General features: G+C 40.9%; 1 protein-coding gene and 1 long non-coding RNA gene across 4 annotated transcripts; both read right to left on the reverse strand.

The window, feature by feature from the left end:
• Window positions 1-2,108: 2,108 nt before the first annotated feature.
• On the reverse strand, window positions 2,109-60,641 carry RSPO3 (R-spondin 3). Its single transcript, XM_053938419.1, has 5 exons — window positions 60,382-60,641; window positions 28,986-29,177; window positions 27,309-27,455; window positions 24,771-24,968; window positions 2,109-3,150 (listed from the first exon to the last, which is right to left on the reverse strand). The coding sequence occupies exons 1-5, from the start codon at window positions 60,476-60,478 to the stop codon at window positions 2,957-2,959; spliced, it is 828 nt and encodes a 275-aa protein (XP_053794394.1). The 5' UTR covers window positions 60,479-60,641; the 3' UTR covers window positions 2,109-2,956.
• A 10,038-nt stretch (window positions 60,642-70,679) lies between these two features.
• LOC128785740 (uncharacterized) lies at window positions 70,680-78,746 on the reverse strand. Of its 3 annotated transcripts, none has more exons than XR_008430006.1 (4): window positions 78,273-78,746; window positions 73,833-73,927; window positions 72,249-72,460; window positions 70,680-70,865 (listed from the first exon to the last, which is right to left on the reverse strand). It is a non-coding gene; the product is annotated as an uncharacterized LOC128785740 (long non-coding RNA). The 3 variants fall into 3 exon arrangements; XR_008430008.1 differs by lacking the exon at window positions 78,273-78,746 and adding an exon at window positions 74,398-75,259; XR_008430007.1 differs by lacking the exon at window positions 73,833-73,927.
• Window positions 78,747-144,179: the final 65,433 nt, after the last annotated feature.

The following is a 144,179-nucleotide window of genomic DNA, read 5'->3' on the forward strand; positions in this document are numbered from 1 at the left end:
CTTCCTTGTTCATTTCCAGGAAATAGGTAGCATGTTCTTTCAGGTACTAATGCTATAAATTATCACTGCCATGAGCCAAATTCTGTTTACATTTTTATTTCTTGCTGAAAGGTAACAGCATTCCAAGTTCTGCTCTTGGTTAAAACAGACTTGTCACTGCCTCTTGCATAAGCAGGGGATCTGTAATAAAGGTTTTTGTGACAGTGTATAACAGAGCTCACATTTGTGTCCTAAATTACTTTCTTTTCCTTTCTCCCTCTTTCTTTTCCCTCAGTCTAATTCTTGAACTACTTGATACTGCTTTTCCAGTCTTCTGTTTATCTTTGCCAGATAAATGGCATTCCTTTGACTCCTCCAAGTGTTGTAGTACAGAATAACTGAGATCAGGGACATTCTGAGTATAGCATTTAGTTTTGCTTTTCCCTTTTTTTTTTTAATTCCTCTCTGAACACTTCTGTTCATTTTTATAGATTTTGTTTGTGGTTCAAAAGAAATTTTTCCATAACAAACCCTCTTGCCATTTAGCTCCTATATTTAATCAAGGCAAGGAAAAAACAATCCTACTGGTTAGTTTTAAGAGTTGCAGACAAATCTCCCTGAGTAAAACTATTCATGTGGTCCAGCTGCTGACCTAGTTTGCTGAATCCAAGTAGGGATGCTTCATCTGGCCAAAAACCTGTCTTTGGAGGGAGTAAATTGAACAGTAAATTCTTTCAGAGCAGCTGAACATCCCTGTTTGCCCACCAGCACTGCAGACAGATGAATGACTGCAGCTGTAGGAGAGGGTTTGAAGCACTGGGTTCTCCTTTCTGTTGTGATACCAACACCTCTCAGCTCAGAACTGCTACTTGCACCTCCTCTGGTGCCAGCTTCTGAGTCTGAGGATTTCTCATGCTTCTGAGCATGAGAATTTCTTCTTTCCTCTCTCTACATCAGCATCACTCAGAGCCTCAGTGGTGCACACAGGTTCTGCACCTTCCACGACTCTAAGACCAGCTCCTCCTCAGCTGCTGCTGCCAACAAGGTGGGAAGATGTTGGTGGAGAGATTTGACTGCTGCTGCTGCTTGGATCAGTAATGGGATACTGAGACCAGACCACTCTGGAGGAGGGTATAAACAAGTTATGCAATGGAGCTGGGAGCTCACAAATAGTCACCCCTGCTCCAGTCTCCGACTGCTAGGTGCTCCTCATAGGCATTCAGCACACCCTGCTTTGCTCTCTCACCCATTGTGTATAAGGTGTGTTACATGTGTATGATACTCATCTCTGTAAAATTCAGCCTTTTGGTCTTCTCAACTTCAAAAATATAATAAATGCATATAATCAGGGACTGGTTACAGAACATTTTAATTAATTCTCATGAATGTAGGAGGCAAACTGTGGAAGCCTTAAACACTGTGTGGTTAGACTACTGCATCTACATGTGTCATTAGAAACAAAGCTCTTACAAAGCAAGACCATCCTACATTGCTGTCTGGATGATTAGGATATTACTTGAAAAGTCACTGGCACCTGTCACTCAGGTATCCTCAGCCTGAGAGACAGACTTCAGTCTGGGACAGGGTCTTTTTTTTTTTTTTTTTTGTGAGAAACCTAGATAATGAACAGGGAGGAGAACTGACTCCTGCCACCTGTTCTAGTCCACAGTGGGTGGGCTGCTACCCCCGTGACAGCTGTCATTGGGCAAAACATGGTAACAGAACACAAATAGTGAGGTATGTTGGTTCCTCGACATGTTTCTGGAAAGGGTAAGTCCATTTCTAAGCAGCAACTCAGTGTGTAGCATAACCTGTGTTTCACTGATGGGCCGCTCTAGCCTCTTAACATACCCAGAATGGTACCACAGGATTTGGTTTGTCCTCTGAACAGTGGAGATTTTCACTTCTGCTGTGTCAGAGAGAAGAGCCGGAATAGGAATTTAAGTAAAATTGGGCAGAAGTTTGCAATTTGTATACATTTGTAAATTTATTTTCGTGGGTACTCCTTTGCTAGATGCACAGTGTGGGTGTAAGTTGTGTTCTCTTCTGTCTGTGAAGCTATGAAATTATTCCCTTCCCCAGCAGAAAAAGTGACACCATCACTGTGAAAAACACATACTTACATGATCTATTTTTCTGGTTTTTATTAATTCAACGTTGTCTCCTACAAATACGATTTGTCATTCACCAGAAGATTTGAAATGTAGACTTAAGTTACACATAGGTATAAAAAGCATAAAACAGCACACGGTACCACTGTATAGACCAGAAACATTGTGTTGTCCACAGATAAGAGTGTTATTTGAGCTCAGCTCTTTTCGCTTCTACCTCAGGGATCCAGTCTTCAAAGCTGCAGATGCTTCTGCTTCTTATTCCTCAGCAGCTGAAGCCCTGCTGGCTTTCGCCTGATGTTTCTCACCCATGTCTGAAGCATGGACCAGGAAAACACAGGGCAATCCCATCCTGCTCCACCAGAGGTTGTAAAACCTTGGGCTCCTACTCGCTCTTCAGAAATGTTTTCCTCCTTCTCTTAATTATGTACAATATATGAAGGGATACGATTTTCATCTTTGACTTAGACATATCTCTTGCCTCATACTTAAACAATAACTTGAAAAATATTTTACAAAGAAAAAGAACATTGTTCATCTGAAAGTCATTCATTATTATATTGCTATATTTTATACCCTATTATTATTATATACAAAATTTCTTAATTGCCTTTTACAGATGCATGGAAGCATATAATATAACAGTTTTAAAGGATCCCATCTTTAGATTTTTTTTCCTTGGCTCATGTCAATCTCTTTAATAAACTATGGTTGCTTGGAGAATATAGGAAGTATTTGGAATGTTGTTTAAAGTTTAATAATAACTGGTAGCATTGTCCATTTGCAGCCTGAATGGTTGGAACACCTGTCAGGGCGATCTGGTAGAGATAGCAGCATCATAAGACTTAAACAATCATGGAGGGCCATTAATGTGCAGTGTCAACGGGTGCCAGGTCCTGTTCTTTGTTTGGGGCTTTCCTTTTCTTCGGCTGCGTTTTGTTGTTGTTTTCCCTCTGTTCTCGGTTTTGTCTTCGGGCTGCTCGCCCTTTGCTTTCCTGTCTTGTCTCCTTGCTTTCATCTTTGTTGGATTTTTTTCTTTTCTCCTCCCTATTTTTTTTCCCTGAAAGAAATGATGGCACATTAGAAAATTTGCTCAGACTATTGAAATTTCTGAGTCCCTCACTTTGCCATAACCTGTGAAACCAGCCCTGGTTTAGCACCTCCCTTTAAGGGCTGGACATTGGTATTTCAAAATGTACTATCACCACACCCATGTCCCAGGGGATTCTTGGTATTGCAACATGAATCCCATGGCAAAGTGTCTGCTCCATCACAGGTGTGTGATGGTCTTCAGACTAAAATGTGTCTCAAATCAAACTCTAGACCATTGTCACAAAATTAGGTATTCAACTACTTTATTGCTTTAAATAAGGTGAGATGTTGAGGAATTTGTTGCTGCTACAGACCTCTCCAATAAAGCATCCTGTCCCCTTAAGAACATTAAAACTTTGTATATTGGCTGTGGAGATGATATAATAGAGTGCATTTATGCTTGAAGGTGAGGAAGAAATATTTTATGCTGAGTGTGGTGTGGCACTGGAACAGGCTGTCCACAGAAGCTGTGGATACCACATCACTGGAATTGCTCAAGGTCAGGCTGGACTGGGCTCTGAGCAACCTGATCTAGTGAAAGATGTCGCTACCCATGGCAGAGGTGATCTTCAAAGATCCCTTCCAACCAAAACATTTCTGTGATTCTATGATTCTGTTTCTTAGCTTTACAAACCACTGCAGGAATGATATTGGCTTGAATGTGTAAGTACACACGAGCCTAAAACAGATTAGATTTTGTGTGTGTGTGGAACTACTGAGCTATGCAGCTGAAATTCCCCTGTAGTTGGATGAATCCCAATGATATCTTCAAAGGCAACCTCTCTGGAGACTTTCCTGATAGAGTGTCATACTGACCCCTATGCCTTCTTACATGGAGAAATTTCTGGACAAGTATTGAAAAACATCTGCCTCAATTATTTTTTATGATATCTCAATAATGATACCAGTGAAAGTAATGTATCCTTCTTTGTTACAGAGAGAGTACTTTTTGTTTTGAAATTTTAACAGAGATAATCCAGGCTTTCCTACACCAGTGTAGGGGGAGTTACATAAACCTGGCAGTAGCTCTTGCCATTGAGGGTGCTAAATTTTTATCAATTTTGCCCATTCCTGCCTCAAAACCAAAGACAGTGGTTTTTGATGCCTCACTGAGCTCTGTGGGAGTATGTCACAATGAGGGAGTAGCTGCAAGGAAGTGGCTTTGTTCTGAGAACAAATAACCATCCAAGGAGGTTCAGGGTGCAGGTCAGACAAAGGGAGAGAGATGTAGAGGAGGTGAAGAGAATGCAGAAAGCAAGGAGCAAGATCAAGATGTGAAAATATGCTCTATCTTCTCTATCTTCTTCTTGTTGTGTAGCTGTATGGGAATATTTCCATTCTCCATTCTTTACCACCACTGCCTGGGATTGGAGAGCAAGGGAAGGTTTAGATACACACGTTAAGTAGTGACCAATATCTGCCTTTATCATTCATTGTTTCTGAAACAATAAAACTTTAAATATAAAATGATACCTTAAATTTCAGGGAACCAGTCAGAGATTACCTGAATATACACCCACATACCTGCTGAATACCTCTCTGAATTTGTAAATGCCATCTAGGATGCACAGAGATGAGCAGGGGAGACCTGCAGAACTGGTATGGGAGACTCAGAAAGAGCTACTACCACTGGGAGAACTGGGAGATCTCTATGCAGAAGTAAGGCTGCATCTTACCCAGCTGTAATGCTGTCTCTTACTAATGGATAAATGACAGTATGGGATTTCATTCCAGTGGTTTGTAAATACTATTGGCCCAAGATGAAATGTTATTTGAATGGAAACTGTCCAGACATTCAGTGTTTGACATTACTCACTTGGTGATTAGCCAAAATCATTCAGCTGTGACTTCCCAGCCACAGTTCTTTAAATATGTTGGAATGACATGTAATGGTTTCCCATTCAGTCATGGACCAGGATATATGTATTTATATCTGTGTGGATACACTAAGAATAAGATATCTTTGTCTAGCTAGAGACTTATCCAGGCACAGCTTTACTGTTTCTGTTTTAATCAAACTGGTATCTTTACAAATGACAAGGAAAACTGATCTCTGGAAAATACTTAAAACTGAGTCATAATTATCTTCTACTCTGAGGATAGCTAGTTTGGAGTCCTCTGTGCAGTTTTGTACATGATTTAATGTTACCACCTCCATTCTGCTGCCATGTGTGAAAAGATCTGACCTCTAGATCTACAATGTTATGGTAAAGCAATATAGCATAGAAGGGTCATCTTTGCTGGCTCTTTAGTTCCTTTCACTACTATTTTTTAAAATTAGAATTTTTATGTGACAGTGTAATGCTACTCCTAGTCAGTTTGTGTTTCAGTTTAGACCCAAGAGAAGATTCTACCAGCAGTTCTCTACTAGCATTGGGATATAGCTGGAGCCCCGTTTCTGTGTACATCACCCTCCCTCTTCATATCCCTTCTCTCTTCTTCCCAAAGATTTGTTCCTGAATATTTTTTCTTCTTTCTTCTACTTGCTGAAACTCACTTCATAGAAGCACATTGAACTGGGTACCATGTATCATGGAAATTCATTGAAAATTTGGGCATTTGTCTATCTGTGAAATGAAAAGTGCAAAAATTACATGGGCCATTATGTTTACAAGTTCATCTCTGAATAAGAGTTGGCCTTTCAGCTCAGGAGAGCTGATAAAAAAAAAGATGAAGAATGATTCTTTATATGAACAGATAGTGATAGGACAAGGGGGGAGAAATTTAAACTAAAAGAGAAGAGATTTAGGTTAGATGTTAGGAGGAAATTCTTTATTGTGAGGGTGGTGAGATACTGAAACAAGTCGTCCGGAGAAGCTGTGGATGCCCTGTCACTGGAAGTGTTCGTGGCCAGTTTGGATGGGGCTTGGAGCAAGCTGGTCTTGTGGAAGGTGTTCCTGCCCACGGCAGAGGTGCTGGAACTAGATGATGTTTAAGGCCCCTTCCAACCCAAACCATTCTATATTTATATGACCTACTTTGCCTTTGAAGAAGATAACAAGGCAAGGCCATTATTAACGCTGGAACTCAGCGAAGAAGTAAACGATGCAATAACATGACCTGGAGGAATATATTCTCCTGGAATTTCAATTTCATTTACGAATAATGTTCTTGTTAGAAAGTTCTCCCGGGCTGAAGCCTGTAACATTTTATGCACGCGTGTGTCTCTCGGTGTGTGTCGCTGCCTGCTCGCCGGGCTGTGCTGCAGTGCCCGTCCCGCCCGCGCGGGGGCGCCGCGGTTCCGCGCCAGGCCGGGCGCGGGGCGGGGGCGGCTCCCGCAGCCGCAGGTTCCCTTCCCTGTCCCTGCCGGTCGTGTCCTAAAGCTCCCGCCCGTGCCCTTCCTGCCGCTGTACCGTCTGTCTTTGCTTTATTTTGCCTGCGGGTCAACTTTCCCGATGAGGCACGGAATTCTTACTATGATGCACTAGCGTTATTAACGTTTATTTCTTCTTACAGATTAAATACAACCGTTCGAAATTAAAAAATAAAAATAAAAATAAAAAAAAAAAAAAAAAAAAAAAAGGATGAGTATTTTCAGACAGGAGATGAAACATTTTCCAGTAGAGTGTTTTGCTTATGAAGAGAATAAATATAATATCAGAGAAGTATTCATGAGAATCTAAAACATCTCTGATATTATATTATTCAACTATTATTGTTTCAAATATTATTTCAACTATTGTATTATGAATGTATAATACTTGCAATATATATTACAATAAAGTAATTAATTGGTGTTAAAATAGCTTCTTTGTTGAAACTAAATCTTTGTACAGACAACTGTACTGGAAGAATTGATCTGCAGGCACTGTGAGTTTTCTGGTACACAGGAGATACCTTGCTGCTTCTAATAATAGCAAATTCCTATATTGATGAAAATCTAGTGACTTGATATAATTTTGAGAAGTGCAGCAGTTCAAATTAAATGCAGACATAAAATTAGTTTGGATAACAATATAATTACATGTCTAATCAGATTCAAGGTGCTGAGTTCTTGTTAATATATTTTATAGCCCTGGGTCAAAGAAATTCCTGTGTCTGTATTTATGCAACCCATGTCTGAATGCATCTATTTAAACAAGCCAGGGTATTTCAGAGAAGCCTTTGCATTATCTCATCAGATGTGGTATTTCCACTAGATGTGCAGCTGTATTTTATGGATTAGTGGGAGGACGCATTGGCCATTACTTGGGAGGCCTTGGTACTCAAAAGCACTGTATGACAGACAGTTACTTAGAAAATCATGGCTGACATGGATTAACTACCACAGGTGACAGATTTCTTATGCTTTAAGCATTGTCACTTAGTCCCACCTATTGTATTCAGCTGTAATTATTACAGGAGACTTGGGTGCTGAATTCCCAAAAAAACATAGGAAGACATAAAATCTGATTGTGCAAACTGCTTCACTTTTAGGGGGGGGGGGGAAGTATTACAGGGAAATCCCAGAGGGATGAGAATCTGGCATCAGACATTCGTGATGATTGTATTTCTTTCATCACTCCCATGAAGACATTTACCATGGGAGAGCAAAAGGAGCAAGAGGGTCATGGAACTGTTCCTGTAGGGATTGCAGACACTGATGTAACAGACCCCTCTTTGGAAGGGTCCCACTGCTTCTACTGTGACTGTCACCACGGACCACAAATCCTCCCCACTATACTGTAATAAGCTGAAGAGCTGCAATAAAAGACCACAAGCTGCTGCTGTAATGTGTTCTTTCACACCCCTCACAGCCTTGTCTGACCTCTCGGCGCTTTCCTGGCTACTGGAGCACTGTCAGCACTGGTGCTGCAGTACCAGTGCCCCAATCCCTCTGTACCTCATGAGGCACAGGGACAAAACCTAAAGGTTAAGTGCCACTACACCATGTTGCTCACCTTCCCACCTGTCCACACCCTTCTCAGAGGCATTTTTAGTCCTCTTAGACTAAAAGTCTGTCATGCTTTCCTCATCATGTGGCCTGGACAACATCAGCATGACGCAAAGAAACCATGCTGAGCAAAGAAACCAGGAAGAGAAGCATGCCCCAGGCTCTGAACTCCCTTACTCTAGCTCTGTCTACAATACAGTCATGCCATATTATGCAAATGAGCAGGTCATTCTCATTTTCAAGAAAAGTGACACATTTTTTTTCTGGAACATAGCCTGTAGCATGTACTCACACTACTTGCCAAGATAACATCCCTCCAAACCCCCGGCTGCCCAGTGATGCAATGGACTTTCTCCTTTCATTCCCAAGCCACAAGTGGCTGATTCATCTGGTATGTCTTTTTGAAGTTTAAACAGCATAACTGCGTAACTTTTTTCAGAGCAGTCTTTTTTTTTTTTTCCTTGGCTATTGTGGCCCTATTTTATAATCACTAGATTTCCGGGTAACCAGTGTGAGGGTCAACAACTTCAGAACAATCTAGATGCTACATGACTTAGTGCATTTCTTGGCCTGCCTTACCGCTGGAGTTGTTCCAAATGCTGAAGAGAATATAGGTAAAAATTTTAACAGAGCTAAGGTCTAAAGACATTCAAGGAGTAAGAAACTTGGCCAAACTTGTGTTCTCCTGCTGTTGAGATGCACGACGATAGCCTACCTGGTTTCCATACCAGTCCAGATGGATACTGATCTTAAGGCACGTGTCATATCCATAGTTCTATGTAGTGATCTTAGATAATCCAAGATACCTGGACAAGCTCAAAAAGTGGGCCCTTGGGAATCTCTTGAGGTTTAACAAGACCAAGGTGCTGCACCTGTGTTGGGACAACTTGCAGTGTCAGTATAGGCTGGGGGGTGAACAGATGGAGAGCAGCCTTGTTGAAAAGGACTTGGGAATGCTGATGGTTGAGGCTGGACATAACCCAGCAATGTGCTCCTGCAGCTCAGAAAGTCAATGATGTCCTGGATTGCATCCAAAGCAACATGGCCAGCAAGGCAAGGGAGGGGTTACTGCCCCTCTTCTCTTGTAAGACCCCGCCTGGAACACTGCATCCAGCTCTGGGGTCCCAGGCACAAGAAGGACACCGAGTTTTTAGAGAAAGTCCAGGGGAGGGACACCAGGATGATTAGAGGGATGAAGCCCCTCTCCAATGAGGAAAGACTGAGAGAATTTGGATTGTTCAGCCTGGAAAAGAGATGGCTTTGGTATGACCTAATTGTGGCCTTATAGTACCTAAAGGGAGCCTACAGAAAAAAGGAAAGGGGCTTTTGACAAAGGCAAGTAGTGACAGGACAAGGAAAAATGTCTTTAAAATGAAGAACAGTAGGTTTAGATTAGATCTTAGGAAGAAATTCTAGAACACGTTGCCCAGAGAAGCTTTAGCTGCCCCATTCCTGGAAATGTTCAAGACCAGTTTGGGTAAAGCTTCAAAAAACTTGGTCTAGGGAAAGTGTCCCTGCCCATGGCAGGGGATTGGAATTGGATTATTTTTAAGGCCCATTCTAATCCAAACCATCCTGTGATTCTATGATGATGCTATACCTCAAAAGCTATTGATATTTATGTTTGAGCAAATATATTATGGAACTTGGTAACAAACTTGTTCTTATGTGTCCTGTCTCCCCTTAAGCATGGAAATACTTCTCTAGATGTAGACTTTATATGTCATTGTATGAGGATCCTTAAGGTTCATTTGCCTCTGAAGATAGGATCTGGACTACTGGATTGCATTCACTTGAAAAATGTTCTTATTTACATTATGTGTGCTAGCTTGTCCTTGCAAGAACAACACTGAAACAGGCACATTAGTGGGAATGAGAATGTTGTTTCCAAATACAGAAATAGCTCAGGCCTGCTCCATAGCTGTTGGCATAAAGCAGGCAGAGAGGAGTGGGAGGAGGCTGACCAGATTAGTTGTGCCAAGACAGGAGATGTCAGGTTTTTCACTGCTGTAGGAGATAAGGAGAAAGTTGTATCCTGTTAGGTGTATGGGAAGTCAGGAGATATAATTTCTTTGTGGGTGGTTGGGAGATGACAGTTCTACATTCATGAGCTCATAAGCAAGGTCTATGGAAAGTCCCTGGCTTGTGATGACCTCTTGCAATAGAAACTGGTTGGATGTACCTTTCCTGTGCCATAGAAAAGATATTGCCAATGGCTGAAAATAGAATATCCTCCAGTCAAAGAAGCAGCCAGAGAAGGAGAATTCCTATAATGAGTTCTGTTTGCTGTTTGTGGAGACATTTACTGCTGCCTTTTCAAACAAGCGCTTGTGGGGATTTATTCCCTTCATGCTTGTCTGTTGGGACTAAGGGAATTTGCTAGCAGCCTTGTTTTAATCAGGATTAACGTGCTAACAACACCAATTTTGTAATTACACAACAGTTTTTATCTTATAAGAACCCGCAGCTTAGAAAGTCTGAACACTGCTTCCAAAGACAGGAAAGTAATGGCAATTTAACAGACCAGAAAATCACTCCCCATTCCTTAGGACAGGAAATGACCTAGACCATGCTGGTATTTAGGAAACTGGCATTTTCTTCTTTTGAGATTTTTAATGGTGACTTCTGAATGGGATTGGGTTTTTACAGCTCTCCTAAGAGAGGGAAAAAGGTCCATAAGTCCAAATCCACTTGATGGGCCTCTTTTAAGACTAGGAGAATCAGGAACCAGTACAAAGATTGGGAATAATAGTGATTGGTACCAAAAGCCCTTACCCTGTTGTTAGAGCATCAGGATATTGGGAAAAATCTTTAATAGCCTGTTTTCCTTTTAGTCACCAATAATCCAAACCTTCCTGTTAGCTTGGATCGAGGTCATAAATACAGTCCTTTTAAGAGACTTATTTCTGCTGGTGCAGTCTTTTGAACAAACCAGAAATAAAAATTTGATGCTGCATTATGTCAGAGCTGCATGTTTAGTCTGCCACTCTAGAAATAATCAAGAAAAGTTATACATGATAAGAGACAGATGCTAGTGCCTCAGCAAACATTTGAACTCTTTCTAGTACAATAGTAAAATGGAGAAAACCCCCAAAGAATCTTGTTTCGTTAGTAGTCAAATTTGTGCTCAATGTGCTCTGAAGGGAGGGATGAGTGAGAAAAGATGTTTTCCTTGGTTTTACTTAAACTGATTCCCTCAATGGAACCTGGTAATTCAGATGATACTTATATGACCCCAATGTCTGGGTGCATCCTGAGGAATGCCTTTTTCCATTATCGACCATGACTCAGAGCTGGGCTATACTGGTGATTGGGTACAGATCCTGGAGGCATTTTGCAAGTGCTGACTCCAACATTTGATTCAGGCCAGCAGTTCCTGCCCTGGTACTATATACCAAGACCAGGGAGCCTGGGCATCTTCCACCACTTCATTTGCTGGTATAGGTGCACCTATATCCTCCCCCTGGAATCCCCTCCTTACATTTTTGTAAGTTTTCTGATATGCCAGGAAGGTAAAGGAAGATGAGGAGTCAACAGGATGCCCTTCTGGCCCCTCTCGGCACGGTTCACTTGTCCCTTCCACTCTGAGCATCGTTTGTTTGCATTTCTGCCTGGGGTGACACCTGTGCTGACAGGTAGACAGGAGTCCCTGTGCACCCAGGCCAGATGAACAGCTGGATCAGCCTGTCAGCAGCAGGTAACATAAGGGGACAGCAGCTCCTGATGGGTTCTCTCAGCAAAACCATCAGCACAGAAGCAGGCTGTTTTTACCAAAATTCACCAGAGGCACGATTCTGACCTCTATGTTGTACTTGCTCAAACACACGGAGGTCACCAAGGTTGGTGTTTGGTGTAATTGAAGGGAGAATTTGTTTTCAAGGATACTTTTCAAATCAAGGTGTTGAAAATCGTCTGTCTCTTTCTGTTTTGTGTCTCCAGTGTGTGTGTAGTATTCCAGATGGCCAAAGCATTGATTCTCCCCTCTCTAAGTAGTGCAAATATTTCCAAATACATTTTCATATTGAGTAAAATGACAGGTCAGGCTTCTAAATTTCATATGGATCAGAGACTCCAAAAGTTCCCTCTCTAAAAGGGTGACATGGCATTTAACTTTGGCCATCTCCATACGTTTCTGAAGGATTTTTCTTACCTATTGAGAGAATACCTGGCAGTTTACCAGCTGGAGAGAAGCTTATGGAAAGGATATTGGGATCACCAAGACTCTTGGGCTGCCTCTGAAAAAGGCTCAGGGAATTTATATACCAGAAGGATTCAGAATTTAGCCCAATGAAGCCTAGGAATCTTGGACCAAGTTGCCAAAGGGATCTCAGGTTTTAAGGCTGTTGAGTCTTTGTCAGCCTGCTGAGTGGGCTGCCAGAGGCCAACCCAATGGACAAGCTGAAAGGATACTAGGCAGAAACCTAACACAAGGGCAAGGTTGTTTCAAAAGCCTGCCTACTTTTGACTGGGACTTCAAAGAAATCAGCAAGTTTCTGGGAAATGTGATGACTTTGGTGATCTGGTATTTTCCATTTATTTGGAAAATCAATGCCTATAAAATATTTAAAAAGTATTTCTAAGTGGGGTTCATGGTGCATATACATGAAAGGAACTTGAATGCAAATATTTTAACATTGCCCGCGATTCTTCAATTTAACATGAATCACAGATAGGAGTTGTCCATGTGAATTTTATCCAGGCTGTCTTTCCTTCTTTTATTTTTTTTTCTTCCCCAAGAATGCGATAAGTTTATTCTTTTTAAATTCCTCTGAGGATGAACTTTGCATTTATAGCTTTTTGTAGTAACACAGCTTTGCACACTGAAGTGAGCAGCCAGCTTTATGAGTAGCTGGAAGTGGAATGTGAAGAATGGTTTTGCCATGCGACAGTGCATCACTGGAGCCCACTTCAATTAGGATACTTCACAAACTGACTGCTCATGAGATGGATGCAGGCAAGCCCCTGTAGCCCAAAGGCTGGAGGAGATGCAGCCCCCACTGAGATGAGAATGCAGCCTCTCATGACAGAGCACCCCAAGTGCTAAGGACGGTCTGGAACACCTGATCCACCTCCACCAGGAGATCTGCCCCATGTCCTGTCTCACACAGATCCTGCCAGCAGTGCACAATGGCTATTCAACACAACTTGCATGTTTTATTTTTCAACTTGGCAGGTTTCTTAAGAGTGTTACAGCAGTGCTGGTAAAATGGTAACACCCCTAAGTGTTCCTGTGGTGTGTGTGCAGTCTGTACAGCAGGGCTGGTTATAGAAGCTGAAGTGTTGGAATGCAAGAAAGGTTCTAAGGAACCTGATGCAGAAGTTCAGCAAGTGATATTTTCAGTGCAACGATGTATTGCACAAAGTCAGGATCCTCTCTAGCCTCTCTGGGAAAAAGTGGGACTGTGGGGATCAGCAGCCTCTCTCTCCAGCTGCCTCCTGCCTCCAAGAGAAGAAGACCACTGTACTGTAGTCACCAAATATGTTCATGCTTTTCTTTCAAACTGAGTAACAAATAATTTTCTTGCCTGCTCCAAGAAATTCTGCTTCAGTCAAAAGCAGAAATTGCTCACTATTTCTATAGATTTAAGCACCACCTGCTTTTGTTAGCAACTCCTTTGGCACTCTTTTATAAGACCTGATACCAATCCTGTAGCCACTAAACCAAGTAATATTTAGCAAGGGTCTGGAATGGCATACTCAGAAACAGTTTACAGACAGTGTAAAAGTCTCAGGAGTAAGAAAACAGCAAATAATTGGTGCACACATACCGTAGCAAGATACTATAAGGAGCAGGATGTTTTGTCTAAGGGATTCAGAACAAATAGACTCTTACTCCGACCTCAACCAGAAACTCTAAGAAGTTATTTAAAATTGTTGTTGTACTTTTGAAAATGTTAACCAAGATGTCTCTATGTCAAGGAAGTTAATTTATGTGCTGTAAAAGAGTTTCTTTCAGATAAAAACCAGAGACTCCATCAGCCTTAAGTGTTCACAGGTATTCACAGAGACAAGGCTCTTGCATCTCTATGTTGCATCTTCCATTGTGTCACAGTTAAACTTGAGAGATTTATGCATCATAGCTTCAGTTTAACTTAAGACCACTATGGAAAAAAAATCCAGCAACAAAAAATATACTGTGTCTGGGAATGCAATCCTTTGTCTCAGTGACAAAGACTTTTTTTCTTTATAATACCATCTTTAAATGACTTTCTTGGGTTCCAAAAGTGTAAAACAGAGGTAAGAGTTCCTTAATTTTGGTGCTTTAGACTCTATGGATAAAACCCACTACTGCTGCAAGTCAGAGTTGCCAAAGTGTGCATAGAGTTCTCCTTACTTCAGTTAATGTTTTGAAGGACCAAATTTTGTACTTCAAATAGAGTGCTCAGGATTCCTTTTTAAAGAATTATTGTTTCCATGCTCAAGCTGAAAGGTAGCAAGGGCTGGATCACCCACTGGAATTCCCCACCACCACCCCATGTCCATACAAGAAATATAGTCAGTTCCTCTGGATTTAAACTAAATACTTCTGGTTTAGCAATGCACATTTCTGCTTAGGCAATAAACATCTGTCATCTGCCATTCATTAATATTAATTATAAATGGTCACTAGCTCATGGGATCCAAGTCCACCAGCTGAGATTTTTCCAACTTTGACCTTGTTAGGGTTTGTATAAAAAGTGCTCAGAAGGGTTCTTCAAAGCTTGAAGCCAGCAATAAGTGCAATTTGCAGAGTGGAGCATTTAGATTATTCACTTAGAAAAAGGGCAGTCACAAGGGGTGATGGGGAGTGGGGGAGGGAGGGGAGGAGGGAATACAGAGCCTGAAATGGACCTCCTTTTTTAAATGCTTAAGAGTTTTAGCCCTTTCTGCAGGCTAATGACAGGGAGAGGCATTGTCCATAATGAAACCAGCCCATCCATTAAACATTACTGTAAATGAAAGGTTGCATGAATTAAAGGTTGTTCATCTCATGTTTCAGGAATGTAGCTGTGTTTCATGTCTGAAGCCTGTTTTCCTTTTAAATTGAGTTCTTCAGATGACAAATGAGAGAGAATTTCAGAAAGCAAATGGGCAGAAGTAAATACACGCTCAAGAACAAAGCAGAGACATAACTGTAGCTGTAAATCTTTACACTGAGGCTACTGTTTGCTGTAGATATTGGGTAGGATTAGATTAGAATTGAGAAATTTCATTGCTGGGTCATTTTGCTTGTAAAACAAAACAACAATAGAAAACCCCCACAGTTAATTGTCAAATTCTGACCTTAATGTTAGCTGTATATGTTTCTCTCATGGAACACCAGTTAATTTTTTTGCTACCATTTTGAATTTCAAGGAACTAAAAATAGAAAACTTAGAAAATGCTTTTTCTGAATCTTGCATGGCCACCACATTTTAAAATGAAGAATGTTGGATTTTTTCTTCCATTAATTTTTTGTCACTGCAAAATTGCTTCAACAAAAATTACTGAAAAAATAATATTTGTTTGCATCTCTCATTTTTTTTCAGGCGTAATCATACAGCAATATGCCCCTCATGGACCATATCTGCATCTGCTCTTAAAATAGACACATTTTCATTGGCAGAGAGTTCCTACCTTATATCTCTGGTAAATTAGCAAGAAAATCCAGCCCTGTAATCTTCCTGTAACAATCATTCAAAGCTCGTGAATACAAAGAGAAACATAAACTGATATCTCTGCAATGCAAATGACTAAACTGGACAAAAAGAATGAAAAGTTGATTTCAGTTCTTTGACTCAGGCCCAAATAAAAGTCTGAGCTTGGAAAATGACAGCAGGAGGCCTTATGTTAGTGGACAGAGATACTTGGATTTGTGCTCTGTAAATAGGCAGTATGCTGTCTTTCTGTGGGAGTTTTGCAGAAAGCAACAGGCAAGAAAAAGATTTGTGGAAATTTTGCCACCATTTTATAAATGCTTATCAAAGAATTATCTAGTCCCTTACTAGTCTGTGAATCTGAGCTACTATACTTAGGCTGGCTCTGATGATTGTTTGTCTAACCTTCTTAAAAATCTTTCACAGAGATTCCCACAACCTCTCTCCCAATCTTTAGGATCTCTGAGAATAACATTGGATGTTATCATCTCATTGGGAATGTTCTGAAGCTTCCTTGGACCTTTATAACACAAGGTTATGGCAGTAAGTGCTTAACTTCATAACTTAACTTCCTACCCTTTTCAAAGTGATGAAGGTGAAAGAGAGCTGGGAGGTGGCAGCCGAAGCAGACCAAAGGCTACATCAGGTGTCAGAGCTGGCAGGGAGAGTGAGCTGAGAAGAGACAATGAGACTGGAGATGCAGAGATCTGGGTGGGGAAAAACAAACAGAGCTGCCTGGGTGGGGAAGAAAAGGCAAATATCCCGAGAGATGAGGAGAAGCAGCGGCCAAAAAAGTGCTCCTTTGTTTTCACTTTGTTACAAAGGAATGCTGAAAATCCCTGCTTTATGGTTAGATCCACAATACTCTGAAGTCAATGGGATTTCAGTGGGTCTTGGATCAGGCCCTTTAAAATGAGGGCAGCTGTAACACAATAATGAATGAGTGCCATGCTGCCCATGACTGCAGTGTTATAACAGCATTGCTATACATGGAAGTGTTCCATAGCCCAGGATTTAGCTGATTAAACAGTGCTGGATGTGTCGCCATTAGAATTGAAACATCCACAGCCTGATTTACTCTGTAGCTCACATACCCCAAATGTTTTGCATTCTTGGACTAAATTTGATAGATGCCCTATCAGACTTCTCTCTTGCATTTGTTCCTCTTTCCAGGACACTCAGGTCAAAATAGTGCAGGGTTTAGGTCTCCAGGTGGTGAGAGCGAGGCTGACCCTGCTCCCAGCAGCCACATCCCTTCACATTTACTTTGTAGCAATAATGTCCAAAAGTGAGGAAACGGTTTGATGTGGGGTCTGCTAAAGCATCAACAGAAAGAAGTGGTGATGGTATCCCACTGTGGCACACATCCTGGAAGAGCCTCATTTCCTCTTCCAGCAGTGACAAATGTGTCCCTTCCTCAGAAAGTGCTCCTTACATACTAGGAGTTAGGGGAAGGACTTTAGAAGCATTAACTGTGAGTTGCGATAGAAGACAAGCGTGGGGAGAAAGATGGGTATGCAAGGATGTTCTGGCAGAGGAAGGAAGGGATAAGGCATAGGAGAGAATGACACGCTGCTCTTTTGCACATTGTCTGTGCCCTGCGGCACTGAGAGGGCAGAGTGGTCACAGTTTCCTGTGTGCTTCTCCCTGAAATGATGGGAATTCGCTGAAGGTGAAGGTGCCGTGAGTAAGTTGTGCCACAATTGTTCCCAGCTGTGCCAGGGATGAAGAACAGAGACTAAGCTGACTCCTGCATGTCTGCATAACATAACTGGGAGCTTGTTTAAGGACTCTCTTTGACCTGCCCTCTTCCCCAGTCATATCTGCTATGGAGGGAATAGCCCCAGCTGGTTTGGTGGTAAGCCAAAAGGTGGACCTGGACTTTGTGGGCAAGAAGACCTCTACTTTCTTTTCTTTCGCAGAATAGACACAGATGCAGATTTCACTTTCTGAAGCTGGAGCTTTCAATCACAAACATTTTTATTCAAGATGGAAGAGTTTAGGCAGGTGCTAGAAATTTAGTGCTGAATGAATACCTGATGGATACTTTGCAAGGGGGAGGAGGAAGGGTTCTTAAGGGCCTTGTATTCCCTTTGGCTTTTCCTACAAAGCTCAGGCATCTAAAATATAGTCAGCTAAACAATTCTGGAGCACAAGGAGGCACCAAAAGGGAAGATCAGAAGAGAAAAAGAGCTGATTTCTATCCCTTATTTGGTTTAGTGATCTGAGGAGGACAGCTCTCACATTGTTCACATTTTAATAAAAGAATGCAATCAGCTTTTTTCTGATTCACTTCCCTTACAAGAACAATTGACCACATACTTCTGTCTCAGCTTTGAACCTATTCCTGTTAATATGAGGAGGTTGATGCTTTTTACCAACAGCATACCCAGCACATTTTTTATAGCATGCTCCAGAGGAGCTCAGGGCATCTGAGTCACCTCCCCACTGCTCCTCAGGACAGGGAGTAGGCAGAAGGTGGCAAGAGAGGAGCTAGCAGCAGGAAAGGAGAACGTCTTCCAAGGAGCACAGAGACAGTGTCAGCCCAGCACCCTGCAGGGCTTTAACTAATTTTGATATCTGAGGGCACAACTATTTTCACCCGACTGTTCATCAAGATGCATATTATTCAGAGATCACAACCTTGGCATGGTGTATGTGTATAGAGGGTGTGCATTCATGTGGAGCACCATATACAGAGGCACACAGCATGGATGTACTGCCTGCCTGTGTGGTTCATGTGTGTTTGTCAGAACTGGGAGGTTTGATGAGAATTTAATGTTCACAGTAGCACAAACAAAATAACTCGTCGTGAAATTGAACATTACTAATAATCAGTTCAGATTTTAATGTTTCAGTTTGCAGGTAGTAACTTAGTAAAACTTTCAAAACTGCCTATGATCAAATCTTGAAAATGCTATAAGGTTAAAAATAGTTTTTTTCCAGCCTTTTAAGCCCTCGATTTCTAGTCAGTATATCCTCTACTATTAGCTATTTTGGATTCACAAATAATTTTTACTCATTTTGGCCTTATTTTTCCCTCTAAAGCCTATTCACCCAGATCACTTCTCTAGGTTGTGCCCATGTCTGCCAGCCAGTGGCAGTGGCAGTTGGGTGCTGGCCGTGCTCTGCATCGCTTGGGGTATCCCCAGGATGCCATTTCCCTTCGTGTTGCAGCTGGTGGATTCCCGGTCTCAGCAGCCCTACTATTAGAGGCTGGAAATGTGCTAAAGTTAAAGAGTCAAAACCCTTGCAAGGAAAGGAAATGAGAAGCCCTCTTGGCAGCAACAAATGGAAAATAAACAACCAAACTCTTCACAAGACAGATTCCTCAATTATAGTAACTCAGGCTCACAAAGGCCAGAGTTAGGACCCATTGGCATATGCAATATGTAAACACAGGGATGCAGTAATTAGCTTCGTGTTCATTTTGAGGTTTCAGAAGCCCTGTGACCTGCCATGGAGTAAGGTCATTAACCATAACCACACTAGTGACCTTCACACAGGACACCCCATCTCTCACAGTTACACGAGCGAACTGTGTACTGGGACATCTCCCTAGCTCACGTGCTCCAGCCCTCTTGTTTTAAATGCCACTGAGCTATATATGAGTGAGAGGATGTGACTTATGGAATGGACTGTGATAGGAATATCTTTCCCACATAGCCATGCTTAGGACTTAAATGTGATTAAGTAAAAGTTGTCAATATCAGAAATATTTAGAATTGTAGGTTTTTTGTTTTTTTTTTTTTTTAATCAGAAAAATATTTGCTTAAAAATAGTACTCTGAGGAATCACGGAAGTGGTGTGGACCTCCATTGCCTTGGGAAGATACTTTTACCTTTGGAGTATAGAGTGTATAGGGGTAGACTATTCATTTGAATAAGTAGATGTACAGCCATTACTACACATTTATCAACAGAACAAAACACTGCTCTGACCTGATTTTGCCAAGACTATGTAAAATTAGTATTGAACATGAGTAGTTTTCAAATCCAATTTTTGTTTTATTGTGGCTGACCTATGGTTCCCCTGAAATGCACTCGTCCTGCTTGGAGTCCCTCCTCACACCACAGCCAATTGAAGACTTCTTCAGGCATTGTCTGATTAATATGTTTGGAAGCATTATGTGGATATAAAAGGTAGAAGAACTAGTACAAAGAAACAACAGAAATTAGCTGAGTCTCAGTTCTCTAGGCTATTTAATGGAACCTGCAGTTTTATATTCACATGTATGTTGTGCAGTACAGAAGTTATTATTTTAATTTATTTACCCAAAATTTCTGCACTTCCTCATTAAAATTCCTTAGCAACAAATCTTATTCCCTTCTGTTCACCAGTCTGCATCTAGAATTCAGCTCCTCACCTCAAAGGCATTTTCTCTCTCTTATTCCTGCTGTAAACTTAAAAAGAATCATAGCATAGCGTCTTTATTCTCCTTAGAGCTTAAACCATTAACTGGCAAATTACCTCAACTGCAGGGGGCTGTAGTCTTTTGAATTTTGACTAAAATTATCCCTCTTTCTCTCATAACTGTATCCTGCTTTCAGACTGTACAAGATGATAACTGCTACATTCCACAGTGAAAAAGAAGCATTCTATTCTATATTCACCCTCCCATGTCTTCATGTCTAATGCTTGAAATTTTGCCTATCAGGAACAGGAACTTTCTTTGGTATGTATTGGCACAGAATGGGACACAGTTAAATTAATATTGCTTCTGTCCTCTGAACATCTAAACACCACCAATGTGCATAAATTCAATATTAGAACGAGAAACAATTGAAAGGTATTTATTTGCTTACAAAAATGCAACTGTGTAACCAATGTCATCTACCTATTGGCTTGCATAATACCTAGATTTCTAAGGTGCCTTCCGTGTTCATACCTAATACTAATTTGGTGAGTTCTTTTATTATCTTCAAACTGATGAAAACATATTCTCTGAAAGTACTTGAAACTGTCTGATTGCTGGGGGGGGTTTAGCTGGGACTCAACAGAAAGTCATATGGTGAATATTCTCTTCTTGGCAGAATTAGTCCTGAAAACATGCAATTCTTTCCCCACAAATACTTTTGTATGCAGAGTATCGGAATTTCAGAATATTTGTCTTTCGTCCAGTAAAAGTCAATCTCATACATTTGAAGACAGTAGTCCAAAGGAACTTGTGTTAGGTCAGAGCACATTTATTAAGGCAAAGAAATAATGTTGATGGATAATTTGAAGTGTTTGAGGAGCTCTGAAAGTTTTGCTTTTCCAGTACATCTATGTGCCATTTGCCATTAATGGACACGGCTACAGGAAATGCATGTTTCACTTTCTATCTGTCAATGAAGGGTAGGAGCCAAGAACGTATTATGCGTGGGAAGGTAAAAGTTACAGTACACTACACTGGGTGAACAAAACAAAAGGTGTGAAGGAAAGAAAGGAAGAAGAAAAATCTGGAACTTAATATCATATAGTCATGCAGACTAAAAAGAATACAACATCATGGGATTAAAAGAGGAGAATGATGAAATAAATTACAGTGAGGTTTGGATGGGACTGAACTACAAAATGAGCCTGTATGTGAAACACATGGGAATTACCATGTCAGATCACACTGGGATCGACTAATTTAGTGCTAAAATAAGTGAAAAGAACCTTTTAGACTAATTGAGCTATTTGTATCCTCATTATTCCCATTTGTTTGCATCTATTCTGAAAATATTATCATCTTCGCACAGTAAAACATCATTGCATAGCCAGTGAAGGGGAAATAAAGGGTTGCAAGACATCTCATCAACTTCAATTACACACCAGCAGATGGAAACAAAGAAAAAAAGCCCCCTTCATCTGCTTTATCTCGTTTTGCGTAGTTGTTCCAGAGACATGTCCTTGCTGCTGTGTGATAGCAGCGCCTTCACTGAGTAACATCCTGTCACTGACCTCAACGTCTCGAGCAAAGTCATTGAGGCATCTGTGACGAGCACACCCCGTCATCATGTGGTCTTTGACCTAAATCCCTTAGCCACAGACATCTATCCAACATGGAAACAGCCAAGAGTGACCGAGCTGACCCTCTCTTCATGGTCATGGAGAAAAGATTAGCAGCACTGCTGGTCACGGCCGGCTCTGCTGCAACACTTCAAAAGCCAATGGCATGAAAGTTCAACTCTAAAGCAATGCCTGAGTGGCCATGGGGAGTTGTACAATACAAAAGAGCCATTTCAATATTTCTCAACAGTAAATACAAACTTATTGACGTTCCCTTTCAAGTGTTTCTGTTGTCACCTCCTTCTGCACTCACTGACAGGGCATAGCTAGCCTTAAGAACAGAGTCTAGCTTGCTTTCTTGGGCAATTATTCTATTGTTCAAAGGGGAATAAAAATTTCTTTTTGTGTAATAAGGGACAGTAGCAGTAGGGAAGATATGTTGCCTGGAGATTAAGTTGGAAAGCTTTATTTCCTCATTTCAGTAGGAATAGAAAGACAACTTACAGCTTAATTCTTACCTTCCTAGCTTGTCGCCATAATTCATCCCTTGAAGCTCTTTCAACCTGATGTTTCATATGTAATATTCCTCAGTTTTATTAAGAATTATCTTTCTTAAAAAAAAAGTTCATCTCCCTGAAGCAATAAATGTGAATGGAAAAGACTTCTGTGAATACTGAGCAGGTAAATGTCAGAACAAAAAAAAAAAAAAAAAAGTATCTCAGACACAGGCATACAAATCCCAAGGGCACAGACTGAGTGTGAACACAGGTTCCTCATTTGAAGGAATTATCAACTGAGTGCAAAGCAGGCTAAAATGTAGACTTTGACTTGCTCAAAAGAAGAAAAAAAGCCCACCTTTATGCATATTGCAGAAAAGAAGGAAAGAAAAAGATTCATGATTGTGAACAAATTCTTGTGGTGCACAGTATTTTTCAAGTAGGGTTTGGCTCAAATCCCATAAAATAAGAATGGACAGAAAAATACGTGAGCAGTTTCTTCTAAAGTTCTTATTACACAGGAACAGCAGGCATTTCTCAAAGAGAAATGTCTTGTCCAATCTGAAGCGTTTGCCAAATTGCTATAAGCAAACACATAATATCGCCTCAAAAAAAACCCCCAGTTTCATAGTTCAAAATTACAGTTCAGTCCCATATTTTCATCTCTGTCAAGATTAGGCTTTGGTAGGGAAAAAATATGGACTCTTTTTTCCAGTTACAGTGGGCTAATGAGAGGCTGTTTCAAGTTGTGCCACTGTGTAGAAACAGAAGCAAGCATGGACATTTTGAACATAGAAATCTGTAGGGTTTCTAAAGGGAATCAGTAAGTAGGTTGTCTTGACTGTGAGCTTGACACAGGTACAGATCTCTACCTCTTCAGGACTCTGCCTGACACAAGGAGAAGGAGGTGATAGCTATGCCCTGTAGATAAGTAGATCTACCCCGTTCTTGGGTGAGGAGGAGTCACCTGTAGCTATCTGGTCCATAAGATCGTCCTTCTAACTATAGAATCACAGAATCAGAGAATATGCTGAGTTGGAAGGGACCCTCAAGGATGATCAAGTCCAACTTCTGGCCTTGAGCAGGACACCCCAACAGTCACACCATGTGCTTGAGAGCATTGTCCAAATGCTTCATGAACTCTGTCAGGCTTGTTGCTGTGGCCACCTCTCTGGGGAGCCTCTTCCAGTGTCCAATGGGTGAAGAACCTTTTCCTGATACCCAACCTAAACCTCTCCTGGCACAACTTCAGGCCATTCCCTTTGGTCCTGTCACTGGTCAGCACAGAGAAGAGATCGGTGTCTGCCCCATCTCTTCTCTTCATGAGGAAGTTGTAGACAGCAAGGGGATCTCCCCTCAGTCTCCTCCTCTCCAGGCTGAACAGATCAAGTGAAAGTGACCTCATCTGTTCCCCATAGGGCTTCCCCTCAAGGCCCTTCAACATCTTTGTGGCCCTCATTTGGACTCTCCCTAGTAACATGATTGCCCTTCTCATGAGGTACATCCCCAGGGAATGAGATAACCTTCAAAAGGGTTACAAGATCCAAGCCCCTTGAGTGTTTCCCTAAGTCATCTGCAGCAACCCTGGCCATCATTTAACAGTGGAACAACGGGTTGTTACTTGGTACCAGCAGCTTCTGCTGCCTCAGAGATGTTCACATGGAGGGGAAGTTGCTCCACCCCTTCTACTCACCCTCAGAAGGGGTGGGAGGAAAGAGAGAAGTAGATGAGATGTGGAAATGGGAGGGACAGAGAAAATGGGAGGAAAGGAGAAAAGGAAATAGTCCATAGTTCCTCCAGAGTAACTTCATTGAGGACAGATCAAGTAACTTCCCCTCTGCAAGAAGGGGAGAATAATCAAACAACAGTATCTACTGCGTGGAATTTATTAAATTATTATTTCATAGGCTTCTTAAGCATCTCCCAGTCTTAACACATGTGAGGCCATTCCCTCACTGCCATGCTGGGGAATAAGTCCAACAAGCTGCCTTGCATGGAGGGACAGTTCTGCTGGCAATCTTGCTTCTCGGGTGAAACCAAATGGAGTTTCCCTTTCTGCCATGCAACGCTGTGATCGTTCTCCCATGCGGGGACTCAATGACCCAGATGCAGATGGCAGGATCAGGTTGTGTTGTTCAGCCAGAGCTAGTAAAAAAGAGTTCAGGCTAGGAGAAAGGCCACAGCACTGCATTTACAAGAGTTAAAATCTTGTAGGGAAGCATGAAATAGGAATTAGTTTGAAGGAATGCCTCTGTTGAAGCATGAAACTTGGCTGCCTGATACCCAACAGATAACACCCACCATGACATGTTTTATGATGGATCTGTTTGTTCTGAGCACTACAATGCAACTTTTCATCTTGGCAACTCTGTCAGCAGACAGAATTGAGAGACAAAATGCCTTCCCTTCCAGCCCACCCTGTCCTCTCTAGATCACACAAAGCACATTTTTTGAGGAGTGTTAGGATTTTATTTACTGCAGACAAAGGCATAATTCTCTCCAGCCCAAAAACCACCACATCAATGGCAGCTTTGATGAAACCTGAAATTGGGGCCTAAGAATTCAGGTGTGAATTATTAGAAAAACACCATATCAATCGCATATTATGATGATGATAACTTGGTACCTTTTCCTTCCTTCTGACATCTCTTTCTTTGTACAATACATTTTCTGCTCTCAGCTGTAGCTGGGCAAGGATTTCCCCTTGCTGATGGATGCTGTATGATCTCTTTGACCCTTACTTCATTTCCTCTTTTGAAACCACAAGTTTTTCCTTTCTTCATGCAAGGGCTCCATGGACTCCACTCACTAGTTTCACAGTGCACTGCAATAAACATAGAACAAACTTAGCCTGACCAATATAGTTTTGTATACAGAATACATATGGTACATTATTTTCATTCTGCATCAGCCAAAAGGTGGCAAAAACTAATGGAATTAATCAGTAGTGAGTTGTAGCAATGAATTGACAGAAATTGGACTGTTAAGAATATGCAGCACAAAATAATGTCAAATAATTATGACAGTTACTATTTTCTACTCACTGTTTTACAAGGCAAATTCCTGACACAAGGCAATAGCAATGCAACGTCTCAATGGAATCAGTTACTGGGGTTTGTTCTGACTTTGCTTTGATTTGATGGAGATGTAAATCCTTTTAGCTTTGGTGGAATAAACTTTGGTCATGCCTGTGTCAAAGGTGAGTAAAAGCCATTGGGTCAAGCTGCTGCAGCTTGTCTCAAAGGTGGAAATTTAGAAATTGATACTTATAAAGAACCAACTGATATCAAAAGATGTTATATTGGAAATCAAGTGTCTTTGGCCATCTAAAGAGCCATCATCTGAGCATATACAAGCTAGTAACAGGCAAAGCAGAGCAGAATTTGGGTCAATGTGAGTCTTCAAGCTTTTTAGAACGGTGCAGGTTACCCTTTCTAAACCAGAGTGATGTGAATGTGCATCCTGTACTGTTTGGAAGTCAGAAGGTGTGTCATTTCACACTTGTCCAAAGAGTGTAAACAAAAAATGGGAGTAAACTTGGAAGGCTAACAATATACTTTTAATAGCTAAACTTCTCTTATGCCATCTCACTATCTTTCTCTTTAAAAAAGAAAGTATATATATATATATATATATATATATATATATATATATGTTTTCTTTAAGTCCAATTGCATGCTTAAGATTATAAGTCACCACTGAAGAAGGAAAGACTTCCAGCTCCTCTATAAGGAGGAATTAGCAAGTCAACACTTTTCCAGATTCAGAATTTAATTCAAAATTTTCTGCAACCTAGAAATGTAACAGACTTCAGGCAATCTCTGAACCTTCCTCCAGTGGATTGTCATATGTGTAATTTTTTTCATGTTGCACTGGAGCTCTTCTGCTAAAATAATTGGCTTTCATGTGCACAAAAAGGTTCTGGTTTTATTCCATAGCTTTAAATGGCTTTTCCTCTCTGAGACTGATTCATTGTTAAAGCAGCTGAGTCTACAGCAGTTGGAAACAGCCATCAAGAAACAAAAATGATCCCTTGAATTTCTCAAAGATTAAAGTCTTTGCTTGAAAATAAAACCATAAAAGCCTACACTACCACCTGAACTAATATATATTTGAGAAGGAAAACGCCAAACTACTGCGCATTATTTTTATTCCTGCATTATTTCCCCTCCAAAACACTTGATGCCAGAGAGAGCTATGTGCATGATACTGTGGAGAAGATTTCCATCATGGCCAGACTGTGCCTAAGTGCTCCCTGGATGCTGGTGGCTGAAGAGGTTACAGCTTGCACTGCAGCTCACAGCCCTCAGACACCACAATTCACAGCCAATGTACTAAAATAAGCTGAACCCTGCCACAGCTTCAGTGTGACCGTGGAGGGGGATGCTAACTGCAGCTGTTCACAGACAAGCATATCACTTGCTCTTCTTTCATTTTTAGGGATGGGTGAAGGATGGAGCAGACAGTTAGGTGTGGTAACCTCCGAAATTGCCCTTGTGTGAATAATTGGAGCTTTTGAATCAGTGGCTCGACATACAAAAGCAGGTCTCTTCTCCACAGCCAGTGAGTCACAATGACATCAATCTCACTCCTTCAGTGTCAGTGGCACCCTATTTAGTGTTTCATTTTAATCCTCATTTTCTGAAGTCAGGTGATTATGCACATATACCATTTTGGAGAGTGGAGTTTTTTTGATGGGATGTTTCCTTAATGTGTTAGTTTCTAGCCTTCACCTTTGAAAAGGTAAGTTTCAAAATGTTGTTGCATACATACTTTGAAGGCTCAGGTGGTAAAAGGGAGCTAAAGTAAAACCATTAGTATTTTTTATCTTTTTTAAACTACATGTGGGATCTGACTCAGGGTTTTTGAAACTTTGATATTAGTGGTGCTGCATAACACTATAACCAAGCAAGAGATGTATGTCTTGCTACCTCAGAGCAGACCAAACAGCTTGTCCTTCCTCTGGCAGAATTGCCCTTAGCATCAAGGTTGTGTGCCTCTTGTGAAGTGGCAGACTTGGGAAATACCTGGAGTATTTTGTGATGGGGAATGCATCTTGTTATGAAGAACATTTTCATTTCCCTGGTGTTGTAACTGATTATGCCTTCCTTGGATCCCACATCCCCTCTGAGAAAACGAGGCAGGACATGGGGAGCAGACTCACCGATGCTGGTGCACTCCATCGTGTGATTGTTGGCTTCCAGCCCATCAGGGCACTTTTCAAGGCACTTTCCACTGTATAAGTAAAACCCACTTTTGCACTTTGTGCAGAAGTTTCTGGTGAAGCAGGTATCACAGTCAGCTTTACATTCTGAAATGCAAACAGTAAACAACAACGTTGTTGCTCTTTGCTATGAACTGCCATGGGCTCTCTCACATACACCAGACTCACACAATTATAGCAATGTCAGACAATCCTCAAAGGAAGCACATTATGTTAGGCCTTCTTCCTGGCCAGTACACATGGTAAGGCCAGCCACAAGTGACCCTGGCATGGGGGAGAATTTAGAAGGGCTGGCCTGATGCTGAACAGCCCCACACTGCTAATCTTCTTGGAGATCTATGCAAATGGCAGGCAGAGCAGAGCACATGAGAATAACACTGTGCTGCTTCTGCCCTACCCTGGCACCATATAGGTACTAATTAACCCCATGGTACACAGTGCTGGGTCAGCTCCACACTCCTATCTCCTGTCTCCAGGAGATAAAAAAATATTCATCTAGGAGAAAAAAAAAATATGCCAGAATTTAGAATCTGTTTAGGAGTGGTTTTGATCAACATATCTTTTTTTTTTTTCTTTAAATGGTTCCCTGATGTTCAATCAGATGTTCTGTAGTATTTAATGCATTCTCTATATGACTAGCCAAATTGGCATTGCTGATATATTTCCCAGTTCTCACAAATTTTTAAGAGAAATGCATAAAAGCTTATGTATGACACGGCTCATGTTTGATATGCAAGGCCACACACTGCTAAAAAGTGAGCAAATACTTTGCAGTGTCAAGTTACTCTGTAAGACTTTGCTCTGGGGTCCATTCATTAAATAACATTTATTACCAGGTAAAAACTGGGAGAGTTTCTTGGCCATCACTCTTATGTTTTTATAGAACCTGTGGGATTAAAAATAGTGAATTCAACAACAAAAAGAAGAGTGGAGAGGATATTGTGATCTTTTCCAGTTCATTTATGGTTCAAAAAGCCATAGTGGGGTCAAAATGTTGCCTGAGCAGTATAGATTGGCTTCTCTGTCCCTCAGCCCAGAGACAACACAAACCGGTAAATTCCCCCAAATCAGGCTGAAACCTGGCCAGCTGAAGCCGTGCCAGCTTCTACAGGCATTCAGAGGACTACAGTGAGTGTGAGACAAGCTATAAAGAGACCAGGGCAAACCACATCGCCAAAGAATGCCACCTGCCACCTTATTTCCTTGTCACAGGGGTCAGGCAAGTAAGGGCAGTGGGTTAAGCAGCTCCAGCCACCAAGATTCAGCATTCCTAAGTTCCCTCTCTCTCTTCAGAGCTGCCGGTATTCTCTTGCTTCTGGAGGGCAGTGCCTGGTGCCCACCAGTGCTTCCCCTTCACATGAGGATGTAGAGGAATAGGAGGCCATCACCTGGGTTCTGGGCAGGTCATTCATGCAGAGCCAGGATCCCTGAGCTTTAGGCCATTTTGTGGTCTTTAACTTCTTGCTTGGGTTAATATTTACTGCGCTACTACAAAAAACTGAGCAAATAAGGACATGGCCTGTCCATCTCCTTCTCTGTTGACTTGACTCCTAAGGAGACACAGCATTCAAGAGAGAACAAACAAATCCACGTGCTTCCCCTTTCCCCAGCACTTACTTGCACACTTATTAATGTCGGGATACCGTGTCCCATAGTATCCACTTGGACACGAGGAAAGGCATACTCCAATCTGTTTCATGCCAATCCTCTCCAGAACAAAGAAGAGCCTGGGCTTACATGACAGGCATCCATTGTAGTCAGAGCATGTAGCACACCCTCCTTGGCAACCCTGGCTCACATTAGGATGCACTGAGAAGAAAAGAATTAAAAAAAAAAAAAAAAAACTGTGAGAAAACAATACATTAAACAAGACCATGAAATAATGGTTCCTCTGCACTTGGAAAGGTGGACCATCCATCTCTCTGACAGCTCTTAAAGATTGCTTCATTTTTTCTTGTGTCTCTTATGACCTGACTTGTCATTTCAGACATTATTTCATCTGCATAAAAATGAGAAGCTCAGCTGACATTTTCACATATTGCAGAAATGATCATTGAAATAAACTGTATGGAACAGCAGCATTCTAGAGAACATTCATTTTTCTTTTCCTTATTTTCAGGGTTTTTTTCTGCCTTGTGTGCACTTTGGCTCAGCAGATAAATTCATGTTCACTTATTCTTACTTTTCCTAGTTGGATGATTAAAAATCGATCTAGTGTATAATTTCCTTCATTGACTAAATGCCATTTGATTTGAGTTCTACTGTGCAGGAATATGCTCTCATAAGATCTGATGATACTTTGCCTTAAAAAAAAGACAGGAGAGCCATCCTTCTCACCCTCCTTCTTTCCCTGGAATGTTCTCTCTGGCATGTTTTTAATCTCTAACAATTACAACCTGATGTTTAGACTTAACTGTGGCATTTACTCTGCTCCAGTCTCAGCATGTAGCATAGGTAGGATTATATTTGCCTTTCAATTGAATTGTTCTAATTCTTCAGACAAGGAAAGCAAAATTTATTACATTCACTGCCTTACTCCTTTAGGGGCTTGGGTATAGCAGGAAAGAGGATGCTGTTGCAGATTATCTTTTCAGTAGCAGACATCAATCTGCTGTGTGATACAATGAAGTGTATTGCTTCTCAGTGGTAGAGAATAAAGTTTTGCATCCTCCTGTACTTTAGAAGTTGTTACCTACTTTTAATTCCTTCTTGCTTGCTTTCTTAAAGAAACTGAAACTAAAAAAAATAATGGAGCTTCAAGTAACTCCAGACCCTGTGTTCCCTCTTTTTTTGGCCTTGTCTTGAATGAAAAAATGGTCATTTTCTTAAGTGCAAGCTTTAATCTCTCAGCCTAACACATCTGGTTATATTTCATATATAGAAGAAATATAGTCCTCATTTACATGTGTACCTTGTATTTCTAAATACTATTGGCTTCCTGTTCTGCCTTCTCCTCAGGCAGTGATAATTTTATAAATATGCACATGCATGGTGTGATTGCCTATTTTAGTGCTTTGATTTTATTTTGATCTGCAGACACTGCTAAATAGCTTGCACACACGATTAACTTGTCTTTTTCAACTCCTTTCTGTGGTGCCCATGGAGGCAGACCAGGAGTCCATATGAATTCATGGCTTACAAGTTCAGAGGCACCACTGCCTGCTGCTCTGGGCAGGGCTGCCTGGCAGGGAAGTTCAGGAACACCTCTGTGCTTTGTTCACTTACACTCTCTGCAGAAATGACATGCCCCATGAATGGGAAAAGCACTTTGCTGTGCTCTGAGGTTTCAATGACAAGTCCTGCGATCTGAAGAACCTCAAAGGGAATTCAAGTTCACTCTTCCTCTTTCATAAATAAAATGAGGAATGAGGGCTATTTTTCTCAGCAGGGCTGGACATACATGAGATGTACAAACTTTGGCCTTGCTGTGCACAAACAATTTTCGTAAGAGTACAAGAACTCATTTCTCTGTGCACACTGAGACACTCATTTTGTAGCATAACCTAGAGGAAATTGTGTTTACAATGAGGACATGACACCACTATGAGAATAAATGACATTCAGCAGTGAGAAGTTGCAACCCCAATTCAGTTATCATACTTGCTTTCACTAGACTCTCAAAATACAGGGTACTTAATAAATGTAACACTTTTTTTTTTTCTGAAAACATTCCAAAGGCACAGAGCTTATTGATTTTGAAATTAAGAGCCTAGGAATTTTTTTCTTTTTAAAGTTAAGTTAATGGAAATTAAGTAAATCCTTGTCTCTCTCTCCTCTGTCTTGTGGCCCGTGTATGAAACTACTTTAAAAGGCAGATGCAGTAATGTGATCTAAGAAGCTGACATTATTTAAAAACTATCTGTGATTTTCCTTCATTTAGTCTGACAGTTGGATGAAAAAGCAGCTGAAGTACAAAATATTTGTCATCAAAGCTGCTGTGTAAAATATGGATGATCATTTTTGACGGGAAACATATTATGTGTGAGCACCTGTGACACATCATTATTAATAGATTCTCTTGACAGAGAAAACATTATGTGCAACTGCTCTGAGGTCAAGATGTGTGTGTGAGCTGAGACAGGCAATACTTTACTATTGAAATATGATAATTCTCTATAGCTAAGATCCATTACATGGCCAATCTCCATCTCCCCTTTAACTCCAGAAGTACTAAGTATAAAATAAAATGTACTCCTAGCCATTTTCACAATTTCTGCCTCTTTCCATGCATTCCAGAAACATCTCATACAAATAACACAGCAAAAAAGGAAAGCATAGTTCCAAATGGAGAATGTTATTTCTAGTGTTATGGAGCAAAGAATAGGACAAAATATGCAAATCAAGCTCCACTGATTTCATGTCATGTTATAACTAAATGTGTGAAGCCAAGTAAGCTCCTGTTCTTGGAAATTCTTAAAGAAAAATATTACTGAAAAGTCGAAATTAACATTTTACATGAAGCATGTGTTTTTTCTCTTAAAAACTATTGAAGAGATGCACTTTTTTGATTGTCTCTTACTTCATCTGACATTTTTTTTAATCTTGTATCTGTGTAATAAAATAGTTTTTCATTTGTCTTGCAATAAGGGTAGGCCCTTATTCTGACCCAGGCAAGAATCAAAGCAGGGAGGGACAAGCTACATGCTCCAGAAGCTGGCATTCTTTGAAAGCACTGGGCTTTGTCATTAAACACGGAAGAAAAGAAATTGTGGAGCAAAAATATTTGTGCCTAGAGAATGAGATAATGTGCTTGAAATTAGGCATCTCCAAGCTCCAGCTGAAGATCTTGCTCTTGTTACCTCTCAGCCTCCTCCCTATGTGGTTCAGATCCAGATGCTTGCCATATCCTTACAAGGTATGGGCCAATCCTTCCCCTGCTGCAAAGGCTGGGTGGGATTGGAGGCATTCCAGAATCCATTCAATCTTCTGGGTACAGAACTGGCCCTTACTCTTCCTCTCTCATTGCAGCAAATTGTTAGTACCTGAAGATCTCAAGTGCTTCACCAACTGCAACCATAACCCCAAGGAAGCAACCAGAAGTTTTATCTCTTTTGTGTCCCTGTATCAGACACTGAGCTCAGAGTTTAAGTGATGTGCCCCAGGAAGCTGGAAACATAAACCCCATCTAGTGAAATCCAGTCACGGTACACCAGGTGTAAGCATTGCTTCGAATTTCTATACTAAGGTAAAGAGTAGAAATGGGTAAGTAATGTATATCCACCTTAACAAACACTTTGAAGTGAAAAAGCAGGTGATAAAGCATGAGGAGAGCACAGATCACTCCTGTTAGCCACAAGTTATAGATGTGGTAAGAGGGATGAAGAGAGATTCAGTGCCTTGGCAGAGCATCGGGCACTGTGGCCTTGTGGGTTAGACACTGGTTGCAGGACCAGGAGGTATGGAGTGTAGCATTGCAAATATGTCCAAGACATGCTCTTGCTAAATACACTTGCTTGAAACTACTTGGTATTTGGTGCAGCCTGCTCCATTACAAAGACACAAAAAAAAAAAAAAAAAAAAAAAAAAAAAAAAAAAAAAAAAAAAAAAAATAAAATATTCTCAACAACTTTCAGAACTGACTCAATGGGGATGAAATATTCCATGTATGATCCTACTAATCATTGAGTGTTCCACCCTCTTGTATCCAAACACTTTCTAAGCACAGTGAAATCATAGACTCTCAGGGATGGAAAATGCAGCATAGCAGTGGGCAAAGCAAATGGTGGGAGCACAGAGACCCACAGACAAGTTCTTTCTCAGCTCTTACACAAACATCAGCCAGAAGTGATACAAACTACTCATTTGTGGACTCATGACTGGCTATAGGTCCAAAATCTATTCCTTCTTTTTTCTTTTGGTAAAACTTAAATACTGGAGATTAGAGAAGACCCTAAATGAATGTTGAACCATTCCCATCTCCTGTCTGGCTTTAAGCTCTTTTTTTCCCAGAGGGCTCTTTTTTTGCAAGCCATTTGCTTTAAGTCTCATTTGCAAATGAAATCTCAGAATATTTTCCAAAGACCTACTCTAGAAACAATGAGTCATGCTCTTTGTTAAAAGTAGAAAGTTAAGGATAAGGAGCTGAGTTTGAATCTGAACTTTTGTGGACAAGAAGTTAGATTTTGACCGTGTGTAGCAAATGAATTCTAAACCTTTGCAATGACATTTTTCAATCAGTTTTACTCCATGTATAGATTAAAATTTATGGGATGAAAAAAAATGGAAATAAGAAAATGCAGGAGAAATCCAGCTGGGCATACGTTCTGACAGCCAGGGGAAAGCACGGGGTAGAAGAATATTCTTTGCCCATTTGCCACAGCTGAGGTGCACGGTCTCATCACCGCTCTCCAACAACAAGATATCCCTTTAGAGGTTTGCTCTTAAAATGGATGTGCTAGGCAAATGGAATCCATCCCTGCTGCTGCTCCTGGTTTCTCAGGCTTGCGTGTTCTCACAGGAAATATTTTCACAGCAGAGCTGCTCTGGAATTCAGCCTTCCCAGCTGGGCTGCCCCTTGCTGGGAGAGTCAGACCCCACCTCAGCTTTTACCAACATGCAGCACCCACAGGGACATTAGCCCTTGTGTTGGTGGGATTTGGTTTGGGAAATCCCATGGGTTCTTGTGTAATTCGATTGCTCTGGGTGCTCACTCACATTCCTTTCTCTTTCCCTTGCCTAGTGAGAAGCAGCTGCCTGTGGTGGTGGCCTGAAAACAATACTTCATGTAAAGCAGAGCTACTCTCAATCATGCAGACCGTCCTTTAGGCAAGCGCAAACAGCATTTGGCAGTCAGCTCTTCTAATGAGAAAGTCATTAAGGAATTCAGTTTGCAAACCACAGCGTATTTCCTCAGACTCTTTCTTGGACAGTGTCTCTTTGTGTGGAAGTGCGCTAGAGGTGGGACACACAACGGTGGGGCAAAAAAGCTGAACTGTTGTGTAGGCAACAGGCAGTGCTGAGCAAGGATGAAGCCCAGGAGTGGTAGGACAGCTCTGGGAGAGCCAGTATGCATGGGCTTGATAAATTTGTATTATCAGTGCTAAATAGATTGCCAGCCTGGGCCAAGGTGAAACCTGAGTTGAGTCTTGCAGGCTAAGCTCTGCTTGATCACTAGGCTTTAAATCACCTGCAGGGAGGCAAGGGACTGGATGTGCTGTGATAGGGGAGCAGCTGGGGAAGATAAACCTGTACATGGCAATTACTATGCTGGATTGGCAATAAGTTTACTGGGATGCAACTGAATCGGTGGTGATAGCTGAGGAATGTGGACTTGCTGTTCAGCCTCCTCTGGATCTACAGGAATCTGAGACACCCGCAAAAGAGGCAAAGAGGAAAAATCAGTCTAAAAGTCAACTGTTAAAGGCTTAATGTCTTTTGCTTCTCTTTGTCATTTGATCTTCACAAATATTTTAGGACTTCTTTCTGAGAGGGTGGTAACTCCTCCAGAGATTTGCCTGACTTCTATTCTACTTCAGACTATTGCTGCCTTCTGATATAAAACGTGTAGCAAAGAGGATTCCCGAGTGTCTTCCTATGTTTTGAAGGGAAAAGATCTTATACGAAACAAAAAAATTTTCCCCAAACATCTGCATGGCTTGACAGTATTTTTCTCTTCAAGAGGCACTTCACATCTGAGGGAAAGAAATCAATCTATTTTACTCACCAAATGTGAAGAGTTCTAAAAAGCAACAGAAACGTGAGTATGGGACTGTTCCACAGTCTCAGGGAGTATTCATAAGTGTTTTGTAGTGGTGTCTATGAGCAAGAAGGCCCTTGGCCCAAATGGCCAAAACCTCACTGGGGATTGCCTCATCATTATTAAACACATGTCTAGCAGAGTGATCTTGAAAATTAAGTATACTGGCTGCCAGAACACATTTCCCCTGAATTCAGTTAGAAAGAGCATCAACAGGCTGAAAAATCTCACCAGGGGTGCAGAGTTTTATGCAGTCTCCTAGCATCTTCAGCACAACAGAAATCAGCCACAACAACCACAAATGGCTCCTTGTCATTCCAGAGAGTTTTGTAAATAAACTGAAAAATTTTTAAATTCTTTTCATGGAGAGAGAAGGGAAATTGGCTTTTTTTTTCCCCACATACTATGGAGCACCACCAACATTCAAGGATCCAGGAAGTTTAGCCAGTATAGGAACCAAACAGGATCTCTGAGAAAATTACCTTAAACAACCTGATAGTGATGGTGATGGTGAAGGTAATACTTTCTCACATCAAGTTCTAAATCCTGTAAGCAACTACAGATATTATTTTTAGAATCAGCTGTAGTTGTTTCCAAATACCCAGCCTTCAAGACTATACATTATGAATTTTTTCTAAAATGTAAACTCAATTACATAATCTCTGTCTTATTGTCTAGATAAAAAAAAGCTGTTATAGAAGGGCAAGTATGTGATCTATTAAAAGGAGTAACCTAGTAATTGTAGTAACCTAATAATTCTATAACCAGCTGTGTTTTGACAGTTGTCAGATTCAGCTACTTGTAAATAAAGCATCTGTGCTCAGATAAAAAAGGAGGTGTGACTTTTGGAAAGAGATTATATTTGATGCACATATAGACAGTATTTTAATACTCTAGCCCTGCAAGTTGCTGTCTACTGAGTAAAGAAGCAAAAATGTAAAGGCTCATTCTTTGAAATGTGTGGTCTTTCTGCTTGATGGTAACTTTCCATCTCCCATTTTTGTGCTTCTAACAAAGGTTGTGAATTCTTACGCTATCCTGGTGGCAGCAGAGGCTGTACCCCCCCACACCCCATTTGCTTCTACTGTTTTGTTCTCTTAACATACTGGAGACTTTGATTGTTGCATATTACATAGATGCTCGTGTATTTGCAATCTGTATAAGGAACACTCAGCTCATACTGTCAACATTACACAACTACAGTAGCATTTGCAAGTTTCTCATTTCCCACAGGGTCTTTTGAGACCAGAGTTTTTCTCTCAAAGTTTTGTTTCAGAAACCACAGAAAGAACAGCAGGATGTAACAGATTTTACTTTCCATGCTGGGGACTAGGGAGAAGGGTTTAGACAGCAAAAGCCTGTAATCCCATGTCGAAACTATGATTTTCTACTACCATGTTTACAGCATTAAAAATTAATAAGCCAGACAGCAAGCCAGCCCACTGCCTTGGCGGTGCTCAGATGTGCCTTTGGTCAATTACTTAATATCCTCTTGATTTAATGTATTTTCCTAAGTGGAACTGATCAAAAGTTTGTACTGAATGAAATTATTTCTTTCTGTGTAATGATTAAATTCATACCATACTGAAGCTAACTGGAAGCCCCAAATATGTTGCTTGCAGTGGAACTGTTCTGGACTGACGCCTGCAAACATTGAAATGGAACATGTCTCTTTAAATTCAAGACTCACATCAAGATTTGAAGTCATAGTATAGGTATTAAGGAGTATCACAGTGCTAGAAAATCTCTAAAAATTGTGTTCTACAACTTGTAACAAGGAAAAACTCTGATCTCACATTTTCATGAAGGAAAAAGGCTAACTTCTCCAGGCTGACTGGACCATACATCTGCCAGTGACACAAAATACTGTTCAGAATTCCAAGCTGAAATTAATGATTAAAATAGTGCTGTGTAGTGACACTCAGCAAATGATGATCCAACTGTTTTCACCTTTCCCTTATGTCACTGGGACTCATGCTAGTCTAAAAGAGAAAGAAGTCAAACATTTCTGACTGCAAAACATGAACACTATGATGTGAAATCTGATTAAACTCTGGTGGAAAACAGACGAGTCATCATCACCAGTCAGCTTGGACTCATTGACAAAAGTCCTGGGCCCCTAAAGTCAATGGTAAAACCTCTGTGAAGAAAACGGGGTGAGGATAATTTGTTAATCAACATTAGTTTGGAGCATAGTTATCTGATTTTTAGAGGGCAGTGTGATTGGATGGCCTGTTTAGACTGGAATTAAGAAATAGGATTAGTGAGATTTAAATAGGCATTTGAATCCTGAGAAACTGACTCAGTTCAACAGTTCTGTGTGCCTGGATTTTCTAGTGAAGTAACTATGAATGGCACGTAGTTAGGGCTTGCTTTATCACCCCTTCTGCGTGCTGCCCTCCCTTTGAAGTCTGAGCCTTTCCCTCCCAACCAGCTTCACTGCCTCACACACTGACCCACATGAAAGAAATTTAGCGCTCACACCAAGCATCGTTCACTTCTCCAAAACCATAACGCATCTGACATCACTGCAGTGACACACAGCAGGCAGTTTACTGTTGAGCTACAGCTGTGCTACAAAGTATTTGAGCTGAATTATTGGGGTGCTGGTGACAAAATCAAGGCTATCATCGGTTTTGTGCTAAAGCAGAGAAACTGTTCATTTTCTTTGTGGTGGTACACCGCCAAATCCCTGAGGGCTTGCACACCAATCAGGTCAGTTGATTAGAAGGGAAAATGAATTAAAATGAGTTAAAACTACTGTTTGTTTTTTTTTTTTGTTTGGTTTTTGGTTTGTTTATTTTTTTTAATTAATGTAACATCTGTAATAGTATGTCTGTTATCCCAAATCCAATTAACAATATAACACTGACACATCAAATTTTGTCAAAATATTTGACAAAATATTTCTATTTTTGAAGATTGTCATATTCTAATGGAATTTTATTCAATTAATAATTGTCTGAGTGGCTTTAATTTAAAATAGCAATAGCAACATTGTAAAGGTGATAAAGGATTATAAGATACAGAATTTCAATTAAAAAGCAAAAAGAAATTCTACAGTAAAAAAAATAAACTGAGGCCACCTATTGACAATAATAGGTAAAGAAAAACAAAACCTGATAGCCCAATAATAATATGTAAAATCACAATTAAATAGCTAGGAAACTTTGGGTTAGTGTTATGAGTCTTATTAAACATTTTATAGTAAGAGCTGAAAAGTCAATGGTTTTGAAGCCATTTTGATGTTTCTGTACAATAGCAAAAAGATATGAAAAAATGTCTAATTTGTCTTTAAAATTTGTCTCTAGCTTAAACGGAAAAAAACCCCTCACATTTGGAAAGATTAATGGGCAAACTACAAACTATAAATTTTAAGGATGATTTTTTTATTTGTCTAATATATTGTGTAATATCACTGATGTGCATTGAAAGTGACATCTGACACTTTATGCACAATTGAAGAAGTGGTCGTAAAAATATACTTCTGTTGAAGTATTTAATTGCTAACAGTGGTAAGAGTCACATCATTTAGGCTGGCTCAGAGCAGCATCCTGAGGATGCATGTTTAATCTTGCTCTGCATGTTCAAGGACAAATTTGTAAGACACATCTTCCTAACAAGGCTCTCACACAAGAAAATTATCCATTTATTATTTTGTGGCCTAAGAGAGCTGCTTTTTCAGGTGTTGGATGCCTTAACCAGCTTGCAAAATATCCTTAGCACTTTGCAATGTGCTCTGTTGAAGAATATTTTTCTAATAACTCCAGTAATGAGGAAGAGAGGACTGTTCCATTCTGTTCTGTCAAGCTGTAACTGAATTAAGTTAAGCTGATGCAGAATGAATGATAGAAATAGAACCCATTATTGCAAATAGAACTGCCTAATATAAGTTTTACCAACAATTAGTTAGGCTTCAGTGAAAACTCAACATCCCCTAGATATTAGAAAAACATGAAATCACAGTGGTTATTTTAAAGTATCCAACATGATGAATATTTGGCAGTTCAGCTGGTGGCTAGTGGCTTGCCACCACATTGGGCTGCCATGAGACAGGGCTCGGATGTAGATGACCGCAACAACACCATTCATAATGCTGGGCTGCTGCAGAAAAATTGTGCTAAAAAATTACACAAGCAGTTGCCAAATTGGAATAAGTGAAAGGAAAGACTGAACTGTGCCCTAGAAGGAAAATATCCTCCTTGACTGGCTTCTTGACCTCCTGGACTTGCACGAAGGAAGTCAAGCCGTTTGTCTCACAGAGTAAACTGCTACCCCAAGTACCCAAAAAGCATATGCTCCTGGTGACAGCAATCAAAATCATCCATGAAGGGATCCATGTCTGAGGTAGAATAATGAACCTAGTTATCAGCTTGTAATCAGTAGACCACCAGAGCTCTGCATGATATTAGAAATCAGCAAAAAATATTGTGATGATGTCAGTTCTGCACCTCCAAAGCAAAAATATACACAGTCCAGCACATACGAAAAAGAAGCCATGTGGGAAAAGGTAAAAGGTATAGGTTAACTTTCAGCATCTGGTTACTTTGTCTTTCCCTTACAATACCACTGAGTTATGTGCCTTTGAAGAAAGTTAGGGGTTCTTAGGTTTGAAGGTTGATAAAGTTGGCTGGTTAAGGTCCCTTTCTAGCATTGTAAAGTACTAGAATCTACATTTTCAAATCTAGGGCCTCCAGTGAGACAACTAATCTCCTGCTTCATTCCTGTGTATATATGCTCATTTTCAGAATGGTTGCAGAAGATGCAGGTGGTCAGAGGTCTGAAATTGAAGCTATTTATTCAGGAGGCAAATCAAAGAATTACTATTTCTCTTCTACAGCCAAACTTGGAAATTTTGGCTTTATCATCTTTGAGCTTTAATTTTTTCATCTGCAAAGGAGAAATGATACTTATCTCTTAGGATTGTGAGGTGTTTAATTCATGGATATTTACAATATGTCCTCAGCTTTGGCTGAAACTTCTGGCTTCTTTGCAAGCTTCAAGCAAGCCTTCATGAGAGAGTCTGTTTCTGGCACCACATTAAACCTTGCTTTATAGAGGGTTCTCTCATATACATCAGATTGTTATGGGCACAACTATTGAGTCATGGGTGCAAGTGTGGTAACAATTTATTGTAGTTATTCACACAACATTTTCATGCACAGATTTCAAAGGCAGACTGAGACAAGTTGAGAAGCCAGTTCTTTTAACTTTCTGATTTCTGCTCTGTGACTGACGAGATTAGATTATTGGAAAACATGCTATTAGCACTGGCTTGCAGCCAAAGGGTCTGCTATGGATTCTTCAAGGGGTGCTGTACTCACTGTAAATTAAGGAAAAGAGCTGGGTAAGTTACTCCAGCGAGGAATGTTCCCTTTGGGAATTGTCCACAGCAAATGAGAGCTGTGGTTGGTGAGCAAAGAGCAACAGGGAGAAGAAAAATAACAAAAAAGGTCAGAAATTTCAGGGAAATAAAAGCCTCTTTTCTCCTCTACACTGAGCACTACGTTAACAAACTTTATGTTTCTTGATCTACTTTTAGATGCTACTTTTATGCTACTTTCTGCCTACCCAGACCAAACTGGGAAAAGAACCCTATTCAATTACCGTGTAAGCCCATGATTAAATTCCTCCCCATTCGAAAAAGCACATCAGCATATGGTTACCTACATGCATATGTTACAGACCCCTTGACTTCAGTTAGACTTGAATACCTGGTTAAAATTAAGGACTCATTCTTGAATGGAGGCTCTTGTGCTTGGAGCAGACACTTATTGTAGGCAAAAGCCTAAATCCTAACATACTTATTTTGAAAGTAATGCATTGAACTTCTCAGTCATTAACTAATTCAAACTAAAACATTTATATTTTTTAGCTTCTCAATAGTTTTGGGTAATTTTGTATTAGCAAAAAAAAAAATTAAATATTTTCAACATAACAACCATGTTTTCATGGTGTCTCAGAGAGCAAAACCATTATTCATTTCTCCTTATTTTTAGAAGATTGGAAAAAAATTCTCTTCCCTAATACTGCAGAGAAAAGCATAGCTCTGTGAATTCAAAAGACTTATGAAAGACTTCTAGCACTACTTTATTAACTTTTTAAAATTAATGTTCATGCATTTTAAATCATTGCCATTATATTTGGGAGTAAGATTCCTACAGTGCTTGGAGTCAGCAGCCCTGTTCCTTTGTGTCTCAGCAAGAGATTCAACAATGATAATAATTTCAGTGCTTTTTTAATATAAAAGTGTTCAACTTTTAGATTACTAAGTAGTTTTATAAGGGGATACTAAGTTATATCCTCACAGGAAGGCAAACAGATTGCTTTGATTTCAGTAAGACTCAAACCAGTGTCCTATAAAAGGAGAGACTCAAAGCCCTGTTCATTAATCTCTAAAGTATCTTTTTCAGCTTAAATCTGCTGTTTGCCTTATAATACTTTCCATACCAACATCATATGTAACACTCCATATGGAAAAAAAGCCAGTACCACAACGGTGTTCTCACAGAAAATTAGAAAGAGGTGTTCAAAAGCAAGCTAAATAAAAAGGAGGCCAAATGAGCAGGGAAAACATTTACAAAGTTTATCATGTACATGGGAAAAAGAGAATAAGTATAATTTATGCAAACTATTGTGATTTCAACCATCCTTAAAACCCCTGAGAAAATTATATAAACACATAGCAACAGCATCAGTAAGACTCAAAATATACATGCAATTCTATAGGATTTTCACCCTGTGGTCCTCAAAGCACTTTGCAACAATCAAATGAGATGCAGCTCCATGCTGTAAGTAAATGCTTTAGGGACCATATTACCTTTAACAACACATGTTTGGAGAGGAATGGGAAATGCACTGCCTGTCTGTTGGCTGCTATAACCAGTCTGAACTGAGGCATTTGGGGAACCTCTTGGGTTGAAGCTGTGACTCTTGCCAGCAAATCCAGATTGGTTGCTATTGGTCTAACTCTGCTTTGTATTGCAAGAAGGAGGCACAGCCATCCCAAAGCCCACGCCGAAGCAATAGTTCAGTACCAGGGTTTAAGAAGGGACAATGCATCACCTCACTGCTACTTTTCCACCTATGAAGATCTCTAAGCTTTGAAGTGTCTTGTTGCTTCATAAGGCTTGGGAGCTGCTGGTGGCAGGTAGGGCGCGGCAATGAGGGAAATTGGGATGCCATCATGTCTTCACTTCCAGCAGGAACAGTTTCTTGGTCACAACATAGGGACAGCACTGTGTTAGACCCTGCCCCAATTCTCCCATAACAATTTTGTAAGCAAAGAACAGGTACATGAATATTTGTCACCAAAAGGCTTTCACTTGTGTAGAACAGGGCTGAGCTCAGACATGCTGAGGCCTCAGTCAAGCCTGCTTTTAGAGATAAAAAAAGCATAGTAAAATCTTCAACTAGCTTAGGGGACTGATTTCTCCAAAATCAGCCTTGTCTGTGCACACTTCACAACAGCAGTTCTTTGTCTAGGCAGTAAAAAAAAAAAAAAAAAAAAAAGGCAGTCTGTAACAAAACATTGCCCCTAAAATACCTATGCTATAATGATATCTACCACTGGAAGTAAAGATATAACAAATCAATGGTTGGAAATAGGTATCAGTGAGACTGTATTAATTAAAACAAAATTCAGAAAGCCTTGGTAGATAAAATCATTGCAGCAGTCTCAGGGAGGCAGTATAATCTCAGTCACATGTATGTTTCAAATTAGAGGTGAGATATCTGTTAAAAAGCATGCTGTAGCTCAGCCATAAATTATTGTGCCTGGGAAAGGAATCATTGAGTGGATCCAACAGTTTATGCTGAGCACCTTATGACATCTCTTGCTGCTCTGCCCCTCTCTAGGGGCACGTGCTGGCAAGATAGTATTTTGTTAGCATTTTGCATTATGATGGTATCAGCAATATCACAGTTTTCTTACTCACAGTGGGTTGTGTTATGCTTATCAATCTAATTCTAACAATTTTTTTTAAAAGACAACAAAATAATAGTAGATAAATCAAATAAAAGTGCCATACTTCTAATATAAGATGATGATCCAATATTTTCTTTTTGATTTGAGAACTAGTTTTTTCACAGGAGATTTCAGAAATTAAATAAACTTTAATTTTCTTATAACAAACTCCACATTGTTGCCTTATGAAGAAAATCGGAATTTTATGTCTAGTAAGGTTTCTATGTAGCATATCTGATGAATGAGGCATCAGCGTAAGCAAACAGATGGTAAGAAACTTGTTGATTTTACCATTATGTATTTGTGCAGGATGGAGAATGGGAGAATATCAAGAAAGTATCCTTTTAATTTCACATCATTTTCTCTAGCTGTGTCTTAGCCACTTGTCTAATTCACTAGCTTACTAATGTTCCTGTTTCCTGAAGAGATCACTGAATCTGCCCCCCTTCAGCTTTTCTAGAGCATGGGTATCTCTTCTGCTTGGCCTTCTTAAACTCCTATATATGCACACATGGAGGTACAGAAGAAAATAAGTTGCCTTACATGCTACCTTCTTCCCTGCTGTGACACAGAAGCCACCAACTCTGTAACAGTCACCATGATCAGAGATGGGAGTAGTCACCAAGTCAGCACATTCCTGCTTAGAAGCTCATGCCCAGCCCTCACAGTTGTCCAGGTTGCTTTTATTGATTTCTCCAGCTAAGATCTAAAGTCACTTATAGAACATCATGAGTAATTTTGAAAGGTTGGATATGACTATGAAACTGAGTTGAAAAATGAGCACAGATTGATGTCTAGGATAACCCAGACCCATTATCCAGACATTTTATTTAAGGTACGGGGATAAGAAATGAGACTAGTCACCTCAAAAACTAGACGTGATGCTAAGAGGTCTGCCTTACATGCATTATTTGTGAGTACTAGACATTTCCACCCTGGGAAAGCATCATAAGTGGTCTGGATAAGCTCCAGGCCTTTTTCTTGCAGGACTTAACCTGTTCAAGGTGGACACTGGAGTCAAATGTTGTATCCAATTTTTACCCCTTCTGTATTGGAACTAGCACACTCTACTCACTGATCACTGACAATATATAGAGTAATTAAAATTTTAAAAATCTGTATGATAGAAAAGTCTTCTGTAATATGACCATGCATAGACATATATCTGCTGTTCACTGTGTTCCTAGAATATAATTTATTTCTTTAAGCAAACAAATTGGCCAACATGTAGATGTGTTTATACTTCTTCATTCATCTCACTTGGTTGCAAAAGCAGCATTTTTTATTCTCAAAATTATGTCTACTGGAAAGAGACTTATGCTAGAATTAACTCTTAAGTATTTCATCATAAGATCCAGAACAGTGTGAGTGTTCATCCTTTCTCAGCCCCTAATATCCTACTGCATAGGGAACATTTAAGATACTATATAAACAGGATAATTTTGGAATACAATAAGAGATAAAAAAAAAAACCCAGCAGACCAGTGTTTGTCTTTTCCCCTGTAGCACATGACAATTCTTGATACACTTTGACGTGGAAGGGGACTTGGTGGTTTGGGGGGTTTTGGGGGTTTTTTTGTTTGGTTGGTTGGTTTGGTTTTGTTTTGTAGGTTGTTTTATGGTTTTTTTGAGGTGGGGGGTTATATTTTTGGGGCAGACCAGAGAAAAGCAAACATGTCTTAACAGAGACTCTGAGTACTCTTGTGGCTTTATACGGATCATTTAAAATACATTGGTCAGGGTAACACACTCTGCCTGTTGCTGTCTGGAAGATTTGCAGGCATTGTACACACTCTACAGAATGCTGTCTCTGTGCTGATATTTGTAATGATAACACACTGACGCTCAAATTACACTGTGTTCTGGCTGCTGCCTTCTGTCTTGCCCTTTCTTACAAGCAGCCTAGAGGTAGGACTTTCATATGCATTTGTAAAGAGTCTATAGCTGCAAACATTAATAAGAGCTATCATTTAGGAGCAGTTACTTACACTTTGTTTAATCTCTAATGGATTCTTCTAAATATTTACAATAGAACAGTTGTCAGACCAAATGCTGGACATTAATGGCAACTTCCCAGCAGCCAAAAAGGAAAGGAAAGGAAGAGAGGAGAGGAGAGGAGAGGAGAGGAGAGGAGAGGAGAGGAGAGGAGAGGAGAGGAGAGGAGAGGAGAGGAGAGGAGAGGAGAGGAGAGGAGAGGAGAGGAGAGGAGAGGAGAGGAGAGGAGAGGAGAGGAGAGGAGAGGAGAGGAGAGGAGAGGAGAGGAGAGGAGAGGAGAGGAGAGGAGAGGAGAGGAGAGGAGAGGAGAGGAGAGGAGAGGAGAGGAGAGGAGAGGAGAGGAGAGGAGAGGAGAGGAGAGGAGAGGAGAGGAGAGGAGAGGAGAGGAGAGGAGAGGAGAGGAGAGGAGAGGAGAGGAGAGGAGAGGAGAGGAGAGGAGAGGAGAGGAGAGGAGAGGAGAGGAGAGGAGAGGAGAGGAGAGGAGAGGAGAGGAGAGGAGAGGAGAGGAGAGGAGAGGAGAGGAGAGGAGAGGAGAGGAGAGGAGAGGAGAGGAGCTACAGGTTCTGCATTGAGTAGCTTGGTGGCACTGAGCAAAATGGTCCAACAGCAAGTGGGGTGGTTTGGTCATGTAAAACTGCCTCTATTCTTGTTTATCTTGGGGGAAATGACTGTTTGCTTTGCAAACACTGAAGTAAATAAGCTGTGTTAAAGGCCAGTGGCTGCTGCAAGAGGTGGAGGAGCTCCAAAGTGTTTGGGGGTGTCAGCATAGCACCTGCTCTTCTCTTGGGCAATCTCTTGGCTGGTAGAACTGGAATCTGCAATATTTCCCTGTTGTTGTGGCTCCCTGATACAGGTTGATATGGACTTTAAAATAAATAAAGTTAATAATCTGAGGCTGAAGGAAAGCCCTTGGCGGGACTCATCTCAGGCTCTGAAGTTACCTTGGCTCTGGTGAGAACAGGGTGCATGGGGTGAAGCAGGTGTGGAGGAGGAACAAGAGGATAGGCAGCAGTAGGAGCCTGTGGCTACTGGGAGGGACCTATGTGCCAGCAGCTGCTGGCTAGCAGATCACCCACCAGGCTGTCCAGCAGTGTCTAACAAGTGGGGTCTTGGGCAGGCAGGAGGAAGGGACAGTGGCTTCATGACTGCTTTGCAGCAGAAGTGTTGGTACATGGGAGGGGGGCCTGAGACACGAGGCACTTGTGTGTCTCGCTATCCCCCACTGTGACACAGCAGGTCTGTACTTACACAAAAAGGCACCAAGGATTGTTGTCTTTCTTTGGAAAAATATCCATTGACTTGAAAATGAGAGCCTTGCATGAATTAGAATCTATGAATTTACCCAGATATATAAATTTTCTGTAGCATTTGCTATTGTAAAGGCCTGTCCTAATTTTGAGATGTGTGCGTGTCTCTGTGTGTGTGTGTGTGTATATGAATGCATGTGTGAGAGGGAGAGAACTCTCATTGCCTACAACTGCTCTGCCAAGATAAACTTTGGAGCATTTTATAAATTAACTCTGCTCTATGTGTTTATTTTTCTTTTGGAGATTCTAAAAAGAGACTGTTCAACCCATCTTATTAGGGGCAGCACATTTTTTAAAGAGAAAAATAAGTTCCGACTGCACTGGAAAGTATTTGCTATTTTCAGCGAAAAGTATTCTTTCCTTCTGACCTGGCATATTAGATAAGATTTATATTTCTGACCTGACATTAGGTAGTTAAGATTTATTCTTCTATATTAACTTTACTGAGCTTGCAAGCTATTCATTTACAGCATAGGGAATATATTTATGGCAGAAGCAAAGAAAGTTCACTACAAAGTAGTAAAATATGTTATTAGGAGTGTCTTGTAGACTGATGAAAATTGTGAGTACCCTTGCAGCTGGCTCCCTTCTGACTCTTTTTTCCTTCTTTGTTATTTCAACTTTAAAACTTGAATTTGAAGTCAGTTTCAATGGCAAATAACTTAAAAGAGTCCAGATGATTCTAATATATCCACATATATGTACATACATTTACACTGTGATTGAGAGGTGTGGGGAAGGGGATAACAAGTGACTTGAATTCTCTCCGTGTTCTGCTGGCAATGACCCAGGCATAAGTAACATTGGACCTCACTCTCCTGCCAATATAAATCAGGAGGAACTCCACTGGGGTACAAAGCTGGTGTGTGAGTGAGCGCTGAATCAGATCTGGAGCTTTTCTCTATCCAAAGGTGTGGACCCAGGCAATCTGTTAATGTCCAATTGACTTAAAGAGGGGAACCGCAGACTATGATGGAAACCTGGAAGCACTTCAAAACTCTATAGGCAGGTTGGAAAGGTTGGAAAGTTAGAGGGCTCCTATTGAAATCAGTGGCAAAACCTCCCATTAACTTCAATAGGCAAAGAATCAGGCCCTAGAAATGTCTGGAAGCCAGAGAATTGCATGGCTCAAGAAAAAGGTAATAGGAGCTGATGACTTGTACCAATAAATCACCAATGCAAACCTGGCCATGCTTAGTTTAGACTCAAAATTGCTTTCATCCGATGTTTGTTTGAAACTTTTTCATTGTAAAACCTTAAAGAAGAACTGGCAGCTGAGAGAGCTGTCTGAGCACGAGGCCGATGGCTGGACAGGGTGTGGTACCTCCTCTGCCCCTGCGTCATCAGAGGGAGTCCATCTTAAAGAGAAGGAAGAAGCACTGGCCTGCCTGTAGAGACAGCAATACTCACACTCTGCTGTGAACCAGATGATTTCTAATTCAGAAACTTTCAGACTAACTCTGTAAATCCACTTAGACTGAATATTTTGGGGGAGGGGGATTATGGCTCCACAGCAAGCCAAGAGGAGAAGTAGATATTTCCATTTGTGGACATTATTTAACTCCTGTCACAAGAGAGAATAGAGACGTGCAGAACTTTGAGGAATTAAATGTGTTGGAGAAAGGGCTTGGCATAGGGAAAGTTGGGACCATCGTGAATTACAAGAGCTGGGAATTGCTTATAGAGTGCAATGAGCAGAGCTACACATGGCAGTTCAGCTGAGGAACTCTGCTGCCCATCCTGCCTGCAGAAATGCAGCTGAGGAGGAGGATTCTACTTTTGAACAAACTCCTATTTTTAAGTTGTACTAAGTCAAGGCCAATTGCCCTGCCACACATCTTGACCATCCCTGATACAGTGGTGGGGAAAAGAAGAACATTGTGGAGGGGGCCTTCCTCCCCCTTCAATATTTTTGCAAACAGTGCATTTTTCGGCTGGTCCCTGAAGGGGAGAGCAGTAGACAAACTGGATGGGTAGTTTGGTATCTGTGCTTGGTCAAACAGCCATAGTCATGTTTGATGTCAGCTGACACATTCAGAATAGTTCACCACTTTACAAACTTCACACTTCCTATTCTTGCATTTGATAGACCTCAGGGCTACATTCTCTGTTACTGTATGCAAACCTTCCCATCGTTCCCTATATCTGACATAGGCTCCAAGGATTCACATCTTTCTGTATACAGAGATTCATGGCTTGTTTTTACAATCTGTCTCTGTAAATCAAAGTTGTTCATTGCTTCTTTTCTCTCACCGAGAAACCCACTGCTATCATCAAGTCATCATACCACAGCTCAAGGGCATCCTTTCTCTTTCCACCATTCCTCCCCAAAACCCTGGTCTCAGCAATGCAAGTTGCAAAAATTTATAATTGAAAGGGGAAAACTGTCGAGGAAGAAACTTGGTTGTAGAGACAAACAAGGGAGTGAGGACGAGAGAACACTAAAAACATGTTTCTTTGGGGTGACACTAAGGAAAAATAAAAATTTCTAAGACTATGAGAAAATAAATATTTTTAAAATTGATTTGACAAAAAGCATATTATTGTACATTCTGTATGTTGTATGCATCATTGCATGTGAATTCTGGTGTCTGTTCTGGTTCAATGCATTCACCTGCTAGTTCTCATTTCCAGTAGGCTTGAGCTACGTTCATGTGTTGAATGGACTATGAGAAAGACATGGATCACACATGTATTAAATCTGGCAGGCTAATGGAGCTGATCTAGACTTATTACTTCCTCTACCACTTGCCACTTCAAAAAATGCAACATTTTGTGTCTATTCCTGTGCTCACTTATTTAGCTAGTCTGTTCCAGTGCATGTTCTCATTTTGTGAATTTCTTTAGGCACTACTTTGAAAGATAGTGCTCAGGTTCAATACCTGTAGGAAGAGAGGGAAGGCAAAGAAGGAAAGTGCTCAGGAATACACAGTGCTGGGCAGGGTGAATAGGTGCAGCATGGAGAAAGCCATAAAATATTTCTCCTACAGTTTTAAGTGGGAAATTGCATCGATTCTCTGACAAAAGACAAAATACCCTCATGTTCTATACCAGCAACTCACAAAATGAATTACAGACTGCATTTCTACTCCTTTTCTTGGTGATTGGCAACAAAAACCTCCCACTTATCATGTTTATTTTGTAGTCTGTATAAACATTTAGGCTGGATTCAGTGCACATGCAAATTTTATGCTGGCAGGGCTCTGTGAGATACTTGCTACCTGACATGAGTTGTAACTAGAAGCAGACTCAGTCCCTTAACCTTTGTGACATGTTTATTCTGCCTAAAGCATCTCCCATTAAAAACAGTGCAGAGGCTCTAATTGAAAAGCTCGGGTTAGTATGGCATGTGCCTCATGATCGTGACATTTCTTTTTGCTGATAAAAGAGAGAAATATTGTCTTTCCTTGCACATGCACAAATGCAGTTGCAGAAATGCACCCATATGCATGGCCAACCCCAGGAACATTAGCAGCAGTGCTGCTGCATTGTCACAGTGGCAAGGAAAGACCCTCATCACTGGAACCACCAATTTTCCCTGCCCAGAGCATAACCTCTGGAGCACCGTCTTCCTTCCAAGTGGCTAAGCAAATTCCCAGCCTAGTGATAGAGGCAATTTGAAAAGTAAGAAAGGTTTTTTAACCAAAAAGGGAAGGGTCCGTATAATTTTCTGGTACAGTTTAAAACATGACGACCTCATCAGAAAAAAAGAGAGGGTCCCCTACCAAGCTTCCCAGGCAAATTTTTTTGTTGTTCTTTAATTTAGCATTTGGTTTAACCCACATAAAACTAATTTTTTTTTCCATGACCAAACAGATGATAAGAACAGTGGGAGGAGAGATGGAGTTTTCAGACAAACCAAAGGACTTCTCATGGAGTCAAAAACTTCTATCTGAGGTTATCAGCATGAATTTCACCTATATTTTAAGACAATCTCAAAGTGAAAATACTTTAATTCTTGCTTGTGTTGATGTGAACTTTAGTGTATGTATAGGAATGTATATATACAGACCTAGATATTACTGTGTAAGGGAGAAGGGAAAGATGACAATGCACAAAGATGTGTTTTTCCAATTCTAGGACAACTGCTGTGGGGTCAGGGGGTTCTAGGGAATTAACTATATAAGCCAGAGAATGTTTCCGTAGGAGTTAAGGAAGATGAGATGGAAGATTCTACTTCTGAATAAACTCTCTTATATGCAGTACTGCAATTTCTGTGACTGATCTCTTTTGAACAAGATGTGTCCAAAGTCTCTGCATGCTTCCAGATGAAAAACACAGATCCTTTTTCCTGTTCCCAGAAGTAACCACAGCCAGTCAAGGAACCAGACTAGAAGGCTCAACCAGCAAGTTCATAGATGAATAACTTACTTTTCAATAAATTATTCAAGGCTTCAAAAAGGATTATGGATTGACTTCATAATGCTTGGTGGTAGCTTAGGTTAGAATCCTCCTCTCTCACATAATTAAGAAAGTAAGGAAATGCAAGAAAAGGATATTCTTTTGATTAATCTATTTTATCCGGATTTAGGTGTGATTTATCCTGAGGGAGAAATGAACTCCTCTGCTCGTGGGTAGCTGGAAATGATGTGATATCAGAAAGAGGTGAATAGCTGCCTGTCCTCATCTTGAGCTGATACAGTTCACAGTTTCCTTTGTGGCCAGCCAGATCCTGGCAAAGAGTAGTAAGATGCCCCCACTCTGATCACTACCCACTCAGTGCTTCTAACCTCCATAAAGCTTGGGAAGATTTGTGTTTAGCAGAGTATTAGCAGGTAGAATATGTAGATACCTCATAAATGAAAGCCTGTTTGAAATTTCTTCCATAATTTTTACGTTCATAGAGTGATTGAGATGATACAACCATTATGTATGTCACTGCTTGTTAGATATACTGAACTCAGAGTTAGTAATGTGTCAGCTTACTTGTTCTATGTTTGAAGGAAGCTGGGGCTTTAAAGCAGGATTAGTTTCTTAATTAACTACTCGGATTAAAGAACCCAGTCATGGAAGAGAATAAGCACTTTCAAATCATATTGATTTTGTAGGTTTGTAGCAGAAATAAATTATGCCAATGGAGATTAAATGCAATATTTTTGCCCAAATCTGTCTAGGGGAACTCATTTTTTGTGTTTATCTGTTCCTCAAAATGACTTTGGTCTATTCTTCAGAAATAATGTATGACCTAAGCAGCGATGAGGATGTCCTTTTGCTGAAGTTGAATCCTACTGACAGATTTTTACACATCTGAAACTTCTCCTCAATTGGTAGCTTAAAAAGCACATTTAAATATTTTCATTCCTAAAGTCAGGGCCTCAATCTTAAAAATACTTGTCTAGAACATAGCACAAGTTATAAATTCTACACTCTCATACAGAATTCTACTTTCCCTTTTAATACGCCCTCAACTCTGAAACTTGTCAATTGCCCAACTCTTCATAAAAGATAAACACAAGAGACAAATGTGTGATTTCATTTTGGACTGCAAAACAGAAACTGTTGTGGGTTTTTTTTTTTCTTTTGCAAAACACAAAATCATGTCATTTATTTGCCTTCCAGGCCTTCAGGATCTTGCTATTAAACATCTGTGGCCTGCATGCCCCCCACAAGAAGGTCTCATTTCAGCTGATTATTTTTAGTTCTGTGTTATACTAAAACTTTCTGGAATCTTCATCCATCCCCGTGTATTTGCGAAATACTTGCACTTCACATCTTCTGACTCCCATGTTGAATAAATAGCCTTTGCTCCCACTTTTCTATTTGGGAGGGCTAGCTCTTCCCTCAGCAGTCACATCAAGTAATATAACACCAGCAACTCATTATTCAATGGCATAGAAAAAGTGAAATTAATAATGAACATTCTAGGAAAAGGAAACAAGGTTATGAAACACTTGCCGACACTGGTTTGTGTAATCTTCATGATATAAGCAACTCAATAATGCTGGGCAAGTGTGTGTGGGAGGCTCACTCTGGAGAAACTGGCTGTTTTCCTCTCTCTGACCAGTTGAGCTGTTATGATAAAAAATGTTGTTGCTAAAGAAACCTGTAATAAATCCTAATGGGAGTATTGCATGTGCTGATAACATACATAAACTTTGTAAACATATTAAAGTGTCGGGTTTTAGTAGCTCTGGTTCAAGTGGATGTTCGTAAAAGGTTTTCAAGGAATGCAAAGGAAATCTTGTTCCACCAGCTGGTTGCTCCTACGATTCTGGTTTATGTGAGAACCTTGTCTTCCTTCCTCTTATAACACAGCCTCACCCTGTAGGGAAACTGAGTTAAACTATCTCAAGCCCTACCTCTGCTGTGACTTCCCATGAAAACGCTATCACCAGTGAAGCTGTATACCCAAGGAGTTATTTGGGGAGAAATGGGGTGGATGAGCTGGTGCTTGGTAGAGGATTTATGCTGTTTCAAACATCCCTGCTTTGTGTCATGCTGTACTTCATTGACACTTCTATCAAAGTACAGCTGGCAGCTCTGAGCAAGGTATTTCAGTTGTCTTTTAGTAGGAGAGAAGAGCTGGGTGCCTACAAAAGGGAAAAAATCCAGCACACTGAACAAAGGAGTCTTAATCTGATCTGAAAAGATGAGGTCAGAAACTGTATCAAATCCTGGAATTTAGGTGCCCTAGCACTACTAGACCACACTGCAAACCAGTACATTCTTTAACAAAAGAAAGGAAAATTCACTCTTTTCTTCTTAAACATACCAAGAAAGGAGCAGCAGCCTCGCTGCCCCTTAATGTATCCAAAAGCTTAGCTGCTAAAACATTTGGCCAGGAACTGAAAACCTAAGCTAAATTAATTCTTCCATATAGCATGACTCTAGCCTATCTGTATTGAAATGCTCTAATGAGATGATGTTTTTTCACCTGGATTTGCATGTAATCTCAGGTTGCTGCTTGCAACAATTTTAGTTTGCACAGGAAAGACGAGGGCTTGAGGTCTGGGTATGGAGCAGGAGTGCATGTGACTTTATTCCAATGTCAGTAAGCAATCATATACAATATTGTGTGCTCCGTGTGGAGGAATTTTGCATTTATATATTTATTATTTGTCACTATTTATTCATTGCACTTTTTTAACAAAGGGTCTCTTTAAGAGAAAATCTCAACATCTCTTCATGAAAGGACCTGAGCTCAGACAGATGCTCAGTGTCAATAAGATGAAACATCATGTTAGAAATGACAGAGCATCTGAGAAATGTCCATGTGTCAAGGGTGAGGTAGAAATTAAGCATTATTTGAAGGTGAGGGACTCATATTTAAATCCTGTCCTTAGACACCTTATGTCCAGTTCTTGTATGTAAACTTTTCTGTGTTTGCCCTTGCCCTTTACAGGAAGCCACAGGAATCACAGATCGTTACTATCCCAACATCTATCAATGACCTCCTGTTTCATTTTACAGTGCCCCAAAATCTTCTTTGCCCTGCAGAAAATATTAAATGCCTGAAATCCCATCTAGAACCTTGCAATTTTAAACACGAAGCCTGTCAGGATGTAATTCTGATGCACATTAAGAAGCTTGAAAGGATAAAGTTTATATCAGCACTACAAGAACTTGGTGTAAACCTGTGGTTTGGAGTTTTACTTTTATTTAAAAGTACTACTATAAGAGCATTCCTTTATGTTCTTCCTCCCAATTATTCTGTTGTGTGGAGCCAAAATATCAGTGCACGGCTGGGGTGCTGCTTCAAGCTGGCAGGAGCTCAGTGCCACTGCCACAGCCAAAGGCTCTCCCAGTTCAGCTCTGGTTCCCATAGGTGAGTTCTTGCCTAGGAGCACTGGAGCAAGATGTGTTTTGTGGCTCCTTTGCTTCAGTGGCTGTTATGTTTGTTTACAGGAGTAAGTAATACTAACATTTTAAAATGCAAGGTCGATAACTCATAATCTAGAAACTGAAAAACACAGAAATGTTTATTAGTCAGCTGTTGTACAACCATAGTACAATCATTCCTTAAGTAGCATTGCTCACCACACTGCTCTGTACTAGCAACAAAAAAAAGGTTAAAGTACTCATTAATAAAATCTGTGAGATTTTATTATGACAAAACATCTAATTTTAATGATTCTGCTGTCACCAAAAACTCAGTTATTCAATTATTTATAAAAGACTTGGAGTTCTCCTTTTTTTTTTTTTTTTTGAGAGCCATAGCACGTTTTGCATGAATAAATGTTCTCTGAGTACTTTTTTCTGAAGCATTGTTTGTGGCAACAGCAGACAGACAGACTTTTGTATTAATATGTACATGGTTTCAGCTTCCTTTTGTCATCTGATAAGATTGCTTTGTTCAGAATTATTTTGGTAAAAAAATTGGCAAAGTGATTTTGAGTAGTTCAGACTCCAAAATTAGAAGTGAGGCAAAAATATTTTCTTATTAATTTTTATATCCCCTCCACCAAGTTTTTGCAGCTTCTAATTTAAATTCGAGCAAAAGGGACAATTCACTACAGGGGGAAAATCGTTCTTAAGAACATCCATATTTTTAAAGGAGTATTGCTAGTAGTCACTGTCTATAAATGACTGAGTATGAAATGACAAACACCTTGCTAATGTCAGCAATAAAGTGCAGTGGTTCAGACAGCACACTTGCTTTGCAAACCAGAGAGCAAAATGAGCATGCTAAGCAAGAGAAAATGAGTAAGTCTGATTTTTGAGTTCTAGCTCAGATCTTATCAGGTGTAACTTCCATAGTCTCCAGTGAAAAATTTATAGCAAGAAGAAACAGCAGAATAGGGATTGGCAAAGGCTTGGTACATTAAGGGCAAAGCTCAAAAGAAAAAATTAGTCTCAGTTAACTAATTTGGCTTCAGTTGGCTCAATAGGTGGAAGTAGTAAAATAGTCGTACTTTTCATATGATTAAGAAAGAGACTGCCTTCCAAACAGCTTAAGTATCATAGTTTTGAAAGGTAAGAGGCATTATTTTATCCTCTTTAGGGGCTGTCCATATTTGAATCATGCAATTTTGCAAGTATTTTAGTATGGGATTTCTTCCAAACTCAAAATGTATCCTGAGGTCCTGCAGAAAAAAGCTCACTCCAGCTCCAGCATAGTCCATAGGACTTTCTCCACTGAAAGTAAAGGAGGCAGGTTCAAGCTCTAAAACCTTCTTACTAATAATAGCAATATTTTATTCTGTCTGCAGAGACGAATAGGACTTTTCATGTATTTTCAGGTATACCATCCTACATCAATGTCTTTGAGAAGTTGTGGTAACGTGTATTTAAAGTCTAACGTGAATTTTATATAGTATAAGAAATGTCTTCAGCAGGTCATAGGAAAAAAAATTGAAATTATCACCCTTTCAGATATCAGGTATGAGATGGGTACTGGTCAGTAATGTCCTTTAGTCTCCTGGGATAACAACACTTATCGTTCCACATATGCTGGTATGATCAGGAACAGATTTTACATACATACTGAGTTATTTATTAAAAAATAACAACACTAGCAGTCTATCCTTATCACACTTCTAAAGCTTTCAGCCACTGATAGTGATTTCCTGATATTTATTTAATTTTTAAAGATATCACTACAGTGAAAGTTTACAACATGATGGAACAGCTTCTGCTTTCAATGACTGCAATAGGAATTTTACTGTCTACTTTTAAATGGACAGATTCTCACCCAAAAAATGAGAAATATAGTTGCACTTAAAAAAAAAAAAAAGTATGCACTTGTCGCCAGCAAAGTATTTACCCTCACAGTGCTCATATGAAGACATCACAGAAAAAAATTATCAGCAGCATACAAACACTTTGAAAGAGAACTAACAGTAATTCAATCCTGCCCAAGGGGGGCTGTTTGATGGCTGCTTGCCTGGCTAACTTCTACTTAAAACTGCTGCACTGAGATAATAAATTTTTTATTTTTAAAAATTGGTAACAACATTTATAGTACATACCAACTCTGTAGTACTGCCATCTGTGATGTGCCAACCCTGAATATACATGTAGATATCAATAATATATATAGGTGGTGAACTATTAAAAGAATTGCTTCTACATTTAAGAGTTATTTTAACTAATAATATAATTCCTTTTTTCTTGCTGACATTCTACCTCCATGTGAATTGCACCCTGCTCAAGAGTATAAAAAGACTGAAGAAATATTTTTACCAGTTGGTGTTTTGTCAATATTTTCCTGGTTTTTTTAATTTATATAGCTATCTATACAAATGGGCTGTTAAACATCTCCCTAATTTTGAGTCTGTAAGTAGTTGAATGCAAATCAAGCCAGAGATGCAGAGTGTTTGCAGACTGGAGCCCTCCACTAGTAATTGTGACCAGAAGCAGATGCTGGAAGACTTGCAGTCCCGCATCAGCAGAGGAATGGACAGAGGAGCAAAGGAAGGCAGGCAGGCAGGCAGGAAGGAAGGAAGGAAGGAAGGAGCGAGCGAGCACTGGGTATCCTGGACATGCTGTTGTAGTGAAAGGCAGGAGACAATTTGATGGGCTACCAATAATCATGGGAGCTCTACATCCAAGTTAGATTTCCATAAAGTCATGCAGATTATTTTACTCACAAATGTAGGAGCATAGTAGATATACAGAATTTTCTATCACTTTACTTATTCTAGATTTCCAAATTTAGTCCATGGCTCACTGCTAGTCCACAGGGTCATGGCAAATGGTCTGCCGGTCACTCACAGACCCACAGCAAATAATACTTCATTTCTGCCTACTAGAAAGTCAGTGAGAGATGTGCATAACTGTCAGTACTAAGTTTTGGGGGTTGGTAGTAGCCTGCAGAGACAAAATATTTTTTGAACTATTGACTTGATCCTCTTTTTTTTTTTTTTCCTAAGCAAACTGCAATCACTGGCCAATACACAGAAATTCTTATTTATTGGTACGCTAGTCTATACTCAGCTGCGTATTACTCTGTCTTGTAAGACTTAAACTAGCAACTTTGTTAATCTTGATTGCTCTTACCAGAATAAAACCACAAATTTTTCTGCTAGTGGTATGTTTGCTTTTAAACTTTTATTGATTGTGTTCTATGTCTAATTCTGGACCCAATCATCTGCCTGCAGTTTGTTGTTGACTTCAGAGGACTTTTATCTCTCCACAGCCAGCTATATCTTTACTACTGATCATGGGACAGAAATTCAAGATTCCCCAACTAGAAAATTCAGTGGGAGTTTTGGAGAGCAAAAGGATTGCAAACTAGACATTTCTCATAGGGAGGATTACTTTGGCAATAGGTACAAAATAAGTAATGCTCCAGGAGCAGATCCTTCTGATGGGGTAATTTAAAAAAGAAAGTTCAATTTATACCAGCTGGGACTCTGGCATGGCATATTCTGAATTAGCCAGTTCAAATTTTATAATTTCTTTACGTTACAATATGTAGGTCTACAATATAATACATGGAATGGAGGAGTCTGATAATAACCAAAACAAAGTAAGTTGGGTTCACTGACTGCTTGATGGGAAGTTATCTGTACTATATTTAAAAATAAGTAGCTTAAAGAGAAATTTAAAAGCATTTCTCTAGAAAGGTGCTTATGATTTGTGATTAAAGGAGACTATCTGAGCAAAAGAAACAGAAATCCAAGAAAAGTGTTCCACATAGTAGATTAATTTGACAGTTGTTATCTTTATCTGCACACTGTAATAAAAATAATATATTCATTATGCATTATTCAATAACAGCGATTCATAGGTTTTTAAAACTGAAGTGATTAGTGCAAGTGATCATAACCACTCATAATAACTTTCATAAACACCCACTCTCTAATTTTTTCCTTCAAGCTAAGTAACCGCTATTTATACCAAATCATGTTTTACAACCAGCTGGATTTGAAGACCTCGGCCAGTAGACGATGTATAGCACGTCCAGGTGAGGTATTCTGAAAGGCTTTTTGCCTTCACTGCCAAAATAACGAGCCAGATTCCCATTCTGACCTTCTACCCCTGGTTTTCCAGCCACTTGTTCTGCTCTGAATTTATCTTAGCTCTTGCATTTTAATCATAAAACTTTGAGCAAGTGCTCGGTACCTTCTCCACGGTGTACCAATCACCTAAATATTCTCGGCCAACACTTCCACCTCTCTTTCCCGAAAGTTACCCCGCTATGCAGGTTGTCTGAGGACGAACGAGGTGGGACGGCGCTCTCTTGGAAGAGTACAGCGCGTCTGCCCCGCCGCTCGGAAGCGGCGGCTGCCCTGCGCCTAGCACGGCGAGCGGCCGGGGGCAGGAGGCAGACCTGCCGTCTCCCGCCGAAAGCGGGGCCGCTCCCGGGCCGTGCCGAGCCGTGCCGTGCGGCGGGAGCCGAGCACCTGCGGCCGCGGGCTGCCCGCCGCGGCACGGGACAGCAGAGGTCGCCGCCGGCCCGGCGCTGGCCCGGCGCGCCGCGCACCAGGTGCCGGAGCGAGTCCGGGAGGAGGGAGCCCCGCTCCGTGACCTTCGCCCCGCGGGGGCATCCTACCCCCGAGCCCTGCCGTGCCCCCAGCCCGGGGCTGAACCTCTGCCGCGCCCGTCGGGGTACCCCTACTGCTGGGGGTGGGGGGCAGTCACAGCTTGCGGGCCCGCGGTTGCCAGGGGTTAAAGGAGTGGGTGGGAGGTGATGGAGGCTGCGGAGCCCTCCCTTGCCAAGGATAATAAACCGGATGCCCTGACATGTTTTACTTAGCCCTTAGTGCTCCCTCTCTGTGAGGCCGTGGGGATCGGAGGACTGGAGACCCGGTCTCTCTCGTCCTCAGCCCCGCTTTAGGGGCACTTTAGGTGAATCAAAACTTGTTTGCAGGAGGCAAACCATACAAAGGAGGCTTTCAAGGGCCAGCCGGGCCAAGCAGGGCAAGGGAGCGAAGGCTGAGCAGGAGAAAATTAAAATAACAGTACCTCCCCTCCCTGAGGAAGTAACTCAGTTACTTCTTGCTGATGAAATGCAGGGTTCTGTGTTTTATGACATTTCCTCGGTGTCTGCAGCTGTTAGGGAGGGCGGGCAGGCATGAGCAACCCCTCCGCGGTAGGTGCGCAGAAAATGCCTCCTCCCCTGAAACAGCGGCGGGTCAGATTCAGGCGGGGTGGCCAGGCCGGGTCGGGGGCTCGTTCCGGTGGCCTCTGCTGCCTCATCCCGCCTCATCCACGGCTCCTTGCGGCGGGGTCACGGCAGAGCTCCGACCCGCGGCACTGCCGAAGGTGTCACCGCGGATTCGAGCCCACGCCTCACCCCTACGCCGGAGCCAGAGACCGCCTGACCGTGGCAGCGCCCCGCGACCTGGACAGCGACTTCCCAAGGGGGCGACTCGCTGCTGCCTCCTTGTTCTTTCTTCCCCGATGACGGGGGGCTCTCCTCTCTAACCCTCACGGGGGGCAGGGAGCTTCTACCAGCACCCTGGGTACTGCACGTCTCCCCCCGGGCCCCCGCCTGCCTTCTGCCTCTGCACCGGACCCGGGCGGAGATGGATCAGGGCCGGTTAAATCAGAAGGGATGGACTCGCCTCATCCCGTGGGATTAAAATTTTAAAATTTAAAAATTATGGGGCCACAGTCCCAGGACGGTGTCAATGGATGACTAGTGGCCAGCGGAGGCTGAAAGCCAACAGGCCGGACAGAGCCACGACACCCCCAGCCCCCCTCCACATTGCCAGGCGCCAGGTTTAACGTATAGCGATAATCTGTAGTGCCCGTTCTTGGCAAGGGGGCTTCTTGACTGGGATGGAGAAAGGCGCTTAGGGCATACCGGCAAAAAGTTACCTGTCGTGTCATCGCCCTTTCCCTTCAGAAAGAGGGAAGACCTAAGAAAGGACGTTCCCTTTCACCAGACATTAAAATGTAAAGCACTAGACGCAGGTCTTCCCAGAGCCCGTGCTGCTCATCCCGGTGAGGTGAGAAAGAGGAGCAGAGAGAGGTCAAAAATCGCTTTCATGCCTCCAGTTGAATGAAACTGCCTGCAAATTCGCTCGGCCGCGCCGCTGACGCGGGATTTAGGTCCCAGCGTACTCGCCCGGGCACCGGGGGCACGAAACCCCCCGGACAGGTGAACAGCACAACGAGAGGAACCAGAAGTTATCAAAGTATAAATCTCTTCGCACTTACTTCTTCCCTGTCGTCGTACCCTGGAGGCGTGCTGGCTGCCAATGTATTCCATAAAGTTCAAAGTGATAAAAAACCAAGAAATCAGTCGCAATTGCATAGTAACCCTTTGAGAGTTCGTCTTCTCCTTTTCGTCCTTTTTTATTTTCCTTAAAAAAAAGAAATAATAAACCGGGGTGGTAGGCGGCAAGGGATGAACACAGCAGCAGAAATACCTGCACTGAGATCCAAAACTGGGCTTGGCCGGCTTGATGTCTTTTGCCTTTTTTTTTTCTCTTTTTTTTTCTTCCTTTTTTTTTTTTTTTTTTTTTTTTTTTTTTCCCTTCCCCTTCGCTTTTCCTATTGCACTTTCCAGCAGTCTGCCCCGCTACCTGCCGCAAACCTCAGAGGGCAGTCAGCAGCGGAGAGGAGCCGAGCAGCCGCCGCCGGGGTCCATGCCGGGCCGGTGGCCGGCAGCATGTTGTGAGGGTGCCGGGGTGCGTGCGGCTGTGCGCGCCCGTGTGTGCGCCGGGCGGGCGAGGTGCCGACAGGACGGATGGATGGATGGCGGTGGGAGAGGAGTGTGCGAGGGCGGGAGCGGCGGGGGGGCAGAGGGAGGACCCAGCCCCGCCGCCACCGATCCGGAGCAGCCGCGCTCTGCGCCGTGGGCACCGCCAGCCGCCGGGCGCAGGTGGGCCGGGCCCCCCCGGCTCTCCCGCCCGCCGACCAGGAGCCCCCGGGCTTCATGCGGGAGCTGCTCCGGAGCGGGGCCCCGGGGGAGAGGCCCCGGGGCGGGGCGGGCCGGGAGGAGGCGAGCCCCAGCGCCCCGGCACGGCGGGAGGAGGCTCCCCGCTCCCGGCCGAGCCCCCTCGGGGAATCGGCGCCGGAGCATCCTGCCACCAGCCTCGCTGGCAGTCCCCTCCCGCAGGTCTCCGCTCGCCTCCCCTCCGCCGTCGGCCTTGTCGGGGTCACCCGGAGATGCCGCTGCCCCCCGCGCCCCGGCCCCTCCGTGGGGAGGGGCGCCCCCACTCGCCGGGGGGACGGGGCGGGGTGCTCAGCCCCTTCCCTGCGGAGGGGGACACGGCGCGGCACCCACTCTTCCCCGAATTTGCCCCTTACATCCCGGCTCGCAGTGGAGGTTGGGAGATGGGAGTGAGGTGCTGAGGGGTCTCCAGCCTCTCGGGATTTTCTCCGTTGTGGCCTTTCCCCACTAGGCAGGGGTTTTCCGGGGTGGCTTCTCCGGTGGGAAGGAACAGAGCAAGGCCGCGTGTCCTGCAGAGGCTGGGGACCGTCCCCACGGCCGGCTGGCGGCAGGCGACACACGGGGCTGGCCCCGGGCTGGGGTCGAGCGGAGCCGTGAGCCGGGGGTGAACACAGCAGCCTCTCGCCCGTGCCGCCGGGACCCTCAGCAGAGCGCCGGCAGCAAGGGCGCAGCTCAGCTGCACCTCGGCGAAGCGAGGCCGCCTGTTTGACAGAAGGGTATCGCGTTTCTTTTCTCCGGCAAAGGTTTCCTTTTGGGGCGAAGGGGAAGGCTACAAAGGGGGTAGTGAGGTTGATTCAAGGTAAAACTGGTGATTTCACTGAGCCCTCTCTCGCTTGCCTTATCTCAGTGCCTATCGCTGGAATGAGAGAGTGAGCTCTGTAAACCGGCGCTGATCACATCAAGAACCTCAGTGGTGTGAGGAGCGGCCACTCTTATTTGTAACTGTTTTCCCCACTCCCCCCGCTGTCCCTCTCAGAGCTGTTAAATATCGGCACCATAAAATGTGGGGGATTTAAAGGTCTGTGGGAGGCTCCCTTTGAAAAGGACTCTGGGGAAAGTCTTTCTAATCCAGGATACTTGAGCCGGATGGGGTGGGATTGCCAGAGAAGCATAAAATAAAAATCATTCAGTAGACAAAACTAGGGGCTACCCTGACATGTAGAAAGTGCATTTGTCTCGATGTTTTGTTTCATTGAAGATTGAAACTTCTTGTGTGCTAGTGTGTATGAATAGCTGAGCAAGCCAGGCGAGTGGCATAAATAAACAAGGCAGTGGAGAAAGGATGGGACATGTATGAGAGCCAACCTGCAGCTAGCCAGCCTACTCAGTCGAGCAGCATTAGCACCAGTGGGCAGAGAAAGCATGTCAAAAAATAAATGCTCTACGAGAAACATAAGGAAAACATTAAACAAATGGGGAGTGCACTCCCTCTCCTTGCTCTGACAAAGCACAACTGAGAAACTCTGCTCACTGTCTCTCCAGCCTCTTCCCTTCGTTGTGTCCCTGCTCCAGCAGAGATGCATGGGACAGATGTGTTGGGAGACAGCCCTGGGGACTACATGGGTCACCCAAGAGCCTCAGCAAAATCGACTTGTGGAGTGTACACCAACCGAGGGCCAAGCAGTAGGGCAGGGTATGCATGAGTGACCAGCAGCAGGGGGGAGAGGTGGTTTATTTGCTGTGGAAGAGGGGCAGAGACACAGACCGAGGAGAAAACAAAAGCTGTGCCTTGACTCAAGACAGGATCCAAAAAGCGGCAGGGTGAGAGGACGCCAGGAGCCTGGTTGCCTCCAAAAACCAGCCCCATTAGGGGGGAAGAAAACCACCCAACAACAATAACAAACTGAACCCATAAACAGTTACTGCCGTTCTGCGATAAAAGGGGAAGATTTATATTGTTGAAATGTGTGGAAGGAGCTTGTTCCAGAGCAAAACTCTGGCATGCAGTTCTCTGTTTATGTCGCTCATCCCGATGGATGAGATATCAGCGGCAAAGTTCAGGCTGACATCAGCCCTGGGGAGGCAGAGCCAGTGACCGGGCTGGGCTGTGCAGGGCTGCACAGCTGTGCCTGGGCCTGTGGTCAGTGGATGATGAGTTTTGGGGTGATCCAGCATGCAAGAAGCCTCCCTTCACCAGGCCAGGAGACGTGAGGAGTCAGCAGCAGCACACACTGTGGAGGGAGCTGGATGCAATGTTTCCTTGCAAGCAAAACAGATGAATTGGAAACAGTTCCCAGGGTGGTTTAATGCGTCTCTCTGTTTTGGGGTTTATTAAAGAGGGTGGGGAGGGAAAGAACGGCTGATGGTCTGTATGTTGCCGGAAAGTCAGATATGTCTGTTTTACTGAGCTGCAGTGAAGCCAGCAGCAGGAGTCTGTAAAATCAGCTAGGTATTGTTTTGCTATGGTTTGGATTTTTTTTTTTTTTTAAGAAGCGTAATCCTTTCGTCAGAGTAATAGTGTGTGGTGTTTTCAGTATCGTAATTCCTGCCCATCGGTTTCTCCATGCAAAATCCCACAGCTAGAAAATGTTGATTTCAGTTTTCCAAATAGCTAATACATCATATTAGAAAAAAAGGTGGCCTCAGGATCCTCAGATTATATCCCAAATAAAATATTAATATTCAATTAATAGCTGATATTGTGTTTGCTTAAAATGGCACTCTAGTCATAAAAACTAACCATGTGAACAGGACAGCTGAATGCTCACCCTTTGTCATTCTTCTCTAGACTGGAAATAGTTTGTGTAAGTGAACAAAAGAATCACTAATTTGCCTTTTCTACTTGGGAAACACAGTAAAGGAATAAAGGATTACTTCTCATATATAACTTGAAAATGAAGCATACTGTGTTCGATACATATCCTTGTTTTTCAGGTACTGATCAGGGGGTAGATGGCATAGATCAGACTCCACCACCAAGGAGTCATTCCTGGTAGCTTCCCCACAGATCTGGGTCAGTAATGTCTGAGAAGGGAGAAGGGTTGGAGGACTGGAGCAGGAGTCCTGAGTAACAGTTGCACAACTCAACACATCTACTATTTGTTAAACACCCACAATATTCTTGGCACCACACAGGACCCCAAATCATGACAGTCTTTGCTCCAGATTTCCCTTTTCCTGTACAAACTAAGGGCAAACACAGTTGGCAAGGCACACAGAAAGACACCAATATGTAAAAAATTACCCAGAACACACACGCACACAGACACACACACATATATCTAAGTATTTGTGTTTCTGTTGTGTGTGTCTTTTCCATATTTCCCAATCTGACAGTTGTTACTTTTCTCAGTGTTTCCTAACACAACCCATTTGTTATTTAACCATGTTCAATTTAGGAGGTTAATCTCCTGTAACATCATGAGTATTCTCAAAAGCTGTTAATATCACAAACAGAAGATTGTATTTGAATAGTCTAAGTATACCGAAAAAAGTGAGTGATGAAAAATGCTTTATTCGCAACAAGTTGAACTTAAGTATACTTTTTTAAAAATAAACTGATTCTTAAATATCCAGTCCCAATATTCTTAATAATGTCTTTATGTTTCAGATATTTAAAATATCTAATGGCAGAACACTAACAACATGTGCAGCAGAGAACAATCCTGCACTGGCAACAAATAGACTGGATGACCTAATTGATTTTTCCCATCTCTGACTTGTGCAATTCTGTCATTGTAATAAAATCCCAGTGTAATCAAAGTTTACAGGATCAGGTCCTAAATTAGCATGTCAATCTGGACTACCACTCTGTCTGGGTCAGGTCCAAAGTCTGCTGCTGTCAGCTTGACCTTTTATCAGTCTGAGATGTGTTTGGATCTGGTCTTCGGGATCATACTGGAGGAGGGATGAATTTTTGTTTTATTGTATGCGGGGAAAAAAAAAGGCGCATTTGTAGGAAAAACACACAAACAAATTTTGCAGCACAAACCTTCCAGATGCAGTTTAGTTAAGACAGCCCAACAGGAAGGCCTCAAAATGAGAAGTTTTTGGCACAGAGGATGTTTTAGCAGTTAATATGAGGATGATCAAACCGTGCTAAGTCATTGTTTCCCTGTATTCATATTCATATTCATTCTATCAGTTGGTCTTCTCTTGGTCTTGCGATCCAATTGTAAAACTCTTGGGATACAGACCAACTTTTTGTTCTGTGTTTGCAGAATCTGTGCCTAGAGCAACTGTGTCTGCAAGAAAAAATCTCAGCATTGCCATGGAAGTATCTGTGTATTTTGGGTGCAAATACTCATTCTAGAACAGAAGCAATTAACATAAATGTTTGTCTAATGTATGCTAAATTGAAAAAAAAACCCAAAACTTTTGATGGAGGGTAACTTTAAGCACCCAGAAGGCAATACTAGAATAACTGTACTGGCTTAAATTCATGCATCAGTTTGCCCAAGTCTGATTCTTCTGTGATGACAGCCCATAGGGTGGAACTATCACTGGGTAAAGCTGGAGGATGTGAGTAACCAGCAGCAAAGGTTCGCAGCCGTCTGACACATCCATTTGTCTAGGCATTGATTTCTCTATGATTTCAGTATTTGGGAGGAGCTGTTTTCTCACTTTGGCAGTATTTCCTGTGAATTTCTTTGGTGTTAATGTCCATCTAAGTAGATTCCACATTTGCCTAAGTGACTTGCTCATTCCCACTTCCTGGGGTCTCTGTTGGTCCAAGGGTTTGGGAAATATCTGTCTGAAAAATGAAACACAAAAAAGTTTTTTTTCAATTTATTCAGTTTCCTGGTCTGGTATACCATAAGGAAATGAAAAACCTGACATGTAAAACAGCAAGGGCAGGGAGAGTCTCAAATAGGTCAGTGAAGCAATCTCACAACCGTAGGTGAGATTTCAAATGTAGGGTTCCTTGGAAAGGCAGGGACAGGGGAACAAGCCCATTTCTTCATGTGTGTGCTCACTCGGTACACAGCATGGGTGACAGGCAGGTTGCCTAGTGTTCATACAGAGGAACAGGTGGGCATGAAGAAGGATGATGGTGCACAGTGTTGACAGAGCTCATGTGCTGCAGTTCCAACTATCCTCAACAATGCCATGCCATTGCCAGGATATACTGAAGCAGTTCGACTCCAGTGGCCTGAAGCCATAAGAGGTATTACAGAGTTGTAGGAGGTGTAGCTAAGGAACCGGGCAGCCACTGTCACAGTATGAGAACAGAGCATACAACCATGGGTTACCCTTCCCTGTCCTTCACTAAACATTGGTAAATGTGTCACTGATACTTATTCTGTGGGATGTTTCAGTATGAGGCAGATAGTGCTGAGCAGTCTGGAACACTTCTGTACCCAAATGCTCTTGTTGCTTACTTCAAGGCATAAAGTGAAATTCTGGAAAACTGCAAAATGGTAGTCCTGAAGAATATTTATTCTCTGCTTGACTCTGGTGCACTGGTGACATGGTACTCTTCAGAAGGACTTTTAAGCTCAAGCTGATATTCATCACTATGCCTGGAGAGTTTGAAGCAATTGGATATGTTGCATCAGTTCATATTTTGCATTTGGTTCATCAGAACTGAAAAAAGCCCTTGTACTTCTCTGAAAAGAAGTACAGATGTTCCCTAGTGAGAGCCTTACCCTTTTTGTGTACCTTCCAGCATATTTCTGACCGCTGTTCACGAATGGAAAGAATCACATCGTGTTTTACTTCTGCACTTAGTTCTCTTTTTGCATGAGGCTGATGACTGGTCCTTGAATAACAGGGATTTAGTGATGTGGATCTTCTGCTAAGCTAATATCTACATCTACTACATTGAACAAATTATAAATCAGGCATCAGATCCCATGGAATAGGGAAACATCTTCAATTTAGGAGTAGCAAATCCTATCTGGTAGGCATATGACTTTGCAAGTGACATCCAAAATTCTATATTTAGATGTCTAAACTCTCCAAATAAACTGTGGCAATAGGTGTTCCTTCCAATCTGCTACCAGAATTGACATTCATCCTGAACTGAGAGAAAGCAAGAGCTAGCAATAAAGAAACACTCAGCTCAGCTAGGATTTTCTGCACAGCTAAATATCCATTATGCCTGAGTCAGCCAGCCTCCTCCATCAGGGGAGAAATTAAGATCCTTTCTTTCAAAAAAAAAGTCAATTGTGTCTTTTTCTAGAGTTCCCTTTAGCCCAATGGCAACGAAACTTGGCCACTATGTGGACCCATGCTCCATGAGTACCTTCCACGGGAATGTGATTCAGGGTGAAATTGCACCCCACACCCTGAGCTCTCAGTTATGTGATTCTTTGGCTGAGGTTGCTTCACAGGCTGCTGTACTGCATCTGTGCCACCATAAACATTCTTGGTGTCAGATGATAAGAAGGAAATTATTTTAAGGCACATGAATGGAAATCTTATTTTCTGTCTCTTTTTTGAAAGTATGCTTGCACATTTCACATTAAATGGAAATTTATTAGCAGAAACTGGTGTCTTCTGGCTGCATATACTCTAACCACTAAGAAAAGTCACTATTGTTACCATTTCTATTTTTCCTGTCCCTGTTTTTGTAAACAAGTTTTTGCATGCTGCTTGATGAGATGGGCCTGGTTCCACTGGTAGCTGGGTCTAGATCCTCAGTGAATTTAGCTGTTTGACCCACAGTCTGCTCACACAAGAGTCCTGCCTGTGCTGGCTCTGGGTCTCTGCAGGAGCTGTACTCTGAGGAGCATTCACCCCAAACAAGGAAGGACATTGTGAATTTAATTAGATTCTTCCAGCTTCAGCTGCTGCTGAAGATGATTCTTAAATCACAGCTTTCTGCACAGCTATCAAAATCCCTTTTGGATCAAATCTCTCCTACCAATCTGCTTTAATGTGCCTGCAGAGTTTACATACACTGATAACATTCAGAGCATCACGAGGAAGATTTTCATTGTCCTTACATTATGTTGTCCCACCGACCTTCCATCTAAGAGTGAAATAATATCTCCAACTGCCTAATCTGTTAGTTACTTATCTTTAATAGTTAACTGTTTGAGAGGGTTTTAGTACCCACAGACTCATGGAAAGGCATCTAGGGTAGCACTTGCAGCAGGACTTATTACTAAGGCTTATTAAGGACATTATTATGACTTTTTAAGGACATTGTTAAGAAATGGTGTATTCCTGGATAAAACATTTATTTATAACGTGTGGAGGTAAGAGGGGGTTTTATCTGCAGCAGTAGCTTCTACAATTGGTATTGGCAGGTTATTCAGCGGAAACCAGGCTGTTTAACCATGGGGTATGTATATAAAGAACACATGTATATGTTTTTCAGGAACTAGAAAGCTAATTTTGTAGTATGGAGTCAAGCAGGGCATATGGTAGATAACAGTCCCCTTTCACATTCTAACACAGGATTGAGATTTCTTAACAAAGGCAATAGAGTTGCAAAACAGCATGACTTTGTTGCAGTTAGTAATTAATGAGGTGCTAAAAGTGCCTAAACAGAGGATCGCAGACAGAGAATGCATGACTCAAGAGGATAAGAAGCCCCCATCATTTCAAACAACAGTGTCATTTAAATAAACAAGCAGCAAGTCGCTGGGTGTGTGAGGTGGGAAGGGAGAAGCAGGCAGCAGCAGCATACTCTGTCAGCCAGCACTTTTCTCCCTCTGAGAAACCAGTTGTGCTTTTCCAAATGCAGCTAGAGTCTTTAGGTGTGAAACATTTGTTTAATCTATTATTGGGGAGCGGGGGAATCACACACTCATCTATGCTGCCACTTTTCTGGTGGCATGTTAGTCAATTCGATTTAAAATCAAAGAGCAGTCATTGCCCTGAAGGCTGTTACCAGCGAAGTACTGTGCAGGATGAAGTCTACCTGGCAGGCTGGTTTTTGTTTTTTTCCCCCTCATAACAGACATAATTTTCTGTGTTCTCAAATGAGATATAAACCACTTGGTTTATGCCTTCTTATTTTATGTTTTCTTTTTTTTTTTTTTTTTTTTTCTTTTTTTTTTTTATTTTAACAAGCTTGGGAGATTTTGTGTCATTCTGCAGAGCACTCCGGGATTATTATTTATTTTAAGCAAAACTAGTGCCAGTTCAAGTATTATATGAAAATAGTCAAGGTTTATGAAGTGTTTTTCCTGCAATGTTTACTTTCTTTCCAACCAAACATTTATAAATAGATTGAGAGAAATGTGGCAAAGCACCAAAGTCATCCACTGAGATATTTCATAAGAAACTATAACGTAAAAGTGGAATAAAGGAGCACTTTTGGAAGTGATGTTTGTTAGTGAATTCTTTTTGTGTGGGGGGATATGATGCAATATGTCATGTTGACTCTCTGGAGTCTATGGCATAGTGATCCAAATTTATTCCTGGAGGTACTGCTGTGCAGTACATGTGTTGTAGTCAGACTGAAATTATCTATACATTGATGAAGCAAGAGATAGCAAGGGTTTCTTCTTTCCTTTCTTTTGTGGTTTTAAAAACCTAGCAACTGAGAATCCATCACATGCTGGAAAGTAATGGACCTAGTTAGTAAGAAATACAGTTTCTCTATTTTCACATCCAGACAATTCAGTAAGTTCACACTTTTTTTTTTTTTTTCTTTTTTTGTATTGTATTTTTTCATCTTACTTTCTGGCAAAGAGAGAAGGAAAATTGTGCCTGTCCTGTATTGCCTCTTCATTATTATATGTGAAACTTATGGAATGTATTTGATGTTCTGCTTGTTTTTCATTAGAAACATAGACATAAATGCTTTGAGAGACTGTGTCTTGTTTCCACTGTGTTCTTTCTTGAAAATTCAGTTTTTTATTCTGTGCTACCTTTTCTTCTGTTCAGTATCTCACTGTCACCTGTAAACAAACCTGTGCAGCTGCCCAGAGTGGCAGTGGGAGCACTAGCAGGTACAGAGAGAGGATACATTGGTGTCTCCTGTCCTGCACAACAGGACTGAGGGAGTTTCACCAAAAGGCTTCCAATGACCTAAGTGACTACATTGGCCCTGCTCATTTTGAAAGGGGTAACCGATCCCCATTCTAGAAAAAAAAAAAAAAAAAAAAAAAAAAATAATAAAGACATTTGGGAACTTCAGATGTTGCAACACTGTGTTGAGCTTGTTTGAATCCTCAGGGGCCAAAGTGAATGAAGGTCCTGTTCTACAGCAGGTCCCTAGAGACATGCGTCTACTCTGACTCAGCACTGCAGACCTAATGAAAGCCCTCTTACTGCATTTAGTTGATGAAGACAGGAAGGCTTTGGTCTCCTCTTTGGAAAATGTAGGCATGCACAATTACAGCTCTATCACCTCTTACTGAACAAGAAGATATACCTTTATTTCCTGGTGTCAGTGAGGCACTAAGGTGCTCTGGTCTGAGCACTGCAGGGGCTTAGCTCTAACTGGCAGAGAGCTCTGTCGAAGAGAGGCTGCTGGGCACAGAGGGATTCTTGCACTTGGAGAGAACTTCGGTGGGACTAAAGGGAGTTTCTGCAACAAAAAAAGGAATCTCCTGATTCAAGCTTTTCCTTAAATATACTCTAGAGGGAGTCAAATCTAAAAGTTTATTTATCTTTAAAGTATTTCAATTGCAGTTCCTTTTTAAAAGGTTCTATTTGTTTCCTGTTTATTTATTTTAGACTGGTCTATTAATACAGCAATTTTGGTTGAATGTTTGTACTTTTTCAGATCAGGTAGGTGCTAACAGTCCTTTAACAGTCAGTACTCAGAGTGATATGTCACTGTCATGGCAATAAATAGCCCTTGAAACCAGCAGTCAGTTTTATCTTTGAAGGAAGCAGGGCCCTAGGAGACAAAAGTAGAAAAGAAAGTGAAAGAGTTTCATATTCCAAAGAAATTGAGGTATTGCTTATATCAAAGTCAATTTTTCTACCGTAATTTCTATGACTTCTGTGTCTGTTGACACCAGGTCTATAACATGAGAACTTCATTGTACAAACATAACTCTGAAACAGATATCCCATCAAATTGCACACTAGTATCTTGGAGGAAGGCTGTGGCCATATTCTATTTAAAAAACAAATCCACTTTTAACATCAATATGCAAACTTAGTTTGAATATGCAACTTAGTTTACAGAGATCACTGGACTGTGTTTTATGGAATTAAACCTATATCAAAGGGCGAGGGGAGGGAAGACTGTGCCCCTTCAAAAATTATTTTGGGTGACAGCGTCTTGTGGAGCAGATCTACCTCTCTTTAACCTCGCTTTGCGTACTTATGCAGTGTAGCAGCAGACACGAAATTTTCTGCTTTTATTTAGCTTCCACTGTTACAGCTGCTAAATGTCTCCTGGCTTTCTGACAACAGCAGAAAACAAGCATTTGTCAGAAAACCATGAGTTCAATTTCTTCCCTTAGAGGAGAGAGCAAGCAATGCTCATGAGGTTCCCCTCTAGCGATTCCTCCACAATCATTGAAGGAATTACACCCAGTGCCTCACAAAAAAGACTATCTGGTATCTGGAAACGCAGAAACTCCACAAATTCCCTGCCATCTAAACATTCAGCAGAGATAATGAGTGGGAGGTTACAGCTAGCAGTTGAATTTCAACCTGGTTTCACTCATCAATGAGCACAACCTGGTGTGCTGAGCTCTGTGCTGTGAGGGGATCTGTATTTTTTCATGGCAGAAATGAGAAGGATGTGGGGGGTATAGACATGGAGTTAAAATTGATCTGACCACATATTTGCATATGAACTTGTCTTCTTGACTGCTTCTGTAGTCAGTGGAAAGACACAGGTATTTTATAACTGATTTATTTGTCTTGTGATAGATGTCTAAAAGAGCTGACCTGAATAGTGTCTTAAAATATGTACATGCCCGAAGTTAAATAACTTCCCTTCTGCACTATTGTGTATAGACAAAGGAAAGTATAGAGGCAAGGTCAGGCGACTGATAGGGTATAAGAAAATAAACCCAAGCTCACTGACATTTCTGATTTCCAAAATATTCATGTTAGCTTTGTTTCACCCAGGCTTGAGGCATTTTGCATAAACCCCTGGAAAGCACCGCTCCCTCACTCCCTCCCTCCCTCCCTTCTCTTTTGCTTGTGCCTCCTAGGGTGATAAGAGAGCTTGTCTGCCCTGTGGGAAATCCATGCTCATGTCCCTCTTTGCCATTACATTTGCTATAGACTCTGCAGCAAGAAATTGAAAGGCACATCTTACTTAATGGTTTGCATCACATGGGCACAGGCTTTTCCAGACCATCATCTGCAGCTTACTGTCCATGTTCTTCCCAGCTTCCCAGGTCCATGGTAGCACATTGCCCAGGTTGCTCTCATTGTCCAGTTCTCTGCTGAGCAGCTGGGAATCCCTGTCACTGCAGGCTGAAGGATGTCCTTTCCTCTGTGGCAGTCTCCCTGCTGGAAAAGTCCTAACTGATTTTGGAAAGAGGAAATAATTGATCAGAAATCACTGGTTACAAGAAAGGAGAGACACCATGATATCTGTATTTGGAGAAAGGAGGAACAAGGGATTGATTTCCAGTTCTCCATATACTAGAAGGTACCTTACTCTACCTAACCCAATTCAACCAAATGCAATCCAATGCCATCCAATGGTTTATGTTTGGCCCTAGATAGAAATACTTCAAACTTTCCTGGTAGCATCAATGAACACACCACGACTTTCATAAGAAACTTTAGCTTCAGTGCATCCTCTTTTCTTACAAAGCTGCTACACTGAAAAATTTGGTTAAATTCCTCAGCAATATATTTCCTTTAGTTCTTTCTAACCACAGCATTGAACCTCCCTTAGGAGCAATGTGGGGCATAGGGCTGGTGGATGAACTATGGCTGTATTTTTCAAAGAAATCAGATGTATCAAGAGGAAACAGGATTAATATGAAACATTGCCCTACACCACACATTGCCTCAAAGAACATATTTTTCTTTTCTTTCTTTTCTTTCTTTCTTTCTTTTCTTTCTTTCTTTCTTTCTTTCTTTCTTTCTTTCTTTCTTTCTTTCTTCTTTCTTTCTTTCTTTCTTTCTTTCTTTCTTTCTTTCTTTCTTTCTTTCTTTCTTTCTTTCTTTCTTTCTTTCTTTCTTTCTTTCTTTCTTTCTTTCTTTCTTTCTTTCTTTCTTTCTTTCTTTCTTTCTTCTTTTTCTTTCTTCTCTCATCCTTCCTTCCGCAACTTCCGCAACTTCCGCAACTTCCGCAACTTCCGCAACTTCCGCAACTTCCTTCCGCAACTTCCTTCCTTCCGCAACTTCCTTCCGCAACTTCCTTCCTTCCGCAACTTCCTTCCGCAACTTCCTTCCGCAACTTCCTTCCGCAACTTCCTTCCGCAACTTCCTTCCTTCCACAACTTCCTTCCACAACTTCTGTAACTTCCGCAACTTCCTTCCTTTCTCTCTTCCTTTCTTCCTCTCTTCCTCTCTCTTCCCTATTTTTTTCTTTTCATTATTAAATGAGATGGATAATTTTTTCCAAAGTTTACAAAGATGAAGTGTATTCTCTGGTGTCACTCTTTATGTGCAGAGATTGGCTGCTGCTCATCAAATTCAAAAAAACAGCATCACTAGAACATAATAAAACAATATTTTATTCAAATTAGATGACTGGCTACTGCTTTGGCCTCAGCTATGCTTTTATAACTGAGTGGAATATTTCACACTTTTCATCTTCAAAGCCCTTTATAAGTGTTTACTCATTAGTCTTCACAGTGACCTCAAGAAATATCATTTTTATGTCGTGTCCATGAAGAAAGTGGAGACAGAGAGGACCTGATGAAAATCTCATTTTTCTTACATTTTTCTTATGAGTTGCTTTCCAGCAGAACTCCTGTTGTGATAGTGATGGACAAGGCAGCAGCAGCCACCAACATGCAAACACTGCAATCTGCCCTGGGCCATGAATAGAAGATACATATGGTTGTTGAATTAGCAGTGATCAGTCACAGCAGTGTTACTATTATTCCTACCTATTGGTGGAACTGCAGCAGTGGGAATGCTCTTTAGAATAAAATCAGTACAGACACAGCAAAAGAGATTTCCCCACAACCAAGCTTATTAGGTATTGCAACACAATTCTTGTGTAAATACTCCCATTTAGTTCAGCTGGAATTATGAACTTTTAACTCAGGATGCACTGGAAGTCATAGCTAGGTTGTGGAGAGGTGAAAATAATAGTGTCAGTAATTCAGTTTAAATGGCTTTTCTTGGTTGGATTTTTTCTGCTTTTTTTTAGGGTTTTCTTTTTCTTTTTCTTTTTCTTTTCTTTTCTTTTTTTTTCCTTCAAAGAAATTGCTGATCTTGAAAGCAGATGCATTTAAGCCTGTTCTTCCTGTGGAGGAGTGTGTTGCAAGCACTCTTACATGGCAATGGGGTCTGCTTCCCACAGGGCGTTGGAGGACTGAAAAGGCAGAGAACATGTGGCAAAAAATCAGGGCTATTGAGCAGTTTTTGAAGGACAGTGGATTAACATTAGCTCCACAAGATGCTAATTAATGGTAGAAATGCAGTGCTGTCATCACAAGTACTGTGGCCCAAATTTGTACTCTCAGGTGATCCACACTGCAGAGCTGTCTGCCTCGAGACAAGAATTTCCACATATATAAAAAACAATATTAAAAACCCTTTAGGGATAGATAATTAAGTTAAAATTAATAAGCATTCCTCATCCAGATTATTTTTCAGTGATCATCAGTTTCCAACATTTTGCCTTCACCCAGTTTAGTTAAAGAGGTGAAGTCAAATCTATCCAAGCCCTATATAAATATTATTTCACTTCTTAATACTAGCTCATTTGAATTCACTTAACAGCTCTTCTTGACAACTAAAAAGGCATTTTAAAAGAGGTGGAACAACCTTACTAGTTGGGATTTATGCCAGCTATTAAAACCACAGAGAATGTTGTACTGGGGCAGATTACATTGCATCTGCTCTCCTGGGGATTCTTGTTCCTGCCTCTGCAGTGCCTTTTCCAAATTACTGCCAAAGACAAACACTGCAATATTCAGGGCTGTTATGTCTCTGCTGCACCAAAAGTTTCCTGGTTCAACTAAACCACTTACACACAGAACCTTAAGATCCTGTCTCCTACCCAGGATTAAAGAGTAAAGTTCTCAAGATTTTTGTCCTTGCTTTTCTGGCTCATTACCAAGACCACTGAGGAGCTCTGCTATCCTTTGCAAAATCTCACACAAGCAATATGTTCCCTGGCAGTCAATGCCTGTGTGAAAGGGAGTGGCACAAAGACATAGAACAAAACTAAACTCAACTTTCTTCAAGTTGAAGCTGAAGGAAAACTCTGAAGAAACAAAAGGGGGGTAAAAAAGCTTAACAGACTGAACTCTTGCAAATGCCATTCTTACTTGTGGCATTAACATTTTGTGGTGGATTTGGTAGAACTGGCTCCAGAATGAGTATAAGACGGGTATCAGACAGGATTCTGCAATCCCTCCCAGTGTTGTTCAGCATTAACATCTGCACAGTTTAGGTTAGTGGTGTGCAGTTTATGTGGCTGGCAGGGTAGCTGTGCCACAGTTAGAGACACTATGACAAAGGCTTGTTACCCAGGGGTAGTCTCATGAGAATAGGGCTCTACTTCTTCCAGTGCCTGCTGGGATCCAGAAGCCAGGTAGCTGCTTTGCTAGAGGATAACTTCCAAGCTGGGAAGCTCTGCTGGACCTGAGTTGGTCCTGCAGGGAGACCACTTGGAGAGCCTTGTGCTGAGCCAAGACACCAGAAGTTGCAGTGCTTCAGGCACAAGGTCACATGAAGGCACCAGGTCACATGAAGGCTTAGCTGAGTCTGGCCCTGTGCTAAAGGTCTCATCTCTTCCCAGATGCCCAGGTACTTATGGGATAAGCGTGTGCAGAGGTGGCTCTGTTTTGGGATGGCTGGCACTGCCTTACAGAGCCTGAGTTGCCTCTGTGTTCCACATACTCTCACTCATTTCTGCCTTGCTATGTTATCTGAGCTTCATTGAAGATCCCTGCTCTCCTCATCCTCCACTCCAGACAGCACAGGGTTAACTGAATTTGATGAGCTGACTGAGCCTAACTCTTAGTTTTCTCCTGCAAAAACAGGCTGCTGGAAAGGCTTTGGTAGAGATTGATCTGACTATGAAAAGAGGTGTCTATCTGAAGACTAAGAATGAAAGTGCCACCCTAAAATGAAAACCCCAAAAAAGACCAAGAAAACAGGAGAAATACATCCATTTAATGATGCCCCAGACTGTCTAGGTGGCAGCCTGCTGGGGCAAGCACCCTCGATTAATGGAATAACCTCTCACCCCTGGAAACTAGTTTAAATCTTGCCTTAGGGTAATAAAGCAAAATTGCATCTGATGGTGTCAAATTAGTCCCTGGTGGACTTTTCTGCACATCACAAATTCACCACAAATTTCACGTAGTTTGTCATTATTGGCAGAATCTGCTGGGGAGAAGTTTAGCATGAGAATAGCTCAGGTTTTTTAGGCTGGAAGAGTCTTTTTGCAAATGGCTTTAACACTATCAGCCCTTCACTGTCAGAACAAAGCCTCAGATTCACCCCCACTCCTCAAAGCAAGGGAAACAAATAGAGAAACTGCCATCTCATGACAGACTTGAACCATTATTCTCGCTCTCAGCTTTAGAGCCAAGGTGGTTTGACAGAGACAGGTCTGGCCTATCCCAGATCGACATCAATGTTTCATTTGCGAAGATATTTGGGGTTTCCATCAGTCTATAAGAGATAAAAATAATATAATCACATGTTAGGATTTAAAATAATCAAACTTTCTAAAAGACGGTGGACTTGGCATAAATAAACTGCAGATTCTCTTGAAATATGACCATTTCACACATACTGCACTGTGTGAAATGGTGGCTGGGAGACTCCCTATGTCTGCAGGTGTTCATCTGCTTCAGACACAGACACATCTCTGTGTCTCGCTCTTGCTCTGTACACACAGAATTTGAGGATAAAGAACTCAAAAAACCTATCCTATGCATTAGAATTTTGAACAAATTAAAGAAACAAAATGACTTTTTTTAAAGGCTTCAAAGAAGATTTAGATTTATAAGGGTGGGGGAACAAATAGAAAAAAAAAAAAAAGAATGCAGAGCAGCATCAGGAAGATAGTGTCTGGAGTCATTCTCATAGCTAATGGGATGTCACATCTCTCTTCTCTTGGTTCTGGTACCTGAGCAAAACCACCTTTGATGGAGCTGCTCAACAGTGAACTGGAGAATTTAGTGAAAATGAAAGTCCCTTCATTCAACAGTGTAATTTGAGAAAAAAAGACCTTTTCTCTGGCCGCTGTGAGAAAGAGACAGTGTGCTGGCCCACAGGGTGTTGGACTAATAACAATACCTACTGATGCAGTCTGGTGTTACCATACAGTGCTTTGAAAATATCACAGCTCTGTTTGTGCTATTGCTGGATGTCCTTACTGCTAGTCATAGCACTTGTCAAACGGCTGCTTTCCAGATTTATTGGCTTTGCTCATATCCTTTTGAAAATCCTTAATAATGGTGTTGAATTGGATATAAACATGTGCTTAATGTCTTTGAACATGAAACTTAAGCACTTTGCAAAGATTAGTGGAAATAAGCCACAGTAACACGTGAGTTTTCTTTTAAACAACAGGAGGAAACGCTACACCTGTTTTTATGAACAGTCTCACTTGACAAAACAGAATTTAGAAACACTGAGCTACCCTGTCGTGCTGGTCATTTTGGCTGAACTCCCCCAGGATGAAGATGGCAGTGCCCTGCTGAAAGCCTGGTGCTTCCCTGAGCCCATGATGGGGATAGGCAGGAGGATGGCTGCCAGTGAGCCTGCAAATGGGAATGGGCTAGAAGCTCTGGAAGTTAGGGTCATATCTAGGGGTGCTGGAGCATGAGGACAGCACCAAATCCAGCCCTTGACCTGTTGTGTGCACAAGAGGGCAGTTTCATGGATACCTCTTATGGTGTGGCCAACTCAGACAGCTCTGTTTTGCTGTGTTTTATGCCCAACCTTCTTCCCCAGCCTGCCAGGATGCCCTGCTGTGTCATTTTGTGGAGACCTCTCATCTCTTTACCTACTACAGGGTGTGGTCACTGAATAATGCAAATAAATAGCATAGTGGAGAACATAAATTAGAACTTTTTTTCCAATATATGCATGTGTAATGTCATTTTCTACATAACTAAGAAACATTCAAATAAGATAAACCTTAGAAGTTCTGTCTGAACAGAAGAATTCCTGTGTCCATTCCTACCTGTTCTCACCTTTAGCATCTCCCTTTGAATGATTAACATCACAATTTTGCATAAAGCTTTCCTCTAGCACAGTCTGTTGTATTGCAGATTCCTATCTAGCTCTCTAATATGAGCAAGTGCTAACACTTAAAATCTATTTTCTGGTGGAAGCAAGTAGCTGGATCAAGCTTTGAATGAAGTTAACTTTTGTAGCTCTAAAGGACATCTACAAAGCTGAGTTAAGAAGTGCATTAAGATGAAATACTCAGGCTCAAGTCATAGAATCACAGAATTACAGAATAACTTGGGTTGGAAAGGACTTTTAAGGGTTATCTAGACTAACCCCTCTGCAAATAGCATGGACACCTGCAACTAGATAAGTTTGCTCAGGGCCCCATCCCCATTCCTGGCCTTGGAGGTTTCCAGGATGAGGTATCTACCACTTCTATGAATCACAGAATCATTTAGGTTGGAAAAGACCTCTAGATCATCAAGTCCAGCCATGGTCAACTAGACCATGACACTAAGTGCTATGTCCAGTCGTTTCTTGAACAGTTCCAGGGATTGTGACTTCACTGCCTCTTTGGGCAGTACATTCCAAAGTTTAACAACCATTTATGTGAAGAAATTCTTCTTGATGTCCAACCTGAACTTCGTCTGGTGACTTCTGAGCAACCTGAACCTTCCCTTCTCCTCTGGGCAACCTGTGCCAATGCTTCACCTCTCTCATAATAAAAAATATCTTTATATCTTCTCTAAATATACCCATTTTTTAGTTTAAACCCATTGATCCACATCCTGTTGCAACAGGCCCTGCTAAGAAGTTTGTACCCATCTTTCTTATAAGCTGTTTTCAAATACTGAAAGGCTGTAGTCTTCTTTTCTCCAGGCTGAATAATCCCAACTCTATCAGCCTGCTTTCACAGGAGAGGTGCTCCAGCCCTTTGATCATCTTCTTGGCTCTCCTTTGGATCTTTTCCAAGAGGTCTGCATCTTTCCTGTGCTGAGGGCTCCAAAGCTGGACAAAGTACTCCAGGTGGGGTCTCACCAGAGCAGAGTAGAGAGGCTGAATCACCTCCCTTGACCTGCTGGGCAAACTGCTTCAGATGCAGCTCAGGATACAGTTAGCCTTTTGCGCTGCCACCTCACATTGCCAGGTCACATCCAGCTTTTTGTTCACCAGTATTCACCTAAGTCTTTCTTAGCAAGGTTGCTCCCAATTCATTCTATGCCCAGCTTGTGTTTCTGGTTGGGATTGCTTCAACCCAGGTGCAGCACCTGGAACTTGGCTTAGTGGAGCCTCAAGCAGTTCCAAGGGACCCACCCTTGGGCTTGTCCAGGTCCCTCTGGATGGCATTCTGTCCTTCAGACATGTCAATAACATCACCCAGCTTGATGTAGTCTCAAATTTGGTAAGAGTGCACTCAATCCCATTGCCTATGTCATTGATGAAGATATTAAACAGTACTGGTCCCAGAACGAGTCCCTGAGGGACACCATCTGCAACTGGGCATTGAAGAAAAAACATTGGTTTGTACCTCATCCTTCTCCTTGACAATTGTCACCAGTTTGTCAGTCTGTCCATCTAGGGGGTACGCTTTCTTTCATCTTCCTTTTCTGATTAACATATATGTAACAGCTGTTCATGTTATTCCTTGCATCCCTTTCCAAGTTCAACCCCAGCTGCACCTTGGTCTTCCTGACCCTATCCCATCCCTGCACAACTGAGAAACATCCCTCTGTGTATCCAAGGGTGCCTGTCCCTGCTTCCCCTGCCTGCACATTTGCTTCTTTTCCTTTATTTTGGCCAGCTGGTCTCTACTCAGCCATGCCAGTCCCTTGCCATTCTTGCCCAATTTCTTGTGCATGGGGATTGAGAGCTCTTGCACTCTTTCCCTGTAGCAGAAAGACACAAGATTTCCTTTGTTGCCTCAGTCTCTGTCTCTCACCCATAAACTTTCAGTCTGCTGCTCTTCAGAGGCAGCTCTTCACACTCTATCCATTTCTGGATGTAGAGGGCAACCCATTCGCCCCTCCTTCCTCTCCTGTCCCTCCTGAACAGCCTGTAGCTATCAAAAGCCACATTCCAGTCATGGGATTTATCCCACTAAGTTTCAGTTATGGCAATCAGGTCATCACTTTCTAGTTGCACAGTGGCTTTCATCTTCTCCTCTTTGTCCTAACTTGGTACTGGAAAGGTGAGGAAAGAAAAGACAAGACTAAGAGCTGGAATATATTCAAATTGTTTAAAAAATAAGCCTCTTTTCTAAAGTACTCTCTCAGTTCCTGTTTTTTGTAAAAACTAAAATAATCCCCAGAGTGATTATTTTAGAATCAAAGCCTCCTGTACTGTTTGCCACTTTTTAGGAATGAAGTTAAATTGGCATTTTACTTCAGCTCAATTTCATCTTCCATATAAGAAAAAGAGGGAATGATTGCCAGCACATGCAGAGAGGAATAGAGACATGTACGTTCCCTGTCACACATAACCTACCCCAACCTATTCAAATAATACTTTCATCAAAAAATACTGGTAGAGGGAAAGGTCACGGGATGTGATGTACAATGGGTAGCTGAGGACAACTGAGATGATGTCATGGGCAAGATCTGACAGCAGAGGAAGGATACAGATCTACACTTTCATTAGTCATGGTTTCTGTACAAATCCGTGCAGAATTTTTTCCTTAAAAAAATACATCCCTTAACTATTTTAATCTAAACCAGCACTGTTAGCTAGTAAAAACAGTGAGGTCTCATCTTTTTGCTGTCTACTCGCTAACAGCTTAAATTAGACTTAGAAAATTCTTTCTTCTATGGATGTCTGGGGCATAAATTACACCATATGTTCAGCAGTAGTTTAAATAAAATATCATTCTTACCTTGACAATGACACTGAAATTTAGGAGCTATGGCTGCAATCACAATGCAAACACTGAAGTATTCTGCCTAATCTTTGTAAAATACTGTATTGCTTTCTTGCTGCCTTTAAACTGCATTATAAATATAGCATTATATTTGTGAGGGGAAAACCCCATGATCTTCTAGCTTTGTGCTGCCGATATATACAAATCAGAAAATTTAAATGTCATGAGGAACAATCCACAGAGTGAAAAACTTTTTCCTAAGAACATATGGACCTCACTGGCCTCAGGAAATTTTTGAAGAGTGAACACATATTTCATCAAGATTTTTGAAATCCCAGGGGTAAGGAAGGAATGAAAACATGACAGACTAATTTAAAATGGCAGGTATTGCACTTTTCCTGTTCAACACTGGAAATCAGATACCTGATATTAACAGAAGTAATCATTTTTATTACTCCTATTAAACAGGCTAACACCTGCCATCTCCCAGATTTCTGAAAGGGGTTGAATTTTTTCCCTCTGCAGAGGTGGTTATATTGCCCTGGCTGGGGGCAAATGCCATTACTTTATAGAGTGATGTCTATTTTATCTTCCTAAAAGACTGTACCTGGAAGAGTCTGTTCTGTGCAGCGGGAGAAATAAACTCTCACTGCTGGACCAGAAGCAAAGGCAGCAGCCTCTGAACCCAGCAGGGCCAGACATTTCGTTTGCGGAGGATGGGAGGCAGCTGCCCTGCTGCTGTTCATCCCGAGAATGACCCCTGCAGCAGCCTGGCTGCTGGAGGTAGTGGAGGTCAGGATGCTCAACACTGTGCCATGGGGATCTGCTTTCCCCTTAGCTCTTCTGCTATCTCACAGCTTGACTTTGGGAAACTCATTCACCTCCCATGTTTTCCTCTGCCCTTTAGATGGCAAGTAGCCATTTAGATTGCTCATTTTCCTATTCAGGGCTGAACAGTTTTTAAACCCATTTCCATGAATAAAAGTGGACACAACTTAAAACTGACGACAGGCAGTTGAATTCCTCCTTTTCCTGAGTACCCTTCACTGCCTTCTTCAGCCACTTGCCAGCTCATCGGACCCATTTTACTTCCAAAGTTCTAGAATGACACTTTAATAATTTAATACTTTAATAATTTAATTCCTTCAATTGAAGTGTCATTTTCAATGACCACCTCTCTCTTTTCTCCCCCACTCTGGTAAAGCAGAGTTTACACAGAGATAAGCTTTTTAACCTTCTGACTATATGCAAAAGTGATTTGGGTAGTCTGACATAAAGCCTGATTCCAGGGAATTTTTGCAGTTGTTGCTGTTGTCATAGTCTCTCAGCACAGGCAAGTGGGCATACAGGATGGTGATGAGAAATTTTCTACCAACCCTAAATCACAGGATTTTCAAAGACATTGCATGTGTTTTTCAGGCTACTGCATGAAATATTCCCTTGAGAGCCCAGAGGGCTTGGATTTACTGCTGCTGGCACAGGGTATGTGTTACACTCTGACTAGATGAGTTTTGCCTATAAATCACATGCAAGTTACCAACTTTTGCCTTTGCAGCAGAGGAATGGGAAGCCTGTCCGGGGTGATGCATGGTTGATGCTTTCTAGTAGCATGTAGATGAAATATTGCAAAGTTGGAACATTTTACAGAGATGAGTTTGCTGCGCTGGCATTCAATGCAGCAAAACATTGTCATGACTTCCAAATTTCTCAGAGGTTTTCACAAGGTTGGTTTTTCTCAGGTTCAAGGACACATAAGTCATGTTACTGTCATCAGGAGAAAGAAAGCTTTGGTGACAGAGTCCTCCTCAAGACAGTTCCTTCATCTGGGCTTGTTGTGTGGTCATTGATTTCCCCAGAGGGGCAGTAAACCAGTGAGGCTCTCACACAAGCGATGTTCTAAGTATATTCCTTCAGCTTTGAGGCCTTTACTGCTGCCAAACCCCACTAAGAGGCATGTTAAGTGGTATAATGGCACTGAGCATCACTGGGCACAGACATATTTTCAGCAGTTGTGGAGAAAACAATCTGCCTTGGTAAAAATGAATGTGCGCTGTGAAAACCCTGATAAGAAATATGAGATGCTAAGATACATCAGGCTGGCACCAGTTTTCAGTGATCATATTGGTGGCTATGTCTAGAAGCAGATCAAACAGCCAACCTCTCAAACTCCACAAGCAAATGACATAGGTGTCTCCTGCAGGTGGCTTTCTGCCTATATGAGAAGATCTGCACATGCTAGAAGAAGAAAGAAGAGGTGAAGAAGAAATATGAGAGAAATTAAGAGACAAGAAACTTCACTGTGTGCACCAAACTCCAGGTTCAGAGACGTGAGCCCAACTTCAGCCCTTCTACCAGCATCTATGGTTAACCCTCCCTAGTTTTCAGCCAATGCATAAGTAGTAAAGGGAATTAGAAATATGGACTGATAATTACCATTCATAAATAACACAGTTCATACAGATCTGAGTTTCGGTGCCAGATGTCTGGGCTGGCATTGAATGATGTTTCTCCAGGAACAGAAAGAGCGTCACCACACTGGTATGGCACAAGACCCAAGCAAATGAGTCTGGGAGAAGTGGCTCAGTGCAGTGCTGCACTCTGCTGCCTATCTTGTTTCTGGTGTTGTCACTCATGGTACTGCATGGTGCCATGAGGCACTGAGAGTATGCTCTGTGGTTATGTAAGGACACAAGGTCTGGCTGGGTGATAGCTGCCATCTCCAGGGCAGAACTGTAGAGGAAACAGTCTTCATTGCTGCCAGTGCAAAATCAGTGCAGGACTTGAAACAATCTTTACTGTGGGATGCAGAGGAATTTGCTTCAACGCCCAAATCTTAGTAAGTTTTTGTCTTTCCACACTTCTCTATCTTGTGGAATGGGGATGCTAGAGGCTTGCAGGCAGCATCTGGCCTGCAGGTTTGATATCTCCTTCCAGAATAATGTAGATAAATTGAACATGGCACATACAAAAATAATCCTCTCCTTTTTTTTGAAGAAAGACATATCTGGACAGGAAGCATGGCTGGCTTTTCCCTCTCTTTTTCCATTATGCCAAAGACATTGCGCTGTGCTCCACAATCCTGCACTAGAAATGCACGGTACTTAAGAAGGGAGAGGAATTATCAAGAAATTGATGAATAGGAAGGTAGAGATTGCAGATAATGAAGTGGGTGTTTCTGACCTCACCAGTCTTTATCTGTACATCACTTATCTAGACTTTCAATTAGCCAGCCATGGATTCAGAACTCCCAGAGCAGACCCATGTATCACTACTTTTAATCGAGCAGTATTTATGAAGTCAGGCTTTGTGATGTGTAAGTCACTATGCTGCTTCCAAGACCACTCAGACACTTTTCAATGTCATCCAGGCTAATACAATGTGACAAGCTAATTCTGATTCCCTGAAGGGACAAAATGAAGATCTCTGTTCTGCGGTCCTGGCATATTGGGGTCCAGAGGGTTGATTAATGACTTGAACCTTGCAGTAATTTGCTTGAGGCTGGCATTCACCAATACATCAATTCCACCTTTAAGGCTCTTCCTGTCAGATCAAAATGTACCAGAAAAACATAATGCAAAATAGTGATTAGCCTTACTAGTGAATAAAGTAATTTTGCTAGGATCAATTTAATGAGTTGATTGCGTTGCCTTATCTCCCCATCAGTTAGGTTTATGTGGATCTGGCATTGTCCTAACTGTGGTTGCTACCTTGAAAGGATAACATTAACAAACTCCAAATAATGTGTTCATGTGTAAGAAGAAGGGTTGCACACATTTTATGCAGATAAAATGTTCATATCTAGATGACCTGGGAGGACTGAGATTCAGTGCTGTCATTGTGGACCCATAGCCAGGCACAGGAGGAGCTTGGAAGGGAGCAGAGGAACAGGAACTGGCTCCAATTCCAGTCAGACATTGTGGTCAGTGTTTCAGTGCTTCTCACTGTGCTGATCCTCTGCCTCATTTTGTCAGGGCTTTTACATTATCTGGGAAAATTCCAGCCTCGCAATCATCCTATGACACCCCTTGGGAAAAGAAAAATGACACAAAAGCATAGTAAAAATAGCTGCTACTGTATTACATGGCAGTTCTCCCACAATTAAAACCCCCTACCCAGATTTTTGATTCCTCATGGAACAGTAACAGTCCTCAACAGCAGAGAAATAGTTATGTAGGTGGGAAGAAAACTCTAGAGATATAAAGCTATTTATATCAAAGAACACTTCCCTCATGAATGAAGGCTTTTTGCTGCCCTTGAAATCCAGCCCAAAAAAACTTCCAAAGCCTTTGGTTGTTTTCTCTGCACATTCTGCTGTAGCATGTTTAAATTCTGCTTTATGATAGCACTGGTCAGCAAGCACATGATTTTATGAGGTGGGTGGCAAGAAGACCCAGTGCAAGATGCACTGTTTCTGTACAGGTGATAGAGCACTGAGGTGATGACAGCACTGGATTTTATTTCTGCTGGCTTAAATTTTATTTCACATATGTTTTGCTTTCTGCTTTAACCAGATGATGATTTCATTTATTTGATTGCTATCTTATGAACCCTATAACATCTTATATTATCATGAATCATCTTGTATCATCTGCCTGCAATGACACAGCCCTCCCACTGAGAAACAAACCACCAGGTCAACCTGGATTCATACTGGTGACAGTGATAAGTGCCTTAGTGACAAAGAGCAGAAGAGGATAAAGCAGCGTGAGCAGAAAACAAGTTTTAGAGTAAAAAAATGTATTTCCAAGGGTCAGACAACCTGTTTCAAAAGTGCCAGAACTTATTTTGATAGGTAGAATTTCCTGTTGTGATTTGAATCCCAATTTTTGACAAAGTTTCACAGTCATAGATCCATGGTCTATGTCTTGCTTGAAAAAAGGTAAAATCAACTGAGTTTAAACCTTCATATTATACACATGATTGCAAACTAAAACTGCCTTGTTCTGTGTTTCAGAATTTTATATTTATTACATTGTGCAGATTTTTATTCTTGTGTGATTTTAAACCAGATCTTTTTAGTCTCCAAAAAAAGCAAGCATATGTCTTCTGGCCAAGTCTTTGCAACACAGAACTCTTGGTCTAGTAAAATACCACTAACAGTGATACCATTACATCCTTTCACCCACAAGGTGAGATTTGCTTTTATTCTGTACATCTGCAGCAGTGGGTTTGAAGCAGCCCATGGTGGTTGGCTCATCTCACTATGCTACATTTCAGAATAGTTACCTCTTTCATTTTCATGACCAATTAGTGTTAATGTCTGCAGGAAAGCTTGGATGACTGGAGCTAGCCCCCAGGGCACCATATCCCCACCTCAGCTGGTTAAGGTCGTGCAGTGGACTCTTATTAACCTACTCCTCCTGAAACAAGGGAACACCGGGGAGCAATAACAAGGTGAAAGAGGTTGATATTTTGGCAGGTACTCCTGACCTATATACTTTGGAATAGCCTTGGAAATAGTACCTGACCAAATTGGGAAAGGTAGGAATAAATTCTGCCTTTTCTTTAGCACAGGCTGTGTTACTGAAATTAGTGGGGAAAATGCACTCCCAGGAAAAGGGATTTTTCCCCTGAAGCCTCATTGTTTCCTTTGTCTGGCCAAAGTGAGCAAAGCTGATATGAACAAATGGCTTCATGAAGCACAGCTTTTGCTGGAAAACCCCAGTTCACAGCTGTGAAGTATGCAGCTGGCTTTCAGATAGCTCAAGTCAGGCCATTGCCAAGGGGGTAGGTGTGTGCCATGAGGCAGTGCCACCCTGGCAGAAGCAGGGATTCAAGGCTGCTTGAAGTTGTACAGTGCTGTGGATCCACAAATCTTGTCACTGGGAAAGATGAACAATCAAGATAGCCAGTGCAGGAACATGCTGTCAAGGAGAAATCCTTGTCAGCACTTGTCCATCAACAAAAGGACGCTCTTCCCACCAACCCTTATATCTTGCCTCCTCTTCCTGTGATACAGAAGGGGGACCAGAGAGCTTCAGTTCCTTCATCCTCTCACAGGCTGAAGTTTCTGATCCACATTTACTCTTTCTCATTGCTGGCGGGCAGCACAGCCTTGTTTTTCTGAAGCTGTAAGAAAGGAGTTGATTCAGCAATAAGCATAGGCTGTGCTGATTTGGCTTTTTCAGTGGCTGTCAGCCATGAGTATTAGTCAGGATCCTCCAGTATCATTTGAATCTGGTAAGAATCCAGTCTGCTGCTGAAAGTGGAGCTCTCATGCTGTCCTGTGGGCTCAGCCTTTCACTGCCAAAGCCCACCCTACTGCTGCTACTAGCACTTATGTGAGCCTGTGGTGAGCTGGATCAAAGAAGGTACCCCATGGCTAACTGAACTTCCTCACCCACTCCTTTGCCCATGGAAAACTCCATACTGATAGAAGCAAGTGCTACCTCAGAAGTGCTCGATCTGTCTCTGTGAAGAGTTTGTGAAGATAAATGTCTCAGGATACCTAAGAAGGAAATTAAATGGGCAGAAAGGAACTTCTTGATCCCTAGCAGTCGTGGCATTTGTTTTCAGATTATCTCCAAATGTCAAAAATGGGGTAAGACAGATCCATTTCAAAATACTTGTGGCTTCACAGCACCTCTGTGTACAGGTGAGGAAAGTTGCACCTGCTTAGTCCACACTGCATAATGCTGTTTCATGTAGTGTTTCAATGGTATTCCTGCTATTTGAGAAAACTATACTCAAGTGTCAGGAACCCTGATTGAAAATATGTACAATAAAATTCCCAGCATAGTCTGTGAAAAAGACAGTGTAGTTCAAGTAATATCACACATTTAAAACTGCAAAAGACAGTTTGAAACCATGTGTTGTGTAATGATCAGGGTGCTAAATCATGTGTCAAAGCTGAGAGATCTAGTTTCTCTGAAAAGTGCTGATATTTTTTGATGCTGAATAGAAGCTGTGTTTAAAAGAAATGATCAGAAAGCAGAAGTCAGTTTATGAGAGCATTAGTGCTTCAGATGTGGTTTGTCTACTTAGCAGCAAACCTAGCCTGTAGCAAACATATTTTGGACATAAGAAACAAATAATCTTATCTGTGCCCAAACCTCACATAACCATTTGCCTTGATAGTAAAAGTAACAGTGATTAAATTCCTGCGGCAGTGAAGTTGGTAAAAGAGATCTCACTGTGTCAAAGAGATCTCACTGTGTCAAAGAGATCTCACTGTTTAATGGTTGGTGTCCTTCTGTTGGAAATGAAGGCTTACTGCTGCTTCCTGGCCAAGTCTGTAATGCATTAGTCATTTCAGTGATTTGAACTTCATCCAAGACTTCCTCAGAAGTCTTCTTAATAATCTGTCTGCACTGTCTTGCTCTTGGAGTTGCCCCAGAATGTCCCTGCAAATCTGTTGCACCTAATATACCTGGTATCCATAATACCAGTATTTTGATCTGGTAATTCACTAAGAACTTGTCTATACTATGATCTCTGGACCAATTACTCACCATTTCCATAAGAAGAAAGTTCATTTCCATTCTGAAAAAATGGAAGCTACTGAAACTCTGGTAGAGACAGAAAGACAAGTAGAGCTGGAATGGCAATTAGCGGCATTGGGACCGAGGGAATTAAGCAGGTTTCAGTCAAGACAGCCTCAAACTGGGATTCTTTGACCCCTGTACAGATAAGAAGGAAGACCAGACTGGAGAGGCCAATTGAGAAAAGCCAAATACAGCAGTCTAGAGACCACTGTCCTTATTCTTACTGATGCCTTGTGAACATTACTGTGGGGCCATTAACAGCTCCAGATCTTTCCTAGTACTGACAAATCACTTATTCAGGTGTAAAATATTCCCTGAGCTAAACTGAGGTTTTCTACATAAAGCTTTATTTGAGCATAGGACCTCCGTTTTCACTTCTGGTCCCTAGCAAGTGGGACTCAGGGCAGCCTCTAAGTAGAGAAACCACATAATCAGATACATAAAAAATAGTTTACAATATCCAATGGACCACAATGCAGGCATTAGTGATAGAAATCCTGCAATTCTTGCAAGTGAAATTGCAGGATGCACTGCTATAGGGTTTATTGATCCATATGGTTTTGGGGTTTTTTTAACTCACTTGAGATTTCAGAGGAAATTTGGGTTGAAAGCCCAGTGTGTAACTTCAGTCTACTGGCTGACCTGAGATCACTTTAAGCCCCAAGCGCTTGCAAAATGCACAGATCTCACTGCATCTTGTAATGAACTGTGTTCCTGCAACCTCTCTTAGCATCCTACTCCTATTAGCCCAAATTTCAATGGCTGGTGGCACAGTGGTGCTGGGCAGTTTTTTCTGTAGCAGAAATTTCAAGGCACTGTGTTGGAGAATGAGCTCCTAGCATTTTTTTGGTAACACACATATTTCCTCAGTCTTCATTGTACCCTGTCACCAAAGCTTAAAAGAGGCCCATGAACAGGTAGATATGCTCCTATCAAAAGCTTACTCAGAACTAAGTTCAGCTCTTCTAGTGCCAATTCAGACTCAAAGTATTGTCAGCATTACAGACTAATAATGAACAAACTACATGCAAGTCCTGAAATTTGAATTTTGTGAGGAATTTTAGAAGTCTTTGACTGCATAAATACAACAGCAATGACTTACCTGTCACTGCAGTCCTTTGCAACTAGCAGCATTAAACTGTTGTAAGCCACAAAGCTTTAGCCATCTGAAGGTCAGTTTATAGGGAGATGTTTAAAAACAACCACCCATTTCTGGCTTGATGTTTTTTTCTGGTTTGTGCATCCTTATCTGGATTGGAGCATGCCCATCATGCAACTGCTTAAAGCCTACCCCAGAAAGCATGGCAATGCAGTCCTGGCACTCTGTTCCAATATTGACATTCAGAATGAGGAAATGCTGTAGTTATTAAAACCTGCTGTATCTACTTGTAATCTCTGTGATCTCCTTAACAAAGCCAAGCTGCCTTCTTCAGATGCCAGTTACCCTACTGTACACCTCCTGTCTCAAAATATGCTCTGAGGCTCAGAAATGAAAGCTGGATTAGTGTCAACAGTTAGAACAGGTCTGTAGAGTCTGTGTCTTACCATCTGTTAGGAAAAAAATCCTAGACAGAAATATGGAACATAACAAATAGGAAGGAAATGTTGCTAGGTTGGTGGGCTGAGAGCACTTCAGCATAGGCATCTGGAAAGGAACAGAGTCTTTCCCAGCACAATGAAAACAATTCAGGGTAGTGCCACTTTATACTGCACTGTGAGCCACAGGATATGTCCTTCTGAGTCCTAGCACCTCATGTGAGGCGTGCACATCTGGTTGTAGTAATGAGAGGATGGCTTTCTGCAGTAGCAGTGTTCAAATCCACACTCAGATAACCCAGATACCAGGGAACACCTGCACTAAATTCACTAGGGGTGGCCCGTCCTGATACACTCTGTGAAGACATGAGACTCTTTAAGATTTACTCTCCGCACTTGAAAAACCTATCACATGACCTTTGTTTGAGCAATAGGACACACACAGTCCAAATCAGTGTTTAGTATGAGGATCTGGGTTCAGGGACCAAAACAAAGTCAGTAGCCAAAAGTAAAGCTGAAGGTCAGGGGAAGGGCTAGCAACAACAGGCTTCAGTTGTCAGCCAGCCCAGGAGCAACTGCAAATGCTGGCTGCTCTTTCCAGCCAGCAAACTGGGGTTACTTTAGCATGACCCAAAACGGTTGCTTATTCAGTCATTCCTGCCAGGCCTCGCTGGCAGGGAGGTCTGGTCCAAACCTAGGACCCAGAAACATGCTCTCAGTTTTCATTTGAGAAAATAAACAGAGATAGGGTTTCAAACTGTGGGTGTTAAACGCCCATGAAGAACTTGCACGGTACAGGTCATCCTCCCTTCTCGGCTTGAAATATTCCACATGAAAATCTGGCAGACCATATCTAAGCAACAAACACATTTGTCCCACTGTGGGATCTATTTTGAGGCAATACTTAACCAAAGGAGGACTCAGCCTGAGGAAAGCATTTTTTCCCAATCACTAGTAACTTGCAGAAGCAGTTTCCAAATATGCCTAATGTTGAACAAAATCTGATATTAAAGTGAATGCCTAAATCCATGGCCATCAATGGAAGCCAGTTAAGAGCAGACTAAAAACACATTTGACAGTCTGTCCCACATAATTCCCTGTGTTGGAAACAGCATAGAAAGATTAATATCCAATAAAGCTAATATGAAGGAATACAGAAAGTGATCATTCTTTCAGCTTCTTGCATTTTGTAATTCTCTTCTTACAAACAGTAATCCTGTCAAATATCATGTCAGTTTTGCATTTTTTTTTTAATGGCAGGATACTTTAACAGTCATTACTAATATCTCTTGGTATGCAAAGCATGACCATGATACAATGCAGGAAAACTTCACAATTCTGAGAGCAAAATGATTACATGCAAACCTCAAAAACCTTTTCTACTTGTATATAGATTTGTATAAATTAATTTCTTTAAAAGAGGCTTGCAGATTTTGGACAGTATTAATATGTTCCTCTTGAGTGGAAATTGAGTGATGATATCAATTACATCACAGTGCAACGTCTTTAGGAAGCTTAACTAATTTGATTGACTTAAACTGGAATAATTCTAGATGGATATAAATATATCTGAGAACAGAAATTAGTACCTATCTTTCCTTTAATTAGGGAAATAGCTCAGGAAGTCTCATTGAAGCTGATGAAATATCGATTTGTTAGGTTTGCACAAATTAAAGATGCACTGAAGTTTGTCATGTACTAAACCCTAAGTTTTAGTAAATGTTTCAAAAATTTTTGTACTTTTCATGTGACATTTTGACAGGCTGACAGAATAAGCATCATGGCATTTTATGATATTGCAATTTGTAGGAAATTAAAAAATAAATTTTAAACAGTTCTAAAAATTAAATCTAGTAGCATGAATTCTACATTTATTATAAAGGATAAGTACTCTTTTTTTTCCCCCAGCTTTATTCATTACAGCAAAAATGGATTAACTTAGAATAAGTGATCCCAAGTTTTATAGAAGGTTGTGTATGGATTTACTTGTAGCTCTGGGAATGCCCAATAGAATAGAATTGCAAACAACAATACAAAATCCAGTTTTTTCAGTAAATGTGTAGTTAGAATACCATAACTACATACCTATTTCTCAGGACAATCACATGAGCAAAAATTCTGGTGTCAAAGACACACATTCTTTGCTTCCTTTCCCTGCACTCATTACCTCACTGCACCTTGTCATCCTGCTCTGAAGTCATGACTCTCTTAGGTAGGCCAGGGAAAGCTGCTTCTGAATCCATACTATAAATCAAGCTATTCTGATGTTATCCCAATTAAAAAAGATTGTAAAAAAAAATTACTGAACAAGGAAAGAAAACTCCAAAATTTCTACAATCTTGTGGTTGCTTTCACAGAATCACAGAAGATTCTGAACTGAAAGGAAGAATCCACAAAGAACATAAATTCTTAAGTGTGGGGATTGAACCCACAAACATTGTCATTATTAGCACCATATTCTAACCAGCTGAGCTAATTTCAGGGTCTTTCTTCCATATATTTATTTTTAAAGAAGACACCGGGAATTCTAGCTAATATTCCAATTTACCCTTTCTATTTAATTTCATTTCACTAAATTGTTTCATTTTTAGCTCTTTCCTTTCCTCCTCTTTTTGCTAGACCAGATCAAGAGGCCCTCCTACATATACTGACATTGAGACACAATCATGTGATAAGAACATAAGTTTTTATTCATTGGGATTCCTGCTTCCTTTGCTGCAGAATATGACAAGTTTGTAGTGGAAAGGGGATCTCAAGGAAGGGGCAATCTCACTGTAAAGGGGAAAAGTGCTCTCCCAGACAATCTTGATTCCATCACAGCAAACTTTCCTGCAAAGGGATTGGCAAAACTTTTCCATATCATAATTTGTTGCAACAAAGGTGGCACATGACCTTGTAAGATATAGATTCTTTGAGCCTTCTCATATGTATGGAGTCCAAACACTAATACATGGAAGAGAGAAATCTAAGCCTTTAATAAATATCTCTCCATGTTTTGTCTGTTTTTTTTTTTTTTTTTTTTTTTTTTTGGGAAGTATAGTGAGATTTTTACTTTCTGGAAGCTTTTTTCCAAGTCTATAGTTTGGAAGTATTCAGAAAACCACAGTCTAGCTGACAAATACACTATACATTTCCAATGCATTCTCTGCTGTTTGGCTACTAAACCCACCATAGAAAATGTAATTCTGTTTAGTAGTGTGACTCTGGTTCGCCAATGTATATGAGTCCATTCAATACAGGCAGGGTTCACTTTCTTGTTTCAAGGGTTTTCTAGGCAATTTTCTAAGGTACTCAGGTATTCAGAGCAGTGGAAAAAATATTTTTCATTTACGTGTCAGTACTTTTTTCTGCATCCAATTATAAACATGGGATTTATTGATATTTTGTGTTAATGCAATTTAATTTGTTAGTTTCTACTTTCTTGACTTATTTGCATAAACTATAATACTTTAGCTCTTCCTTCTTGCTAGAAATCAGTCTCTTATATGGCAAAAATCTTTCCTGGCAGTTCTGCTTTCTGTTACTTCCAGACATTATTTTGGTTCTTTTCTTGCTGATTTTTCTGGTACAAAATATTTCTTCTGTCACATGCAATTTTACTGTTAGTATCTCGAAAATTCTCTGTCAGGATATTCAGTCTGTAAGCATTTGTGGGGAAGAGCTATTTGCTACCATGATTTTTTTTCTTTGCTCTTTTAAACACATACAACTAACTTCTTATTCTTAGAATATGGGAAGAACTGATGCCAAGGAATTTCCCCAGAGAAGGGAAATTATTCTTCTTTGGCCAGACTTGCAGCACACTCAAATGGGTATAAGTCCATTCAAGACAATGAATGACTTCTTGATAATTTGTATGATGATAATCTAATGCATTTTAGTTAATTATTTTATAACAGAGGGAAGGTTGGTGAGTATGTATCATTTTAATCAGTTCATATATCTCATGTTAAATACTTAAGGAGGAGGCATCCAGGAATAAACTTAGAGGCATCAAAACCCCATAGTCTTACAGTTGTTTATCTTGGGAAATATAAGTGAAGGCTGGTTAGCATAGAAGATTCTTTTCTGCAAAACACTGTTTCTTCTGCTTCAAATGAAAAGATTTATGCTTTACTTTATGTTTTGTAGAGTCAATCATTGTTTAAAGGTTTTTTAGGAGGCCTCAATGTCTAAAAATAAACCCTGACAATAATGATAATTTATATAAAGTGGAAAACTAACGGAAAACAACTCCCAACACTTTGATAGAAGGATTATTAATGATATTCATATAATCTGTTGTTCATATTGCTGTGTGCATGTTTTTGATCAAACCTGTTTTTTTTCCCCTCACTATTTCACATATAAGATGACAAAAATGGCACGCTAAATTGACATTTGCAGGACAGAACTAGGATTTTCTGAAGTTATCTTTGCTCTTTTCAGATCATGTTGTCCAGTTCTGTCAAAAAAGAAAGAAAGCTCAACAGGCTTGAGCACAATTTTACAATCTGTCTGCTGTGGTCTGTGCCAGCATGCTGACTTTTATGCTTCTCTTAAGGAGCATAGATTTACTAAAAGCAATTATAACCACATGGGAACATTCAAGACAAGCAAAGAAGGGAATGAATTAGAAATGAAAGAACGTGGAAAAGCGTCTTGCACAAAAATCAATGGCAAAAGCAACTAGCATTTTGTAGGAATGAAACTGAGCAGATATCAACCACATCAGATAGTGATGAAAGGACAGCAAGTGACATTGCCATACAGATGATGTGGAAAGGAGTCCAGCCAAATGATGTTTTCTGGATGAAGCCAGCAGCAAATACAATCATGCTGTGCTGTGCTGTGGCGTGACAACCTGTCACCCTTGTTGCACATTTTTTTTTTTTTTTTGTTCTCTTTAATTGCGAACTAGAATGACTCAGCACATCCAACCTTTTTTATCTGCTTTAGGCATTTGGTACTTATTGGCAGCCAAGTTTAACTATATTCCCAAGACTACCCAGGTAACATGGGTGAAAGTGGAGATCTGGACACAGATGAGGAAACATGGTGAGGAAACATAGTCCATTCCTTCCTTTTGGAACCAATGATGGTCCATGCAATATCCAGATCCTTCCAGAAGTGGACATTTGAATATTCCATCATCAGAGGATGGACTGGAAATATTCCAGTGCCTGCTGCAGTCATGTAAATGGAAACACTATGAGGTATGTATGTCAAGAAAATCAGAAAGTCCAGAAAGCCCAAGTAACTCATGATCTAAGAGATTCTGGGATCCACAGGCTGGACATTGCTTTGCCTTCTTCATCCAAAGGTGAGAAAATGCCTATGTGAACCAGGTCTCTGCAAAGCAGTGTCTTTAGCCATTCCCTCTCATGACAACTGGAAATGGTAACAGTTGTCCTCGCCCTCTCCAGAGAATGTGCGGTATGTGATGGCATTCAAGAAGCGTGAGCATCATTTAATATTCTCCTGCCCAAAGAAGGTTCTCACTCTCCTTTCCATCATCAAAGAAAAAGCTCTAAACTGCATAGGAACACTCATGGTAGTTCCTTCTTACCCCATTCATGAATATTTAATTACTAAACCAAAACTTAAACTGTTGCCAGCTAAATGATGCATTCCCCTGTACTTCTCCCTCCCCCCCCAAAAAAAATATAAAAACCCAAAAAAAACAAAACAAAACAAAACAAAACAAAAAAAAAACCATCAACCAAACAAAAAAAAAAAGAATTGTAGGAATACAAGAGAAGTAGTGTCATCATTATTTTTCAGGTAGGGAAAGAAATGAGACCCAGAAGGACACCTGTTCCACAGTGGAGCTGAGAAGGGAGTTTAGCATGGAGACAGAACATTTGAAGTATTCTCCTGCTTTCCACATTTCATAGTAGTTGCAATGGACACATCTGTGTGGAATGAACTGGCTTCTCCCATTTCCCTGCAGATCTCCCTTATTCCCTTTGTAGCTGTAGACCTGTGGAGCAGACCAGTGGAGCCTGGGAGCTTCATTTCAGGCTGTCAGATGTACTAGCAGGAAATATCAACATAAAAACCCTGACAGGCATACAGACCAAATAGACTTGAAGACCCAGTCTTTGATTTCATTAAGGTTTACTTACCCATGTGTAAGATAATGAGTTTTTAAGTCTCAGGTTTATAAGTGGAGATATCTATTGTTAAAGACAATAAGAAGCAGAAAAGACTTACGGAAATACTTATATTTGTACAGATCTCTTTTGAAATGGAAATGTGCTTGCAGTACTAGGAAGACAACAATAGTTTTATGACAGCTGGAAATTCCTCAAATAGCACTTAGGACATTCAAAATTAGTAAAAAGTACTCCTTAGACACTACACATAAAAGCTTAGCTCCTGGAATTTAGTGGGAGTTTCATCATCAGTTCTAGTGGAGTCTGTATTTCAATGCACAAGTATGAAGTCATAGAAATCAGAGATGGCAAAAGCTGCTTAATCATTCGGACCAGACATAAAACTATGGGGATTTTTTTCCTTTTTATTTTTATCTTCATAGAGTTGTTTGGTATCTGAAAGCATTTTGTAGACTCTTTATTCTGGGACCTTCCTTCCTTCCTTCCTGAACTGGAGAGTAGGGCAAGCAGCTTGGAACTTCTAATGTTCCTGACTGATGAATCCATTCCCCTTCTCCCTCCCCTGCTAGCAGCAATACCCTCTCATTGTCCCTGAAGTATGGGAAAGAGCTTCTGTCCCTTCCCTTCACCCCTAGGATACTTTCCAGTGGTAATATACATGAGAAAATCCCTGCCAACTGACAGCACACAGCAGCCTCCAGTAGCCCAGGTTTGACTACTGTGACTTTAATCTGTCCTGTGCCAGTTCAGCATCATACCCTACAATGAACATTTTGCATCTTTTTTAGGCTTTATGCAACTAATTTTTCACATAGTCTAAAGTAAACTCTTAAAGTAAAATCTTAACAATCAGAATGCATATGGAAAAGGAAACCCAAGATGCTCTCCAGTTGGGAGGAGGATGATGTCTACCCATAAAATATAGTTGGAAAGCTTAGTGGATTTGGTCTGTATAATTTAAACGGATATCTACAGTCAGTCAGGTTTCTTAAAAGAGGGAGATAAGTTAGAGAGGGAGTGGACATGAAAGCCAGGATATTTTTATTCATGTCTTGGCAACTTTGTGGAACACAGGAGATCTTGTGAAGACAGTTGAGCAGGTGCTCTAGTAAGGCTAAAGAAGGTGGAGCAAAGTATATGATATATAGTTATTAAAACAGCAGATCACCTGCAGAGATATTTTCAGAAGAATCATGGGCCCTTGCACCTTTTGGTCATGAGCAGGTCTGCCAATCTGTGAGTGCATTGTGACTGTCTTCTGTGTAGTGCCTCTGAAGGTCAGGCTAGAGGACACTGAAGAAAAGGCCTGTAAATCATGAGCTTCTTTCCTTTTATGCCTGTTGAGAGTTCACTGGTAGGAAGCTTTAGGAATCTTTTGTCTGTATACTTATTCTGTTTGCTTTAATTTCTACTTCATTATTTCTAGTCATACATCTTGGTATAGTCTTCTCTACCCCTGGTGATCTATCACAAAATCTTCCCAAGGTGGTGAAGCATAAGACAGATGGAAGATGGGTAGGGAAAAGGGTGCCCTCAGAGGTGTGTGCAAGTGCCAACACATTAAATAAAAAAAAACTAAACCAACAAACAAAAAAGACACTTTTTTTGGGTGTGGTTAACAGATATATTTTAAAATTCTACTTCAGGAAGACATGATAAGTACCTCCCAGGAGCCTCTTCCTCTAACTCCCTGAAAGAAGAGTTGGGTGACCAGCTCAGATGTACATCTACACTGCTGACACACACATGAAGTAAGAGGAAGCCCAACTAGATAGCTGCTAAGAAATCTATATACCCATATGACATTTTCATTTGGAGGTGCTGAAATCAAGTCTTACAAACCTGAAGTGAGCTAAAAACTAGAAATTGATTTATTTGTTCTAGACATTCAAATGTGAAAATTGCACCTTTCAAGATTGCACTGAAAAAAATCCATTAATCTTTTTACTGTATTTTAGCTTTTCTAAGACAGGATCCTATAGTTTTATCCCTATAGGGCTACATCCTAGATCTACAGATAAGACCTAAGGATCTAGTGATCTGGAAATCTGTAAAATCTTAGATAAGGCCTAGAAGATGCAAGCCATATGTTTGTCTTGCTCATCAAATCCTGGAATTAAACTCATCTGTAAATGTATGTTTTATCCACTGCCATATGGGAGGGGTATATTGTACAAAATATAGAAGAAAATACAGGTCTAGGTAGAGATGAAAAATGCCTGGTAAGAGTACTTTGCCTTGGAGGAGGAATGCACTTATGAACATACCACTTGCTTTCTAAGCTGGATATGTGCACTTTGCATACACTTATACACTTTGCATACACTGAGCCTGAACTACAGTCCAGTGTCAATAATTTCACAGTTTTCCTCGCTTCTTAGGAACTGTTGTGTTCTATGGAGCTTTATAGTTGAATATGTACTTGTTGGAGGGGCAGATCATATTGTCCAAAGCTTCCTGCCTGTGAAAAAATGTCATAGCAGTTAATGTAAAATACTATTTGTCAAGAACTGCATAGCAAATCACACATGATCTCTCCCTTTCCCGATTAAAAACCTACCTTTAAGAAATGTGGCAATAAGCAGAGGCACATGGGCTGTTTGGCAGTCTGCCTGAAAATCCTTTCAGCCAATGAATAATGATTACACTACAAAGCATCTGCTATCCAGAAATAGACTGTACTGTCTCCCGAACCTGCTATTGTGTCTTTGGACACAACATGGTGGAGGTGAATGTATTTTTCCTTCTGGTCACAGTGAGGAGCCAGATTTTCATTTAAATTAAAGATGTGATTAAACAAAGTCCAATAATTCAAAATGTTAGCAAAATATTAACATATATAAACTATTTTGTTTCATATTTTTCTAGATGAAAGGTAAGTATTTTGCTATAAAACTAGAACAGTTCTAATGGAAAACTATTTTCCAGAGGTCTTCTATAAAAAATTCTACATTGATAGAGATTAATGGCTGACATCCCAAAACAAAACTTTCAGGCAAGTTAGTAAACACAGAGAGCTGTCAGGACAGATCCAGCCATTGCAAGCACTCTTTCTCCACCACAACAAGAAAAGTATTTTAATTTTCATCAGGGACTTAGCTGATAAATCAAGAGCCAAGCTTTCCTCTCTTTACAGGCAGAGACATCCAGAGAAAGTGCTGAAGCGTCATAAGGAACAAAAATGCCTCCAGAAGGCTGGGTGGAAAGACCAAGCCATAAAGAGTTGGAACAATTATGAATTTGAGAGAATGAAGGAAATAAGTGTTTTCCTGCTTTTTGTTTGTTTGTTTGCATGTTTTGAAGCCATGGTGCTGTGACTTGAGTCTCAGCCACAGAAATTTTCTTGGTCTACTGAGCAAGGGAAATAAAAAGGATTCACAATTCTTAGAACTTCAGAAAGAACATGATATTGTCAACTGAACTGAAATTTAGGAATTTTACCTATGGACAGCTAATTCCAATCTTTGCCTGGAGTTTGGCGACCCAGTAGAATTTAAGAAGCAAAAGATTGCACATTAGGAACTTGTCAGTAGGGGAGCAGCATTAATAGAAATGCTGGCTCAAGTCTCCCACATGTTAAGAGGCTCAATTTAAAAACTTGTGGATATAGAATTAAACCTGAACATAACATATGTAAAAATAAGTTGGCTAAACTTAGAAAAAGTTTCAGAAATTTTGGAGTTGGTGGATTCAGCTTTACTCAGAAATCCTAAAAAGAAAAAAATAAATATGTATTCTGAGCAAGACTTCATTTATGTTTGCTTCCCAGTGCCTTAGAAAGTGTGTTAATTTTAGTCAGGTTATCGCAACCTGAAAATATGTACAAAGGTGAAAAGGATCTCTGTTGTGTTGTGATAATGATTAAGATGTGAATCTGCAATTGGTTATGCATTAGCTGCATCTTTTTCACTGATAACATGAAGGTCAGGATATGTAAAATTATGCATAACTGTAGACATTGGCTGGATCAAAGTCAAAAAGTAAGCAGACAGCTTTGGGATCATGGATCCAAACTTCGCTTAGATAGTTTATACCATATTAACTTTGTGATTTTTATAAACAAAAAAAATCACCTGATCTTTCAGGGTTGGACAGGTAGCCCTCAAGAAATTATTGAGGTTTTGTAAGTCAAAGAGAGTTACAGATTTCTTCATTTGTTACAAATATTGAAGAAGCTGAAATTATAGTCCTAACTTTAATACATGAAAGAAGTTTATCCTCTGACATACAAGTTAATGCTGAAGTAAAAAAGAATGCAAAATTGTAGAACTGTTTATAGCTTTCTGATTCTTTTCCTTATGGGGAAAGTTACTTATTGCAATTGTTTTCTCTTAGCATCATTCTCTTATTATATATGAACCTTGGTCCAGGCATTTTGATACTATTGTCCCACATCAAACTAAACATTACTTGGCAACAGGCAAGGACAAACAGATAGGCTTACAATTTGTTTTTATAATTAGCTACTGTGTCAGTGTGAAAGCTAGGATACATGTCCAAGGTATATATATGATCATGAAGTGCCATGCAAGGTTACCTGCTAGGCTCATTCTCAGCATTAACCACCATGAACAAATGGGTACATAGCAGTGTGCAAACTTGGGCTCGGCAAGGGCAATTTCAATGATTAAAATGTCTTATTACTGAAGCTGCTTCTAGACATTTAAGGGAAGATGGACCATGACAGGACCCCACAGAAAGTTAGAATCATCCCACCTATTTCAGATCGTTGGCAATACTGCTTAAGTTACAGGCAGAGACTTTCTAAATTTCTTTTTCTGTCAGTAGAGAGAGAAAAGTTCACTGCCATTGGCAGATGTCTAAAGTTAGGGGGGATGAGTGAAAGCACAACTGTTTCCAGGCATAGGCAAAGTGGCATGTATTGCCTTCACATCTTTCCACATATATTTCCATAGAAGGGTAGCTCACATAAGGTGTAATTGAGCTTGTGCTGCTACAATTCAGATCCCCCCCACCGCCCCCCCCCCAAATGAATAGATGCTACCCATTATACAAAAAATTCAAAATTTATTAGTTACTTCTCCTTAAAGCATTTCCTTTTGTACTGAAAATTATATCAAAGTGGTCTTCATGCATAGTAGAAGGAATTGTCTGGGCAAAGAGAAGACATGGCAGTGCTGGGAACAGATATGATGGGAGCAAATAAGCTGGTCATTGGTATATCTGCTACTCTGGGAAACACCACTCAGGGCTCTGGTACGAGAGGAACCTTAGGACCTTCTTAGGTCCCCATCAGCCCACTCAGGAAATTCACCACTAAACAATACATCTGCTTAAGCTGTGTGAAGCAACACTGCAGTTTTTAACTATGTTTCTGTTTGATAAATGCATTCTGTTAGGAGAATGTGCTGTGGTGACCTATTTGACTCTGTTGATTTCTTATGCCTTGCAAGAGCCTTGGAAGCAATGAAAACACCTTTAGACGTATATATATAAATGAGTTTGTACATACATATTATGCAAAAACTGTATTCTGGATTTGATAATTTCTGTGAGTGGAACTTCTGTTCTCATCTGGCAGAGGTCTTGTACTGTATTAAGCTGTGTGATTTATACAACAGGACACATCAGAAAACCAGAACAACATTGTTCAACTTCACCTCTAGAAAAATTAGAGATTAGTTTTGTATTTTGTATTTTGAATCACTTATGACCAAGCAGTTATTAGGTATTTTACTCTCAACACATTCTTCAAAATGTTTAAATGTCTTTCTTTGTCAGGGTTTTGTTTATATTTATGTTTTTGTTCTTTAGCATAAATGTATCCGGTCAATATTTTCTTGATGGCAGAACCTCTCTGTGTAATGTGTGCATTTGTTTTCTTGAAAATGCAATGAATTTGAGACACTTTCAGTAAAACAAAGAAGTGTTCTGCAAATTCTCTTAATTCTTGACAGCTCTGCCCCAAGGACAGGACCATTGGGCTCCCAACCTTGGGCAATTGTTTTTGTCTGAGAACAGTGAACCATCAGAAACTCCTGTTACTGCTCAGGAAATGTGTTGATTTCTATTAAAAAGCTGCAGGATAGAGAAAGACATGATTTGGGCTTAACCATTATTTGGCCCAGCATTGATCACTCACTAAAGGAAATCTTGTGCCATTCTCCTCATCTTGTTTTCCTACAAAGCAGTAAAACTGTTTCTTTGTTGACTCTATCTGCAAATATTTTTTAAAAAACTCTAGACTAATGGCTTAAAGTTTCAGATCATTCACTCCATCATTTTGATTCACAGCATGATGGAGACCAGATAAGATGTTTAAATACTTCAGTGATAACAGGAGGGTTGCAGAGAATCCAAATCTATTTCACTGGGCTCAAAAAAAAGCAGAACATTTTCCTGGAGCTTAGAAAAGGACTATATATACTGTGTATTGTGTGTCAAAACAGACATGTCTGTGTTGCAAGCTGATTCAGGTTACTCAGCTATTTCTCTAAGCAGACACTTGTAGCTCCCTATCTTTTATTTCTCTGATCTAAAGCAGCCATAACTTGCAAGCATGGATTTATCACAGAGGTGAGAGGAGACAGTTTTAGTTCTCTGAGCCATCAATCTGGGCAATATGTGCCCCTGTATTACATCAAGCAGCTGTGGCCACACAGTTGTGCAGCCTCTCCATTCAGATCAGAGCTTCAGCTACCTCTGTCTTAAAAGCATTTCCCCCCAGGACCCCACCCCAGCTGCCTCTGTGGGTAAGATTTGAACAATAAAATGAAAACAACTTCCAAGTAGTTTCTATATTCTCTTGTCCCTCCTTGCAGGAGGGATTTGGGCAATTTGGGCAAAAGTGTCATAAAAAGAAAGTAATAGTAAACATTTTTCTTTTCTTCCTAAATGGATGTAAAGGGAAGCAAAAATGGACAGCTCAGGGATTGATACATGCTGTGTCAAATGACTAGAGTTTTATGACCTCAAGAAACTTGGAATATTTAAGACTGTGCATACTGGCCTGAACATCAAGGTTACTGTTAGTGTGATGTGAATTGCTTGAATTTTCAATATTGAAAATTTGGCCTCAAAAAATGTGGGTGCCAGTTGCAGTAGAGAAATACACCTCTTCCAAAGCAAGCATTGTCCCTATTCTTACATTATAGAATCACCACAGGCAGGCATCATCATGTCTATGCTTAAGGTGTGCTAGAGGGGAAAATGACAAAATTCCTACTCATGCCTGAAAAACCAAGGATATGGGTAGGACTACTTTTATTCAACTATCTAGAATATTTATCCGTTTGCTGCCCTGTCAATTTCCTAAAACAAACCCACTAGAGCTCATTGCCGCATTCCTCGCTGGAACAACATGAGTATTAAATAGTTCAGAATATATTTTGAAAGCAGATGTTGCAATGCCTGGTATAAATCTATCCTCTGGTGTTCTTTTTTACTTCATTAACTTCACCATATTCATGACAAACTGGGTAAAGCAACAGAACAGTGGCAAAATAAATGGGGCCTTTACAAAATAAGATGCTGCCTTGTACCTCTAATTGAATAGAACTGGCCCACCATGCCTTGGGTTATTCCAAAATGTCTAGACTTTCTTATTAAAGATATCCCATTTTCTGACTTTTGCCAAGAAGAATAAAAACGTCAAAACTTGCATAAAATGGCAGATGGATGCAGTAGAGGGGGGAAACTAAAAACAAACGCCTTAACCAAACCCCAACAATTTGCATCAGTGCTGAGCAAAATAATTGAAATTCTTAAGAACAGATGTTACTTCAAATTCACAGGCACAGATCAATGTTTCAAAGAGTAAAGAAGTTCATCATCTGAAGGTTGTGTTGAAATTCAGGAGCTGAGCAACTACAAGCAGAAGAGATGTTATGTTAGGATTTGGTGAGGCTATATGCCTGGATTCATAGATGGCAACTCCTATGTACCCATTAAATGTTCTTTAAAAAGTTACAGGCCATATAGGACATTCAGAGTCATTTTTGGTGGTCATAGGTGAACAGCACAACTAGTTTGCTGGCATTTCACATTTTCTGCATCTTGTTTTAAATTCTTTAGATTCACTGCACTACATAAAAATGTGATAGTTTGCATATAGGGAATTGTGGTTTTGTTCAGATCTGTGGTTTTTGCATCCTGGAAGTCTTGTTTTGAGACCAAATCTGGTCATTCCAAATTGATTACACAAAAGCTATAGAGTAGGTTATAATTTCCATGGTGTGTGTAATATGTGGTGTAGCTGATTGGGCACTCAGAAATTGTGGTAGACCCTCCAGCTTGCTAACTTCCTAACTCAGCAGATCACAAGCTTTTATATACATATATGTCCCGTAACAAGGATGGTGATGTTATTACTGTAGGTCTAATTAGATATCCTTTAATGTTGCTTTCACTCAAAAATCTTGGAGATGCATTTCATCTGGATTTGGTTCTTTTCCAGATTCGTTAAAAAGGAAATAATTATTCTGTATTTCCACCACAATTTAAAAAATAGCACTAAATACTTGCAGGACATTGCAGACAGAAGGGAATTAAAATAAAACCTCATCAAGAAAAGGAAACTTACACCAAGTTACAAAAAACAAAACCAAAACCCTGCATGAGTAATTGGATCCCAAAATGTAATGAAGTGTTGGCTGAATGTTGTGCTACATACCAAATACTCCCTTTAACAAGATGAAATCTGAAAACAGTGGAAACATAGATCAGAGTTGCAGCTCAGAAATGATAGTAGAAGAACAAGGAGCTGTGTTTGAAATAGGATTCCCATTTGTATATATTTTAAGTTAAACATATTTTTGAAGAGACCTATTTTTTGTGAGCAACTAGAATCCAAATGGAATAAAAGCCTCAAATAAAATCTACCAAGGGCTTAAGGGAACTGGCACATCACATTAGTAGAACAACATTTTTTCTCCTAAGACAATATTGGCACTAGGTATAAATTAAGAGGAGAAAGAGAAGATAGAAAATGTTATTTATACTCTAGTAATAAATTTGAGTTGGACAATTTTTGATTGAAATATAGTGACTCACAAAAATAAAATAAAAATTAGATGAGTTTGTTTGTAGTCACTGGACCTATTGATAATAGATACTCAGTTTGTCATAGCTCTGGAAAGAGTCAAAGATGGGATGCTGCATGAATACACTTGAAAGATATTTCCCTCTGCTTTACCTCTCTCCAGCTCTGGAGTTTCCAATGCTGTGTAGGACAAGGATGGATTAAGCAGAAAGGGAAGCTGGACAAGATTGCTGCAGCCCAAGCCTCCCAAGGTGTCAGCAGAAAGGCTACCAAGAGCTTAACACAGCACAAATGTTACTTGACTAAACCTGACACAAGAGTGGGATGCTGAAAGAAAAGCAAGGTTTTAAGTCTCAGCTCAGTAAGTGAGGAGCAGTTACAGGAGCGAAGGAGAAGGAGGTCTGTCCTGTGCATTCTGCTCAGAAATCACTTCCACACCTCCATTCCAGTGTACAAAGTTGCACGCCAGTACCATGGGCCTCCACTGTCCTCTCTGTAAACAGGAACTTCAGTATCTTATACCAGTGTCTGGAGATAGAAGCAGACACAAACTTAGGGAGAAATACCTGCTTTAGGTCCAGGTTTACTTTACAAGGACCTAAAATTCACTGAGGTCTGAAACTTCACTGTATTAAAAGGCTGCTATTTAAAGCTTGAACTGCATTTTTCAAAATAGAGACAAACACCAAGTCAGAAGAATTTGAATTTCTTCATATTGTCTGTTCTTGTCACAAGTTAGTGATATTCGATTCTTTGATTCTGTGTAGTTCCAATCATCCCAGGAAGAGGAATTTTGCCATGCCCTTTGCTTAAGTGTGACACATTAAAATATTCCCACTGACATGAATAGATCTCCTCTGAATTTTACTGGTTGGCTATGTGCTAGCAATGTTTCTTTTCAACAGAGAATAAAAGCAAGTGAACTTCTTCCTGCACACTGCAGGGTTTATTTCGTTTTCAGAAATTGCCCTTGGTTTAATAATTTTGAATTTAAAGGGAGGTCAGTGGTATAGGCATTATCAGACATCCAAGGCTCAATTCTCCTAAACATATGGGAGCATCCCCCTCATTCCCCTGCCCTTATCATAAAGGTGTTCATGCTATGGTCCAGAAATGTCTTATTCTCTTGAAGATTCTATTCTTATCTGCCAGTCCTCTGTAGCAGATATCCTCTCTCACACACAGTCAGGTCTCCGGAGTGACACTAATTATCTGTGTATGAGCAACTGAATCAAACACATTAAGACATTTATCACAGGATTTTCAAAAGTGTTTTGTCACTCATCTCCTACTAAAAGGCACTGGAGATTGATTTGGATCATTATCATCATTAGCAACCTAAATAACTGGTCTTAATACTCTAACCTATCACCATAAAGCAATTGAATATCTTGCATAATGACTCGCACACATCCATTAGATAGTTTGCCAGACACCAGAAAATGTGTAGAAGAGTATCTATGGACAGGATAAACCACAGGACCTGGAAATCAGCACACAGCTGACTATGTTTAGAAGACAGTTTTGTTGCCATATAAAAGCATTATAAATATCCATTGGTAATATCAGCCTGTTATCACAGAAATAAAGCATTATGTATAAACTTGACTGCATTTCAATTAACGAACTTGAAAGTTTTAAACATGTTTTTAATATGTTCTCACTGGCTGCCAAGGCTGCACTTCTGCAGAGTTTCTTCCTCATCATTTCTCACTGATGCAAGTTTCCCTTGTGTAGGATGGGGTGATGTCTTGAAGGTAAAGCTATCTTTTGAAGAGGCTGAATGAAGAAACTCTGTTCCTGAGTACTGTCCCTGATTTCTGCCACCCTGACCTGCCTGCCTTGGCCCCAGGGATGTTAAAAAATCTGGGAGCCAGGCTTTAATACCCTTAGAAATGTGTAAGAACCATTGTAGAAAGAAGGGAACAAATAATAGTCCACAAAACCACAGTAGAATCCCTTCTCTTTTGTTCTTACAAGACATTTTTCCACTTAAAAAATAGAGCCTTTTACACCATAGGAGTAATATAAAGCAAGCAAAGTCCACCACTTGAACAGATAGATCCTTGCATGAGTGAGAGACATGCCTTGTTTCTTCACCTTGTCCCTTTAACTCAGATTTTACCCCATATTGTGGCTGACAGGTTGTGCAGTGAATTGCAAAGCAAAGGCCAGCCTGTATAGCAATGTTTCCTGCCATCACTGCTGCTAAATGTTTCCCTCAGACGAGGATGCGTGGACAGAAGAAGGAAGCTCAGTGAGTTTTGTGTCTTTAATAGGCAGAGCACTTTCCCTCTCCAATGAGACCATTTTCCCAGCTGGCATAAAGTCACTGACTTTGCTGGAGCTCACAAAATGTAACACAGATGAAAAGCTGGTCCAAAATAGAGTAACAAACATTCAGATGAATAAATACTTTAAAATGTTTATACCTAAGGGAGAGAAACTGAGGAGAGAGAGGATTAGCTGTGCTAGAGGTGTTGAATGTGTGGATAAGCGAGAGTCACTCTTAAGCATCCATCCATACCTTTTAGACTGTGAATAGGGTGTCCCTCACCTCTGGGTTTTCTTCTCTCTTTTCTCCTCCCCCCACCACAACATGTTTGGCATTTGGAAGGTTTGAAGTAATTTCTTCCTTTGGCCTCACCTGGGATCTTTGCTGTCCCAGAACCTCCTCCTGACCTCAGTGTTGTGTTTTCATTTAAAGTCCGGGATGTCTATAAATGTCAGCAGTACAGGGCAATTAGAACTTTGAAAAGGGCTGTAACATAAACCAGCATTATAGTGAAATGGATACTGCCTTAAGCTGCCTGAAATTCACTTGCTGTTGGAAAGACAATATCCTGCCATTCTCCCATGGTGGCCTTCAATTGAACACATTTGGCTGAGGGTTGACCCATTATTAGGATAAGTCTCTGCATGGCTTGAAACAATGAAGAAACACAGGGGGAGAGAAGACAGCAAATTGGGCTGGTAGTTAGCCAGCACTAAGCAGAAATGTGACACTGGATTAGGCCTTTATAGCTGTCTGTGGTGCTATCTGTGAAATCCAATGCTCTCCTTGTTTCCCTGCATTGCAGGCAAAAGCATGTGGCTAGATGTTGAACGAAATCCCCCCTTCCTTTTTTTTCTTTTTTTTTTTTTTTTTGACTAATAGCCTCTAAAACATACCTTTTGTAACTCTAAAAATAAACATTCATCACAATAGCAATTTCGCTCCTTAGTACAGTGCATTTTTCTCATATATCATTGCATTATGTTAATTTATGATGTTTCTGGGCACCTCTGTCCTTGTCCCTCCAGTGAACATGTGCTGCTTTCTCTAGCTGCTCCAAGTTGCTATATATAAACTCTAACTCTGTCTTGACATCAGCTCCATTAAAGCTGTTCAAACACCCTCAAAACTCAACACTCTCCCACTGTGAAGGAGAAGGAGAAGGAGAAAAATTTTCTGCACAAAATATGCTCTGAATTCATCAAAACTATGTTTCCTTTCTTTCATGATGCAAACTAATGTAAAAGCAATATGGTAACACTCCCTGAGCAACTGGGAGTACATGTTCAAGTCAAGCAGGACAAAAAGAAAAAGACAAAAGCTCCAAAGAAACTTATTCAATGGATTTCTATGCAAATACCTATATTTCTGCACAGAGATTTCATGGAAACTGTCTCTCTGCTCCTAAGGCAACATTTCATGTTATTGCGCTTTGTTATATACAAAAAGTCCATACAGGCAGAATGTTGCCAATTTTCTGACAGGGAATTTTGAAAAGAGATTTCTCTGAATTATAAATGTTTGGATTCATACACTGCATTTTTTCCTCCTTAAACCTAGTATGGAAACACAGAGCCATGAAACATGCCTGTGAATATAATCATGCTTTCCTGCAACTCCTTGGAATTCAGTCAGTTCACTGATCCTGCCCTACTACCCAATAGATAGGAATGTTCTTTTATGGTACCTTGACTTTTCTCAGAGGTCCCACACTGCACATTCACCTATACACATTTAATCACAATCAGATTGAGGGGATCTAATGCAAAACCTTGAAGAGATTCCCAGCAGACTTTGGGTCAGGTTGTGAAGGTTTTTGAAAGGATACTTTAGCAAAATGGTAGGATTTCAGCAGAGCCACCACACCCAACAGGGACTGTCTTTTGCTGGCCACTGAGTATTGTGCTGTGCTATCCCACGAGCATCCCTGGCTTCATTTTGTGAGGATGTGCACACTGAAAAAAGCAGGAACGTGGATAAGTTGTAAAGACTGATTTCAGAGCACATGTCTAAACCTAGTCAGTATGATGCCATTTTAACATCTGTAATAAAACTAGTCCTCTCCATGAGATACACAAACAGGTCATGGCCTGTGAAATTGTCAGAGGTGTCAAGGGAAAACCAAAGTATGAGGTTGACGCTGGAAAGAATGTGTAATTTACTACACAATGGTCAGTGCAAGCTCTTTTTCCAAGCAGAGCTAACTCCCTAGAAGCAAATCTTTGTGGCTCCATAGGGCATAATATGGCTGTTCCAGCACATTTCTAGTCACTCTGAGATGTTTTGCAAACAGCATGATGTGCAAGTTTTATCTCTGACCTTAGCAGTCCTGTGATGAAACTTAAAGCATGCATGGTCTCAAGTAAATATGTTGCTTACATAGGAAGCATGCCTGCACAGCAAGCAGTATAGTGCTGTGTACTTCGTCTCCACAAGGGTCAAGTCCACCTTTGGGAAACGGGCAGGAATGCAAAAAGACTATTAAATCTGTCTAAAAATCTGTGCTGTCTGCTGAAGACAGAAAGGTATATGACATCTGGAACAGGAAGAGCTTAAAACAGGGGAATGGATGCCTTTTATATATATAATTTTTTTCCTGATATAAAGTGTAAGTAAGCCTTTAGACATTTTTATGTACTCTTGAAAGTTGTATAACCTACCCACTCCAATCTCTAGCCTGCACAATACCTGAATTATATTTTACTATGGAAGATATAACTCCTGTGTTACATCTCCCACGAACAATTTTTAGTGATGAGGGAACGTGCTATTATTGACTGCAAACTCTTTTTCAGCTGCTAATGCACAGACATCCAAAAGTCCAATCCAAGACTCTGTAAAGAACTACATCTCCCAAACTATACAGAGATTTATGTTTCATGGGTCTTTGTCAATGAGTTTCATAGGCTGGACACTGAAATCTGAATGATCCTCATGCTGTGAGTCATGCTCTGCAGGAAACTTTTGTTGCTCTGTGAAACAAAATAAAAGCATAGAGGAATAACTGTTTTTTATTTGGGCTCAGGAGAACATGGTCCCAGCTGTGCATCAAAACATGGGCCCACAGAGCCTGGATGTCCAGTTTAGTATAGTTCCCTATTTCTACATGCCAATGTAAGAGCTGCCAAATATCCCATGTGTCATAGGGTTTTCCTTACTCTATGGTCAAATACTGTGTCTGACACAAAACCAAAAGACATTGGTTTCACCACGTTTTTGCAGCAAGCACTTTCCCAGGTGATCAGAAGATGGGATCTTGGAAAGAGACTACAGAGCATATACAGACTTTCTAAGGGGGACAGGTAATGCCCGGCTGAACTTACCATGAACCTAATCAAATCACTCCCAGTCCACACAGTCCCAGATATGAAGCAGAACTGGTCCATGCCACTGCCCTGCCCGCTGCCTCCAGGGTCTTCCTCGGATCCTGCCATGCTTGCAGACCTGGCTGCCCCCCACAGGCATGCAGGCCCTTTGACCCTCAGTGCTCAGTCCAGGTTTCTCTTGCTCTGGAGCACAGGTCGAAGCTCCTCAAAAGTCTTCACTATGAGTATTACAGTCTCAGGGATATCAGCTTGAAAATCAGCATGTTTTACCTGCTTTACTGCCTTAGGCCAGTGTAGGATAAGGACCAAAATTATGACTTAAAATGAAGGACCGTTTTAACCAATATAAATAAGTGCACCTCTGAGGAATAGTCATTTACTGCTTTGCTTTGACTGTATTTAGTTTCTTCATTGGGACAAAGACACTCAACCACTGGGGTAAATTCTGCACTCAGTTATCACAGTATAAAACCTGATTACTCCTTCAGCAAAAAGCAGTCATTTGAGCCTTACAAGGGCATCGCTAAGAAGAGAATTTGACCACAACTTACACTATTTCTCACAATACCAGCTGTACATTAGCCACAAAAACATCTCAGAGATGCTTGGATTAGTCTCAGTGGTAAATTAAAACAGGTAATCCCTTCTTTAGAGATGATTGTGTGGGACAGTTTACTCCCCTTCCATGAGAAACCTTCCATAGGGCTCTTAACCAACTTCTGACTTGAGACTCTAGTTCTAATCCTTCCTACATGACTTAAGACCACAGAGAGTACAAGCCAAGCCCAAATCTGTATATAGCAAGCCACAAGATTGTACAGCAGAACACCACCAGTTTGCAGGCCAAACACATAACAAAATGTGGGATGCCCATAGACCACCTGATTACCTTCTGAAGTGCCCAACATAGCAGGCAACAGAAGGGGCTGCAACTCAAGGGACTGTGTCAAGGAAGATACTGAGACTACTTCTGCCTTCTCAGGGGAATATTTACAAGTGCTCCTAAGGAAAAGTGGGCTTTCCTGGGAGATCAGCCTGGAGAGGACAAGGTTCTATGTAAACCTTATAGCAGCCTACTTGTTTCAGGGGTGTTGGACTAGATGACCTTTAAAAGCCCTTGCTAACCCAAACTATTCTGTAATTCTATGATTCTTTGATATATCAGCATAAAATGTTAGTCATCATACCAAAAAATGTATACAGCCCTATTGTTATCTTGTGGTTAAAAATCACACAAATCAGGAAAATCACATCCATTTCAGTTATGATCTCATTTCTGTACGTGCTGCATGGCCCTTCCCCCAAGTACCCTGTTCATAGCAGCTGACTGAATAACATGAAACAGAAGAATTATCACCAACTTTACAATCATATTTGCCACACAGATAAATTATTTGGTAGATCTACATCTGTATTACTGAACCAGAGTACAAAACACATGGGTTAATGTGTTTGTGGAAAAGTGTGCAAGCAGTGACATAAACCACTGCTACTTTTATTTGAAGAAGCTGAAATGTTATATTTGAACATGTTATGCAGAAACCAAGTAAATACTTTAAATAAATTTTTCTTGGCTTCTGCATTCTTAAATTGAAGAGTTTTGCTCTTCAACCAAATCAAATACATTGTCCCTGGTACACTTTAAAAAGACAAATAATGAAGGGAGGTAATATATATACTTCAATATTTTCTCTCGTGAGTCTGGTTGCTAATGCTTAAGAATGCAAGATAAAATGAATGAAAGCCTACCTTGGGAACCTTGAGTAAATTCCTTGCGCACCACACTGGCACTTTATTGCATAATTAAATCTATTGCAAATGTACTTTATCTTCATTACACATGACAACTTCACCTTTTCTTGCCTTGCAATCTTCTATTTAAGCCTTTAAATTCAGATATTCTTGCTTCTCCAGACTTATATGCACATGCAGTTTAACAAATTATGGAAATAATTTATTTGGGAAGAGTCAGAGTATATTTTTTACTCTACACCTTGTTCAGAGTTGCCAGATAGGCACAGTTAATGCAATGTGTAGCAGTCTGGCCCACAACTTACCTGTGTGAATGCTAAACCAACTGTACTGCTTCCCTGTGTGTGCTTATGTGACACCACTGACTGCAACACCATAAAACCAAATAGAAGCCATTTGCAATGTACCAAATAGTCACATACCAAGACAGAAAGCACTGAATTGGAGAGCTGAATAATGATTTATTTCTCTTTGAAATCATCAGTGTAGTAGCCTACCACTGTTCAAAAGCACCCAAGCTTGTGTTCTGGTTGATAAAGTGCAGCAGAAGTTGTAGGCCAGCTGCTCTCAGTGAGCAAAGAACTTAAACCAGGGCCAGAGGACTATAGGAAACCACAGAAGGAGATGACTCTCTAGAATCCTATTTGTGTCTTTAATAGGATGGCTGGAGAGGATGAAAGAGAACCAGAAGCCGGAAAGTGGGAGACGCGTATACCCAGAAGAAGGGCAGGTGGAAGGAAGCTGTGGAGGAGTAGCCCAAAGCAGTTCTGTATAGAGGATAAAGCACAGGGACATATCACACACAGGAGAGAACATGCCCACTATGGATGTCCTGCGGATAGGAAGGGAAAGGGATACAGATGGGCAGAGAGGGGGATACAGGTATCCAAGGGACATGATCAAGGAAGAAAACAGAATAAAGCAATGCTCATTCTCTGAAATCTTTCTGGAGAGGACCTAGGAATTACAAACATCAGCTGAAGGGAGGAGTCCAAATCAGAGCAGAGCAGGAGAGGCAAATAAACTGAAGGGTGGGTGTGAGGGGTAGAAGGAACAGAAAAAAAAGGAACTGGCATCTCTGTTGGGAGGAGATGAGAAAGGAGCCCATGGAACGAGGTCTGTAATTGTGCTGGGGAAAGGGAAGGAGATTTGATGGAGATCAGATTAGTGGCATCATGGTGATGAGCTGTGGGGAATGGTGATGGCAGAAGTGGATAAAGGATTCATAAGCAGTAAATGGGAAGAGTTTATTGAAAAAGCTGAACCTGAAAACTCAATGAGTTTTTGCTTAAAAACCTCATCATGTTATGCCACATGTGAGGAAGGCTGCTTATGTCCAACACAGGAAAAATATGGAAAAACAGTATCTCTCCTCTTGTGACAGCCATTCCCTGCTTAACCCCTCAAAGTTTTCTCATTTCACTGTTTTTCATAATGTAGGATATGTAATATCACACACTAACGGGACTTTCTCTGGCAAAGGTTCCAAATTTGAGCTTCAATAAAAAGGTATGGCAGAGCTCGGAACTATTTTTTTTTCCCATGCTTTTTAATAAGTTTGTCTGGAGTCTTGTAGCCAAATAAAAGACATGTTCTATGGTCTGGATACCTTATCACCTAGGTGGGATTTAAATGGGAGTTCTGGTTTCAGGACAGTCATTCCTCCAAACCATCACACCACATTTTTCACAGTCCACAGTTCTGGACCAGATTTGAAGTCTGATTCTTAGTGGTGAGTATACCAGTTTGAACCAGACCTGGGACATTTTTGGATCTGCCTGACAGATTGTTCTGTTCCTCTCTTTTGTGAGAAGCAGCAAAGTGGACCACAGGGATCAAGAGTACTATTTGCACTGAAACACAGCCCTCTGATGGCATAATTCCAGCTTGCTGAAATATGAAAGGCAGTTGAAGAGATCTCAAGGAGAAAGGGACCTCTCAAAGAGTTGTGCCCCATTTGTTGACCAGTCCTTGTGTTCTGGGGGGAGAGATGGGTCATATGCTGTAAAAAAAAAAAAAAAAAAGAGATTGAAAACTGGATTCTTCTGCCCCATTTATGTCCCCTTCTGTCATACAGTGTTCATAGGGATCATGGTAGCAAAGGGGATTGTGGCAGAGAGCAGGATCATCGCATTCCTTCTTCCACTACCTCTAAAATATGCTAAAATACATTAATGGTTTACACCATGGTAAGATTAAAAATCACTGTATATTTAGAACTGTTATACCTGAGATGCTAATGGTTTCTATTTCAAAGCACATTAAAACCTACAGTGCTGATGTTCGTGGCAGCCTTGGACCTCAGTAAGCTCATATTACGTTTATAACTACAGCCTTTCTTTTGTTTCCTTTTTTGTATAGCATATGCATGACATTTTATTTTTATGTTACAGTTCAGAAAGTCTTTTAGTGAAGCCTCATGGCTAATTTTGGAGGACTGAAGACATCCAAACATTACGTACCCAACCATGCCAGCCACCTGCTACATCTACATGACAGAAGTAGGGAGGTGGTATCAGCCTGGATTTGATACTTGCCTTTTGTAACCAGTGTGTGAGAATCTGAAGGAACGCCCACACGGCTCATGTGTGCCTGACATGTTAGTAGCTTCTCTTGGGCAAAAATGTCAGCTCTGTTGTAGGTTGAAATGTTGGTTATAATAGCATGGTTAATATTCCTACCTCAGAGATGAACTCTGATCAAACCTTTTGTGGTTTCCAGTTGCAGCTGGTTTGTGTTTCCCTTCTCTTTCTCAAAGTCTGAGGACAGGTGTGGGATTTTCTACAATACTCACCAGTTCTAATAACGTTTATATGAGAGGGGAGACATTTATTAACGTGCTCCCACTGCAGCAGCACGTATGTAAACAGAAAGCCCAGCATGCCAGGAGCTGCATGAGTAGGTGTCTGACAACAGTGCCTGTGCCCAGGGAACTCTCAGCTCAGCCATGCAAGAAGAAACTGCAGGAGAGACCTAGGAAAAGTCCCTGTGTAGGTCACTGAGAGAGATTGGATCTGGGGAAGGCAAATCCATTTTCTCAGATCTTGAGTCACAGCACAAGTTTACTGTCACTGGCCAAAGCCAACCAGCCCCTCAGTAACTCAAATAAATTATTCTGTGGGAACACAAAAGAACCTCACTCTGCTTTAAGGAAATTAAGTTCTTCTCTCTTTTAATTAACGTTGTAGCTCATTGTAACTTCAAAATTAAATTGATATCCTGAAATGACAAATTAAATTCACTTCTCTTACTGAAACAAAACATTTAGACTTTAGAAATGCCTACAATCTTCTCTTCATCTTTTGAGTGGAGCAAGTCTATCAGTTCATAGTTGCATTACAAAGCAAATAAACTTTATATTTGTCAAAAACGCATTCAGTCGGGTCTACACATAGCCTTTCAGCTTCTGGATTGAAAGAAATGAAATGAAACATTATGTTTAACTTTTTAAAATATATGGTATATGATAAGAACCATAAAATGATAGAATGGTTTGAGTTGGAAGGGACCTTAAAGATCATCTGGTTCCAACACCCCCACTGTAGGAAAGGACACTTTGCACTAGACCTGGTTTCTCAGACCCCCATCCAACTTGGCCTTGAGCACTTCCAGGGATGGGGCAACCCTCTGTGGGCAGCCAGTTCCAGTGTCTCACCATCCTCATAGTGATGAATTTCTTCCTAATATCCAAACTAAACCTACCTTCTTTCAGTTTAAAGCTGTTCTCCATTGTCCTATCACTGCATGTCCTCCCTCTCCAGCTCTCTTGTAGGCCCCTAAAGGTATTGGGAGCCTGCTACAAGGTCTCCCTGGAGCCTTCTCTCCCTTTGCTGAACAACCCCAACTCTCTTAGCCATTCTACATAAGAGAGGTGCTCCAGCCCTCTGATCATCTTCATGGCTCTGCTCTGGACGTGCTCCAACAGATCCACATTCTTATGTTTGCATCTCCAGAGCTGGATGCAGCACTCCAGGTGGAGTCTCACAAGAGCAGAGCGAGAATAACCTTCCTCAAACTGCTGGTCACAAGTCCTTTGATGAAGCCCAGGGTAGCAACTTTTCAAATGCTGGTATTTTTTCTAGGGGTGAACTAATCCATATCAAGTTACTGGAAATCAGCAACAATTAGGATATCAAAGCCCAAGAGGACAGGAAACAGCCAGGTCAGTCCATTTTGTGAGATTTACCTTTAAGTAATTTGACAGTTTTAGATCATTAGGTAATTTTATTTGTGTAAGAGCAGAACAATGCAATAGGTAATATTTGCCTGGTTTGGGAAGATATAGCAGGCAGATAAACAGTCCCAGACACTTTCAGTTGGATATATAGCATCCTGCTGTGTAAATAGGGACCAACTTATTTCAGGTAAAAAGCAAATAGACAAGCATATGAAGAATAGGACCTGCCAGATTTTCAGTAAGTCAGGCATTGGCTGGGCTGTCAGCACACCTGTACATGGGTAAGGCAGGGTCTGAAGAGACCCAGGGGTTTAGGAGAGGAGAGGCTAGACTGTGAGGTGTGACTGGCTGATGGGCAGCTAGAGGGAAACTCTCAAAGGCCAAATGAGACTTTCAGTATGACTATGTTATCCTAAGTCTGCTGGGATTTCTGAATTCTTTAGCAAGGGTGAAGAATACCTTGTCACAGGGGTTAAAACTGACGTTGTTTGGTTTGGGAGCCAGCTCCCCATCTAGCCATATAGTGAAGCAATGTTATCTCCTTCTGTGTTCATAATATCATATGTTATGTCTGTGTGCTGTTCTTCAAGCTTTCCCTTCTCAAGTATTCCAGAAACAGCTGGTAGTTCGTATATATCTTAGTCAGAGGTAGATTTGGGAATGTAAGTGGTAAGGACCAGTTGTAGACAGTCTCCTTTGCAATGTGCTCTGTGAGGGCCAATGCACATATGCAGTGCTGCTTCTGTCCCACTCCCATGCCATGGTTAGTGGGGACAAGCAGGCAATGGCTCTGGGGGAAAGCAGGGATGAGCACCAAGGTGCTGCTCCCAGTCTGTGTCATTGAGTGGGCTCCTGTGGACCATGGTGCACAGGGAAGGCTTCACAGAGCTCTTGTGGGACCTGGCTGTGTATGGCAGTGTAGGTTTGAGTGTGAAGCAGAGCACCAGTTTCAAACCCAAGGCTTCTTCTTATTCACTGAGTATCATCCTTCTTCATACAACATGCTCTCGACTGCCAAAAGCAATCCCAAATACCTCTGCTCACCCTCTCCCACTGATAATGTTGGTAACACAGTCAGCCTCTCCCAGAAAGGAGTGTATCATCAGCCAGATGAAGCTTTCACGCAGGCTGCCTGGCCAGGCAGCAGCCTGCTCTGGGAGCAGAGTGGCTCCTGCAGCTCTTGGGCTTGGGGTTTCACTGGGTGAGCTGTTCATCTGGATCCTGTTCATCTTCCCTTCAAATAAGGGAATCTGAGGAGTTTGTCTCCGATTTCTCCAGTGACACCAAGTTATGTAAACACTCTTGCTGCCGTTAACAGCTCGCCATTTTTGCTGTTTGAAACATAATCAGTTTGTATAACAATATGGACTGATTTGGGTATCCAGTCCAACACGCCCTGATTGCCTTCTGTCTAAACATTTTAGTGCTGTAAATTTATGGGGACTCTGCTGGCCTCTCCAAAAGACCTCTCGGAATCACAGCAGTTTATAATGATACCACAATGCAATTCAGCATTTCCAAGAATTACTTTTGTTTTCTTTAGAACAGAAAGGGTTGGTTTTTTTTTAAGGGTGGGTTTTTTTTCTGTTTCTGACCAAACAGAAATATTTCTAGTTATTGTATTTTAAAATAAGCATTCTCCTTTTTTTGTTTTGTTTTGTTTTGATTTGTTTCCCCTAAGTGTTGGCCTGACCTTCTGACTTCAGCAGGAGCCTGGGAAGGGTGTCTTAGTACCTCACTGAAAAGACTGCAAGCATCCTGCTCAGAGCTACATGAGTGCCCAGTCAGGTCCTGCCACTGTGCCTCAAAATGCAGCCTCAGACACTGGGGAATGTATGCCTTGGCAAACCTGAGCACAGAGGAAACTATCAAACATTCAGAGCAATTGTTGACAATTTCCAGTCACCACTAATTGCTTGGGGCTTTCTTGGACCCCTGCCACATCTATACCTTTGTGTCCTTAATCACTACGCACCCTTTGGATATTATGTCACACCTGGGACATAGGATAATTTATCACTTGCAGACGGATTAGCATCACAGCTCGCTTAGATAAATTTTACTTTAGCCTTAGTCCCAGAGGCCCTTCTTTTATAGCACAGTTTTATCCATTAAAATTATGACTTCCAAAATTCTGTTGTATTTTATGGCTTCCATGAGATATTTATGACTGTTACTGTTTAAGTGGACATTTCTAGAGATTTACTGCAGGAATAATTCAGGCAAATAGCTCAGAAGAGGTACTGCCAATAGCTTACAGTTTAGGTTTGGTGCTGTTTAAAGACATGCTGTTTTCAGTGTGTATGCAAGTATGGAGTCTTAATGCATAATACTGAAACACCACTGAATATGTATTCAAAAAGCCCTTTCCATATAGACTACTTCTAGACAAAATCCAAACACTGAGTTTTAATCTTCCAAACTCCCTCCTTCCCCAAAGCTGTTAATATTCTTTGCTTTTCTGCAAAGTCTGAGATATGAAAGCAGAGGCCAATTAAAAAGAACTTGTAGAGCCAGCACTGGCTCTGTGAGGGGGGACATATGAGAGGTGTTTCTCTTTTCCTAGTTGCTTAGTTTGGTCCTAATTGGGGTAATGCTATGGGTGGCCAGGGGCCCAAAGGACAGAGCTCAGGTTGCAGTTTGACAGAGCCGATGAAGGCTTAACTTGCTGCAAGGGGAAAGTTGATCTCTGCCCCTTTGATCCTTTTAGGGCTAGAGCTGGTCCTCCGTTTTATGCTGTGGAAAGTTTGAGGATTAGGAAAGTAGCCTCCATGGCTTACAGCTCATCTCTGTGAGAAGTGACTGATCTGTCAGGCAACGCTGCAATAGATTTCCCAGCCTTTTTCTCCTTGAGGTGAGTGTGAAGGCTTTTACAGCACGGCAGCACAGGAGCAGGAAGCACTCTTGTTATCATGCTGGCTTCCACGCTTCCAGCATGCTCCTATTTTAAAATATTTCAAATTCCTGATGCCTTGGTGAAATTGCTCTGTTGGGCAGCTGAGGGGAACCCCATGGAAGGTCTCCAAGTGCCTCGCTGCTAATGACACACCAGGTGACAAAAGTGCTGGGCTCAATGGGGCACAGAGCAGCAGGAGATTTTTCACGAAGTGCCTCACTCCCCTGGATTTTAGGTAAAAATAACACTTATCCAACTAGGCTTGCAATGCATACTTTGAATTAGAAATCAGATTCCTAAAGACTTCTGAAATTTGACACAAATTACTCTTCAAAACATGCATCATCAATAATTTTCACTAATTAAGTTAATGTAATTGAAGACAAAGGACCAAATCCCTCCCTGCAGCATCACAATTATTTCCCCAATGAGTCAACTTGTATGTGTGAAAGGTATGAATATGGCCCTCACATATGCTTAAAGTAACTGATTCCAAGAGGATTTATCTGTTTGCAGGAGCAAATTCATAAGAAATGACAAGAGGAAGATAGCCAAGTTTAACTGTCAGTTAAAGGTAGCATGTCTTCATCTGTCTGAAAGAGAGATAAGTGTAGCTGTGGGAAGATATTCTGATTGTGCATAGCATCAGCTGCAGCTAACTAATGGCTCACTTTGGTCCTAGCATCCCTGCCTCTGTCAAAGAACTGCAGAGATTGCTGCAGAAAGAAAAGGGGTTTAAATTAAAATGTGATTTAAGACTGACATTGGTCTTGGACTGACCTTTACACATGGCAAATTTCATCCTTTGAGTTTCTTTCCTCCCCTCTCCTCCCGTCTCTGCCTCCAGATATGTTCTTTTTTCCTTCACTGCTCTCCCCTGCTGAACTCTATAGAGTTTTATAACAGAACTGAAAAAACAAGAAACAGACACACTATTGTATGCTCAAGCTCATGCAGGACTCTAAAACTAATCTTTGTTCTGGCAAATCTCATGCAGCATTGACTGCTTTGCTGGCTACTTCATTCATCATATGGAAAATGCATTTTAGTGACTACCAATTACAAGAGCCAAACAGTGGCTTTGTCAGTATTACATGGTAACCATTACCTTTGTAATTGCATAGTGACTGATGTTCAGTATGATGTAATGACAGGTTAAATAAATGCATACTAATTTGTCCTGCTAAAAGAAAGGAATGCCAGCACATTAACACAATTGCAAGTTATTTTATATGATTATACATGAAGTAAAGGTATGCATTTATCATAAAAGTTGTGTGTAGCTGCTATGTTTCAACTTCTAAAAATTCTTTCTCACCTTTAGAATGCTTAGAGATGCATAATCTCTCTTCACCCTCGTTAATAGTGTTTGCAGAAGAAACATTTAAAATGTGTGAGATATGTTGGTGTTGGAGCTGTTATAAGACCTGAAATAGGTTCGTTCTTTCTTTCTTTGGTAAAATGTTATCTTAAAATTTTTCCTTTATTGAAAAGTTAATTATTATTAAATAAATTATTAAATATAGTTTTATAACTACTTAAAGCAATGTAGGCCTAAATTTTGGATAGTATATGTTGCCAGGTGTTAAAGAAAAAATATTAGAAAATTATGTGAAGTCAGTTATTTACTAAAATATACCTAATATAGTTGAAGAAAAAGATTTCTGAGAGACATCTTGATGTGAAAAATGTCAGTGAAACATAACTGAGAGGCTGGGAATTAATCTAAGTGAAATTTCATGGATAGAAAAGTAGAAGTAAAATTAAAAGCCCAAAATGAAAAAAAAAATTGAAAGTTGGGAGCAAAATTTAGAGATTTTTAGTTCTGTGTGGAGAGCAGTAACTCAGGAAACCAAATGAATAGCACAAGAGTTATCCTGAGCCAGAAAGACCAAGCAGTCACAAAACAGGTTCCCTCTGTATCCATATTTCAGTTTGGATATTTGGGTTAGTTTTCCTCTTAGGTTTTCAAAACCTCAGACTTCCCAGCTCACAACTTGTAGATAGGACTGTCTCTACCACAGCATCAAAATGGCAGGAAAGGTCAGGATTACTGTTGTCTTACTTTGGATTTGGCAAATCCAGAGGAGAAGGAAATTAGGGAATTTGAAAACTTTTGTGCCAGGAAAACCCATGCCTGAAATGTTTTAGATCATTTCCCACACACAATTTCTTACATTTCCCTCCCATTTTAAATTCACCTTGTCATGGTTTGACACGGAAGTGAATTTTTTCCAGGAAGTTGGGTCAAACCAATCAGTGGTCAGGTTTGGATATTGGCACCTGGAGTGACCACTGAAAGCATGGACACGCCTCTGAGAACACAGGGGGTTAAAAGCAAGAACTCCCAGGGGAACTCTCTCTTTTGGTTCTGGTCGTCAGAGAGTGCAGGCTCTCCCCTGCCCAGCCATGGGCTGGGTGGGGGAGGGGAAGCCATGTGGCCTTGTCCAGGTAGGCCGAGGGGGCTGAAGGTCTGGAACCGAGCCAGCTCCTGCGGATGGAAGGGTGGAGAGAAGCGGAGATGCCTTTGCCCTCCCTCCCCCAAGAGGGAAAGAGACAGAGAGCCTGGCGGCACCTGGAAATTTGCCGGCAGAGGAGAAGGAGAAGGGGGGGGATGATGTCCAGCGTGGGAGATGGGATGCTGGACCGAGATATCAGCCGTCCAGGGAGTCTGAACTTTTAACCCTTTCCAGGAAATGAGGGCTTTGTAAAATATTACTCCTCCTTGATTTGTAGTGGAAGAGAGACAGTCCGGGACCTGACATGTTAGAAGAAGAAATATTTAGGTGGGAGGAGATGATGAAGTAGCTTTTGGCTGGACTTTTCTTGTTAGCCATGGACTGAACCAAAATCTCCTGCAATAGAGACTGCATTTTAGGGGGATGCAGTGGTGACCCAAGGAGACCTGCTTCAGCAACCAACAGCACAGGAATGGCAAGAACAGAGGAAAGCTGAGGAGGGAATGGTGATGCCCTCTGTCTTCGGGAAAGAAGATGATCTCTGTTTCTTGGACCCTTGGCCCCAGGGGAAAATGGGGGGGACTGTAGTCCCAAGATGAGAAGCTGAACTGTTGTATCTTTGGGTCCGTGGCAAAGCATCCTTAAAGCAGCCCTATGAGCAGTCTGTCCATGCACAGTGGTGAGAGCACTGTGACATGGAAAAGAGAGTGTCACACTGACAGATTTTCTCTGGACGGTTGCCATGTGTGACAGGGAAACACAGGAGGTGGCAACTGTGTTTCCTGGGGGGTCTGTGGTGCAAGAGAGACTTCTCTCTCCCTTGATAGCTTGAGTATTGATTATCTGAAGGGTGGTAATTCGATCAGGAATCCCGGGTGATGTTTCATGGTGGGTGTTTTTGGAAATTGGGAGGAGGAGGGGTGTTTTAAAAGGTCTTCATCCTGGATTTAGTTTATGTGTTTTCTGTAGTAGTAGTAGTTTAATAAAGTTTTTTTTCCTTTGTTATTAAGCTTGGGCCTGCTCTGCTCTGTTCCTGATAACATCTCACAGCATTTATTTGGGGAAGGTGTATTTTCATGGGGGTGCTGGTACTGCGCCACTGTCAAACCTTGACACACCTTCAAAATCTTTCTCTTCTCTTCTCTCTGAAATTGATGTGTCTTTCCTCCCCGTCTCCAGATTATAGCTCTTCTAAGTGTTTTAACATTTAATGTTCTTACTATGGGATGTCTTCTCTTTCCTTGATACAGCCTGGTCTTGCTTTGCAATTTACAGACCTTTCATGCTACCAACAAGTTTAGGGCAAGAAATAGTTTATAGAGGAAAAAGATTACTTTTCACTATGTGAAGAAATTCACAAACATCTAGAATTGTAAATTAGCTTTTAATTGTTCAATACGTAAATCTGTGGAAATTTTCTTCCTGGCAAATACAGTGATTTCTGGGACTGTTTCCACTGTTTGTGGTAATAATTCCAATAGCAATTTTCTAATACAGGTGAGGTTTTGACTAGATAACATTCCTACTCACACAGACAAAGAATGGCTCAGGCCTTGACAATGGTTGGAAGTCTTTCCTGTCTGGTTGGAAATCAACTATAGTCCCATTTTGGCAGAGAGAGTGCCCAAACTGAGAAGTTATATTCCTGTTGTAGCCTTATCTTCTTATACCTCACAGAGGTAGGCTTTATCATTTCAGGCTGGATATGTTAAAGTGAGGAGACATGATTGGTTTCATGCCAAATTAAGGAACAGAAGTCATAGAAAAAAATGCAAAAGCATTCTAGCTGTGTTTCTTGTCTGCATGGCAAACACAATGAAGCTAAATTCTTTGGAAAGTGCCAAAATTCTCCTGTTGCACAGAAAGGCTTGTGGTGTGGGGCATTCAAGTACGTCTGCAGGATAAGCTGTGTGAAAGCAGCATCCATCAGGCTGGTCTGTGGAGGGGTAGCTCCAGTGGGATCAGTCTTCTGGTACCACTTCTGCTGCTACTGTGATCCAGAAAAACTGGCTTCACACACAGGTGTAAGATGTAGCACTGACCGTGATAGAGATGTAGTGAGGAGGGGTGAGGGAACAGAGCCCAGGAGGCAGAGGGCCAAGGAGGAGAAGCTACTCATGTAAAGAGGTGGGTATCACGTCATCATCCTCTTGTTTCTATTCCTAATTTCGTTCACTAATTTCTTAAAATTAGAAAATTAGAAAATTACTTTTTCCTACCATACTGGGTAGGGAAATATTGTTTTTCACGTCTTTATGAAGACTCATGGACTTCAGGAATTTTGTCAATTGTATAAATTCTCTCTGCTATCTTTGACTAAAACACAAAGGAAGCAGCAAAATGTAATAATATCTGGAGGCTATATCCTTTTTCTGATTCATAATGCACAGCAAGATTATGTTCTTATGCAGAAGGAATCAGTTGCTCCTTCTTTCCAAGCATGCAGTAGATGTTAGAAGCTATGAGAAACTTAGAGAATCTAGGTTTCAGTTAGAGAACAACAGTATTATATGAGCAAGTATTGTCTTGTCTGCTAAGGCTTCAGAACTCATTGCACAATACCTTCTATACCTGAATGTGGCAATTATTAAGGCACCATTACAACATAAATACATGATCGATCTGTCCTCCAAGCTGGGAGTTTAATTTAGTGAAATTATACTGTTACCAGGGAGGAGCAATTGCTAGATTGACACGCCATCTTAATTCTACTAGCTCTGTAAGGTTGCCTAATTGCATCCAGTCATTCAGCAATACTTTTTTCTCTAACTTCAGGTTACTGTCATGCAATTATGACATAATTACATGGTTATTTCACCATATAAAAGAAAGTAAACCACAAAGATTCTGAGCTTGCTTCACAAGCCCTGTTTAGCTTTAAGCAGAAGTATAACCTTAGACAAAGTCACTGTGGCTTTCCTTGGACTTTACGTAAACAGGGCTGGGCAAAACAATGTGCAATGTGCCAAATTTCTGAACTGCCTTTGAGTCTAAATACAGAAATTCAGCCTCATTTTGGAGTTTTAGCTTACTTGAATGCATTGATCTCCATATACAGATGTGAGCATAATTTGGTCAATTTCCAATTAGAAAAAATAGGGGGACAAGAGATGAGAAAAAAACCCAACAGTAGAAAGTCCATAGTTTAGGCTATTCGTATATATGTATATGTGCATTTCTAAATTTAACTAGACTTCTATTTAAATTTCTTCATCATTGAAATAAAATGTGTTTAAATTACAGAGGGAAAGCATCCCCAAACTTGCTACTGGCTCTCTGAGTGCTGCAAGTGCCATTTTCCAGAAAGTGCACCATGCCTGAAGATGCTCAGCACATGCTCCTGGTGCTGCAAGATGCTTAGGGCTTCAGTAACAGGTGTGTTTGGCTCCACAGTTATTTTGAACCAGTTTTACTTTGTCTGCAAGGTATTGAACCAATTTTTTTTTGTTATGTTTGGGCTGGGGTAGCAGTAGAATTTGGGGCATTCTCTCTGTCCCTGGAATAGAGAAGACACAGGCAGCTGCATGCCAAGCTATCTTCCACTTTCTATCAGTGATGGGAGGGCTTTCCATCTTCAGAACTGGGAGGTAATTCTGCATCCATGCTAGATCAGGCATAGGCAGCATGTTGTGTTAAATTAAACTTGCAGGTTTTTTTGTTATATAGTATGAACTACTGTTTGGGGAGACTGGCATGAGAGAACCTGAAATCTTCACTCTGGCTTATTGGTGTGCGGGGAGCCAGAGATGGTTTTGGCCAAAAAGGCAGAATGTTATCTCTCCGGTCTCACTCTCTCTTCCTGTCACCCCTTCCATATGCCGCAGTCACAGAAACAAATAACTGAAAGCCCATACTCTCTTCCAACACGAGAAAATCTCAACAGGCAACAGTTGCCCTTGCTATATCAACTTCACCCTCTTGTGTTGGAAGAGCTAGAGCTGTGAAAGGTTATTTTCCAAATGCTGAAATGTCCAGAACATATCAAAACATTTTAGATGTGGCACATGGGTGCTGCAGGACTCCAAATCATCAATTGCTTGTGACCGAAATAAGGATTAATTGATGAGTAAACAAGTAAGTAAACACTGAATGGAGTACACAAACGCAGTCAGCCTGTCCTAGCTGTATGTGTGGGAAAGTAGCTCAAATACTTGAGAAGTTTGAAATAATAATAAAAAAGACATTTTTAACATCTATGTGACAGTGAGTGATGAGATTTTGTCTATGTATTAACTCTTACAGTAGCACTTAGTTGCACTATTTCAAAGAAAGTGCAGCCCCTTATATTTTTGTTTAAATCATGTATGTGCATGTTTTCAATTAATATAATTTGTAAAGCACTGAAAGCTTAAATACCTTTATCAAACATTAAGGCAACTAAGCTGGCATTTAGATTCTTCATATTTTCAGGCAATCACATTTGAAAATGGTGTATATAGTATATAATACTTTAAAAAATTAATATTTTTAAAATAAGCATTTTGAAAAGTAGTGCTTTCTCAATTCACTGTTCTATCATTTTAAAAGTGGTAAATTTACCAGTTGATCCCAATCCTCAGCCCTGCAGCTCTTTTTGGCAACATTTGGCAAATAAATAGAAGGGCTCTTATTTTGTCTTCAGGCATGCCTATCCAACTCCCTTTGACTGCAAAAGTCTTGTGTATGCATGTTGGTGAGTTTTTCATGTGAATGAAATCTTTTGCATGAAATGTCTTCCCAAGACAGATTTCCCTCTTTTTCCTTCAATGTTGCAATTTGGTTTTGGCCTTGAAATATGATAATGGTAGAAAGTATAGAAGCAGAAAGCACCATGTCAAAATAGGCCCAACTCGGTAAATTTATAGGTAATGCAACTTTGTTATTTAAAAATATCTGGTTGAACCAAATTCTCACCAGTAAGTTACACCTATGGCAAGTAAAGGTAAGAATTGAGAAGCAGGCAAAGGCCAAGAGTAAGAAGAGCAGAGTAGAATAAGAAGACACTTGAAGAGCAGGCCACATAAGGTATTGCCATGATGTGAACAACAGGTGAACCTTGTCCTTCCTGTCATTGAAGGAAACAAGTCCTTAGCTGCACATAGTTTCTCTAATTTTGCCATTAGGCATAGCCATTGGGCAGTGACCTTAAAACTACTTATCACAGAATCATAGAAACTTTAAGGCTGGAAAAGACCTTTGAGACCAAGTTCAGCAGTCAACCTAACACTGCCAGGTGCACCACTAAGCACCACATCTGCATGTCACTTTCTTTGAGGTGACAATCAATTGCCTTTTCTTTCTTGGGCAGCAGATAGGTATAGACACTTCCCTTTTGATTCGTGAGTATCAGAGCAAGTGGGAGTGTCAAGCTGGGTGGAGTGGGAATGTCAAGCTAGCATTTTAATAATTTTTATCATTAATACCTTATTTCATTGACTTTTGAAATAAGGAGATATGTAAAACATGAATCTATTAATGATGCCCAGCAGATCAACACTCAGATTTGAGGCTCTTGTAAAAATAAGGGGTTTGCCTTTTCATGTGAGACCATTAAAAAAATCTATTATGAACAAGAAACAAGATGGAAGTATTGATGTTTGCTTTTATTTTCTGAGCTCTGCACAGAATTTTATTATATTAATATTATATTATTTTAGAATATTACAAATCTGCAGATTTGGAAATAAAGTATTATTTATCATAAAACATTATTATCAAGATAATTGTGGTTGACAGGAGGAATTTAAATTTGCAGTCTGTACACTGCTGTCCTGATACAGTCTCTAGAGGCTGAATGTGTGGACAGATGCAAGTATAGCAAGTGACCTAAGGAAACTGTCTCCCAGCTGCTCTGGAGAAACAACTTCTGACAGGCCAATAACAGTCCATGACATTTTAAGCCATCACAGGGTGGGGCTTACGCTTCTTGCTCATGACATTTCTGTGCCAATGGTCCCAGCTGGGAGATTTGAAACAAACAATAAAGGGTGCTCCTTCCCAGGACACTGGGGTGAGCTTTCCTTACTACAGGTTATTACGGATGGTAACAGCTTACCAGTCCAGGGACAAAGCTATGGAAGAGAAGTTCTACAATGACTCAGAAAACATGAAAAGCAAGTAGATTATTTCTATATTCTCTCAGGAAGTCCCTAAGCCACAAGTTACTGAAAGCCCTGAGAACACTCCAGGGAAATATTTCTGGAGCCTTGTGTCATTACATTCTATCACCATTCCTGGTGACAGGATCCTGGGTTGGATGAACCTTTGACTCAGTATGCCCATTCTTTGGTTCTTATCTCCTTGCATTCACCGTCAGTACTTCCAGAGAGTTCTTGGTGGGGTTTGTTTAAATTACTAACCATTTTGAAAAAAACTGTTAATACAAGCCCACCTTGCATTTAGTTGAGACTTGAAAGAACTGGCCACATTCAGGAAAAAGTCTGAAATACCAGTTTGAATGGGATACATAAGTGAGATTTCCTGACTCAGTTTTAAAATTGAATCTATAAGCTGTTAAGATCCCTTAAAAATTTATTTTGTTTCACAGATTTCAGCAGATAGGACTATTCAAAAGAGAAAACTATTGGGAAAGAAAACACCAAAACAGTCTAGAAAGAAAGCACCAAAAGTGTCTTGTGGCCTTTAATAAGTGCAGCCCTTCTCTCCCAAGGGAACATGTCACTCTGGTCTTTCTTGCTTGAGAAAACCTCAAGCAGTATTTTACATGTTAGGGCAGTATTTCAAAGCAATCTATCTTTTCCCTTGACATTCTGATCTTTAAAATTAGACTTCATGACCATTTTTTTTCCCTAGCAACAGCAGCTGATGTGAATAATTTAGGATGGCACTGAAGACTTCCACCAAAATTGGAGAAGGGAAAAGAACATGCAGAGATCAGTAGGATCTCTTGGTTTTTACTGACTGGTGAGAGTTGAATGGGACCATAAAGAAAAATAATTTTATTAGATGTCATCATTCTGCTGTGATGCTCACTTCAGACTGAAATCAGTCTGTACAATCCCAAAGTGATGGTGATCACACATTAGTGGCAATAAGAAGCATGACGTTCTCTGTTATTTCTCCTGTATGTTAGAGAAATTAGTTTCCACCTTTTGTGTTTGTCTTTCATAGACACATTTTTTCACTTTTTTTCTCAGATTTTGCACAGTGTCATTGAAAGTGACTGGCTTCACCACCACCATCAACCCTCTGCTCCTGCCTCCTGCTACATTAAATCAAAGTGCATAAAACAGTACAGCAATTTTCTCCCAGGTCTGTGATCTTCAGTGTTACCCTGAAGTGGAGATGAGTGAGGATGATGGCTGGAAGGAGAAAGCATGAAGTGGGATAAATTCAAATGCAGCATTGGACCCAAAAGGAACTGTAAAATTGTGGTTACTTAAAAGTGCAAATCTGGTTTGTTTTTCAAGTATTAAAAACAGACATTGCCTTTGGCAGCATTTTGGAGAAATGTGTCTTAACAAATTTCCTGACTGAACCAAGGAATTATTCAACATTACTTAAAGACTTGAAGCTATGGCCTAAATAGTAATTAGCATACTTGTTATTGGCATTGATGCTTTCCTCTGTAGAAAGCAGATGTAACTGTAAATATGAAAGTGATAAAAAAATTCTCTTTTCAGCAGTCTTGTAAGTCATTTGGAGATTTTTTCTTACCATCATGTCATTCTCTCTTCAGAGCTCTATTAACATTACTACTCCAAATACAGAAGGACAAAACTAGCCAGAGATGCAGGAGTATTGCAGCAAAGTTGGCGTGGCAGAAAGCTATTGAGATCAAATGGTGATCCATAAAGGATGTTCTGTAATCCCAAGGAGAAATGCATTGATGGAAGCAATGAACACATGGATGTTTTTAGTGATGGTGATGGCTGGCATTGAGTATTTAGCATTTGGCAGGGATGAACAGCCAGCCCAGGCAGCAGAGAAATTTTGAGCCATCTGAGATTTCTTCAGAACTAACAATTTACTTCTGTTCCTTTTTTATGAAGTTGACAATCTGGAATTCATGGCTTGCCTGGTGATCAGCTGCACTAAAGAAGGGAAATGAATCAGCCTGTTTCTGTGATGCAGTGTTTTCTTACATTATATATGGTATGTCCTGTGGCACTTTGTTTCAAACAGTGCTTTGGCCTAACATTCATCTTCTCAGATCTATACTATAACTCAGACAGATGTCTCAGGAGCCTTACCCCGAAACTCTGGGGGTAACAAACCAAAAAACCAAAACAAAAGAAAGGGGAAAAAATTGATTTGTGGAAGGAATCCTCTGAACCTTAGAATTCTCTACTTTAGAAGTCTAAGATCAGAAAATCATATATTATTCCAATTTAAAGAAATTTAAAAAATATTCTAACACCAAAGATTTAGTAATTAATGAAATTCATGATGAAATTAAAAAAGGTCTGAAGCATTAAATAATATTAATCTTTGTGAGAAGTAATCAACAAAAGGAGTGGCCAGAGTATGCTGACCATTCCTTTGAAGGTTTTTGGAAGGTATTTCCCTCTTATATAGGATGACAACCAAATAATCTGCAAAGTGAGATATATCAAAAGAGGAAAGAAATATTCTGGAAAGTGATCTATAGCAAATATTTGCTTTCAGGGCAAAAATGTTTATTGATCTAATTGTTTTGATGTGCAAAATAGGTCTTTCCAATGCCCAATTTTGAGCCTGGTACCTAAAACACTGGAAACAAGTCATGAGGGGTGAGAGAGACAGAGAGAGAGAGAGGGAAGGAGGGAGAGAGAGAGGAATTTACATAATGTTTAATATGTAGTTACATACCTGAAGTCTGGATTTATTTCAAGTCCTCTATTAACCTAGTTTATGCACAAAAATGTCTGGATTCTGAAATCTTTCTCATTCCCCACCAGGTAGAGAAAAATTAATTTTGCTGTGTCTTCATCAATTAGAGAAAGTGCGCAAATAATTAATTCACATGGAGGCACCTGCTGAACAAACACGTAAACCCAAAACAGGCATTTAAGGTCTAAAATTTCTCCTTCAAACCTCTATAGGAAAAAAATTACCTTTCATGAACATTTTACTGAAGCAAATATTACTTCAAAAAAGGCACCAATGAAAGAGAAAGATTTTGTCAAAGCTTCAGCTTTATGAACATTTTCCAGCTAGATTGCTTTAAAAATATGTAAGTTTATGAGTTGAAAAAATTCCCCTCATAAAATCAGAAGTTGCTGTCCATTGAAATACAGCATAAAGTAGCCTATTCCATTGCTGGGGGGAAGTATGACATGTGGAGGCAGAGCTGGGAGGGTAACTGTGCTGTTCCCTCTGTGGCATTTTTCCCATCCACATGGGAACACCTTTAAGAGGGCTGCCTGTCTCCTGTGCTGGGAAAAGAGACCACGCCAGTACAAAGACTGCTCAAAATAAATATACTACACAGTTCTGCAAAAAGTGTCTTCTTTGCTAATGCTCGCCTACTTCTTCTGTCATGAAGAAAGTAAGAGACAAAACATATTACAGCCTTTATTGCCTTTGCAAGTGATATTTTTCTGTTTGGTAAAAATGTGTGTTATTGTTTATTTTTAAATTCCTCCGCCAGGCTGACATCATGCTCTACACATTATGAGAAAAAAAATACTGCAGGGATTTTTCTTTTTTTTTTTTTTCTTACTTTCCAGAGAATGTAGTGTTGCAACTACTGGCAAGTTGCATAGACAAACAGTGAACGGATGATACTGCATTTAACTCCTCATTGGATCATTTATCTCCACAAAACAGAATTATTCTTTTTTCTTAAAAGATACTATTTTCAAAGGTAGCAGGCAGCCACCAATCTGACCTACACTTGAAATACCAGCTCCTAAAATACCATCTTTTCATGTGTATGCTATCAAGCCCCCATGTTTTTTCCGATTCAGCCTCAGAGAATAAATAAAATTTAAGTCTTTAGCTCACAACTAATTCTCCTACTCAGCTATTCCCTTCATTTGCTCTGGCCTCTCCCTCTATTCCAGGTACTTTCTCCTGACCCTGGGTTCCCACAGTCCTGTCTTGCTTTTTCTCTTGCCCCTCAGTATGCCTTTTCAGCTTTTCTTTAATTCCAAAAGTTGACACTAAAATTACTATGTTGGGGTGGGGGGGGGTCCTCATTTTAATGTGAATTTGAAAACAGAGTGACTTTTACTCTGAATGGCTTTTGTTCACACAAAGGAATGTTAAGAAACGAGGAATGAAAGATTTATTTTCTTTCCTCAGTAATTTGTAGTAATGTAGTCTTTGATCACAACAAATTCATCTTTGTGTTGGTCCTTGTGGCTTACTTAAAAAGGGAAGTGTTTTCCACTTTAGATGCTGGCATTTGCCTTATTGGGTTACCTGGGCCAAGCCATAATCTGCTGGGACTATTACAAATATAATAAAGTCCTTAGGAGTTTGTGTTCTACTTCATGAGAGCTCAGTAAGGTGGTTTTTCTCTCATGATGCACCAAAGTGTAAATAAGAGGCAAATCCCCAAAGCACTTGAAAGGAAAAAGTGGCGGGGACAGGGCCAGTAACAAAAACAACATTTCAGACTTGATCTCATCCTACATTGTTGGGATGTTGTCTTGGTTCTTGCCAGGACAGGATTAACTTTTGCAGTAGCCAGAAGGATTTAATGGCCAGGACCTGGAGGTTATTCTATAAAAAATAGAAAATAGAAAATAGAAAATTATACATCATGTAATTTTCCAGGAATGGGGGAGTGGGTCCCTTCTGGTGGAGTAACCCTAGTGTGAAGTGAGCAGTCAGGTAGTGCTGCTTCCGTTACTGATATTGTAGCTGTTACGGTTTGTTTTTCTTGTTCCATTGCAGTTTCCAGTAAATTGTTCTTATCTCAACCTGTGATCTTCACCTTTTCTGCCTCAAATTTTCCTCTTTATCCTGCCACATGGGGAGGCAGCAGTGAGAGAGTAGAACGTGGTTTGGAGTACTTCAGTGGGAACTGAAATTGAAGAATACCATTCCTAAACAATGACAAATGTCACCAATGTTGAGAAAACAGGAAGCAAAATACCTGAGGCTTCTATAAAAATTTGATAGTATACCTCCTTTACCCTGCCCACTCTTACATCAGTTGTCCTCTACTGTTTTTTGGAGAAGTGACTGCAATAAACACATACCAAGGGAGAAAAAATTTGCTCCTCCTAGTTTCAATGTCTCCATTTATCCCTTTAAGGAAGACTTTAGAAAGAAACTTACTGGGTTGGAACAAGAAACCAGACCTTGCAATCAGCTCTACAGTCAGTGAGGCTCTGCACAGGCCCAAGAGGCTGGGGAGGAAACCTCTAATGACCTGGCTGTGGACACCTTTTATTTCATGTGACATCAAGCTAATGCAATGTTTTAGAGGTGGTGTTGAACAAAAACATTGTCTCTGAGCCCCATTTGAGAATACAAAGAGTCAGAACCTAAAGTCAGAATTAAGCTCTGAAATTTATGGCCGTTTTGTGCTGGTGTGCTGGGTGAACAAAAATCCCAACTCACTGAGTGTTGGAGGAGAGTTATCTCCCAGATCAAGACCTTGACTCTGCATCTTGCATGTAGCTTAACATTTGCTTGTTCACTTCCCATGAGAGTCATCTTGACTCTGTCTGTATTGGTAAATTAAAGGTGCTTGGAATAGTTCTCTGGTACTGAGCCCAACCCACATATGAGAGTTTGTGTCCACATCATTAACTGCTCTTGCCCTCTGGAACAGGATGACTGCATCCCAAACTGTTGTTTTGAAATGATCCTTGGACCACTGTGGGGGTGCTTGCACAGCCCACCCTTGGAAAAGTGCCTGGATAACCCCACCTGCTAAGATAAGTGTGTGGCTGTAAACAGCATGTTTGGATCGAATACGCAAAACCACCCCAAAACTCATAGTGTTAAAGAGGTAGATGACCATAAGCCAGAGTAAATAGCAATTACATCAACTTTTGAAACAAAGAAGGAATTAAGCTTGAAAGGAAATAAAAAAGAAGGATCTCAATTTGTAATAGGGGTGGAGATCGTGATGTGAAGACAGCAGTAGTCAAAACCTGATGTCCCCCCGGCAGAGACACCCTGCAGCACCCTGACCTCTGACAGGGACAGCAGAGCCAGCTCCCCATGGAGCAGTCAGCACCTGGAGAACAGGCAGGAGGCATGGAGCCCACCTCAGCGATAAGCCCTGACCTGTGGAGGTATCAGTGGGCTACAGGGAGCAGCAGGGGTAAGTGGACAGCTGGAGATCCCCCATGACTGTGTGTGCATGTTTGCATGTACACGTGAGTTTAAAGTTTCTTGGACTGGAACTGGAAGAGTGTTGAGAGGTTTGTAGGTGTTTATTAACATGCTGGAAATGTGATTCATCTGTTATGTTATTGATATTTTTCTCATGAGAGGGCAAGCATCCTTCAGCTGCTCCTTTGGAGGTGTTCTCCCACTAAATGCCAGGAAATAAGCAGTGTCTGTAAGAGTAACATAAGAACTGGTACAAATATAAGAAAACCTGGATTTTCTTTTTTTAAGTGAAATGCAGCAAATGTTGTGGAAAATAGCACATCATCAGCTGGTGAGCAGTTTGAGAGAATTATGTGCAATAATCCTTTACCTTTCTGACTTCACCCGGTCTTTAATACTTCTTTATTTACATATGTTTACATTAAAATTTTAAGTGTGGACCTCGGTGTGATGGTGGCTAGAAGATCACATCTATATCTCCACAGGATTTTGTAGTCAGTCCCTGCAAAATCTGTGCATGGGAATTCAATCTAACAGTGGTCACACACACACACAGCCCCTGTAATACTGCTAAGAGCAATTTTCATGCAAGCTACTCATGGAGAGAGACAGTTCGCCTTGCTTTGGCACCTAATTCAGTGTTCAGTGAAGTGATGGTAGAAAAGAAATCTCTTGACTCTGCTAATGAGGGAGGAGGCAGCAGAAGAAGATAAGGTACCCTGGGTGTTGGGGCAGGCAGGCAGGCAGCATCTTCCATTAGAGACCCTTGAAAATATTTTCTCTCCACTGGGCAGGCAGTGGTGCTTGATGAACTGCCTGAAACCTCGGTATGAGTTTGTTGCAGGCCAACTGGATCTCAGCTGGTAAATCCTTTGGGCCTAATTTAACACCTAGTAAAGAAACTGGAAATTATCCCATTTTATTCACTAAGTTTCACAGTTTTTTATACATCTGTTTGTCTCTCTTTCTTCTCTCTAGTGATTAATATAGATTGCACAAGAGGAGTAAATATTTAAATACAAACATTCTCACATTAAGACTTTTTTCTAGTTTATTTTTGGGGATTTTGTTTTTAAGTGGGGCAAAGACAGCAAGGTGCCTTTTCAGACTACTTCACTGCCAATTGTTCACTCTTCACCCCCATCTACGGGTACAGAAATCCCCAGACTAGCTCTGAAGGAAATATTTGGTCTAATAAAGGACTAGTATTTGTGATTGCTTTAATTGCATATGATTTAGAGTAACAGTCATAAAGTGTAGAACAACAGTCATAAAGTGTAGCACTATTTTAAATCTGCGTATTCTCAGCAGGGACTCAATGCAGTCTGAGAAAAGCAGGTAGAATAAAAAACATGCCTTGCATATACTTTATTGCTCTTCTATGTCATGTAAGACTTCAGTAAGATTTGTCTATTGTTCAGGAAGCAAAAAAAAATTAGGTTCTCAACATTCTGACATATTAACTAATGTTAAAAATATTAGTGCTGAAGTGAAATCAGTCCACATGTCATCAGTGATTTTACTGTTAGGTCTGCTCTGGTCTGTAGCCTGACCTAAATTCTTTCTACTCATTCTGTTTATAAATTTAAGACTAGCTTTACAAGGGAATTTAGGCATGACTTCACTGCACCTGATGTGCTGTCTGCATCCAGATCCTTGAAATAGCTACTTGCCTAATGGCCACTGGGGAGTACAGCACCCATTTAAATTAACGAGGGTTAGGCTCCTAAGTAGGTTTCTGAGGAACACATTTAGGTGCCATTGCTGGGCCTGCTGTAGCTTGCAGACAGGGAATGCAAGTCAGACAATATGGCTTGACAGTAAAGTTGCAGCAGCTAATTCTTGAAGTGATAGCCTCAAAAAAATAATAGTTAACAAATGTTTTGGACTTTATCTGGAAATGATTTGAACACTTCCTCACATGGCAAATGCATCAGCTGGTATTCACAACCAGCCACTAACTGAGTAGGGACATGCCTACACCATTCATTTGGGAATGCTGGCATCTCCCTTATTCAGCAGGCTAGACACTCATCTTTAGCCTGTGTGGGACTGAATTCAATAACCCAAGTCTTCTTTTGTAAACCAACGTATCAAAATCACCTCATTCAGCAATATGTGGTCGTCTCACTCTCTTTGTTTAAATTATGGCCAGCAGTGGTGGCACTCAGATTTCATGTTATACATTAGTCTACACAACAATGTACTCTCTGGACTATTCCTGTATTTTAGCAAATGACCATATACTGAGAAATGCATCAGAAGTCTGGACCGCAATGACCATGACTGATCATAAACACATGACGCAATGGGTGAACAACTGGCTCATGGGTTGCGCACAGAGGGTTACAGTGAATGTGGTGACATCAGGCTGGCCACTGGTCACTCATGGAGTTCTACAGGGCTCTGTTTTAGGCCTTGTGCCCTGCAGCATCTTCAGAAATTACTTGGAAGTACAACTTGAAGGGATATTAAGCAAGTTTGTAGATTATACAAAATGGGGAGTAGCTGTTTTCTTCCTGGAAGGCAGAGGGGCCCTATAGAGAGATCTTGACAAATTAGAGAGATGGGTAATCATGGAAGAAATGAAGCTGAACAAGTGGAAGTGATGAATTCTGTATCTGGGATGGAGCAACCTGTGTTGTGTGTATAGAGTGTGGAATGAAAGGCTGGAGAGAAATGCTATGGAACGGGACCAGGGGGTCCTGGCTGAACATGAGTCAGCAGTGTCCTGGAATCCAGGTGGGCCAAGTGTGTCCTGGGGTACATCAGGCATAGCCTGGCCAGCCAGGCAAGGGAGGGGATTGTCCTGCTCTGCTCTGCACTGGGGCAGCCTCGCTTGAGTACAGTTTTGGGCACCGAAATATGAAAAAGATATTGAACTATTATTAGAGACCATCCAAAGGAGGGCCGCAAAGATGGTGAAGGATCTGGAGGGGAAGCTGTATGAGGAGTGGCTGAGGTCACTTGGTCTGTTCAGCCTGCAGAAGAGGAGACCGAGGGGAGACCTCATTGCAATTTACAATTCTTTCACAAGGGGAAGTGAAGGGGCAAGTAGAAAGTACAAATCTTTTAACTTCTGTGACCAGTGACAGTACTCAAGGAAGAGTCATGAAGCTGAATTAGGGGAGGATTAGATTAGATGTCACTCAGAGGGTGGTTGAGCACTGGTCCACGCTCCCCAGGGAAGTGGTCAGTGCACTAAGCCTGTCTGAGTTCAAGAATCATTTGGACAACTTGCCTCTCTGGACCATGATTGCCATATTCTTACTTGTCACAGCAGTTCAACTGTAGCAATAGGGCAGTACTACCTTAAAAATGGGATATACATTCCATGGGCTCAATCTCCAAAAGCAGAGAGACTACAGTCCAGGTTTCCCCTTTATGGGTGAGTAATGCAACCAGTAGACTCATAAGCGAAATATTTCCTTGCCCATTTCTTTTTGAGAAGAAGATTGGAAAGTGGTGACTTGTTTTCGTGAAAGAAAGTCATCTAGCACTGATGTGAACAGAGTTATGTGCCTGGACTTGACTTTAGGCAGCACTTAATCTATCTGGATTCTTTTTCTTCCCCTAGATTTTGCAACCTTTTATGAACCAGTTTAGAGTCTTGTATGCATAAACTGGTATTACTGGGATCCTATACCCATCTTCAAGCCCTAGTTTGACACTTATATCTTGCCTTAAATTGCATAAAAAAAGGTCTGTGTAAGAGCCAGGAGCGCATATAAATTCTACATCTCCTGCAGTTACCTAAAACTGACCTGTTTTGGCTTCCTCCTCAGCCCAAGTATATTTATTAAAATTTAAAATTCTGTAGCATTGACTTTCCTGGATGTCTTGGTTTGTGGGTTGGATGCATAATAAGCATTTGTGAACATTCACTCATCCTTTACTTTCAGAAAAATAGCTGACTGTAGGTGCCTGGAAAATTTTATCTGTTTTGACTGCAGAGATCTATCTCCTAGATATTTGGCTTGGCAAAGTTTAGCAAGCACTGTCATCATCATCTCCAGCTTAGAACTAGAGGTCCCCTCAAGACCTTGGAAAGTTCTATGGTACAATCCCATCAACACAGGACTTTTTCTCCTCCTCCCCCCACCTCGTGATTCTCCTTCTAGGAGTTCAGCTGCCTGTGATCCTAGGCTTAGTTTTGATACAGCCCAGCTGTGCAACCTTAGCTCAAACTTTATGGAAAATACTGAGTTATGAGAAAGAGCTGTGAGAAAGTACGTAGACTAGAATCAGCCAAATTATAATGTAGAATTGAAGGCAGAGATAGGATCAGTAGCATGGGTAACAAATGAAAGATTCAAGGAGAAAAACACTGACAAGGAAAGTTATAAAGTCCCACTGGAAAACACAGCGAGTTGGAAGATGGCACCTCAGTGATACCAAGGGCTAGCCTGCTCCCAGAAGCAGCAGCAAAAGCTGATACTTTTCACCTGATAAATGCTGGCCTGGCAAGCAATGTCCTGCAGGGTGTTTATTAGGGGTGGGGAGCATGCTGATTCTTAGCCTCATAGCTAATGCTAATGCTTCCTACCTCACTTCCTAGCTATCTCTTATGTGCCCTATCCAACACGTAACTCTCTTGTGGGGTTTTCTGTTGGTTATACCCTATTTTGTGAGTCTGTCCCTTCATACATGGCAAAAGTTGCCTGAATTAAGAGAGCTAGGGGACAGAAAAATAACCTGTCAAAACGTGGCTCTGTACTGCTGTACCTTAACAAGGTAATACAGTATTGTATAGGGTACAGTTTAAATCACTAGAGATATTTTTATATTGCATGTTTCCTTCCCAAGAATTATTACACTTCAGATGTGCTAGTTTTAGTGGGTTAGAAATCTACAGCTGCCTGACTGGAGACACATACCAGTGTAACCTTGTAATACAAAGAATGGGAAATATCCCAGAGAAGTTCAGTGTTTGAAAAGAAAAACATCAAGACCAACACAACTCTCCTTATGACAACTGACCAAAGGAAAGAGATTATTTAGATACATTCTCATGTTTGCTAGCATGAGAAGGGGAGAACAAGAAGGCTAAGAAACAACACTGGTAGCACAGTGTATGACTGTAGATACCCACAACGCTGGAAATCAAAATATCTCTTGCTATGTTTAAACATCACATTTACACTTCCATGTTGTATTATAGAAGACTGATGGTACCTAAAGTCAGCATGAGACAGGTCAGCTCTTCTCAGGTTTGGACATACAACTTAGGAGGTAAAAATTCTGATATATCAAGAACTGTTGGCAGAAGAACAGCAAAATTTTCAAATTTTGCATTCGGATGTCTGAAATTAGGAATCAAAGCTTTTTTCGTTACTGTGAAATCTTATTTCATTTTGCTGTAGTGGTTAACAAGTGAAACAAGGCAACTTTAGCAGCCTGAATGTTGAAAAAGGCAACTTGTGATTATTGGCATGAATAAAGTTGTCAAAATGTTCCCTCTCTTGATGTAGTGTCAGCAGCATTTGGATCTTTGTTAATATTCTGCCTTTCTCAGCTGTTTATTCCTGTATTTATTCAATAGTACTTCCTTTGAATGTAACTCTGCTTATCTAAAGTAGAAGATGGTGAAGTAGAACACTCTGGAAACTGCATATTAATGTATCATGCCTTTTATTTATAAACTCCAGGCTTCTTCAGATTTTTCTTTTATTCCTGTATAAATGTGAACTTTTCAACTTGGATAGTCTCATAAAGCATTTTTAAAAAAGCACAAAAATTGCCAGTAGAAACATATATCTTAAAGTAATTCATATTTTGGCATGTAAAGTCCTCAGTTATTTTATAATGGTTACTTTATATTGTTCCCTTTATTAGATTTCTTTCTTCTCTTTTTTTTTTACATACAACTGATTATGTCCATGGAAACTAGCCCTAATTGTAGCTTTACAGGCAGGCCATGTTTTCCATCATTGGCACATACTGATGTAAATCACTGGGGAGTAGCACAGGACAGAGCTGCTGTTTTCTGTTATGCTGCAAATCAGAACAAGATTGGTATTTCTGATTAATCATTTTTGCAAGTGGCCTACCAATTCCCTGCCAGATTATCATGTAATAAATAAAAACATCACCAAAGATATTAGGCTCAGCACTGATCAAAAAAAGGATGCTCTTTCAAGGTAGATGTTTCTAAGTTTCCACTTACTAAAGTGGCCTTCACAACCTAAGTTCATTTTACCTATAAAAAGCCTATGTGCTCTTCCTGTAGGTATGCAGACATACATATCATCCCTTCCTTAACCCTTGATGAAGCATGGAGCCTGTGGCAGCTCTATCCAGGCTGCTGCAGGGATGCAGGGATGATACCAGTGGTGCAAGAATGCCTCCAAACCTTGCTTTTCTAAATGGCTCTTTGATGGCCATAAGACTTGGGAAAGCTGGGACACTGATAAACAAAGAGGGAGACTTGGAAAAAGTATTTTTTGCCATCAAGACACCACTGAGACTTCCAGAGTTGTGGGGGATGCACAAGCAGAAACTCAGCAGAGGGTCAGCAGCAACTCAGGTCTGGGGAGCACTTATTTTGCACTGCTGGGGGGCAAAGGTGGGTAGCCTGCCCTCATTTGTCTGTCACCCCAGCTTGGGGCAAAGAAAGGGCTCTGAGTGAGCTTCTCCTCCCCTGGGCAGCCAGACCAGAGACCTGCCACAGAGAGGAAGGCTTTCATCCAGGGAAGGTGAGCCAGAATGCATGCTTGGGAGCTGGCACTTGCTCCCCAGCTGCTGCCGTGCTTGGTGGGAAGATGGAGGAGATTTCATCCATCAGTGCTGCCCCAACAGTGAGCTCTTGGTGTGCGGGGGCATGGGTGAGGGGATGACAGTCGTCTTCAGCAAAACCTCAAAAACACCACAGAGGAAACAATGCTGGGCGGATACCGAGGTAACTGCTGCTACTGCTTTGCAGTTTAGCCCTATTTTGGCTCTTGCTTGGGCTAATCATTATCCTTTTCTTTAAAGCCAAAGGTCCTTGACAGAAGAAAATACATGTCTCTTAGGGGCCATCCCAGCCCTTTTGGGTAGCTGTACCAAGAGGATTTCAGATAGTACATTGATGAGTTTGCCCTGCCCTGGCAGACAGGGAGAGCTTTCTGGCATCTCAGTTTTGATCTCTGGCCTTTTCCAACCCACTGTCTTTGGGTACAGGTTTTTGGAGGGCTAAAGTGAAATTTAAAGCTCCTGTTGTGAAACTCTCCATTGTACTTTTCTGTATGTTCTTCATAATTTGAAAAACAGATATAATTTTAATTATCACTGTTGCCTCTTTTGTGTTAATCCAACATGCACTTATCTTTGCCTGAAGGTTTTGCTGACTTTGCAAAAAACTTGCTTTAAAACACCTGAGAGTTAAAAAAAATAATGTTTTTCCACTTTCAGCCTCTGAGATTTTGAGTCTGTTCTACATATTCTACAGAACCTCATGAATTACAAGTACTGAAACGTACAAAGGTGTATTAAAGTGTGTTTGCATTTATGATTTTTTAATTCCCCAACATTGGATGGTGTTGAACTGACAGGAAAGCTAGAAATATAATGTCACAACAGAAGCACCAAAGTTTAGCTGTTAGAATCTATGAGCTCAGGCACATATGCTCTCCTAACAACACTGCTCATTCAATCACATTCTAGCAGGCTCCCGTCAGGAAGCGCTGATTTGTTTAACTCTATTAAGCTTAGATAAGAAAGGTAAATAATATGTCACCCAATATAAGACAACCACTCCAAAATAAGTTTGACATTGGCCAACAATCACTCTAACATTTTTGTGGTTTTAGCAGCTTTGGAGGCCGTTGAATGGCACAATGGGGGAAAAAAAGAGAGCAGGAGAATGAACGCCCGCTTGTTGCTTTAGCCTATTCGAGATGAATTATTAGGAAGGACAGCCAACACTCAGGCTAAACGCTAACAGATGTGGCGCCGAATGTGCCATTCAGACGCTGGTGGTTTGCTGTGGAGCCGTAGGAAGTGGCCGCAGTGGGTGGCAATGGGAGTCGGTGTCCGGACGGTGAGTGGTGGGGCCTAAGGGGGCACAGCCCCAGCTTCCCGGGCAAATCCCACCCATTAGTGAGGCTGACATTGCAGCTAAGTACACGGTTTCATTTTTGTACCTGATTTCTGCCAGGAAACATCTTGTTACTAGGCACGTCTTTGACAACAACTCTGAGCATGAGGCAGGAGAAAGGACTCAGGTCTATTTGGGGGCATGGACAGATCTAAAACTGCTCTGTTGCGTAGGAGCTATACAGACCAGCCACCAAAGCTACAAGGCCTGAACAGAGAGGCCTCCCTCAGTTCATTGGACTCACTCAGGTTGTGATGAAGAAATAACTTAGCCATTGATATGTTTAGGAAGTGTTTTCACAAAGTCACTAATGGCTTTTGGTGTAAGATGGGGCTGGTATCCATTAAGAGCCAGTCTGGGGTGTACTGGGAGCTGTGTGGTGTGACAAAAACAGACTGGTTGCTTCACCTTGCAGACATCTGCCAGTTGTTTTCCAACAGAACAGTTTTGCAGCTTCTTGGCATGTGAATTAGAGTTGTGTAGCTCTGTGTTGAAACTTCACAAAGTAGTAGTAAACTGGTTGAATGCCTTGTGGTGTTCAAGGATTCAGTGAGATGGACAAAAAAGTTTTCAATGCAAAAATTAATATTGCACAGTGATGTGGGAGGTCAGTCAAGGAGCACCAAAAACAATAGCAAAGACCCACACAGGGAGATGAAATTAACTTGTGAGCACGTTAAAGCCAAGTTTGCCCTGTAAAAGCTATCACTGGTCATTCAATGAAAGAAGGCATTCTTACAACAAGCTGGTTTCATAAAAGAACAGAAGATGGTCTGTTGGCCAAGATATGCTGTATCCCCTCCCACCTTCCTGATTCACAAAGGGTAAGAAAAGGTGTCAGCCAGCGGCTGAAGAATTTCCAGAACCATGCTCAGGGGACTCATCTTCCTGTGTGCAAAGAATACAAGTGATTTCTGCCACTGATCATCAATGATTTTTTTTTCCTGAATGGACAGCTCAGTTGGATACAGTAAAAAATGCCACTGAAGAAAAGATTGTCATGATTTCTTCCCAATCTTAGCCTTTTTTTCGGTTTTACTATATCATGCTCTGTACTCTTCCTGGTACAGGAATAATTTAAATTATTAAATAATATTGATATTAATTTAATTAATATTAAATGTCTGCTCTTTATCCACTGTGTCTTCTCTTCTTCATTTGTGGGGACTGAAAAAAGCAGACTATTGCATGTTCTTTTCCCTTTTCTTGCTTAAACTGGTCAAATCCATGTTTCCAGGGTCAAACAGTTAATCATTGGTAGTTGGATTTCTTATTCATCACTCCAGTTTCTTGCCTGCCAGATAAGACAAGACAGTACTATAGTCAAAAGGTCCTTAAAGCTGTAGTAGCAGCATTTTAAAATTATTTCTTCCAGCTTGATAAATTTCATAGCTCTTAGGAAAGGAAGCTGTAGAATATCTTGTCTGGGGAAGCAGTGGACCATTCACCAGCAGCAATGTGTAGATATAAGTTTGCTGGACATCTGTCAGGAATGACACAGGCAATGTTACCTCTGCATTTAGAGTGGCCTGGAGACCTTCTGCAGTTTTGCATCTCTGTCCACCCAGTGGATGATCAGGGCCTGCCCCATCCCTCAGTGCACAGTGCAAATGCCACTATGACCATATCGCATTAGCCTGATCCTTCACTTATGTGGAGGTGGGCTTGTGAACTTTTTATTTTATGGAAATCTTAACAGCATTGAACAGCAGGATTTTGGCTCCTTCTTACAGTGTGACAGATTTTGCTGAAGAGACCACAAG

This window comes from Vidua chalybeata, chromosome 3, assembly GCF_026979565.1.
Source record: "Vidua chalybeata isolate OUT-0048 chromosome 3, bVidCha1 merged haplotype, whole genome shotgun sequence".
In the NCBI taxonomy this organism is placed as follows: Eukaryota; Metazoa; Chordata; class Aves; order Passeriformes; family Viduidae; genus Vidua; species Vidua chalybeata.

Coding starts and splice junctions, on each gene's coding strand:
- RSPO3 (XM_053938419.1), bottom strand. CDS start 60,478: ATGCAATTGCGACTGATTTCTTGGTTTTTTATCACTTTGAACTTTATG. Junction 29,178..60,381: donor GGTACGACGACAGGGAAGAA/GTAAGTGCGAAG, acceptor TTTTCTTCTCAG/TGCATCCTAATGTGAGCCAG. Junction 27,456..28,985: donor CGACATTAATAAGTGTGCAA/GTAAGTGCTGGG, acceptor TTTGCATTTCAG/AATGTAAAGCTGACTGTGAT.